Source organism: Solanum verrucosum, unplaced genomic scaffold, assembly GCF_900185275.1.
Source record: "Solanum verrucosum unplaced genomic scaffold, falcon-dt-bn FXZP01000051.1, whole genome shotgun sequence".
In the NCBI taxonomy this organism is placed as follows: Eukaryota; Viridiplantae; Streptophyta; class Magnoliopsida; order Solanales; family Solanaceae; genus Solanum; species Solanum verrucosum.
Genome location: NW_026020110.1, coordinates 1163690 through 1307868, shown reverse-complemented (window position 1 = coordinate 1307868; position 144179 = coordinate 1163690). Strand labels below are relative to the sequence as shown.

General features: G+C 36.3%; 1 protein-coding gene across 2 annotated transcripts; it reads left to right on the top strand.

The window, feature by feature from the left end:
* Positions 1 to 25460: 25460 nt before the first annotated feature.
* On the top strand, positions 25461 to 77343 carry LOC125825308 (THO complex subunit 2). Of its 2 annotated transcripts, XM_049504650.1 has the most exons (32): positions 25461 to 25722; positions 26290 to 26415; positions 30487 to 30528; positions 36894 to 36953; positions 37060 to 37122; positions 37458 to 37538; positions 42153 to 42224; positions 42299 to 42346; positions 42492 to 42560; positions 42656 to 42789; positions 43801 to 43876; positions 43991 to 44184; positions 46214 to 46294; positions 50021 to 50228; positions 50364 to 50606; positions 50686 to 50766; positions 50851 to 50970; positions 51068 to 51127; positions 51785 to 51912; positions 57994 to 58090; positions 58182 to 58310; positions 61591 to 61694; positions 62042 to 62222; positions 62892 to 63073; positions 63222 to 63828; positions 63956 to 64060; positions 64566 to 64721; positions 64811 to 64891; positions 65416 to 65802; positions 70421 to 71581; positions 76287 to 76585; positions 77191 to 77343. In XM_049504650.1, exons 1-32 carry the CDS (start codon positions 25588 to 25590, stop codon positions 77258 to 77260), a joined length of 5580 nt encoding a protein of 1859 aa, XP_049360607.1. In that variant the 5' UTR covers positions 25461 to 25587; the 3' UTR covers positions 77261 to 77343. The 2 variants fall into 2 exon arrangements, with proteins under 2 accessions (XP_049360607.1, XP_049360609.1); XM_049504652.1 differs by lacking the exons at positions 25461 to 25722; positions 26290 to 26415; positions 30487 to 30528; ... (1 more) ...; positions 37060 to 37122; positions 37458 to 37538 and adding an exon at positions 41209 to 41269.
* Positions 77344 to 144179: the final 66836 nt, after the last annotated feature.

The window sequence follows — 144179 nt, the reverse complement described above, 5'->3', positions numbered from 1 at the left end:
CCCTTCTTCCATTGGTCAAGCCAACTCCTAGCAACATTCTTTAGTTGATATTCAACTAGTTCTACTCGCTCAGCATCGGCAACGTGCATAACTTAAAATACCTTTTGCAGCTCCTCAATATAGTTCTCTAGATCCTCAGTAGTGCTTGAACTAGTGAAACTTGGAGGATTCATCCTCAAGAACTCATGAATCCTCGAAGTATCATTCCCTTCTTGTCGATTCTCTCTCTTCCCAGCTTGGTTTATCACAGCTTGACTCAACATTCTTATCGCTTCCCTGAACTCAGCATTAGTAACATCTCATTGGGGTTGCACTTCATGTGCATTGGGTACCCTTTGCTCCTCAACGCTCCTCCTAGCAGGACGACCTCAGACAGCCCTTCGTGGAGGCATGATTAACTGAAACACACGCACAAGCACGAATTAGAAAGAGGCTTTATAGAGATGAACACTATCGCACGAAATGAGTGTGAAAGAAGTAAGATAATTTCCTAAGTGTTGCAGCCTCCTAATTATAGATGTGGCACGTTTCACACCGATAACTAGGACTCTACAGATACGGCTTCATAGACTCCTAGGTTGTAACTTGATCATGAGCGAATTTGTTGATGTTGCACCCATGAAGTATGGAAAGTGCCAAACATTGGGAACTACCCGGGGAGGAGTTAGGAACAGGAACAAGGAGAAGCGAGAACCACTTAAATGGAGGAATCGATTATATTTCGTCTTTTGTTCCCCATAGCAACTGGTAGGACTCTTGAACCATTGTTGTCCCCAAGCGAACCCTTGGCCTAGCTTACTTACTCAGCAGAAGACTCTAAGCATTATTACAATGATCAAATGCACTTCTACTCAACTTGTTTAATAAAATAACTTAGAACATTTAAAGGTCAAACATTCAACTTGGCCAAAATGGCAACTCAAGTCTTAACATATAAAATAATAAATGTAAAGACAATTAAACTACTAACTGTCTATGAAGCCTCTAAAATAAGAAGGGATGTGGGGACAAGACCCCTGATCATCCTAACAACTGAAATACTTGAAAGCAAAGTAAAAGGAGTCCTCCGAAAATCAAGAAGGCTCAGCAACAGACTCTGAGTGCTCAACTGAAATCAATGGGGCCCTGGATGTTGATCCTGAGTACCTGTGTTTGCATCATAAAATGATGCACGCCAAATGGCATCAGTACATTGAATGTACGAGTACATGAGGGGAATACTAAACATAACATAAGCTTGAAAGAAATCTGAAAGAAACACTTACCTTGGATTTACTCAACTCATGAACAACTTAACTCAATATAAAACAATAATACACATGCAATATATATATATATATATGGAAAGCTTTTAAAAACACTAGAAAACAACTCAGTTTGTTAAAGAAAAGGCAATAACAACTCAGCTTACTCGTATAATAAAGTAATGTAATACTATGGGAGTTTCTCTAACCGACAACCACCACTATGAGCCTAAGTGATGATACAACGTCTTGCCCACTCTGCCAAAACTGTCCTATACTTTGCCGTCATATAGAATGCCTTAACTAAGTGGATCCACTAGTCTATGTTAAAAAGCACTGAGAAATCATCTAAAAAGTATGATCCTTTTCTACCTATAATGGCTACATGGTTTATGGAAACTTGAGTTATTATGAACTCGCATCCCCATATCGGTGCTTAATACTACTCCCAAAAATATACTTAGCTCATATGTTTTTAAAACAAAACTCTTTCTTTGGTTTAAGATAATTACTCAAAACTTAGCTTGAAAGCTCTCTTGGAAATTGGTGTTTCCTTTCTTGCTCAAATGTGAAAACATTTTAACTCTAAGGAATACTTAGTTCTCATATAATCTTTGAAGAAAAAGAACTTTACTCTTACTCTTTACTTAACTCAAAGCTTAAGTCTTAAAACAAAGTTAAAACGTTTGTAAAATACTTTTGAAAAACTCTATGAACTCATCTTGACTTGGCTCTTAACTTTCCTTGAATTGAATTTATGGATTCAAGGATTGTGATTTGTGATAGGAAAGATCTCACGATGTTTAGGAGTGTGTTTAGGTAGTTAAACATGAGAAACGATCAAGAAATAATTGTCTGGAAACAAGTCCCCTACACAGAGATGCATTTAAATATTTGATCGCGAAATTTATTTTTGAAACAGAGGAGTCTGCATCCTCTCTGCGACGCGAACTTGAGTGCCAAAACCTACTCGACTTTTTCCTTCTTCGTTTTCTCATCCCAATTCGCCTAAATTTAATTTTTTTTCTCTATCCCTCTTTAGATTCAAATACCTAGTATATATACCCAAGAATCTAACTCAAAACAACTCTTAAATCAACACGAATCCATCAAGAACTCCACAATCCCATCAAATCAAATCTCAAGAACTAAAGCAAACTTCAAGAACATAATTCAAGAACATCATACTTTCAACTTTCTAGAAACTAATTTCGTTGAAACAAACATGATTGGCGCGTGGGTAAATGGACCCAACGCTATGAAAGTCTCACATACCTCGTAGGATTAAATCGTTGGCAAAATCCACACCCAAACTCGCACAATCTTGACGAATCATGAACTTTCTTCTCTTTTCTCCAAGCCCTAGCGTATTTCTTAATTGCGTAAACTGACCAAGTTCTATTAGACCCCAACTAATTACCGAAAAACGAAATTAAATTAATAGGGTATGGAAAAGACATAAAGCCCTTCTAAAATCCGGATTAGACTTTTCTTATTTGAACAGCCCAACTTCAAATGGACATATATGACTCATATGAACTCGGAATCGTGCAAACTCGGTTGCGTTGGAAAGATAATTCCAATATATTTCCTAAGGTATGTGGAAGCACACCTAAATCATCATGATCTAGGAGTTATTGTCATTTTAAGTTGACCCAACACTCAAACTTAACCAATTTTCCAGATTTTTCATTCTTTCCAAAAATGACTCTTTCTAATTCTATCTCTTTCTAGTTCTTTCAAATAGCGAGATGTTACATATAGATAGATATATTAAAATATTGATTAACCACACAAATTGAGATGGATGGGGTAGCATATATTATATAAAAATTATGTTAACTATGAATACCATAAATCACAATAATTGACAACTTAAAATATTTTATAATATATTAAAAAATTGATTAACTTTAAAAATTTCACGCCCCGAGCCTATACCCTGGACGTGGCAGGCACTTGAGAACCATTGTTGGTCCCCACGCGAACCTTTGGCCTAGCTGACTACTTAGGAGAAGACTTACTCAAGCAAATAGGAAACTTTAAATGCATAATTAAAATCAACTAAATTAAATGTTTGGAAATACTAAATAAAGTATAAGTAATTATAGTTTTCAAGATCATAAATAAAAGGAACATATTGAGAGACTCATCAACTCTAATTATCTATGAAGCCTCAATTACTCAAGATGGATGTCGGGACAAGATCCACGATACCTCAAGACAACTTACTAAAAAATAAATGTGAAGTCCCCCAGAATGCAAGGAGGCTCACCCAAGCTATCTGAAGCGCAAAGTGATCTCAATGAAAAGCTTGTTGATGATCCTGAACACATGAACCTGCATCACAATAAGATGCAGGTTGAATGACATCAATACATTGAATGTACGAGTATGTAATATGGTTGAATAAACAAATAACTGAACTGAATGACTTAAAGCAACTCAATTGAATCAATACATGAACATGAAGTGAAAACCATTTAAGCTTTACAATAAGACATGCAATAAAAGCAATATGAAAATAATATACTTTACTTTGTAGGGAGTTTCTCTAACCGACAACCATTACTATGAGCCTAGCAATGATACAATATTTCGCCCATATTGCAAGGGCCATCCTATACTTTACCATGGTATAGGATGGTACTGTAACTGTGGATCGATCTAATAGGCAATGATGAGTCGCACGAAGATCCAGTGTTATCCTATCTTACGTTGGCTAAGCAGTTCATTGCGACTTTTGAGTTATAATAAACTCTTACCCGATTTGTTGCTTGATACTACTCCCAAACTAATCAATATCAATTATGATCAATCACCCTTTACAAAGAGAGTGACTATTACTTCACTTTACTTTTCACTTTACTCAATCACCCTTTACAAAGAAAGGGACTATTACTTTTTAGAAACATCAATCATACTCTTTCTTTTTCTCAATTGTCAAATAGTACATATGAAACCATTCGATTATTTCTTTAAAAACTCTTATCAAAGCATGCATTTAAAATGTATATGATACATTTGGGACCATTAAAGTTTCCTTAAACTCATGAAATAACCAGTATTTAGGTTCGAATCATGAAAACTATATCTGCAATCATATTATGATCTAATCATTGTTGATCGGGTAGTCATACTGCATAAACATTGATGGCATATCTAGATGTCATATTGCTTAAACACTGATGGCATACATGACTATCATACTAATCAAGAATCTTAGTTTTTTCTCAATGTGAAAATAATGTTTTTGGAACCATTTGTGTTCCTTTTAAAGTCTTTTTCAAAATAATATTTTTAAATTTTTCTCTTAAACTCACTTTAGTTTTGAATGTGCACTAAGTGAAGTGATTAGGTTATGCAGGAATTTTCAAAGGTAAATGGAGCCTATAGGAGCTAATGCAAAAAAGAAGCGTAGCCACAACTTTAAGGAACACGTCTGGAAGAAAAAAAGAAGAAATAGGACCAAGAGACCCCTGGCACTCTACTGGTGCGGGGTGCCAGGCCCCAATCTTTAGAAACAGACTTGGGTGCACTGGTGGCGCGGCGTGCCTGACCTCAAACCATTGGGGCCAAGTTTGGGCTCATTGCTGGCATGCCACCCTAGGGCCTAAATTATTGGGGGTCAGGCCTGGCGCATTACTGGTGCGGTGCCTCAGGTCCCTCCCAACATCCCCGACGAATTTTCAAGTGAAAATTAGGACCCAAATTAGTTTAGAATTGGGAAATTGTTCCTAAACTATTCTTGTTTTATAAACCAAAAACAATATATGAGAAACTTCCATACGATTCCTTTGTAAAACATAACTTTACTAATCAATAAGGTTCATGTGATTCTAAGCATGAACATCATTATAAGATTCTAAAAAGAACAAAAGAAATCAAAACTTCAATTGTTAAAGAACTGAATTCAATATCAAGAATCATGAATGGATACTTTAGATGTAAAGATTTCTAACCAAAAATGAGATACAAAGCGTGAGGATGAACTAGTCCAACACTGTGAGTCGCCTTATATACCATGAAGAACAAAGATTCTTGGCGAAATCGATGGAAACTTGAAGAACGCTTGAAACCCTAGCTTTTTGCTCTAATTCTTCTAAGTGTTAAAGAATGTGGGAAAAAAATTAACGTTGTTTAGGCCCTTAATTAGGTGGGAAAATGTGGCATAGGCTTTTAAGGGATGGGAAAAGACCAAACGGTTGAGGTACCTCACAAAAAGAGGCTTCACTAAAACGGGCATATCTTTTTACTCCAAACTCGAAATGAAGCAAACTTGGAGACGTTGGAAAGAGGACTCAAGGACCTTTAGTTTGATAGTTCATGTGCCACCTAACTCTTTATGTGTTGAGATATGTGATCGTTTGAAGTTGACCTATGTAGAATCTTAGGTCAAAACTTAATCGGTAAGGAAACTTTCAACTCAACTTTGTGCTAGGGGATTCTAGTGACTTTAATGCATATCCAAAATCATTCTCACACTAAAGAATTGACCTTGACACCTAAGAACAAATTAAGAATCACTCTGTATGATCTTATTCACAAATGAAGAATTATTCGAGTCCTAACTCAGAAATTTTCAGGGTGTTACATATTTTATGTAATATTGGTTAGGTTTATTGATTTTTTCATTTATAATATGCTAAATAAATAACCAAATCAATAATATATTTATCTATTTTTGGTTCGTAAATTTTAGTCTTTAACGATTCGGTGTCGATTTAACCAATAAGAAAATGCTTATAAAACAAATATATGACTTTTCCATAATTTGACATGACATTAAAATGATGTAACTTTATATAATGCACATAAAATAAAAATATTAATAAATAACATGAAAAAAAACTATACATGTGCAACACAAAGAAATTGAGAGAAATAGGATTCTTACTTAAGGTTTGGACGTATTGTATAATGTGAAGTTTTGTGAACTAAAAATCAATTTAAAGTCATGTGGATTGAAGACTAGGGCAAAGGCACTAACCAGTAAGGTACTAAGATTAATATTTAATATTTATATAGGGGTAAAGTAGTAAATTACTACCGTGGATATCGATCTACCCAATAACACAATATTAAAAAACCAAAACCAAATCGATAATTCGATAAATTTTTTATATAAAACCCGTTAATCTAATAATCCAATAGCAATAACCAATAGAATTTTTTTGGGTTCGATTTTGGCACACCCCTAATGTCTATAATCCAGATGTGCAAAATTATCAACAAATTTTACTAATTAATTATAAAATTTTACTTAATTTTAATGCACTATAATACAATTTGAGAAAGTTCTCTCATTTTTGTTTGCTTGAACAATAAGAGAGTACAAAAGGCAAAGAAATTCACAAGCCTTTGATATCTAATAGCATAAATGTAACAATTCATTAGGTCGTTTTGAGTACTAGAGCTTCTTATTTCACAAAAGACTCTTCCGATAGATTCTAAATGGGTATTTTAAATTATTTATTTAACTACGGTAATTTAGTTGGTGGGTATTTATTAAATAAGTAATTATAGATAATTAATTTAGTTAGTGATTGATGGGCCAAGTCCATAATTTATTACATATCCTATACAACTTGAGCCATTTATTAAAATAAGTAAAAGAAGATTATTATGGTTTTAAATATAACAAGGATGGGAGAATAGGGCGGCGATAACAATCCGAAGACGTTCAATTTTCTCTTTCTCCAGATACAACTCGCCCAGACCTATGATTTTATGAATGTAGATAGAATCATATACTATCCTATATTATTAGAATTGTGGGGAATAGAAAGAGAAAAGAATATCAAAATTTAATGATTAGAGTTGGAAATTGTTAAGGAAAGTGGTGTATTTCCACTTTGTTGGGTAGGGGGGACAAGAATACCCAATAGCCATCATTGATGTGCAAATGGTTGGCACTTGAAGAGTTAACTATTATAAATTTCATATTAAAATATACTAGTATTGCTGTGCAGGGAAGGTATGGTGTAGAATGCGATTGCGTAGATTCAATTAGTTGGCATGTAATTTTAGTATTTCTGTTAGGATTCAAGTTTTAAAATATTGAGATAGGTAATTAAATATTAAACGTATTGTATTATATGAATTTCATTAGAGTTATACTATTTGGATGATTAAAACTTAACCCTAGGCTTGAATTTAAGAAATATGGGATTTGACCTATTAATTGAGACGATAATTGAAACTTAATTATAGATTTGTGCTCTATGATTTGTGGGTAATCTTTTTAGTCTAGGCTACACATATAGTAATATGGGTGTCTATGGACTCATTGCAAATGAAAATTGTATACTTGATAGATTGGAAATATTCAGAGGCATTGAGGAAAGGAAAAGCATGGGGGATCAACTTGCTTGCCTTCGGTTCTTCGGTGGAGGTAGGTTATGGTTTATTTTATGTTATAGATAGACTCTTAATAGTGATTGATATTCATTGAGTGATATTGTGAATTTTCGATGTACTTGGTTGTTGTGATTTGGATAATTCATGTGTTGTTGTGATTGGTCAGTAATCCCAAGACCACAAAATCCATCATATTGAACTTGTTCTATTAAAGTGATGTCTTGAATAAAGAAGGCTTAATGAAATATTATTAAGGAAGTGGAAAGCGATGATAAAGAATGACAAATGAGTTAACTATATGGTTGGATCTGGTGTCACGTTCTGGCATGGTAACATTAAAAGAAAATATATTGAAATAACTTAATATACTCAATCTGAAAGAACCCATTTCCCTAATGAGCATGGTGTGGAGGCATGAATCCTCGTGTGTGTTCTTAATATTGTAACTGATTACGTAATTGTTTCAGTGTTGCTGTCACTTGTTCATATTGTTTGTTGCTTGCCACCTGCTAAGTGTTATAGTCGATTTCATACTATTGTTTTATGCATATTAGTTTCTATTTTGAGTCGGCCGATGATATCTACTCAGTGCATGTTGCCCTGTACTAATCCCTACTTGTGTTTTCCTTTGTAATTCTTTTGTGGAGAGCAACGAGTGTACTAGCGACTTCGAATCGCCCTCAGCTCTAGCTTGTCTCCAGCACATCAGGTTCTAGGGTGAACTATTTATTCGAGCTCGTGTTGGATTCTCTCGGTCATGGCATGATGTCCTTAGTGTTCGGACACAAACTACTTTATTCATTTTTTTGGTGGCTTTGATACTCTTAGACTTAGTATTTTGAGATTAAATGTCCTTGATGTGACGACTTTCAAGTTTTGGGGATAATATGCAATAGATTCTAGTGAATTTTGTTTTCACATTAATAAGTTTTGAGCTTTCGAGTTATAGTTATATTTTGTAAGTTGGAATATTAATATAAGTTAGGTTTGAATTTGTTGGTTCTCCCACCTAGGAGGTTAAGTGTGGGTGAAAATCATGACTCGTTTTGGGTCGTGACAATCTGGTATCAGAGTGTTAGGTTCGGTGATCTCATCACACAAGAACAGGTCTTGTAGAGTCTTGCGGAACAGTATGGGGACGCCTTTACTTTTCTTCGAGAGGCTATTGAACTTTAAGAAAACTTCATTCCTTCTTCTTTCGTGATATTACTTGAATTCAATTGGTATCTAAGTGATACAAATTGGTATCTGACCTCTTTCACTCTATTTTTCATAAGGTCTGTACTAGAGCAATAGAAGTGGCAACACCAATACTAGCAAGAGGGGATGCGTCCTTGAAAATAGGCATATTTTCTCGATTCACTATGGGCTTGAAATGACTAGTGACCAACATGATCTCCTTATTAAGTTCTTAAAGTTGAAACCCCGTTCTTCAAGGGTACTGAATACGAAGATACTTAAGATTTCCTTGTTGATTGTTATGAATTGCTTCATAAGATGGATATAATGGAGAGGTTTGATGTGGAGTTTATGAAATACTAGTTCCAAGAAGACACCAAAATGTGGTGGTGTTCTCATGTTGAGTGTCGATCAGCAAAGGCACCACCTATGACTTGGGCAACATTTTCTGACTTCTTCATGGAGAAGTATATCCCTTGGATTTTGAGGGATATGAGGAAACATGAGTTCCGTAATATAGAGAAATGAAAGATATTTGTTGCAACCTTTGAGGCTAAATTTCATGTTTTATGCAGATATGTGACTCAGTTTTACTTCAGTCTGGAAGAGTGGATTCACTTTTTTATAAAGGGATTAAGGTTAGATTTGCACATTCAAGCTTTATATGTGGTTGTTTTAGCAAAAACTTTTCAGTAAGTGGTTGATTTTGTGATGAAGGTAGATAAGGTAAAGCAAGATGATTTTTCCAAGGTAAAAACATTCAAGAAGTTTTGTAAGGGATGGCTAGATAATGAACACCATTACTTTGGAAAATACAGTTAATAAAGTTGTCATAACATGTATGGGTTGCTTAGCAAATGATGAAATTATGTTGCGCTAATTGAGGTCAGAACCTCTACTACAATTTCATAGATTGAGTGTATATCAAATAGGGTCATGATACGACTACTACAATAGTACCAATGCTTAATTGGTTAGAGTTATGAAGTATGTTACTTTTTTTACATGTTTGATCTAAGAATCGCTTGGGATAGATATAGAACAAATTTGATAATGTTTTGAAATTATTCAATGAGTAGAAATGTGTGGGGTATTTGGGTATGATCTTCTCGATAGGTATGATGTGTTCTAGTGATGGATCTAACAAACTTTTAGATGTGGGACTAGTTTTATGTGGAAATGAATACGTCGATTATCAAATGTGAATACTAACTACTTAAGAAGTTATCAGTTGTATGAAATGTTTAGCTAATGAGATTCAGTGTTGCATTCACATTTAAGAAACCAACTAGTATTTTATTACGAACGCTTGGGTTAAGCATTATTTTTAAGGAAGATTTTAGTGGTGGATCTTTAATACTCTATTAATGCATTTAGATTGTGAAGTGTATCTTGAGGATTCTAAATGAGGAATGGTGATTTTATCTTAAGCGCGAAAGGAATAGATTGATATCGTAATGACATACGTATGAGTAAAGAAAGTCAATGAGTATACTTGGGTGAATTCAATTGAAGTTAGTAATTAAGTGCGTATAAAATTGGGTTAGTCCTTTGGATTTGATTGGTATAACTGGGTTTGAGGTGTCATATTAATGAAAAGGTTGACTTCGTGGTGATGACAAAGTCTAACTGGGCATGATGGTAATAAGAGTTTGTGATGAATTGTGAGTGGGATGCAACTATATAATAAGGATTGTTGGTTAAACGAATTTTGTGTATAAATAACAACTTGCGAGTATCTAAGGTGGTGGTTTTCTACTATTTGGTGAGTAACGTGGTTGTTTGGAAAATTTTAGGAGATGACAGGACACCGTTCTAATAGAATTTAAATAAGCTAGAGTCATAATGAAAAAAATAGTGGGATATAGTGTAGCCTTTGAAAAGTTGTGAGAACAAGAATATTTTTTGTGATTGCAAGGGCTAAAGAGGTATCTTCAGAGGGATTGAGAATTGGGTTTAGAGACGCGTGATTTTATCTGTTTTGCGCTAGATATGGTAATAGTGTCATGTGTTCATCAGATTGCTTTAAACTAGTGGATAAGACTTGAGAAAGGAGTGTAGAGACGTTCAGCTCGAGTGTTATGATAAATTATTTTGTGGTTTTGAGTTTGGTAATGAGTATGGTTGGATTTTTAGCGAATGATATGGTAAGGTCAATGGAGAGGTGATCAATGATAAGCTAAGATACATGAATTTATAAAAATCTTCAAGGTATGAGCTAATGTTGATACATAAGGGGATTTGGTTACATAGTTGACTCACAATTCAAATTTAAGTCTACATTCGCGATGGTATGTTTTGCCAAGGTATGGATTTTTAAGGTAAGAAATGATTGATTGCATCGGTTATTGAGCATTTGGAATGACTTATACATGTGATTTGGGTCGTAAACTTTGTTAATTTTGATTGTTAAAAGACCTAAGGAAGGGTTTCACTTAAAAGTGTTGGCTTAGAGTAGGGTAAATGGTTAGAGTAGTTATGATGGTTGTTAGTATTGAGAGTGTGGGCTTCAGTGGAATGATGTGAAGAGTATGTGGAATCGGATAAATAAAGTATAGCTACGATGTAATGGGGACCAGACCAGTGGATTATGGGTAGCTAAAAATCAAAGAAATGGAGTCAACTAAATGGAAATTTTTAATATGGGCTCTTTAGAGGAAGCATTTAGTGTTACTCAAACTTGGCTCTGTACATTCTTATGTGACCGCCTAATTCGTTCTATACATGATTTGGAGTATGATTCACTAGCTATGTCCACACTTGTTTCACTTTTGTGGGTGGATCCCTAGTGGTGGATCGAATGTACCGATCTGGCGATGTCCTATTGGTTGAGTAGGATTTTTGGGCAGACTTAGTTATCTCAGATGACATATTTGGTGTTGTGTTGGAGTTGTTGAAGTATTCTAGTGGTTTTACATGTACCACATTGCTTATGAGAATATATAGGAGAGCTATCATGTTGTACGACAATCTTAATATTCATTTAGTCATCGAGGTCATGTTTCGATTGTGTGTGGTTGAATGTGGGGACAATTGGGTCTAGTTCTACCGTTCTTACAGATTATCTACAATCACAACTACTAATCTAGCATTTTGATAGTGTTGTTAGAGGTTATGTATGCTTGGGTGTATCGCTCGATAGGTGGTTACTTGATCATTTCCTTCTTTGGGTTAGATAAGGTTGTTACTCCCTTGATGGATACTTGTGAGAGATCATTTTTTTATAACTTAAGCTCGTGGAAAGTTTATTTTGTGAGAAAGAAATATAGACAAGTTCTTTGATGGTTTGTGTATTATGAGTGTGTAGTGGTTGGTTAAGGTTCACTTATGATTGAAGCCAGTATTGATTTAGGATTTTATCGTAGTTATGTGAGAAAAGATTCATCTTGGTGGTTATGTCATTGTCCTTGAGAACATGTTGCAGACATGTGTACGATTAAGTTTGTTGGTTATTGGGAATAGTTTTGTTGTTAGTTGAGTTTACATACAACAATAGTTATCATTCGAGTATTGAGCTGACACCATTTGAGGCATTGTACGGGAAAAGGTGTAGGTCTCCAATTGATTGGTTTGGTGCATTTTAATCGAGACCTTGGGTATTGATTTTTTTAGGAAATTGTTACCAAAAGGAAAAATTCATTCAGTTCAAAGCAGGCAAAAAGAGTATGCAGACCGGAAGGTCAGGGATTTTGAATTTATGGAGGGAGAGCAAGAGTTGCTAAAGGTTTCACCCATGAAGGGTGCCATAAGGTTTGGTAAGTGAGGTAAACTCAGGTCGAGGTATATTGGGCGGTTTGAAGTGCTTAAGCGTGAGGGAGAGGTGGCTTATGAATTGGCTTTACCTCCAGTTTTGTGTGTGTGTGTAGACTAGTAAAATTACCCGCACCTCGCGCGGGAATTTAATATACGAACATTAATAATGTAAAGGAAAATGAAAATTATAACATCTTATCATTTATCCTTAATAACATAAGCATAAATTGATGACTGTAAAAATACATACCAGGATCGTAACAATAGAATGAATCATAAAGAAAATAATCGAACCCACTGAATGCACAGTTTCCCTTAAAGGAAATTATTCTCCTCTAGTACCTGAAGTTTAAAAGAATAAATCCTCTCAGGATAGAACAATTTTATTCACTAGTGTATTAATACAAAAACAATGGTGTCAGTGAATCACTCAACAGGAGCAAAGTAAATGAATAGTTAATTGTGCAGAAGAAGAAGTAGTTCAGAATTTTCGTTGTTTTAAAATGAGAGGAAATCTCTCTATTTATTGACAACAAAAGTTAGTGTGAACAAATGTATATTGTGCCTTATCGGAAAGGTCACAACTATTTGGAAAAGTTGCAACCCTTAGGATAGGTCACAACCTTTTATATAAGTCACAACTTTTTATAAAAGTTGCTACTTTTCATAAAAGTCGCAACTTTTAATGAATGGGGAAGACTAGTTTTAGAAATCAATAAATTAAAAGGGAATCCTGGTTTGTGGTGGTGCCACGTAGGCGGGCCTAGAGTTCTATATATATGATTCTCCATCTTTTTGAATGTATTGTAATTCTCTGTTGACTGAGTGTTTGTTGTGGTTATATATATATATATGATTCTCTATCTTTTTGAATGTATTGTAATTCTCTGTTGACTGAGTGTTTGTTGTGGTTATATATATATATATATATATATATATATGATTCTCTATCTTTTTGAATGTATTGTAATTCTCTGTTGACTGAGTGTTTGTTGTGGTTAGTGGTGGCAAATGGGCGGGTTGGGTCAAATTTGAGCGGGTTGAAAATGGGTCAACATAAAATGGGTAATAATTCAATCCGCTCATATTTGATATGGGTAAAAATGGAATGGGTAACAAATGGGTTGGGTAAAATACTAGTTTACCCATATTTACCCATATTTTCATGAGAAAATAGTATTTTACTTAAGAATTCAACTTGAAGAAAATATTTTACTTTTTTTAGATGAAAAATGTTGAAAATGTTTCATTTAGTTTTATTGTATCATAAAAGTAAAAAAAAAATCCTATAACTTTTCAATATAAAATAAAATTAGGTAATAACAATGGGAAAATATCTTTAATTTCAAAGTAAATGAATATTTGCATTTTAGGACTAAAACATGCTTAATGCACTTAAAGCAATGTCAATACTAATACATGATTTGCTTATTTTTACACTATTATTTATTATCCAATAAAAAATTAAACAAATAAGAAAATATAATTATAATTAACAAAAGAAATGTACATTTAAAATATATACTTTTGGAGGACCAAAGACTTCATATTTTCAATTATAGTGAAAAATAATTAGTTCTATAGAAGAACATAAAAAGCAAGAGAAGTTACAATATTTTTAGTGATATCATGAATTTATAGTGAATAAAAGTTAGAAATTTAACATATTTGACTAATTCATACTTTACCCATATTTTACCCATAGTTTACCCATATTTTATCCATATTTTTATGGGTTGAATATGGGTATCAACCCAAATTTTATCCATGTAAAAAATCATTCACCCAACCCATTAAAATATGGACGGGTTGAGCGGGTTACCAAAATATGAGCTCATTTTGCCGGTACTAGTTGTGGTTATAAGTAATATTGATCAATAATGTTGGGTCTGTTTGCTTTTGGCATTTCGGGAATAACTCATTTAGTCGTTTGGATTTGGTACAAAGATATATATATGGTGATATATGTGCCTTTTTAATTAGTAATATTAAACAACTCACATTTCAAATATTGTATTGAATTTATTTAGTAACAAACAACACTTTCTAAATCATTTGTAAGCTAATTTATTTAAATAAATTTATAAGAACAAATGTAAAACAAACATCATGTGGTGATAAGTGTGCCTTTTTAATTAGTTAATATTAAACAACTCACATTTCAAATATTGTATTGAATTTATTTAGTAACAAACAACACTTTCTAAATCATTTGTAAGTTAATTTATTTAAATAAATTTATAAGAACAAATGTAAAACATAAAATTAAGAAAATAAATAAAATTATTAAAATAATTTGAGGAATATTTTTATCTTTACGTAGACTTATCCCATAATATTAAATTATATGCTCCAATAAGATCGTTAGTTGTATGTCTTTGTTGTTTTCGTCTTAGATATGCCACTTTAGTCTTGATTTAATGATATTTGGTCATTTCCATATTTAATTATTCGCTTTGCTTTGGGATTTTTTTTCTTTCCAGTTGTTGTGTGTTTCTTTTTCCAGATTCCCCCGTCTTTCGTTCTCTATATTAAGAGTCTATTTGAATTGGCTGAAAAAAGTAATTTTTAAGTCAATAAAATAAAAAAGTCAAATTTAAATGATTTTTAAGTCAAAAAATAAAAAGTAGGAGAGTCCTACTTTTAGTTTTAAACTATTTTTTAAATACATTTTAAACTTATTTTAAGTTCTTTCAACTTTGTGAAACATTCTCAAAAATTAAAAATAGCTTAAAATAGATTTGACCAGCTTTTAATCCAAATCCAAACAAGCTCTAAAGTTGTAGTTCTGATATTCGTTAATGTCCAAGTAACAAAATGTGATTTTGCTCCTTACATGAATAGTTTTAACTTAAATTACATCAACTTTCTCCTTACCATGATTTTCAACTTAATTTCTCATATCAGGTGTGAGTTATAGTGCATGATTTCTTTGATTTTACGTAAGACAATCCTAAATTGGAAACTTGATATGCTTTGGTAAAATAAGCGTTAAATAATCGATTTTTAAAATCAATTCAACTTTAAGAAAAAAATCAATTTTTAAAGGAGTCGTCCATTAATTTTTTTAAATAGAAATTAAGAAAACTTAACTTTAAAAACTTTAACAGAATTTAACCTAAAAAATTAAAGTTAAAGCAGCGGAGTTTTTATTTACATTTTAAGAAGATTTTAACATAGTTGAAATGTCTGTAAAACATGGTTATATAACGACTAGAAAGATGTTATTTGACTAACTTAGAAAAAACACTTAAAAAATAAGAAGGATAAAAAATCATTTGAAAAAGAAATTGACTTGAACATTTGAAATAATTTAAAGAGAATGGTTTTTATCTAACAAACAACCAAGTAAACAAGTAATTAAATAAAATCACTTCAAATAACATAACAAAAGATTCATCGTTAAGAGATTTAATTAAATAAAATTAAACAAACAAAGTTAGAGCTCGGATACATTAATAGTATCTCGGATACATTAATATATAGCTCGAATACATTAAAAACTAGCTCGGATACATAATGTGTAGCTCGGATACATTAAATACTGGCTCAGATACATTAATATGTAGCTCGGATACATTAAAGAAATAAGGGATTTTGGAGATTTTTAAAAGTAATATGGGATAATGGAAATAAGTGAAACAAAATGTGTGTATTTCTGTAATTTGGAACTTGGGCCCAAGTTAGGTTACTGTTCGTCTGGAATAGTACTTGGACCTTTCAATTGCTGAGTTTTGGGGCTTTGGCCCATTCATTTCAATTTTCTAGTCCTGCTGCATTTTGGGCCAATTCGCAATGTATATTCACTATATATCATAATGTACATATTATGTTCTTCCCTGTATATCAACTTCCATTTCATTTCATGCTTTTGAGACCTATGTACTAGGTTCCAACCCCTATTCATCAACTTTCTTTCGAAAGGTCTAAGGTTGACTCGATAAGAGGTTTTGAGCCTCCATGGCTCAAATTAGAAGAGCTAAAGGAGAAGAACCTTCAAGTCCAAATGAACTCCACCAGTTCACATGCATCATATAAAAAAAAAGATATGTAAGAATCCATACATTAAAAAATTACTATACTAATTTAAACAATTAAATAGAAAATTCCACCGAATTACTGCATTAAGATCTTAGGTAATAAGACCCACACATAAGAATTCTCGAATAAATATTTAAACATGAAAGTATGTACAAAGGGAAATATGAAAGCATCAACAAACAATATTTGAAGCTACAATTAAACACAAAGTCGAGGAGACAGACAAATATTTGAAGGCTAAACTAAAAGCAATGTTAAAAGAGCCAACACAAGTTAAACATCCATGAAATTAGATTGTATGACCAAGATTAGCGACATAAACAAGCTTTACTCTCTCCAGACAGATTCAAAACTAGAACGACTCAATTTTTTGTAGTTTAATAAGTAACCAAAGAAAGATACATTATGGCTTTCAGATTTACACGCATCAAAAATTGAACCAAAGGAAAGTGCCCAACATATTGCCATCAGACGGTGAATTATATGTATTGTCTAAATAAACACTTGACTCTAAACAACTAGAACTAAGCCAAGAGGAGGATAGGCAGATCAATTTATAGTCCAATAAGCGAGCTAAAATGAGAAGGAAGGACTCCATTCCGATTTATTAACCTTGAGTCCTCAACACAGAAAACAAATATTCACAAGGAGAGAATCAGCCTGGACATTAACAAAAAGTCCAAAACAAGTGATCTGAACAAATCAAATAAGACATCCAACATTAAGGACTAAATCCAACAGATATATGAAGCCATGCATTTTAGATACTTAAATATGCAATTATCTCCGGATAACTAAGAGGCTCGAGTCTGTTCCAGTGAACAGATTCGAGATGAGGAGTAATGGAAACTCGAAAATATATATACCCTGATTCATACATTTTAAGGCAAAGAATGAATGACACAACATCATTACTAATGCATATTCATAACAAATAGAAATAAATTACTAAGACGAGTGGAACAGTTACAGACTATTCATAATACAGAATTGGGCTTCTGGAATTGTTGGGAGAAAAGGGACCAAAAGTCCGGTCTTTGGAGTTGAAGATGAGGTAAGAAAGTGGTTAGATTTCAAATTAGGACATGACCACATGAGTTTCAATTATGGTCAATTGTAATTAAGAACGTAGCCCAATTGAATTAATTTAGCAAATTCGACTGGGATTTAAATAAGATTAGTTAACAAAATTTTTAATCTTAATCAAATAAAATAAATAACTTATTGATAAACTAATTAATTCGAAAATATAATCTACTAACTAACTAATAGTACTAATTTAACAAAATATTTAAGTAATTTAAACGATTTTTGAATATTCATAAAATGTACGTATTAATTATATAAAAACATAATTATTATTTAAAAATTATAAAAAGCGACAAAATTTATTTTAAAATACCTTGAAAAACATTGAATTTTACAAAATCAATTATTTCAAATCGTTTGTAATTACATAAGTTTGATAATTAACCTTTAAAATAGGGTGTCAACAAGTGTTTATCACGATTGAGCCATTTTCCAATTCCCTTGAAGAATTATTTGATGTTCATTAACAAAAGATTTGTTAGCTTTGAAGTGTTCTGACATGTTTCTTGTCTCTACTACCTTGTTTGGGATCTCGAAGATACTATCATGCATTGCTAGATATATGTTGTTTATGGGTTTCAACAATTTGCTTGAGCATCTCGTATATTTTCAGTTCTTCAATGATCTGATTGTTTTAGTGAAATCGAGAAGTTGCTTGATATATATATCAGTTAATTCTCAGTTTATTAAATCTATCCGAAATTTTTATCTGTCGAGAAATAAACTAATTGCACTCTTCTAATTTGTCTTTCGGATTGCAAATATATATGGATTATTCTTATTTTTGTCTAACTTTAAATGCTTAGATTAACTTAATCAATTTTCAAAGATAAATCATTTTTTATGTTAATTTATTTAATTTTTCTTTCACAATTTACTGACTTTTATAAATAAAGTTTGCTTACTTTCTAAATTATTTCAAATGTTTAAGTTAAGTTCTTTTTATTCTTAAAAACTCAAAAAAAATGTTCATTAATTACTTATTTTTCTCAAAAGTTAGTCAAATATTTTAAATTAAATCATCGGACAAAGTTGCAGAGGAACACCTTGTATAGTTTAGTAGAAATGTAATTGCAGTTAAAATCTTTTCATTTTCTCTCACTTTGAGTTATTATTTCTATTTAATATATAAAAAGATAATTGAACATTTCATAAATAAAATTATGGACAAAATTAATGTTAAAAAATAGGTAGGAGTTTTGTGAACCAAAAGCACACCAATATTACCAACATGAGGGACTAATATTATTCCATGTGAAAACTCAAGGATGATTTTTAAGTCATAACCCGAAGATAAGAGACTATTTTGGGCTCTCACTCTCCAAATTCAATCCAACCTACCCAATTCCTATATTAATCCATTTTTATCAATAAAACTAACAAAGTCCCCATTGTGCTTTGTGAAATAGTATTATGTATTGTTCAAGCATTTTATGTAATGGTAGAAGATATTTTAACCTCTTTGCCATGTCTTGGAAATTCTCTCGCAACTAGTAAACAAAAGAGTAATCGTATGAACCTGCTTGATATCAAAATCTTAAAGGTATATATGGCTTTCTGTTCCTATTAGTCTTATCAAATAAATGGTTCACCAGTCAGTGAGTTCAGTTCACAGAAAACTTCAGTATTGACGTTTTTGTGAAAGATTAACTGGACTGAAGTTTGTTTTTATAGAGAATTGAGGCTTTTGAGGAGTGATATAGGTTTTTTTTTGTCTTTTTCGCCACATAGGTGGCTAAAGTGTCAGAGTTATCTCTTTAAGTTCTTGACCATTCTTTCTGTTTATCCATTCACATTCTCGTTTGAGAATGTTAACATTTGTTTTGACCATGGTCCCTCCTTGAACATTGTGCACCTCAACTCAGCCTAGAAGCCTGAGTTGATGGTGGCTACTATAGAGGAAAACAAGAAAAGAAAGGGGTTTGAAAAGAGTTGTGTACTGAAAAAAGAGAAAAATAAGATGGTGTGGCAAGAAAAGAAAAAGATAAAAGGCATGAAAAGTTGAAGAAAATATTGAAACGAAAAAGAAAAGCAAGGCAAAGCCACATCTAAGATTAAATGAAAACATGAGAAGAAAAGAAAATAGAGGTGAAACAAGTATTAGTTGTAAAAGAAGGAAAGTAGTCAATGTAACGTCAAGGAGGGAAGAAAAGTCACTTTAAATCTAAATATACCACAATTGACCCTGAGCCTATGTTACAATCTAGGAAATTCCTATAGTAATTCTAATTTAACGGTTCGAGAGTCTAAGTGTTGAATATAAGGGCAAGCCTATGTATTGTACATGTACTGTATTGAATTTGATTGTGAGAGTAAGCGTATACCAAGTCCTTGTACTCAAAATATATATTGATATATGTTTGAAGAACGAAGAATTTTTTGTGGTAAGAGAACAAGTTACATTGTCGAAAAGTCGATATCTTGGTGATTGTAATATGTGTTTGTGAATGTATCCATTGGTATGTCTATGTCATGAATTGATCCAGATGTGTTATCTTATTTTGAACTTAACAATCGCATTGTGTTGAATGATGAAAATGAAGGATAGATGTTGAGAGAAGTCTATTTGATTACTTGAATTCTAAGTCTACTTTTTCTTCGTGTCGCTTTTGTGTTAGTAAGTGTCGCTTGAGGACAAGAAACAATTTTAAGTTGAGGGTGTTGATGTACCACAGATATACGATACTTGTAATGCTTTAAACTAGGAGTTTTACATGGTTGATAGGCACTTGTTAGTAGATTTGATGGTATTTTACCTTTGTTTTGTGGGAAAATAGGTTTTTAACAAGTCGGAATGAATATGTAGAGAATCAACATTTTTGGAGGTTTGATGACTTCACCTACGAGCCATATACTTTTCTACGAGCCGTAGGAATAAGTCATAAAAGACAACAATGATTTTTGGATCTAACTGTTCGGCAAAGAGATTGGACTATAAGTCGTAGGTTCGAGTCGTAGAAAAGATCAAAGATTTTGAGCTCCAGTACTTAATCTACAATTTGACAGGGAAAACCGCGCAAAGTTCTACGAGTCGTAGATCCTGTCCGTAGAAGAGTACAGAAGATCTATTGAGGAAGTTGTTTCGATGAATGGTTCCTACGAACCGTAGAAGCGATTGTCAAAATCCCATTTTTCCTATATTTTCATTTCCTAGTTTAATTAGGATTAGATGTTTATAAATAATCATTTATTTCTCATTTTTTTGACGTTAGACAGTTGATACCCTTGTTTTTCCCTTTTGAGAATTAATTTGTGAAACACTTTTCCATTCTAATTCTTGAAATCGTTGGTTTATATTGCAATCTTCTGTTCATCCATTCAAGATTTTGAAATTCATCTACTTTAATTGTAAGTTCATTATTTATTTTAACAATATTAATATGAATTATACGATCACCCAAGCATGAGTAGCTAAATTAACAACTAGGGTTGTGAGAACCATGATGAATTAACTAAGTAAACCTAATAAACCTAGTAATTCTTGAATAGTGTTTATGCGTGTATTGTTGATCTATTTGCTTTAATTGCTTTTTAATGAGGGTCCGCATTAGAAATTGCCTTATTCCTACTTGTTTGACTAAAGAGGGTGACGAATGGGAAAAGAGATTAGACAACACAGATTTGATGACTACAAACTTCATCTAATAGCTTGAACAGACCAGTGAGAGCCTAATATGGGGTCAAGGGTAAGGGTTAGTAAAGCAGACACATGTAGACTGACCAAAGTTGCTTGGTGAAATTCCCTATTTGGGCGACCAGCCACTTAATTAGGAGATTCATAACTTACCGATCTTGCATACTAGACACTAGACACTAGACAAGCTTACTACTATTAGGTTTGTTGCGTTAAGGACTTGTGGGAAAAACATATACCCTAGTTTCATCTTCTATTGATTTTACAAAACATTCAATTCTAGTTACTTAGTTATTTGTTACTGAAATCAATCAATAAAGCTTTTTTTTACAACTCTCCTTTTTTACGAAAATAATTAAGACTGGGCTCGTTTGGTGTGAAGGATTAAAAATAATAGTGATGGGATAAAAAAAATTTATGTTGTTTGGTTGTCATGTTTGGGATAACTTATCCCACAATTTATATTATAGTGATGGGATAAGTTATCCCATATACATAGTGGGATAAGTTATCCTAGGATAGCTAAGCCCAGGATAACTTATCCGGAGATAACTTGTTTCCAACCAAACGACCCCTTAACAATATGATTAACAATCAATTATGCTAAGTCTAGACCTCATTCTTTGTGGGATCGACTCTAATATAATCTCTGTTAGGTTCTTTATTTGAACAACGATCACTTATACTTCTTTAGGGAGGTATAATTTGGGCGTATCAGTTTTTCTGCAGATTTTAGATTTACAAAATCAAAAAGGACACATGCAGCAATACAGGGAGGAGTATATAGTAATGCAGCGCTAACAGAGGAGAACAATCATGTAGACAATTGATCAAGCGCACAACATTTCTCACAAGAACAGTTCAACCAACTTATTCATTTCCTACTTTCTCCAATTCTGTCATAGCTAAGAATGATGTCACTCTATGGTACAAGAGATTGGGCATTTGCCTCATTCATCAATGAAGAAAATTTAGTTCAACTGCTACTTATGATGGATTTAGGTTTTTTTTTTAACCATTGGAGATGATTTTAGCACAGGTTCTTAGACCTATTTGTTATCTACCAAAATAATGCTTTTCAATTCTAAAATCATTTTTTTAATGGTAGAGAGACAATTTAATACCAAATTCAAAGTCATTAAATCTAATTAGGGGTGAAGAAGCCAAATCGTAAAGTCAAATCGGACCGATGAATCAAATCAGACTGAAAAAAATGATTTGTGGTTTGGTTTGGTTGGTTTGGCGTTGAAAAAAAAAACCGACCACTCTTGATTTGGTTTGGTATTAAAAAAAAAGTCAAACTGAACCCAAACCAAACCAACATAATATATATATATATATATATATATATATGTTTTATTAGGAAAATATATTTTAGACTGGTTTAAAGTCGTCACTTAATTTTAAAGCAAAATTAAGAAAATTGTTGTTTTCAAAAGACTAAAATAGAAATCTAGTGAAAACTTTAAAAAGGGTTTGAGGTTCTTATTAACATTCTAGGAAGGTTTTAAAAGCACCTAGAACGTCCACTAATGTGGTTATCCGACAATTAATTATTTGGCTAAAATAATTTTAACTTAACTCGACTTGCAAAATTGAACTATTTTATAGTTGAAACTATTTTAAAGGGGAATATTTAAACATTATCTAAGTGAGCTATCTTGCAAAATTTATTTCTTTAAGTCTTGTTAAGAGTTGACTGGTTTAGTTAATTTCTTAAAGCGAAATGGACGTCTTTCGGGGATTTGAATTGTTGGTCTTAAGATTAACGACAAGTATTAATCAAGGAAATAGACATAATAAAACAAAGAAGGAAAGAGATTTGGGCCCAAATCTGGTTTCTGTCCGCCTGGACCAGTACTTGTCCTTCGGCCCATTTGAACCGTTTGTACCTGCCCTAGGCTAATTAAGGAAAAAAATATATAATAATAAAGTTTTCTTTGGGCCTTAGGCCCAATCTTCCACCTATCCTAAACTAGCAAGACAACATATAGTTGGGCTTAGGCCCAAAATAACAAAATACAATTTGCAATATATATAGGTATGTATTTGTATTTAAATTAATTTATTATATATGTCACTAATGTATTATCAAGTTAACAAGATCTTTTAACTTCAAAATACATTATTTTAAATTGTTTCGAGTTCTTTTTTAAAAAAAAAACTCACAACAAATGTGAAAATATGTGAATATATATGAATCATTTAAAAATTATCATTTACAAAATAAATTTTATTTTCAATAATATGGAATAAACATTTTCATTTTGTCCCTACACTAAATTAAAATCTAATAACTATATAAAAATATAGCAACATTAATTAAAAGTCCTATTTATATATGTTAGTATAAAATTTATTAGAAATACAACTATTGCACATTAATTCTTTAGTTATAACATTATAAATTCTCTTAGTTATTACTAATTATTGCAAATGTTATTCACACTCTTTAACATTCTTTAGTTATAAGATTATGAGTTCTCATAGTTATTACATTAATTGTTTATATATTTCATCTTCTCTTAACTTTTGACCAATAATTTTTCATATTATTATACCGACCCATATATGTGATAACACAATGTTGTTATTTTTTCTTAAACGAATCATGCTGTATTGAATAAATTGAAAATTGCTTACAAGTATATGAACTACATCTTTGTTCGGTGTAAGATAAACAAATGATTATATATATGATTTCACAGATAAAATATATTCTTTAATTTCAGCTTTTAGTTTTTTTCGATAAAAAAAAACATTTCTCAGTTAACTATGGACAGTCAGATAACTAGGTTTGATTTATTTACACAGTCAATTGAGAAGTCAATATGAGAGCCAACAACGAGAATGCCATTTATTATGTTATAACCTATAAAATAAAAATTAATATACAAAAATTAGTTCTAAAAAATAAAATATAGTTATTCTCTTCACATGTTCATAGGACATCTAAATAGTTACTGAAATACACGTGCAAACACATCTGGTTAGATGACTAGAAGAATACACAACAAATATCGTCTATAAGGTAGTACTATTGAGATACGACCAATTACATGATTGAACCTCAGCAAATTGAAATAAATATATGCATTTAACTAATAAAAAATTTCATTGATCATCTTCATAGGTTCGCGCGAATAAGAGATATATATGATGATCCACATTGAACATTCATAAAAAAATCTGCACTATTATTGTGTGCAAAGCTTATTATTCAAATCTTCGCTTATATAAGCAATAATATTTACTATAACATGTTTTTTCTGAATTGGTAATCACGTGCAACGCACGTGTCCAAAAACTAGTATATATATATATATATTAAAAAATATGCAATACATACTATTTTTAATACACCAAACCGAATAATACATACACAATATTTCTGCATAATTAGTGCAAGCATAACTAATACAAAAGTTACAAAAGTTTTATTATTAATTATAATTGGATAAGTACAATTAGTCTATTTTTGTGCAAACTTTTCGTGAGTCACGCTCTCAAAAGAAAAAAATATTTTACGATGAAACAAGAATCATGTTGAAAAAATGTTGAACGTGAATTCAAAATTTTGCAATTATGTAAGATTTTTAATAGTATTTCATCAGTAATTTCACTTTTATTTGTATTATCAATTATTATGTATAATATTTGCTAGCAATTTATATTATATAAAAATTACACATAAGATAATTATATATTAAATAACTATATAAAATATGAATTATATAGGTAAATATATGAAAATAGAAGAATAATATGTTTTATGAAATAAGAAAATAATATATAATTTTAAAGAAAGAAGAATATATATACAATATTTCTTTTTAACGTAAAATTTTGTACATAGGATTGAAGTTAATTCACACATAAATTTGTGCTGACACTATTTTAATATAAACTTTGATATTATAAATTAAAATACTTTAATAATTTGACATTATTTTTACACACAGTACAAATATCAAACCGTCTTTTATCTTAAATAAAATAAAAGAAAATAAAATAATAATAATAAAAAAATAAATCCTATATTTTGTTACACCCCATGGATGTAAGTTGTAACTATATATTTATAGAAAAAAAAAAACAGAAAAAAGAAGGATCAGAAATTTGTCGCAGAGAGGCATTTATTTTCCTTGAAGTTTCGAAACCCTAAAAAAAAGCTGATATCGCCATGGAAAATCTTCGAAATTAGGATTTGGTGTTTCTCTATCTTAATTCTCAAGAAGCAAGTGCCAAAACCCTAGGTCGTAGGGTTTGTCATCTTCGACAACAAACATGTCTCTTTCACCTTTGGAGTATTTGTACTTTACAGAGGACTCCATCAAAGAGTTGAAAAATGGAAACACTAGCTTCAAATTCGCTCAACCACTTCCCACTCTTCGCTTTCTTTATGAGCTCTGCTGGGTTATGGTATTCATTTTATTTATTTATTTATTCAATTTTAATTATTTGTGTTTCGTTTTAGATACTTAGGATTATTTGGAACTTCCATTATTATATAATTGAGTTAAATTCATTCATGTTGTTGAAACATTAGTTTGTTATTTGCGAAGATAGTGATCTTTTTAAAGAAGTCCGATTATGTAGAAAACCGATTAATAGATAATTCACTACTAATTTAATCAATTTGTTGAACTAATAGTTCGTTTATCTGCAAAAAAAAGTGATTTTTGACAAGTTTGATAATTTAAAAAATCCATTATTACATAATTGATTGAAATACTTGGTTAGTTGTTGAAAAGGTGATCGATAAATTATGGATCCTTTTGGGTGAGATTAGTTGGTTATTTGCTGCAAAACACTTGTTTCTGTTTGTAAATTTATTGAATTTAAAGCAACATACTGATTAGATCATGTAAAAAGAATTCAAAAAACAAAACAGGCCCTGAAAGGATATTTTTGTTAGCATTGCTTTTCATTGGTTTGTTGCTTTGAGGTCTGTGAATTGATTGTTTTGGGTTGTTTTGGGTGTTCAAGGTTCGAGGTGAGTTGCCTTTTCAGAAATGTAAAATGGCATTAGAGTGTGTGGAGTTTGTGGATTATGCATCCCAAGAGGAGCTAGGATCGAGTTTGGCTGATATTGTTACCCAACTGGCTCAGGATGTGAGTTTTCCTATTCCCTTTTCTTCTTATTGCCAACTATTAATCCTGAAATTATTGTCCATATTTGTTTACTTTTTGTCTCTTAATATGTGAAAATAGACTTAAATGAGGGGTACAAGGGTATCTTTGTACGCCACATTCACTTGCTGCTCTGGGCATCAAACAAACACCACTTGATTTTGGCTTATAAACCTCCAACCTGAAACATCAATTTCTTTGTTGGAGTTCTATGAATTCTATTTCTTAATATTAGCTTAGTTTGATGAATTGATGAGTATATTTAGTCAAATATCGACTTGTAAAAAGCTCATTTCAGTAGGTCAAACTTGACTATATGTTGTTATGACTAGCATTAGTGGCACTAGGTACAGGTGGATAATAGGAGTAGTTTCTCAGGTATTCTGTGGTCATTATCAGGCCATATGTGTGAGTTACAATAGGATGCAGGTGAGTGTAATTGTAATTGCAACAGTCAAGTAGCTAGATAAGCTCTCTAGGGACATATAGGAGCACTAAGTTTTCCTTTGGGACCATAGGCTTAATAGAAGCCGGTGTATAGGACATTAGAAACAACCAATCTGCTGCGAAGTCCAGAGCAATCAGACTCGTAAGATCTGAATTTCGCTGGTTTGAGTTAGTTCCAAATTATTGAATTTAGATTGCTTTTGTGCATGTTTGATTTTGTAGATCTTTTTGGATTTGATAACTCAGCTGGCAGGTCAAATGCCGTTGCATATATTTCCTTTCCTTTTGGTGTTAATTTGAGCTTGTAAATCATTATAGGCTCCCTGAATAGTTAACCAGGCATGCATTTTCGATTTTGCTTTTTGATGTAAATACACAACACCATCTTAGAGATGAATTATTAATATATTTATGTAGTTTTTTTTTGAAATGACTTCCTCATCACACCTATATTGTGTGTATCACATCCCTCTTATTTATGCCGATATGGATATAAAATGTTAAAACTAACAGTTTTGAGTACAACTTTTGATAAGATAAATGATTTTATTAATGGTGGAGAAATCTCTCATAGGTGTATACTAAAAAGTAGAGAATCTACTACATAGTATGAATCTCTACGAATGACACCCAATATGCTATAACTATACCATGAGGTCACTATCACTCCAAAAGAAACTAGAACTGAGGCTATTCCTCCAATGTAAATAGTTGTTCTCTGTACCTTCGAAGGCTATTCTATTTTTCTCCTTCCAAAAGATCCACATGGGTTTCAGCGGGGCTACATGTGATGCTATGTCTAACTAATAAGTTCCTCCATTGTTTCATGACCATTGTACTCGGAATCATCTCATCCCGTCACAAGTGAGTTGCTAGTTGTAGAGATGTGGTCCATATCTTCACCTCAACATTTGCACATAAAACACTCGGGGGTCGTTTGGTGTGATGGATAAGAGGGGTTAATCCCAGGATAATTTTTGAGTACCCTTTAATCCACCGTTTGGTTGCAAAGGCTGGGATAGCTTATCCCAATTCCCAGGATTAACAATTAGTACTGGGATAAGTTATCTCTCCAGGGAGGTGGAATAGTAATCCCATGATAACTTAAAAATAACAAAAATACCCTTCTTAAACTCTCATTTATACACCCCTTTTACATTCATGTATATTAACATAATTTTTAACAACATTTATAATAACATTCACAACCTTAATTATTTGTTGTTTTTATAATAATATATTTTTTTATTAAAAAATTACATTTTATAAATATAGTTTTAATTTATGAATACATTATAAGTTGGATTTATTTGCCTAATTCTTATGTTTATTTATACTTTGATTTCTCTTAAAATGTTCACTCCAATATTAAATTACATATTTTCAAATTAAATAGTTTATTACTCACTTAAAAATTATATTTTATATATCAATTAAAATGTAGATAATTTTAATGATAAAATTTCTTTTACTTTAATAAACTTAAAATGAAAGTTTTATTTTAAGCTAAATAAGATGGAAGTTAAGATGACCCTTCGGGGTGGCCCAGTGGTTTGGGCTTGAGACTTCCATGTTGGAGGTCTCAAGTTCGAAACGCCTTGCCAACGAAAGCAAGGGGTTTGCCTTCTGGGTCGAGCTCGTCGCATCGGGCTTGCCTAGTGCGGGTTACCTCTCCTATGTGGTTTGCGAGCTATTGCATAGGAGCGGGGGTTACCCTGTGCGCACCCAAAGGGTAGTAGCTGCGGGTTTCCCTTGTCATAAAAAAAAAAGAAAAGATGGAAGTTAAGATGAAAATTTTATTTTTAAGCTAAAGAAGATGGAAATTTCATTTTTAAGCTAAATAAGATGGAAGTTTTATTTTAAGTTAAATAAGATGAAAGTTTAATTTTAAAAACACACAACACAATCATGGAAATGCATACACAAAAATATTTAAGCTAAACAAGATGAAAAATTTATTTGTAAGAATAAATAACTATAGCTTGCAAATAAAATGTACAAAAAAAACTAAATAAGGTGGAGGGTATTTTTGTAAACAAACGACTTATACTTGAAATAATGCAATGAATATAAGTTTGAATACAACAAACCAAACAAGCAATAAAAACTACTCCCAGCATACTAATCCCAACATAACTTATCCTAACATAAATAATCCCATCATAACTTGTATTCAAATCAAACGACCCCCCCTTACACATATGTAATTTTTTTTCATTTCTCAAATTCTTAGTTGTTAGAATCACCCTCTCGCTGCACAAGTAAAACACCACATATTTCTTTGTGCTAGGGATTGAAACAGATAAGTACGGAAAAATTGATTCCCCGCTTCCAAGCGCCTATGATTATGACTTTTTTGAAAAATGATCGGTCTCCTTGCACCCCAACCTTCATGAATCTTGAATACTACACTATACTTTAAAAACACCTCAACGGCTCAACCAGGCCTTGTAATTCATCTTCTTGAACCCCCCCCCCCCCCCCCACACACACACAAACACACACACACACAAAAAATCTCTAGATCTCTTGTACTGTCATTGCATTGGATATATTCAGGAATGTGATGCCTATTTTCTTTGAGTAAGGTGGTGGTCGGGTTAGCTTATGGGCACCTCAACTAATTTCACAGTGTACTTGCTACTTCCTATTGAAAAGTACCGATGGCTTTGTCTACCAATGCTTGGATAGGTGGGGAAGAAATCTTAGTGTTTTGCTTGTGTTGAGAATTTGAACCTGAAACCTCATTGTTCTCAAGCCACTTTGAGCCTATTTGGGTATGATTTATTTCAAGTGCTTTTAAGCACTTTTGTAGTGTTTGAGTAAAACAAAAAAAATGTTAACAGAGTAGTGAAACTTTTCAGCTTTTTGTTTTTTCCTGTCTCTTTCTCTAAAACCTTGCAAATGCTAACAGAGTACTGGAACTTCGCTCAAGGTAAAAGTATGAAGGAGGCGTGCTTTGTTGTAATCATGTGACAGTTCTCTTTGGAATATTCTTTTGCAAATATGACTTTCTTTCTGATAGAGATGACCTCTATCCATTTAATTATTAAAAGAATCTTAGGGGCCATTTGGTTCAGAAATCAAACAAGATAGTTTCTGAATACAATTCAGTGTGGTTTGTCAACAAAATATGGTTGTGAAATCAAGTCGCAATCTGTCCAAAAGACCAAAACTGAAGGAGTCCATTACCAAAGTAGGCCCCTTATCAGTTGCAATGCTACTATTCTTTTTGACAATTACAATACTGCCCGGATTTTTCTTATCTAAAACCAATTATTCCAAAATTATTTGCTAACACTTGTGTTATTTCCCAAGGGAACCAGTTATTCCAAAATCATTCCAGATTCCAGAGCAAAATGCAACCTTAGACTTCTTTGATATGGATTATAACTCCTTTGGTTTCACATATTAAATAAGAGAAAAAATTAATGGATATTCTTTTCTAAATAAAGAGAAGATTCAGTTCATAGTTTTTAGCAAAAAATAGCAAGAGGCTAACTCTTATTCCTCGCGAATGAACTTACTAATTTATGCAATGTCATTATGAAAATTCTTTTAGGACATTCATCATACTGATACATAGGAAATATTTTTGCTTTGCAGCTGTCATTGCCGGGAGAAAATCGTCAACGTGTTAACAAGCTGGTTAGCCTGATCTCCTTTATTCTTTTGTGTGCCTTACTCGTCTCTTTGTTTTTTGTTTGTTTGGGTAGTCTAGCATTTGAGGCTATTATTTCGAACACTTCTATTGATTTTTTTTTCTAAGCTATTGAAGAGTCTTAGGATGGAGAAAATAAAGAGAAGTACAACACTTTTTGTGTGCTACCTTACTATGGACCCATTCTTTAATTCTGGAAAAAAAAAGAAGAGAAGTACATCAGTTTTTGTGTGCTACTTTGCTGTGGATCTATTCTTGAATTTTTAAAAAGTTGAGTTTTGCACTTGCTGGCTTGGGAGAAGCATGGTGCTAGCGGTGGATGGAGAAAATAAAGAGAAGTACTCTCCAAGCTATCAAAGTGGGTCAAGTTTTAAGATGTGAAAAATAAAGAGAAGCACATTAATTTTCGTGTGCTGCCCGGCTAAGGACCCATTCTTTAATTTTGGAGTAGTTGTGTTTTGCACTTGTTGGTTTGGGAGAAACATGTTTAACGGTGGATGTGATTGTTTATCTTTTATGATTCAATGACCACTATGTTGCAACTGTTACTCTTAGTTAGCGTTTTACCATAGATTTTCAAATATTTTTGGCAAATATTATTTGGGTGAAAATTTGGATGAAATTTCACCATGTGGTTGATCATAGTATTTTGGAAACATATTTCCTTTTTTTAAGAAATATGAATTATACCCATGAGTTTTAAAATCTATCATTACTTCCACAACAAATCTATTGGATCTTCGTTGCAGGAAATAACAAGTAGTGTCCATGACACTAGAGCAATGTGGTAGTTCAGAATGAGTGCAACAAACATCATTCCATATATCGTGGAGTAGACGAAGCACATGACTTTGTTATCCTGAATTGATTGTTCACCATTTTCATCAATAACCATATCATCACTTTCATATTCACCGAATATTTCATAATTGCTTTGGTGTTCACATAAAAAATTATGTAATACAACGCAAACAACTACTAGAAGATGTTTTTGTAAAAGATAAAAGTTTGGTGTAGAATTTGAATTTTTAAAAGCTCCAAATAATGAGATTTGACCCAAATACTAGTGTTTTCTAGTATTTTAGAATTTAGGTTATTTGCCAAATTTTATGGACAAACACTATTTGCCAAATTTCCCCCCAAATTTTACTTGAAAAATCTATGGCCAAACGGGTCCTTAGTTACTTAATTGATGACATGATTAACATTTGTCATTTCTTGATTCCAATCCTTTAGTGCTTTGCAACGATCAGATGTTCCTTTGTTGCTTTAATCTACAATAATAAGGTAACAAGGCTACTATAAACTACTATTCAACGTATACGAGACATATCGACAAACATAAGGTGCGTGTCAAGCTCGCGAGACTTTCAAATCATCGATGTCCTTCATACTCAATCTTTCATATTACTAATCATCAATATATTTGCCTTCTACAAGGCCAACTGTTGCGCCCAAATCGCACACGCAAGTGTACGTGGTCGTTCAAGTATTAAAGTGGCTCTTATAAAGAGCCGGGTATCGTACCCACAGGGACTTACGATTAGAAAACTCGATTGTTCCAATAGTTTCAGCTAAGCACAAGTGTTATCAAGATTTCAAGAGTGATTTATTTTATAATCTAAAAGTTAAACATAATTAAACAAACGCGATTCAATGTCACATTGGAAACTAGACTCAATGATATTTAATTTATGAGAGGTTTGTGTCATTGGAAACTAGACTCAATGATATTAATTTGATAGGTAAATTCTTATACTAACGCTCCCAAAGTCCTTAAACCTTGACTAAATTTTATTGTATGCTTGTAATAAATATTGACCCCAAGGAGGTCTTGGCATTAAGAACCTTGCAGTCCACAACAAAAGTATGATGATGAAGTGGCTTTGGAGATACAACTTGGAAGACGCAGGGCTTTGGAAAGAGGTCATCATAGCTAAGCATGGAAGGCTGAATCAATGGTGCACAAATATTACTACACTTCCTTACGGAGTGGGACTATGCAAGAGTATTAGGATGTGTGGGACACATTTGATCAGAATGCTTACTTTGAATTGGGGAATGGTTTACTCCTAAAATTTTGGATAGACAAATGGCTTGGAAATAACACTCTTCATGAGGACTTCCCAGATCTGTTTACAATTGCTCAAGATGCCAATTCTGTTATTGCTGCTAATAGAGAAGGGATCAATTGGGATATGAGATTTAGAAGGAATATGCACGATTGGGAAGTGAATGATCTGGTAGACCTTTTTGCTAGACTACAACACTGTCACATTAATGTCACATTAATCTCCAGGCAGCTGATAAGCTCAAGTGGCGACACCAGAAATGAGTTTATACAGTCAAGGAAGGGTATCAACAATTGTGCTCTAGAAACCTTGTGATATATAACTGCCCCCTGGGAACTCATTTGGAGGACCAAGCTACCACCTAAGGTAGTTTTTTCACCTGGACAACTCTATATGAGGCATGTCTCAACCAAGACAACATAAAGAAAAGAAAAATCCAGTTCCCAAACAGATGCTATATGTGCAAAAAAGAGGCTGAAACCCCAGACACCTTCTTCTTTCTGAGGTGGCCTCAGAATTATGGAGCATGTTTTTTTTGTCTCTCTGGCATCAATTGGACCACACCCCTCACAATTAAGGATGCATATGAGAGTTGGAGTCTATGGAAAGTTGACAAAGCCATCAAGAAGATTTGGATTATGATACCTGCTTGTATTTTTTGGTGTATTTGGTTAGAGAGGAACAAGAGATGTTTTGATGGAGAGTCAATTGCTTTAGGCATTTTGAAGAGTAGGTGCATTGTAAATTTGTTTAGTTGGTCCAACTTGTATCCTGCTGTTAATGCAGAACAACTTCAAGATTTTACTAACTCATTAGTTCTGGCTTAGATAGTTTGTATAGTTAGCCAGAGATTTTTTTTGTAAGCTCAAATGCCATATCTTGTAAATCTTGCATCTTCTTGATGCTGTTATTAATACCACTTATCTTATCAAAAAAATAAATATTGACCCCAAGGCTCATACACAACTTTGTCCTCCCCTATTCAGTCAAAGTTTACGTCTACATGATTGTATGCTAACTCAAGGGTGTTTGGCATTACATTATTACTAACACTTTCCTGTTGCTCTAGAACTATTATTTGTACCCGAATACTACCCGAATCCTCTATCTCGGATCCCATGTTGAGTGGTTCAGGCTTTGAATATGAAAGATTGGGGTATTACAATTTCAGAGGCCATAAATCAAATTTGACTCTAGCTACTTCACAGAGGACATAATCTATGTCCTTGGAACTCTGACTTTGCTTGCGTGTAATAGCAAATTTTGTTAAGGGACTTCGATTGCATTTGTTGGCTTGGGAGAAGCATGGTGCTAAATAGGATTTAGATCTTAATGGTTAATGGAGAAAATAAAGAGAAGTACATCTTCAGGCTATCGAAGTGGGTCAAGTCTTAGGATGGAGAAAATAAAGAGAAGTACATTAGTTTTTGTCTGCTACCCCGCTATGGACACTCTTTAATCTTGGAGAAGTTGAGTTTTGCACTTGTTGGCGGGGGAGAAACTTGTGCTAGATAGGGTTTGGATCTTAATGGTGGATGAGGTTGTTTATCTTCTATGTTTCAACAACTCTGTTTCTGTTGCTACTCCTAGTTAGCGCTTGGTTAGTGATATGATTAACACCTATTGTTTTGAAGGCTTTTAATCAAATTTGACTCTAGCTACTTCACAGAGGACATACTCTATGTCCTTGAAACTTATTTTGCTGGTGTGCAATAGCTCATTTTGTCGAGGGACTTCAATTTATTTTCTGATTTAATATGAAAAACCTTATTTTATGTTTTAGTCCATTGATTTTTGTTAATTTGACCAAAATCAATGGAAAAATTTGGGATAGATACTATGATTTTTGTAATCAAAACAAAAGCTAAGGTGATTTTGAAGAAAATGGAATACCTTGCATATGAAAATTTGTGTCAGTCGTTTTATCTCCTTTAGGATTCTCCTCAGCATACTTGTAAGTTTTTTTCATAAATTAGACATATAACTCTAATTTTAGATATTTAAATTATTTTTAGCTGAATCGCTGGGCCTTTATCTGTCCTTTGAATTTAAAAATTTAGTTCAGGAAGGATCCAACCTCTAGATTTGCACCTGTATAGGACACCCTCACCTAGTCCGAGCAACTTAGACCATCACCTTCTTCATTGTTCACTTGCAACCTATTTGACTTTCATTTAAAACCAAAGTGCTCAGTACCCACTACAACCATTCAAAAGGAAGAAGAGATCAATAATGCAGATTTTGTTCAAGTAGATCGTGTGAATATTTTGAACTTCAACAACACTTGCTTTTGCATTTATCTGCATGTTGATAAACAAAGAAAGTTAGCATAGTAACCCTTCTGGGTGGCTTAGATGGTTTGGCTTGGAACTTCTATAATGGAGGTCTCAAGTTCAAAACCCCTTGCTTGCGGCAACAGGGGTTGACCTTCTGGGTCGAGCTCTTCTCACGGGGCTTGTCTAGTGCGATTTACCTCTTCTATGTGGTTTGCAAGCTATTGCATAGGAGGGGGTTTACCCTGTACATACCCAAAGCATACCGGCTATGGGTTTCATTTTCGTAAAAGAAAGAAAGTTTACATAGTATGCAAGGAGGAGAACAATGAAATAGATCAGGAATATATATATTAACACCGGATATCTTAAAGGTCCCACTTTAAAAGTTGGATATACTAACTTCATCTCAAACATTCCATTGGTTTTCTACACTTGTTTAGTTCAGTAGTGTGGGTCAAGTTCTGGAGGTGTGGGTACTTTATATCTGTAAGAGGCCGTGCAGTGGGAAGGGGGAAGTTGTTGTCTTGGAGCATGGTGGAAGATGGGTTTACCGGAAGAGGTTTTAGCCTTGTAGGTCAAGAACAAATGTTTCTCCATTTGTCTCGAAGGGAAAATTGGTCAGAACATAATTTTTTATGTATGCTATTTGCTGATGATATTGTATGAATTAACGAAGTGTCAACCAAAAGCTTAACGATGGAGAAGCACCATAGAGAGTAGTGATTTTAGGATAAGTAGAAGGAAGACTGAACACATGCATTGTAGGTTTAATCAAACATGAGTTTAGATGGGGTTGCAGTGCCAAAATGCAAAAAATTAGATATCTAGGCTCATTGCTTGAAGAGAATGGAATAATAAATGAAATGGAGATGTCATGTTACTCATATGATTAAAACCGGATTGTTGAAATGGAGAATTGCTACCGGGTGTTAAGTGATATAAGATGCCCACCAAAGTGGAAGGTAAATACAATAAAACAACAACAAGACCGACAATGTTGTATGGATAAATTACTTGCTTTGGTGTAAACATTGGGTGTGGCAAGTACTTTCCGAAGATCAATTTTCCATAGAGCTTGTTAAGAACGTAGGACATCTACACCTTTTGGCTTCTCAGCTGAAGAACCACCTACAAATTCATATCTCTGTTATTTATACCCCTCTTAAAAGCATTGGCCGAGTTTCCTAATTTGACTTCCCAAAATTCATTTTTAAACACAATGTGCGATCACGTTATAGGTTTTGACAATCACGAGTTGGTAACTGTAGCTGATTGTCTTGGTCAATCTTCAGACAGGTGATAGAATGTCTCTCTGGCAATCTCAAATTTCAGCTCACAGTTTTGCCATACTTCAGATGCGCGATCACATATGTCTACCCAAGGTTGCAAACTTCAGAAATGGAGCTTACTGTTTCCAACTATTAGCCTTGCGGCGATCGTGCGGAAAGAAAGAAAGAGAGAGAGAGAGAGAGAGAGAGAGAGAGAGAGAGAGAGGGAGAGAGGGGGAGAGAGAGAGAGAGAGAGAGGGAGAGAGGGGGAGAGAGAGAGAGAGAGAGAGAGAGAGAGAGAGAGAGAGAGAGAGAGAGAAAGAGATCTGGTCTCAGCTTGTTTTGACTTTAATCAACCCTTTTAACAAATAGTTACTACAAATACCTGGATTAAAACTTTAGTCATCTATTTTACTTCATAACTTTGCTCTTAACAGTAAAACTCATGGATTTAGGCATTGATAAGTTTACACAAAATCATTGTTACCTTTCTTAAAAAAGATCAGTTGATCTGAAATATATTATATACTTATCAAGGCGTAGTAGTAGTTGCTATTTCTGTATCTTTCTTTCTGTTTTCCTTTTCTTCTGTCAATTCTCTGCCTGTCAACACCTTAACAATCAAAGCAAGAAAAAAAATCTCAGCTTGTTCCGCAGAAATTAATTCAGAGTAGAAAGCCTTTTTGAAGTATAATGTATTTTGTCTTTACATAGTTTTGGTTTGTCTTCTTTATAGGCAAAATGGCTTGTGGAATCTGCTTTGGTTCCTTTGAGATTTTTTCAGGAGCGATGTGAGGTACCTTTTTACTTGTTTCTAACTTAATATATGTTTCTACCATTTTGCTCTTGTTAAATACTAGCTTGAAAAATGAAAGCTTATGAATGCCTTTTCATGTGAAAAGGAAGAGTTTTTGTGGGAGTCTGAGATGATCAAGATAAAGGCTGCAGATTTGAAGTCGAAAGAGGTATAGTTTTTTCTCCCCCAAAGTAAGGAAAGAGGTGCTGCTTAAAATATATTTTAGGGTTATTGTTCTTGCTCGGTGTCATCCCTGCCGGCTAAATTGTAGTACATCTTGTACTGAGTGTGCTTTCAGTTGGTGATTATTGTTTGCTTAAAAATGACTCGGAAGGTTGGCGATATTTCCCTGGCTAATATGAATTAATATGTTAATGGATCCATCTGTCCTTTTCTTCATTGCTTTTGTTGGTTTTTATTCAATAGACTCCCAACATATTGCTTGCAAATTGTGTATGAAGATAGTTCCCTTTAAGTGTGATATCCTTCTGTAATGGATTTCAGGTCAGGGTAAACACTCGTCTTCTTTATCAGCAAACAAAGTTTAACCTTCTTCGCGAAGAAAGTGAAGGTTATGCAAAGCTGGTAACTGTTTCCTCTTTGTCTTTCTCTCTCTCTCTCTCTGTCCGACTTTCTTTCTAGTCTCTGTGCATCTCCTCTGTTTGCTAGTAACTGCTCTGGATGCTCTTTCTCTATTTCTTTGGGTGATTTTATAGCAATCAAATCTAATTTTGCATATGAAGGAGGCAATAAGGAAAAAAGAGCTTAGGTTCTCACTTTGTGCTGGTAACAGTAGCTTAAACAATACCAACTGCTAGTTCATAACTTCCATACCCCTTTGGGAGGTAAGCAAGAGCTAGTTTATTTCTGAGCATGGATAAATGACCATTCCAGGCTGCCGTATGCTTAAGATGAAGCTCTCCTGTGGACTATCTCTTTTGACTTTGTTGCTTAGGAGATATTGATGAATTGTTCTTTTATACACCCATGTGCAGTTTTGAGTTTTTTACTCCGAAAAATGTTGTAATGAACTTGTTTTTTGACTTACTATTTTGATTTTTGATATATCTCAAGAAGTTTTGATCTTGGACTTCCAATCCTGATTCACATTATATTGTTCAGTGTGTTCTGCCCTAATGGAAGTGCACCAATGTTAGGACCATATTTGTTTGTTACAGTTACTGAAGAATGACCAATTGTTATGGTCCAGGTTAATATTTCCCTAAAAGTTATATGGTTGAGCAGGTTGTTCGTCTTGGGGGGCTGGTGTGAGGGTGTGTGTGGGTGGAAGATACTATGCTTTAAGGCCTCGTTTGTTTTCATTTGAATATTAAGATGTTTGAATCTGAATGCACATTTGAATATTAAGATGCCGTGTCTAGATCTGAACACAAAATAATTAAGACGATTTTTGTTTTTAAATATGTGAATGAGTATATTTACATGAAATGATATTAGACAATCCATATAAAATAAAAATAAAAATAAATATTAGAGAAAATTTTAATCTAAACAAAATCATAAAATTATTATTCGATAAAAAAATGTAAATGTGCTAATATTTTGTATTATCTAGACTACAATTAAAATTTATATCAATAATAACACATAATGTAGTCATAAATTTTTTAAGCTCAACATGATTTAGTCTTTAAAAGAAAGTTATCCAACCAAATAATAAATTTGAAGGTCAGTTTTAGAGACCACCCCTCAGGTCTTGCTTCATAACACTAACCTCCCTTGTGGTTTACAATATTACCATTACCTCCCTTATCTTGATTTCTCTGTAACATTCTATATTCTATTAACTTATTTACTATTGAGAAAATTGATTTTTGACTAATTTACCCTTAACAATATTCTCTGTTCTTTAATTAGTTTTAAACATCTCTTTTGAATAAATATCATTTTATTTTGTGTTCTCTTATTTGTTTTATACATTGAATGATTAAAACTACAAAAAGGTCGTTGAACCGTCACAGGTCAACCTTGTTGTCCATTTGGTGAAGAAGAGTCTATTATTATTATTGGCCCATCACAAACAAATACAAGTTCATGTATTCTTTATATCTTATATTTGAGGGAATCATCTCATTCTAGTAATAGGATGTTCTTTCTCAAAAAGTAATAGGATGTTGGAAGAAAGCAAATGGGTTTATGCTGAATGCTCAATTGAATTACAATCTTGAACAGTACTCCCCCGTTCATGTTTACTTGTCCATGTTTGACATAATGCATCCCTTAAGAAGCAATAAATAAAATGGTAATTTTACTATATCACTCTTAATTACTGTAAGTCATCTACATGTTGGGAAATGAAATGATCAGTACTTAATGATAGAGGTAAAATAGGTATAAAATGATAAATCATCTCTTGGAATTCCAAATTGGACAAGTAAAAGTTAAAATCTTTTTCTAGTATAGTAAACGAGAAAAAGTGAACGGAGGCAGTATGTGAAAATCCAAAATAAATTATCTATGAAAAAAAGAGAAAAAATGGATGTTGGCTATTTAACTGGAGTTCTTACTTTTGTCTTTCAATTTTAAGGAGAGAGCCTTTGTAAGTGAGGAAGGTAGGGAACATGCACTTGGTTAATTGGGAATCTCTCATTACCAGCAAAAAAGAAGGGCCATGGACCGTAGGAACTTAGAAGCACATAATCAAAGCTTACTCATAAAGTGGTTGTGGAGGTACAATTCTGAACTTGATGCCTTGTGGAGTTAAGTCATTGGTGAAAAATAGAACCAGACAGATCAGTAGAGTACGAGTCCAATCAACACCCCTCATGGACAGGGGTCTGGAAAGCTATCAGGCAACTATGCAATTCTTTTCAGATGAATACTAGTACAAGGGTGGGTAATGGGAGAAGGACTTCATTTTGGCATGATAAATGGGTAGGTCATGGGCCACTAAAAGATATGTTTCCTGAGTTCTTTTCTATTGCACCACTTCCTGACATCTAACTGAACAGTGCTTGGGGATTGAATGGATGGAATATCATCTTCAGGAGAGGGTTAAATGATTGGGAGCTGGGGAGAATCACTGATTTTTTATTTAGTTTAGAAGCTTTCAAAGGTCTCAAGGAGGAAGAAGACTCTTTATTGGAACAAAAACAAGAATGGGATTTATACTGTTAGATCAGATATCTTAACCTTTCACAGACAGGCCAATCCATTGTGAATTGGCCCTGGAAGTGCATTTGGAAGGCTAAAGTTCCTACTATGGCTGTATGATTTTCATGGTGGTTGCTATGGAAGCTTGCCTAACTCAAGAAAACTCAAGAACAAAGGGCTGTCAATTGTGTTCAAGGTGGGTTTTATGTGGGAAAGCTTTAGAATCCAATGGCCATCTGTTTATATTGTCCTTTCACTATGCCATTGTGGCTTATGTTCCTAAACTTGGCGGGGCGTAGATGGACTATATCTGTTAATTCTGCTGATCTGCTAGAACCTGGAACAACAAGGGGAACATAGTGAGACAGAAACAGAACTATGGTTGTATGATTTTCATGGTGGTTGCTATAGAAGCTTGCCTAACTCAAGAAAACTCAAGAACAAAGGGCTGTCAATTGTGTTCAAGGTGTGTTTTATGTGGGAAAGCTTTAGAATCCAATGGCCATCTGTTTATACTGTCCTTTCACTATGCAGTTGTGGCTTATGTTCCTAAACTTGGTGGGGGCGTAAATGGACTATATCTGTTAATTCTGCTGATCTGCTAGAACCTGGAATAACAAGGGGAACATAGTGAGACAGAAACAGTTGTGGAGTGGTCCCTGCTTGCATATGGTGGTCAATATGGACAGAGAGGAACTCAAAAGAATTTTTTAAGACATGCAATTGACTGTAAGAAGTTAAGACGAATTGTATCCTTTTGTTTTATGTTGATGTAAATTAAGCCATGTAGAGAGTATAAATTCTCTGGTAGATATGTTAACTAGTCTGTAGACAGATCACTTTTGATCTATTCTGTTGCTGTAAATATGGTATAACACTTCCTTTTGAGTGTTCTTAAATATACGGTTACCATTCTTGAAAACAGAAAAGGCGTGAAATTTTCTGTCGAAGAGAAAAAAAGAGAAGTGTGAACTTTTCGGGAAATAAAAGTAGCGTTTCTAAATAAGTTTGAATTGTGATTTATTTAGGTCCATTCAGACCCACTAAACAACAACAACATACCTAGTGTAATCCCACAAGTGGTGTCTGAGGAGGGTGGTGTGTAGGCAACCTTACCCCTACCTTTTGAAGCTAGAGAGGTTTCCGATGGATCCTCGGCTCAAGTAAAGCATATGGCTTTATATAAAAGTCAGTATGAAAAGGTAATACAATAGTAATTAGTAAAACAGTGAGATAAAAAATAATGGAGAAAAGAACAATAGCAACAACATATAGTATGATAACCGAAGCAAAGCAAACAACATGTAATAATAAAATCGAAGAACAAGATAGGAGCATGATTTTAATAATAGTGACGAGGGAATCTAGACAATGATCAACTACCTACTAACCTTCTAACCTTCTACTGTAATCCTCGACCTCCATATCCTCCTATCTAGGGTCATGTTCTCTGTAAGCTGCAGATGCGCCATGTCCTGTATACTCACCTTTGTCCGATACTTCTTCAGCATACCTCTACTTCTCCTCAAACCCGTCATAGACAACCTCCCACACCTCCTCTATGCGGCATCTGTGCATCTCCTCCTAGTCATTTCAGTCTCGCCTCCCTCATTTAGAGACTTTAAAATGCAAAAAACAAATGCACTGAATGGGCCGAGATCTGAAGCAATTTGATTCAGACCCCATTAAGTGCAAATAAATGACATGTAGTGTGGGAGGTGACTGGAGGACTTTTGCCTGTCCATTGAAAATTGGTTGCCCTTAAACACTGATTGTTACAGATACAAGGGAGTGTCTGGTGCAAACTTTCATCCTTTCCCTTTCGTTAGTCAATGGATTTAAGTAAGGGAAGAAAGACCAAACCCACACTTCTCCTTCCAAGCAAAGGGATTATCCCATTCCTTTCTTGCTTTGTACAAAACAAAGTTCTGTGCGTGTGTTCTCTAAAACAAGGCAATTTTTAGTAGTTCATGCTTGCTTTTGGTGATGTTTTCTTTTGGTGATGTTTTCCTCTTGTCCTCCATTTCTTTGTAGCTCACTTTTGTTTTCTCTTTTATTTTGACCCTCCATTGACTGTAATTGTAGGTCACTCTCCTTTGTCAAATTCCAGAGGGTTCTAGCCAAAATTCTTCAGCTGCTACAGTTGGCATAATCAAGGTTTTATTTCAACTAAGCACTCTGGTAGCTGAAATCTTATTTTTATGTGTTTCTAATTCTTGGACCATATGCAGTCGTTGATTGGGCATTTTGATCTGGATCCAAACCGAGTCTTTGATATTGTACGTTTTTTATCCATAGAGATATCGTGCATTATCCATAGCGATATCGTGCATTTCCACTCCGCTTTATGCATTTTTTTGATTTCCATTCCTTTTAAACTTTTGAAAGTTCAGTGTTCACTTGTCTTTGGCTGTGATTTTACAGGTTTTGGAATGTTTTGAACGTCAGCCTAGTAATAGTATATTTTTGGACTTGATTCCCATATTTCCCAAGGTATAATTGTGGTTGTCTTGTTGTTTTCTCGTTTTGTGGAGCTCTCCCAGTCTTGAAAGTGCATTTGTTTTTCATTTTCTCTCCATTATTTTCAGTCCCATGCCTCCCAGATTCTGGGGTTTAAGTTTCAATACTACCAACGCCTGGAAGTTAATGATCCTGTTCCAAGTGAACTTTATCAGCTGACGGCCTTGCTGGTGAAAAGAGACTTCATTGATGTTGACAGCATGTGAGTATATCTGTATACTTGGTTACCTCATCCCACCTTTTCCTCCTCCCCTTGACAATTTCTTTAAAGTATTTGAGTGCCAAAAAGGATACTTAACTTTTGTAGTGAACATTAGGCTTTAAATAAGCTCTGAGTAGCTGTTGTGCATGAAAGAGTGCATGAACATCCACCTTTCTTGCTAGCAAGTATTATGTCTTTCTTCGTGCTTGAGTGGTTTTTTTTCTCTTTATTTTGCTCTTGCAAAAATGGATTTTGTTATTTATTATCTATTTCACAAACCATAGATGGTAATTAAACTGTGTTTCATCAGACACCTTCTTTATGTATAAATATAATTTGGATGACATGCACATATTGAGAAATTTACCTCGTCAAAAGAATGTAGAAAAAGTTGTGTATCTTATCAAAAACTAAGAGTTTGACTCGGTGATTTTGGTTATTATCTCATGCACATTGACATTACTAAGAGTATAGGATACAGATGCCTTTTGATGCTGGCGACTAATGTGAATTATGATAGGGGAACAAAAGGGATAATCAAAGGCACTGTTATTTGTTGGACCAATTAAAAGTATTTTAAGGAGTTATGAGCATCTCCTGTGGTTTTTTCGTGGCTTCTTTTGTGTACAACATACTGCCTGTAAAAGGATGATATGAATGTCATCATCTAAAAGGTCGTTTGATAATACTGATAAAAATGATGTTTCCCTGAGATTGGTGTCAAAGGGCACTAGGTAGGCAACCGAAGGCAGAGAATTGTAAGCTTGATAAAATGAATACAGGGAAAAAATATGCTACTTATGTGTCTTCTCTTTTTGAGATAATAAGTAGGATCTTTACATCCTCTTGTTATAGATATAAGAAGTTGCTTATTCTAAGCCAAAGCATCTACTGATTAATTTGAGTTGCAAAAGGCCCAAAGCATAATTGGGCTTTCTAGTTTCCTTTTGGTAGGTAACCTGGGCTATTTAATTCAACTTATTGCTACTGACGACCTGGTTTTTGTTTCAGTTATGCACATTTACTTCCCAAGGAGGAGGATGCTTTTGACCATTACAATGCATTTTCAGCTAAGAGACTTGATGAGGTTCCAACATTTTCTAGTGTGAATACTTCTGTTCAATGCGGGTATTTTAGCTTGAAATTCTGCGTGCTTGTTTGGTTAGGGGGTTATTTTAGCTTTCCTCTTGTATTCATGTAGGCCAACAAAATAGGGAGAATAAATCTTGCTGCTACTGGGAAGGATCTCATGGATGAAGAGAAACAAGGAGATGTGACAGTGGATCTGTATGCTGCATTGGACATGGAAACAGAGGCAGTTGCTGAGCGTTCCTCGGAGCTAGAAAATAGTCAACCCCTGGGCTTGCTTATGGGATTTCTTGAAGTGGATGACTGGTAAGTTTGATTTCGAAGTTCCATGATTATGAGCTAACCTTTGCATTTGCCAGTGTGCGTGTTCTGGTCATCTGTTCACCTTTACTTTGCTCCGATTGATTTTATGTATGTAATAGTTGACTATCTTTTCTCTGGGTTTTGTATTTTGACTATAGCTTTTGGGTCTCTCTTTTTCTTCTAGAAATTAAATATCAGTTCTTTTGTCTAGTGAGATAGCAGCTTACTTTTGTCTTTGTGCCAGACATTAGGCATATAATATCCATTCTTTTCCTTCTCAAAAAAAAAATATCCATTCTTTTATCTGCCTGTCCCGAGGATCTATTGGAAACAACCTCTCTACCCCACTAAGTTAGGGGTAAGGTTTTGCGTACATCCTACCATCCTCAAACCCCACTAGTGGGTTTAGACTGGGTATGTTTTTGTTTTTATCTGCATGTTAATCCTTATTCCTTGTTGGTAGATATTGATCCTCTGATGGGACATATGCTAATGTTTTCTTGGTTTATAGCCCGTGTTATCAAAGGCGTGCTTAAGCCCTGAAGCGAGGCTCAAAATGTGTTGAGCACTTTGCCTCGCTTTATGTGCACTTCAGTGTCGTCATCAAGGTTCTAAGGCAAACGTTTCCTTGCCAATGGGCCTCTTATGAAGAAGTGAAACTAAATAATTGATATTTCACTTGATCATATTCTTTTTTCAATTTCTTTTGTCATATATTTGTCATTCATGTTTATAATTATTAGTCTTGGACTAAACATATATATTTGTTTTCTTTTCTCCCTTTGCGCCTTTTTTCATTAAAGCCCACACTTTTTTGCGCTTAAAGCCCCCACAGACCTTAGAGCTTTTTTGCGCTTTTCGCCTTTGATAACACTGTTTATACCTCATACTTCTGTGTTTATTTAATTTCAATCCTTTCAAATGTAATTGTATTTTCAATGTGCCTTTTTTTTTTTTTAAAGAATGTAGTCAGTGTGCCTTTGTTCTATATGTGTGAATAGAACTTACCTTCGGTCTTTGTTTCTTCACCATCTTTTTATCTGGTGAGAGCCTCGAGACTTCTTTCAATGAACACGAGGACACACTTTTTGTTATTAATTTATTTCCAGGAGCAGAGTAGATAGGATGGTGCATTTCACTGGCTTGTGACAGTTTATGGACGAATGGTTTGTTACATGTGTATATGCTTTGTGCTTAGACTGCAGAGATATCTTTTCATTCTATCTCTTGCTATTGTTTTTTAATTTAATTTTGGTAATCACAAATGTCTATATCTCAAATGTCAAGAATACTCATTTGCTAGATTTTTATTAGTGAATTTGTTTTATAAGATGCTAATCAGAATGACTAATCAACTAATGATGGCCAACTTCATCTTTTTTTGTTTTGAAACTGGTAAGGTTAAATGGCCAACTTCATCTTACTTATAAGAACTCGTAGAATATGTATTTTACTTTTTGTCTGAGAGTGCTGTTTTAATGACCGACATGTATGCTAGCTAAATAAGTTTTATTGGCCTCTTATCCCATTCTTTGGAGGTACTGTACATTGTTTCAACGTTTTACTTTATCTCAGTTCTAATTTAGTGGATTATTTGCAGTGCGGTCTAGCTAGCAGCCTAAAACTCTGAAGTGTTTTTCACATACTTGTTAGGCCTTAATCAGTGTTTTCCTAATTTATCTTTGTATAATTGCAAAGTATTTTTACTCGTGATTTGTTTCATAAACTCACTTTGTTTTTGCTTTCAACAAGTGGAATACATTCTTTGGAGTATTCTCTGTTGGAAGAATCCATTTTAAAGTAGGGTTATATACTTTGATTTTTGTCAGTGTTGTCTTTCTCTATGCTGTTTCCCTAGATATCCCTTTTTTCTTGTTCAGCAGGTAAAAAATTTCTGTCATCCTATGTAGGTAGAGTCATTTGAGTTCCATGTTTGTTGACTCGTTTGTGGTATTTTGATCTTTCGCTCTTTTGTCTTCTTTTATAATTTAAACATATGGATACCTTTACATATAACATTTATAACTTCCAGGTATCATGCTCATGTGTTGTTTGGCCGTCTCTCACATCTCAATCCAGCAGAGCATGTACAAATATGTGATGGATTATTCAGGTAAATCAAAATCTATCATAATAATTAGACTGTTGTAATTTTGTGTGCAAAGGTGGACGTGTAATTGATACTGTCATTTCTCTTTGTTAGGACTTCGGAGTATAGTAAATTATAGTGTGTATCAATTATGATCAGTCAGATTTAGCTAAGATTGATTCTTTCCAATAATTATGTTCTTATCTATGATTTTCTTTCCCATTTTAGACTTTGTCACAATGAGATTATCCTTCGCAAAAATGTCAAATATGGGATTATGTGTTTTTGTTTCTTCTTCAAATGCTATATGAAAAATGAGATTACTGTTGCAACATTGGATATTATTCGAACTCCAATATTTAAAACCCAATAGCTTGAGGGAATAATCAAAGTTGAGTGTTCTCCTCCTCGTTTCATTTTTACTTGGTATAATTGCCCTTTTGTTAAAATTCATACCATGCAATCCCTAGCAATGTGAAGGAGGAAGAGAGATAGTCAACATGCATTTTTCATTGACCAAAGTTGCTGGCCGAGTCACCTTTAGTGTCTACTTACACAAGGCGCGCAACCTTCTTCGGAAGAAAACCCAGCTAGACTTATTGACAAAAGACATGCACATGTGGGGATCGTGATACATTCCTTTGACATTCTCTTAAGTGATTCTTCTCCCAGTGCTGTTCATCTTTTCCATCCAACTAGATCGCCACCATTGTATTTCGGTCACCAGAACCCTAGTTTGAGAGGGTTAATCTATTTCCCAGCGAGATTTTAAGTTTTCTTGGTATTCTCACTTTATTTTCGAGCACCTGGGATCAATATAGATCTCGTGTCTTCCACGTTAGAAAACTGGATGATGTCATTTATACAAACACGTAACAAAATTCCAACACAAGCTTCAACAACCCTTGGAGGCCAGAAGTTACAAACCTTGGTAATTATCATGGAGGCCGTTGCCAATATATCATGACTTTGTCTTCCTTGCTTTTGTGTAGTATTTGCTGAAATTGTTACAGATGCATCTTCCTTCCTTGGCTTAGCTTGTTTTTCTCTCTTTTTCCATGTATTCATCTTCACGCAAAGATTATTAGAGAAGTGTGAGAATAGGATATTATTTTTCATGTTTGTGTTTTAAAATATATTTTATATGTTGAAATTACATGAATACTTTATGTCCATCAAAGCTTTGGCTAGATTTGGTAATTCCAGTGAACTCCAAATTAAAGAAGGCATGGTTGGTAGGGGTCAAAATTCCCTGTTGAGGTATGAGAGCTTGAATAAAGCTTTAGGTCCACAGTTTATGGTAAATACATGCAGTAAGGAGGTGACAGGGGGAGGTGGGTAACTCTCAGCTACAGTTGCCATTGTTTCGAGGAATGTTCAATTCTGTCTGTGAACATTGGAGAAAATTTAGGGTGATTGAGGGAAGAGGAAGATATCCCTGAACCTTTAGTGACCATTGTAGGGGAAAGTTGTCTCAATGACCAGGGAGAAAATTCCTTAATTTTCATAAGTTCTTGGGAGTTCCATGAGATGGGAAAGATGGTATCATTATTTCTTTTGTTAGACATTGAACAAGAGACTAGTAGAACTGACAGGGAAGGTAGTGGTGTTATGTCAGGGTGGGGAGGGAGAATGGATGAGGCACAAAGAGATCTGTTATTATCATCCAATAAAGAGATCTTTTATTATCATCCAATGTCAGTTCGCTGACGAAAAGAAAGAATTGTACTAGGAAGCATAATGAATATGGGAGGAATATGAGCATTATAGCCTTAAATGCTGGGGGAAGATCTTTTATTATCATCCAGAACCAGTCTTGAATGCTTGATGGAACGATGTAGCATTTAATCCCAAAATACCGGTAACAGTTACTCTACCAAGATTTACAGACTCCAACTATCCTCACTCAAAGGCTGTGAGAGATGGCAAATGGCTTTTAAAAAGCAATAGAGAAACAAAGGTGTCAAGCACATTAGACAAGCAGAACCAAGAAGATGGATTGTTGAGTAGGTGTCTTGTAGGATATCTGGAAGAGGCCAAGAAAGGGAAACCTTCCTTGTATGAAATCAGAAGATGGTCGTCATCTGAATGGAAGAATGTTTTAGGAGTCAATATTTATGTGTTATACCGCAACACGTTCTTCTTTGAATTCCCAAACAGATTCATAGCTGAACAAATACTTTAAGGCCAGTGGAAATGGAAAAACCTAGGTCTCAGCCTAGAATGGTGGTGCCCGATTCTAGGTTGTGTACCAACCTCCATGGAAGTCAAAGAAACTTGGATCAAAGTTATAGGAGTTCCCCTACATGTTTGGTCGTATCAAGTTTTGGCACAAATTGGGTGTCTTTGTGGTGGATTCATGTTTTTGCAGAAATTGGGGAACTCTATGGTGGTTGACTGACTACTGAAGAGGAGACAGAGTTGAAGAACCATATGAAGTGGGCAAGGATCTTGATTGCAAACGATGGAAGAAACATGCCGAAAGAGGTGTCAATCTCGTGAGACGGAGTCAGGAACCACTTTTGGATATGGGTGAAAACAATGTGAGATACGATCTCTCGCTTGAAAAAGATTCGAGTTTCGTCGAAGAAGAGAAGTGCTAGGTCAATTCAGGTTGTGGTCTTGTATATCAGAGGGTAATACAAAGTAACCTCTGTGGTACAATACAAAAATTCCTTAATACTAGGGATCCTTGTACACAAACCCATTTGGGGAGAGAGTAGATGACAGTTTTGGTTGTGCCCACGTGACCTCTTTAATGAAGGACTCGGTATTGGGTCTAAGTAAAAGGCTAGAAAATATGAATGAAGAGCTAAGTGGGCCAGTGGACTACTCGTTAGCTGGACACACTCATTTAAATGATCTTGGGCCAAAGTGTTTTATGCCCAAAGCAGCAGCCTTTAAAACGGCTCCTTTAGTTGATGAGCCTTTCACAGAAAGAGTTAATTTAACTGTTGGAAATGTCACGAAGGAGAGTTTTTTCTCAAGTTTCAGTTATGGTGATGAAACAAGAGAGCTTATCATCAAAGGAAGCTCTGCAATACACATGCAGAAGGGGGAGGCGAACGTTATGGTGGGGGCGACCATAACGTTAGAGATTTCGAGCTCGGAGTTCGACATGGCTGACACAGGTGGAAACAAGGAGAACACAGTGGACCCCTCCCAAAGCCAATTAATTCCTTTGGAGGAACCAACACCAATTCAATATGATTCCAGTGAGTGTATCAAGGAAGTGGAGGCTGGTGCTACCTGGGCACAAGATAACATCATCAAATTGAGCAAGCAATTCGGGACTCTGTTTGATGGTTTGGAGAAGGATGCAGAAGTACTATTCCAGAAGCTTGATCAAAGGAGGGGAATACCAATGGTTTGCAACAACGACACTCAACTAGTCCCAAAGGAGTTACAAATTTTATATTTGATGTAAGGTATAAGGAAGGGGAACCAAGAGGTGAATTGAGGAAGGAGAGATGGCCACCAATTGGTGATCAATGAGAACCAAAATCTTTTCTTGGAATATTAGGGGATTAAATGAGGGTGATAAGAGGAAGTTGGTGAAGCAGTTAGTGCACCAATGGAGATAAAATATTATGTCCTAATCGATACCAAATTAGAAGGAGATGTTAAACGTCTATTAAGGGAGTTATGGGCTTCTCATTAAACATCAAAACAAATTGTCTTTTAGCTTTGCCATTTGTCCTTCCTATTAATCTTGCTTGCTGATACTTCTATTTTCATTCATGTGATCAGGCTCATTGAAAAATCGATATCAGGACCAAATGACCTTGTTTGCAAGATGCAACTTTTGGGTTCACTTTCTGGAGTTGTCACTGACAACTCTATGGAAGTGGCAAATTCATCAAGCAGTAGATCTTATATCAATCTTCGGAAAGAGTTTTTTGAGATGCTTTCTTCTGTGGGACCTCATCTTTATCGAGATATGTTATTGCTACAGAAGGTTTGGTTCCCCTGATTTGGTGATATTATGACTTCTTGTTTATGCTGGGACTTAATTTTGCTTATTTCCCAGGACTCTAATGTAAGTATTTCAAATATTTCCTAAGATTGGTATTTCTGATTCTGGGATAATCAGGTATGCAGAGTATTGAGGGGTTACTACATTTGTGCACATGAGCTTGTCACTAGTGGAGAGACATGCTTTATCTCCCAAACTGTTACCATTGGAGATCGAACTCCTCAAATGCACCTGAAGGATGCTACGTCAAGAATCGTAGAAGCATTAGGAGGATGTCTGCTTCCTTCCTTACAATTAATACCAGCAAATCCTGCAGTTGGACTAGAGATCTGGGAACTAATGAGTCTCCTTCCATATGAGGTTGGTTTAAGGTTTTAACCTTCATGTTACAGCCTTTGCTGCTATTTGGTGTAATCTGATCAGAAGTTAGTTGCTTTAGCTGCGTTATCGTTTGTACGGTGAATGGGAGAAGGATGATGAGCAATTTCCAATGCTTTTGGCTGCAAGGCAAACAGCAAAGGTGTTATTCTGCTGTCTAGAAATAGTGCATTTTATTTTTGTTGTCATGTCTCTTTGTTAAATGCTATGTTACTTTGTGTGACAGTTGGACACGAGGAGGATCCTGAAGCGCCTTGCAAAAGAAAATCTAAAGCAGCTTGGTCGAATGGTTGCCAAACTTGCTCATGCCAATCCAATGACAGTATTGCGAACAATTGTTCACCAGGTATCATTTAATTGGTGCCTATAGGCCTATGTTTTTCAAGTCCTGCAAGATTTAGGGTTGTGACTTTAGGGATTTAACATACAGTTCATCTGTGCAGATTGAGGCTTACAGGGATATGATTACACCTGTTGTAGACGCTTTTAAGTATCTGACTCAGGTCTAGTCATTGTTTCTTTTCCCATTTCTGCTCCTACTTTTCTCTTTATGTATCTCTTTCTCATGCATGCTTGGTCATTGCATGTTCCGAGGGTCTATCTGAAACAACCTCTCTACCTTCACAAGGTTGGGCAAGGCTGTGTACATACCACCCTTCCCAAACCCCACTTGTGGGATTACACTGGGTATATTGTTGTTGTTGCTGCTTGGTTATTGCATGTCTTCTGTCTGTTAAAAGATCTCAATTGTGGAAATATATCTTCTGATTCATCTAGCCAACTTTCAATCAAGAACCTTATCTGTTTTAAAATTTTCCTCCCTGAAGGGCACTAAGGTTGGTTTCATCTCAGGGATTCAGATTCCTTACAAACGTCCCCATATTGCTGCTGATTGTGCAGAAGTTACAGAATTTGTATACCATGGTCATGCATCTTGCCTTGCTAGCAGTTTGCTGAGGAACCATGTGCCAGTGTCTTACACTCCTATTATGGCTTGTCATAAGCTTCTCTGTATTCTTTTTTTAAATAACTAACATGACTTGTACACGAAAGATATACAGTAGTTTGTCGGATCGCATTTTGAGTTTATTTTATTTAAAATTGGATAATATTATGATTTATTTGTACTTTTATCTTATTGATTTTATTTTTTGAAGCAGCTGGAGTATGATATTTTGGAATATGTTGTTATTGAACGGTTGGCACAAAGTGGGAGAGAGAAGCTGAAAGATGACGGCCTTAATTTGTCTGATTGGCTTCAGTCTTTGGCATCATTTTGGGGTCACTTGTATGTGTTGTTTCTTCTTGCTATTCATTTTGGAGTCTTTTTTCAATGTTTAAAATATGTGAATTGTTCAAAGTTGAAGAGAGTTGTTGGAAATTTCTTCTAGTTTTGCCCCTCATTTACATTTTCTAGGTGATAATTTCAAGAGAGTTGATTACTCATATTTATGGTTTTACTTTGAATTATTTATATTCTAAATAAAATAGTTTGAGAATAACTAAAAGGGCAAAAGTGGAAAGTAGTGATCAATTTATGTCCTAAACTTTTTTTCTTAATGGGTGTGCATTGCCGCACAAATCCACTTAATATGGAATAGAGGGAGTGTCTCCCTAGTTTGAACATATTCTGTTGCATATGATAATACTGTTTTGTGTTGTACTTCTTCCTTAAGGAACGAGTATGTGACTTGGGATTTTTAGCTACTGCATACACTTGTGTCATTTATGTAGTTGAGGTCAGTGTTTCAAAAGGTAGGGGCATGAGGTGAGGCGTATGCCCCATGGAATCTTTAAAATTTTAATTTATAATGTAGTAAAATTGTATAATAACAGGAAAGATTATTATAAATACATTAATAGTTCAATTATTTTTAAAACATGATTAAAGAAACACATAAGAAACAAAACTTCTAAATTCTAATATGATTTTTCAAGTATAAATATTGCAATGATATAAAGGGTATTATGAGATGCAAATAAACTCTAACATGTTAACTTTTATATAATAAAAGAATTACAATTTTTAAAAATATGTTACAATCATACTATGCAATCTACCTCACTAAAAGAAAATAATCAATAAGCTTAATCAGTATTATATATAAAACATCACTTCTTCATGAATAAAAATAAAATTACAAGGTGAATTAACCGAGGAGTCTACAAGAATAGAAAGTGCCATTATCGACTTCTACCAAAAGGTGTATTCAGAGACCACTCATCAGAGACCTACCAACATGCTCAATAATTGTCCAACTCTTTTAGTGGAAGACAAGGTGAGATTGCAGGAAAACTTCACTGAGGAGGAAGACTTAAGGTGTCTGAAATTGTGTGCGGGAGATAAAGCTCCTGGTCCAGATGGTTTCTCCATGGGTTTCTTCATCAAGTGTTGGGAGATTGTGAAACAGGACATTGTGAATGCCGTTCATAACTTCCTTGAACAGGAAGTTTTTGAAAGAAGCTTCAATGCAACAGTCATTACTCTTATTCCTAGAAGAAAGGTGCTAAGGATTTAAGAGATTATATCCTGAGTATTCCTGTGTTTATAATACAAGTTACCATTTCTCAAAAAAAGAAGAAGAGATTATAGGCCTATTAGCTTGATAGGAAACATCTACAAATTATTCTCCAAAGTGTTGACAGAGAGGCTGAAAGGAGTGATCTCCAATCTGGTGGATGTTCAACAAATGACTTTCATCAAAGGAAGACAAATGATGGATGCAGTTTTAGTGGCAAATGAAGCAATAGACTCAACAGTGCAACAAAAGAAGCCTGGTATCCTATGCAAACTAGATATAGAAAAAGTATATGATCATGTAAACTTGGAGTACTTGCTATGTATGCTGAAGAAGTTGCGCTTTGGGCAAAAATGGATTTTGTATATCCACTGTTAGTTATTCTGTGTTGATTAATGGATCACCTGCATGCTTTTTCAAGGCTCAGAGGGGTCTTAGGCAAGGGATCCTCTTTCTCCTTTTTTGTTTATCATTGCCATGGAAGGACTGAACACTATGTTCAAAACAACTTTGTATGGATGGATAAAGGGTTTTGAGGTAGCTAGGGCAGGGAGTGATAGCCTAGAGGTGACTCATTTGCAATATGCTGATGACACCCACATATTTTTTTTTTTTTTTGAAAATGGTAATGGTGTATTCTTCAGCATTAAGGAGATGCTGGTGACCTACAAACATAGGGAACAAAAGAAGAGAAAAAAAAAAAAGAAAAAAAAAGAGAAAAAAAATAAAAATACTTACAAGGGTCCTAATAATCCTACAATCTGTTCTGTATCCTCTAAACCTTTCTCTTTACACCAAAAATAAAAGGATGCAATACAATCCCATCTAACCTTCTGAATGGAATTGGACCTATCTTCAAAATTTCTACTATTTCTTTCTTTCCATACTGTCCACCAAATGCAATGTGGAATTATCCTCCAGCATGCCTTTTGACTCTTGCTCCCCCCTCTTCTTATCCAACAACTCAACAAATCTGCAGTATGCTCGGGCATGGTCCAGTTTGTTTTTGTGATACTAAGCAAGATGGCCCAAATTTGTGTTGTAAAGTTGCAATGCAAGAATAGATGCTGGTTGGTCTCTGCTGCGTTCCCGCATAATGAACACCAAGATAGTATAATCTTTCCTTTTCTCCTCAGCACTTCATGTGTCAGGCAAGCCCTTCTAGCAACCAACCATGTAAACCATTTTATCTTAGTTGGTGCTAAGGTTCTCCATACCTTTTGCGTTAGTGTGGACCTTCCATTTTGTATGCTCTGCTAACCGTGAAAGCCCCATCTTTACTATGTTTCCATCTCAAAGAATCAGGAGCATTGGTGATGCCAGGGAATTTTTCTAACAGCTCTAGCAATTTGGCCACTCTCTCCACTTCCCAGTCATTCAAAAACCTTTTGAAGATTAGATCCCACCCTTGTGCTGTCCAACATTCATTGATATTTGCATCAGGATTACTACATAGTAAGAACAGATCTGGAAAGGATTCTTTTAGAGGAATCTGTTTGTTCCACGCATCTGTCCAAAGCTTAGTTCTCCTGCCATCTCCCACTTCAATGTACGTATTAGCTTCAAGTTTTTGCCGTAAGTTTCTGATCGTATTCCAGACCCCCACCCCATAGGCATCAACACTAACATTACTGCACCAAGGATTGTATTCACCATACTTGGATCTGATGATGTCCTTCCATAAAGCTTGCCCCTCTTCATTATACCTCCATAACCACTTCATCAAAAGACTATTGTTTTGTTTCCTTAGATCTCTAATACCCATACCTCCTTTGTCTTTGCTTATTAAGGTTATCTCCCATTTGACTAGGTTATAACCTTTAATTTCTTTGCATCCATGCCAAAGGATGTCCCTCCTTAATTTGTCCAGCTTCTTCAGAACTTTGGGGGGTAATGGAAATAGTGACATGACATAAGTAGGAAGGGAGTCTAGCACTGAATTGATGAGACTGTGTTTGCCTCCCATAGACAAATATTGAGCCTTCCATCTTGCTAATCTCCTTTCTGTTTTCTCCACAATGCCATCCCAAATTTGTATGCTCTTGTGTTCATTTCCCAAAGGCATACCTAAGTAAACTGTTGGCATATTCTCCACTTTGCACCCCAAAATATCTGCCAGATTCAAAATGTTTGTCACCTCCTTGATTGGAAATAAATTGCTTTTCCCCCAATTCACTTTCAAACCCAAGGAAACTTCAAAAAACAGTAAGATTGTTTTTATGAATCTTATTTGGTCCTCCCAAGGTTCATAAAAAATGATAGCGTCATCTGCATATAGCAAATGACGAATTTCTTTAACTTGTCCACTGCTACCCTGTATCTGAAAACCTTTGATCCATCTGTTTTGTATTGCTATTCTCATCAAGCTATCAAAACCTTCCATTGCCAAGATAAATAGAAAGGGGGATAAGGGGTCACCTTGTCTAAGTCCCCTTTCTGAAGGGAAGAAGCCCACTGGTTCACCATTCACCAGAACAGAAAAATGGACAGTGCTGATGCAAAAATGAATCCAACCCAACCACTTTTCTCCAAAGCCCATTTGTCTGAGGGTGTTCAGCAAGAACTTCCAATTTACATGATCATATGCCTTTTCAATGTCCAATTTGCACATTACACCAGGCTCAACACCTTTCAATCTCTTGAATCCACACATTACTAGCTATAAGTGCAGCATCCATTATCGGTCTCCCTTTAATGAAGGCCATCTGATGCTTGTTGACCAACTTATCCACCACCTTTTTCAGTCTCTCAGCTAGTATCTTTGCTAACACTTTGTATATGCCTGAGATTAGACTTATAGGTCTGAAGTCCTTCAATTCAGAAGCACCTACTTTCTTGGGGATGAGAGACACAAAAGTTGCATTGAAACTTCTCTCAGTCCTCTGATTATTATAGAACTCGTGTTTCATACCTTTGATGTCTTCTTTCATTACCTCCCAGAATATAAGATAGAAGGACATAGGAAAACCATTGGGCCCAGGAGCTTTCTCCATCACACAAAGTTTAATGCATTCTAGAATCTTCTCCTCAATTTGTTTATGTAACTTTTCCTTTTCATCCTCATTAATACAAGTAATCCCCTGCAATTGTAATTCTGGCCTCCAAACTTCTGTCTCCTTGTACAAATTTTCGTAGTAACTCTTGATGGCCTCCTTGATATCAGTAGGATCAGTGACATTGCTTCCCTCCACCTTTAAAGATTCTATGGTGTTGTATCTTTTGCGAGATTTAGCTATTCTATGAAAAAACTGTGTTCTTATCCCCCTGCTTCAACCATTGTATTCTAGATCTTTGTCTCCACCTTATCTCTTCATTTTTGGCAACTTCTTCAAAAGACATTGCCAAATTTGTTTTTTGCGTTAATTCATCATCTGTAAGTGGTCTTTGCTCCTGAAGGATCTCCCATTTGGTCAAGGATTTCTTCCTTTTGTTGTTTCCAGTTGCTCCTATTATTCTTGCTCCATTCCTTCAATTTCCTTTTTAGGAGTTTCAGCTTTTCAGCTAAGACAAAACCTGCTGTACCAGTAACTACAAATGATGACCACCAGAAACTCACTTTCTCCTTGAAGCCTTCATCCCCCATCCACCAGTTTTCAAATTTGAAGTATGACTTCTTGAAGTTCATATCTCCACAAGTCAGTAGAACTGGGTTATGATCAGATACCAACTTTGGAAGAGTTGATTGTCTAATGAGGGTGAAGAGTTCCTCCCATTGAGCAGAATACATTATTCTGTCAATCCTTGATGCAGTTGTATGGTTCTCTCCTCTTCTCCAAGTGAAAGACCCTCCAAATAAAAGGAGGGTCTATAAGCTCCACCTCCTCAATACAATCAGAGAATTCTGACATAGACCCATTGATAGATGAACAGTTTGTTCTTTCTGATGGATATCTGATGACATTAAAATCACCACACACTACCCACGGCCCTCACAAAGATTTCTCATGGCTCCCAATTCACACCAGAGATCCATTCTTTCCATTCTTTTGCACTTCGCATAGACAGCCGTCAGGTACCATGTTAAATTCTGGTTCTGACCTGTTAATTTGCAAGAAATGCATTGCTCACCACTCTCTACTAACTCCCCTTCCCAGACCCTTTTGTCCCATAGTATTAGTATCCCTCCACTGCTTCCAAATGCAACTCCCCCACCCATCTATTGTTCCAAATAGTATGCAACAGATTACTTACGTTACCCGTCAGTTTAACTAGATTTCTAACTAATCCCCTTTTATTTTCGTCATTTAGACCCCTTACATTCCATGAAACTAATTTCACCCTCATTGTTCCACAATAGTTAGGCTTCTCCCTCTGATTCTTGGCTCACCATCCTTGAAATTCATTGAAAATTAAATTCCTTAATTCCTTTGGGACACTGTTGTTGTTACTGCTTGATGAGCTATCCTTTGATTTCTGATTCTCCCTTGGCTTGTTTTGCTCTAATTTCATGATTAAGGAATAAAATTCTTTTTCATACCCTTTGGTAGAGACTCCAAAAAAACGACTAAGTTTGAGTAGATTGAGTTGAAACCTTAGCGTTGCTTGTGATTCAATACAGTCCTTTACGATGCTGTCAACCATTGCTAATGGTTTAGAATCGTGCCTTAAATTGTGCTATAATATTTCTTGATGATTCTTTTGTAATTGCTATATTTAGAAATACTATATTCATAGCAATTTATAGTTCAGCAATACAGATTTTTCATTTGACTTATTTAACAGTAATGTATTAAATCACCCTGTTGATTGAGAAGAAGTTGTTTTCAACAAGAGTTAATGATGTCAACCTAATGCCACGTTACGTTCTTGCGTAGCTTGAGTCTTAGTATAATCATTGGTAAATTCTCCAGGTGTAAAAAATATCCGTCAATGGAATTGAGGGGCCTTTTTCAGTATCTTGTCAATCAGTTGAAGAAAGGAAATGGTATTGAGCTTGTTTTCATGCAGGTATGGATTTTATTATTATCATTTGTGACATGCGATTTGTTTTTTCAGACTGAAAACTCGCCTCTTTTGGAATTTTGTTGATAATGTGCAGGAGCTCATTCAGCAAATGGCTAATGTACAGTATACAGAGAATATGACAGAGGAACAATTGGATGCCATGGCTGGAAGTGACACTCTACGCTACCAGGCTACCTCATTTGGTATAACACGGAACAATAAGGTGCATTAGAAACTCATTTTAGTTGCAGAAGTTTTCAGATATTTTTTATCCTGGTGTTGGAGCATGATATTTTCAAATAAATGTCTTCAAAAGAAGTGGGTTAGAAGAGTTTTCATTACCATTTTATTTCGATTTTGCATATGCAAGTGCTAGTAGCTTTGAAATCTTTCTACATTGGAGTGAACATATGATGATCTTATTGATTTTGATCATTCATTGTGCAATTTAAATATTTTGAAACGTGAAAGCTCCATCTTCCGATTTGTTCCCCACCTTTTGTTTGCGATGCAAGATAAGAAGGGAGAAATGAGAGAAAATAGGGAGGTATTGGAGAATTCAAGAGAAGATAGATAAATAAAAGAGAGAAAGAGGAATAGCAACATATCAAGAGGGAATCCCACATGTGGAGTCTGGGGAGAGTGGCGTGTAACCTTACTCTTGCCTTAGGAGGTAGATAGGTTGTTTCCGATAGACCCTCGTCTCAAGGAAAATCACATCAGAAAAGAAATAGCAGGAGTGAAAAAATCATGGTAAAATACGATAGAATGCATCTCAAAACATTATGAAAAAAGGAACATTAACTACAACAAAATAGTATGATAATCAAAGTGCAAGAGATAACAGATAGTAGCAGAAATCAAAGGACAAGAAACTACAAGGAAAATACTACGACTACCAGCATGTAAGAATAAGCAAGATTACTCTCCACTAGCTATTAACCTTTTACCTTAATATGTGGCCTCCACAACCTCCTATTTAATATCATGTCCTTGGTATGCTGCAAGTGCATCATGTCCTGTTTAATCACCTCTCCTCAATACTTCTTCTACCTACCTCTACATCTCTTGAAATCATCCATAAATGACCTTTCACACTTCGCATCGGGGCATTTGTGCATTTTAGTATTAAACATCAAATCAACTTATATCAGTCAACATCATCTGCGCATCGTAATATTAAATGTTAAATCAATTTATATCACTCAGAAGAAAAAGGGGTGTCAATATCAAATTAATTTCATATTATCTAAGGGTGTGTTTGGTATGGAGGAAAATGTTTTTCAACTCTCCCATGTTGGGTTGGCCAAAATATTTTCAAAAATATTTTCCCTAGGACAAGTTTCTTTAAAATGAGGAAAATGACTTCCTTAAAGTAGGTGAGGAAAACTAGTTCCATAAGTGACATTTCAAGTTCATTGTGTCCTCTTCACCATCCAACACTCCCAACCCCCACTTCTTGACAATCCCACCCCCCGTCACCCTCGAACCCCCACTCCCCACCTCATCCCACCTCCATAGTGTTTTGTTAGATTACATGTAAATGCTCTTGAGATAATATTATATTTTTTTGGTTTACTTACTAAACACTAAAAAATAAGTAAGAAACCCACATATTTTTCAAGAGAACATTTTCCTTCACACCAAACCACACCCTAAGAGCTTTTTTGGATTGACTTTTGGCTTTTGACTTACAAGCAAGTTAGGATCTAACTTATGGCTTTAGACTTATTTTTCTCATTTTCGCTTAAAACCAAATGCTTATAAGCACTTCTTTAATTTGCCCACACTCCAAAAGTGCTTAAAAGCTATTTTGGCTTAAAAACACTTAATATAAGCCTATCCAAACAGGCTCTAAGAGGGTGTTTGAATTGACTGCACAAATTTTGGATTTTATAGGCACTTTGTAATCTATTGGCCTGTTTTGTTTTTTCTCTTGTTGGAAACCAATTTTTGGAGGTCTCCAGCATATCCTTAATGCTAATGAATACAACATTACCTTTATCAAAAAAAAAAAGTAGTTTTTGTCTTTTAAGCTTTTTTTGGTGAGTGTTTGAGAAAGACAAAAAGTACTTTTATGCACCTGCAGTTGGGTCAAAAACGTACAAAAATAAGCTAAAAGCCAAAATTTGGATATGATCAACTTATGACTTAGCTTATAAACTACTTAAAAAAAGTCAATCCAAACACCCCCAAGTATGATCCAAAATATTGTAGTGTCTTTTTTTTTTATAAAGGACTAGCTTCTTTGCAATTTGAACTCCTGAAACAAACTATATGCGTAACTAGAATGTACATACTGCCTCAATTCTTATCTCTACTTAAGGAAAAGCTAGATAAATTTTGCGTCTAATACCCTCTGTCATGTTTTGTTCGACACACTTTCCCTTTTAGTCTAACTCTATCCAATAAAAATCACACCTTCCTCTATTTAAAACTTAGTTGAAGTTCGCCTCCCAATTTTACCATTAGGAGTCTTTTGGTACCAACAAGTTATATCCGAATTATAATATGAGGTTTAAAAAATGATGTGATTATTTAATAGATATAGTTTTATTGGTAGATGCTTGGTTGATGGACTAAAAATGGAATATACAGGGTATAGTACAAAACATGTGTCTGGCTTTACACAACATAAATTAGGAGAAACTTTTATCGTTAATTTTTACCTTGACTTTTTAATGGACTATGGGGGGAGAAGAGAATGGCATTTTTGTCATTATGATGTTCTATCTAGGGATTAGTTATCTTTGGATTGTTATTTCACAACAGTTATGGAATAAATAATCTTGGGATTGCTTATCCTAGATTAAAAGCTCAACCATACGTTGGATGAACTGATCCTGTATTTTATCTCGAGGTTGTTATACAAGTTCCACAAACCAACAACTCCTTAATGACATGACTTGGTTGAAATTGTTTACTTTAAATGCTCATTTGTTACAGGGGAGGGAAAATGAAAAGGCATCTGGAACTCTTACCACCACTTATTTAGTAATGGTAGTAAGGGCAATGTTGGTACTTTGCATATATTTATCTTATCTTCAAAAATTCTTCTTTTATTTCATAAACTTGTTTCCAGTTAAATACATTTACGTAAAGTGGGATTTGTTATAGATAAACATAAATAATGTACCAATCAAATGAAAAAGATAAATATAAATAATGTATCTACACTAATTTGTTGGGTTATTCAAACATTTATGAATAGCTACAACATCATTAAAAAGCCTTGGGTACATACAAATCTATCAACCCCCCTCCCTCTCCCGCTCCAGCCAAAAACAAATAATCGTATTTTGGCTTGAGGTGTCTTTCTGACGTTGTAGTTTGTCTATGTTGTTTTCACTAGTAAACTCAGTTTTGCACAAATCTTAAATATATGGTATTGCAATTCATTTGGGATTCCTCTTGCACCTGGATGTGTGCCTGCTGTAGATCTCTAATTTGACATTTAGCATCCTGATTTGACGGAGTGTCCTAAAATATGGCTCTTCTTACAGGCATTGATTAAATCAACTAACAGGCTGAGAGATGCTTTGCTCCCAAAAGATGAACCAAAGCTGGCAATTCCACTTTTGCTACTCATTGCTCAACATCGTTCCCTGTAAGCATATACAATACTGGATGTGTCCTAGAAAAAATTCATAACCGAAATACAAATCATGTAGTTATGAAGAGTAAACATTTTTCCTGTGAAAATCAAGTCCAACTTCTTTCCCTGACTCCTATTTGAAAGATGCTGAATTTACTATATCTGGAAGGATTGTGTTGCTTCCTTCACATCAGTTTATACATTTTTTTGGGCTCATCCAATGTGATTTCAATATTATATCGATCGAGATCCAATCAAGAGCCTGGAGCTACTTCTCGTGCTTGAACACAGATTCCTTTATTACATGTTTCAACAACTGTATTAATTGATTTCTTTTAATCTTGCATTTTACTCTGCAGGGTAGTTATAAATGCGGAAGTTCCATATATTAAAATGGTCAGTGAACAGTTTGATAGGTGTCATGGAGCCCTTCTTCAGTATGTGGAATTTTTGTCTAGTGCAGTGACTCCAACAGCTGCCTATGCTGTTCTTATTCCAGCTCTGGAAGAGCTTGTACATTTGTATCATCTTGATCCTGAGGTTATCCCGATTTCTATTGGTGTCTTCTAACTATTCTTATGTTTCATGTGATTCTTCTTTTAATAAATCTGTTGAAGTCTTGGGTCCATGTGACTGAGAGGGCATCTCAGATTTATTTATGTTAAAAGGACATAATTGTCATTTTAAAAGACAAAATAAGAGCCTCCTTAACCTTTGTTCCGTGATAAGAGCACGACGCATGGCATGTCGGTTAAGCACGTTATGAGTTCGCTCTTCTGGGACTAATGCCGGGTATATTAAGTAGAGAGAAGGGTTGGGGGGGTGAGTCCATTATCTCCCAATTTTCGAACTATGTGCTCGCTAGCTCTCTGGATTTCTTGGTTATAAAAAAAAATCCAAAATAAGATTTGAAATGAATTGTTATGGAGTTTATATTACAATTCAAGAACTGTTTTGATGTATATCCAAAAAGGTGCAAAGAGGTTGGTGACCTCCATTGCACTTCAAGAGGCCCCTGCCCAAGTGGCATAGTCTGCATTATAATTTGTGGCAGCGAGGATCCTTAAAAAATAATGGCAGCAAAACTTTCCATCCAAATGTTCTCCTCTTAGGTTTTTTCTAGGTCTTCTCTGTTCTAGCGTTTTCACAGCATTGTAAGTAATATGCTTCAGTATTTCCTATAACACATGCGATTTCTTACCTCCTCAGGTAGCATTTTTGATTTATCGGCCTGTTATGAGGCTCTTCAGGTGTCAGAGAAATTCAGATGTCTTTTGGCCTTCAGATAGTGATGAAGCAGTGAATGCAGCCAATGCTGAAAAGGAGTCTGAAAGATCAGACTCATCTGCTTACTTACTCCTTGATCTTGGTTCATCTCGGAAACCTATCTCGTAATACTTTCTGACCTCCAGGCTCGAGTAGTTAGATAGTGTTATTATATAAATGTTTTGCATGTACTTGTGTTTGTTGCACATAATCTATTTTCCTGCTTGTATGGTCAATTTAAGTATTATTCAGCCTTTCTTATCTTATGTGTAGATGGACAGATCTTCTTGATACCATCAAAACAATGTTGCCTTCAAAAGCCTGGAATAGCTTGTCCCCAGACTTGTATGCCACCTTTTGGGGTCTTACACTATATGATCTTCATGTTCCTCGATCCCGTTATGAGTCTGAAATTGGTAAGCAGCATGCTGCTCTAAAAGCTCTGGAAGAACTTTCTGATAATTCAAGTTCTGCAATCACAAAAAGGAAAAAAGATAAAGAAAGAATTCAAGAGTCTCTAGATCGATTGACGACGGAGCTTCAGAGGCATGAAGAGCATGTAACATCTGTTCGAAGACGCCTGACTCGTGAAAAGGATACATGGCTGAGTTCCTGTCCTGATACTTTAAAGATCAACATGGAATTCCTTCAGCGGTGTATATTTCCACGCTGTACATTCAGTATGCCGGACGCTGTGTATTGTGCCGTGTTTGTTAATACTCTTCATTCCCTTGGAACACCTTTCTTTAACACTGTGAACCACATAGACGTTTTGATATGTAAGACACTACAACCCATGATCTGTTGTTGCACCGAATATGAAGTAGGTCGACTAGGAAGATTTTTGTATGAGACATTGAAGACGGCTTATTATTGGAAGGTATACTTCAATACATCTCTGTTGCACAATACCTTCAATGGACTGAAGTAGTAGTTTGACTGGCAGTTTCTAATAATGTGCAGCTATACTATCTACCTCTTCTAACTTTTTAAATTTTAAATTGAAGGGTGATGAATCAATTTATGAACGTGAGTGTGGAAATATGCCTGGATTTGCCGTCTATTACAGATATCCAAACAGTCAGCGTGTTACGTATGGGCAGTTTATTAAGGTTAGTCTGTGACATTTCATATGTATGGGAAAACATGAGTGCAGTTCAAATTTGTGGGGAATAAACTGAGCTCAGTTCCTTACTTGCCCCTATTGTGATAATTTGGCCAATCACTTCACTTCCAAAGATTTTCTCCTTAGGAGCATTTCTCAGCAGCTGAAAATGAGCGGTCTACAAACAATATGGATTATCATCCTAACACGTAAATTTGTGATTGAATTTTACTTCACAACACTAATTTTCTTCAAAAAGTGTATATAAGGTGTCCTCTTTTTCATGAGGTGGTCCTCCTTTACTCTCTCTTTCCTCTACTTCTCTTTTTCTTAAGAATTTTTTGTTGTCCTTATTTGATATATTAGATATTCTTTGTGACTTCCACCTTTATCTCCCATTGTGTGATACAAAAAAGTTATGATGCTTTATTTCTTTTATTCTACCTGTCTTCTTGGTTCCTTATTGTTAAATACTCTTACCTTATTACTTAATAGTTGCAATTCTGCTCAAGGTACACTGGAAGTGGAGTCAAAGAATCACGAGGTTGCTCATACAGTGTCTGGAATCAACTGAGTACATGGAAATCAGAAATGCTCTTATTTTATTGACAAAGATCTCCAGTGTCTTTCCAGTTACTCGGAAGAGTGGAATAAACCTTGAGAAGAGGGTAAACCTGATTGCAAATACAGAATTGTATCTTCAGAACTCTAAAACATCAAGCTCATAGGTTTTTGCTTTTATTCTTTGGTCTTCTAGGTTGCCAAAATTAAATCTGATGAAAGAGAGGATCTCAAAGTATTGGCTACAGGGGTTGCTGCAGCTTTGGCATCTAGAAAGGTAAATCTTGGATTAAAGCTTAATCATAGTTTTTAACTGATTCTGGAGCAATACCTTGCCTGACTACAACTGTCAAAAACCATATTATATGGTTTCTTAAGAGTTTCTACTTCTGTCAACTTGAGTTTTCTTCTTGTTACCATTTTTCCTTTTTCCTGTGGAGGGCAGGGTGGCATTGGCTGGCGAAAGCCTGAGATGAAATATTACGTATTTCCTTCCAATTTGTCCCAAAAAAATTAGCACTTCTCATCTTTGGACACGTCCCATGTTTACGCTTTTTTGCTTTTAGTGACGTGCTATTATTTGTTAGGACCTGATGTGACTTCATGGAGATAAAGGGTATGTCTGGCAGTATTTCTTTCTTATATTCCATTCAATTCCATGTTCAGTAAAACATTAAAAGAAAAATATTGGGGCAGTAACATTATTTCTGTTTGAGGTTATAATTACCTTGTGTTTATATATGCTGATTCAGGGACTTAATTAATTGATATTTGCAATTCGCTTGCCTTCTTTTTCCCCAGCCATCATGGGTGACAGATGAAGAGTTTGGAATGGGTTACCTAGAACTAAAACTTGCAGCAGCACCTGCTTCTAAGTCTTTGGCTGGTAATTCAGTGGCCATACCAAATGGGAGTGGGGCTAGTGTTTCTCAAGGTGAGCCTTCTAGTGGAAGAACCGTGGTGGCAGGAAGAGTAGTTGATGGCAAGTTGGATAGGCCGGACAGTTCTATGCCAAAACCTGATTTAGGTCAGGCAAAACAGAAGGGAAGTCAATCAATTAATGGACTAGATGTGCAATCTATGCCATCTGCTACCCTGCAGTCTGATACTCCAAGTCAAAACTCTACGTGTAGACCATTGGAAGAGAGTACCATAAAAGCTGCTTCTAAGATGTCTGGCGAGCAGGAGGTATGTTTCCTACAGTATTGACCTTCCTAATACAACCTAATAGATGTTAATTTAGCAAACATCTTTGTGGATTTCTTGTGGCTATGCCTTTTGAATTAAGTGTGTGATTGTTGCAAATTATGTTTACATCGATCGTCGTACTTGATACTTGTAAGAGCCTAGAGTAGTTTATGTCTAAATGTAGTTGTATTGAGCTTCACTTTTTTTATTTTATCATAGTATCTTAAATAGCCACCTCTATTGATTAACTACCAACTATGATATTGAGACGGTCTTGTAAACCATTCCTAGCTTAGTTAGTAACATAAACTTTGGTCCTTTATGGAAGTCCTTTGTTGAGTAACTTGTATTCTGATGGAGCATGTATGTTTCATTCATGATGGATGTGTTCTTTCACATCTTCACTAATTTAGCATCTCTTAGCTCGACAATTATTCCTACACAAATTATCAATCTTAACTAAATTTTTGATGTGCTGTTTTTTCATAACTACTTAATAGTTTTTTGTCTTGTAGACTTGTAGTTGACTCTCTTGATAGCACTAATTTTATTCAATAACTTTTTGACCTCGTGGAACAAAATTTTTGTGGCTCTAGTTCCATCGTGAAATGTCACACCCCAATTTTTAGGCTTACCTGACTGGCACCCGACACTCTACTAGCATCGAGAGAACTAATCCTATTTTACCATTTTGACACTCATATCCATAATAAGCAATAAGAAACAACAATAATAAAAGAATGATCAAAGTCTGGGTCTTTCAACCCAATTATGAAAAAAAATGAAACTAAGACGCCTCCACTGGATCTATAGCGGGGATTCACCAAAGTATATTGGATGGAGGTGATGCCTAACTTGTGACACCGTCACCCAAAACACTTTTCTCTTTTAGGAAGGAAATAGAAAAAGGTCTCGTTAATCTCCCTTCAAAAGGTGGGATGAGATTTGTAACATGCATAATTATACCACAATTTACATAACAGTGTCCCGTCCCAAATTATCCCCTAGATGTGACTGTCTTTCGCTAACACCACCTATCAAGCGAACCAGTTCTCCATTCACTTAACCACTTATGTAAGTAATGAGAGGTAATGAGTGCAATTCCAAACACATTAATGGTCATTAGATACAAAATAATTGTCTAACCAAATTTATATCAACTATGAAGTCCAGCTAGCCTAGATTGCACACTAAGACTATGGAGCATCTAATGGAATAGCATGAGTTCTAATTGTCGGGCATGCAAACCTCTATAAAAGAAAATAAATGATATAAAATAGATAGAGTTGAAACGACACCCTCCATGAACGATGCAACGTCTCACCTTAACAACTGATACGTTGAGGGTCCTCGCAATAGGCTTGTAACGTGAGCTCACTGCGTGGCTTTAGTTGTTCCTGGACTTGCCTTCCTTGTGGCACGAGACCATCACAAGGCTGGGTGGTCAGCTGAAGAATCCCTCTCGTGATGTGTTTGTGGCATGAGCCCTTATACTAGTGCCTAGGAATGAGTATCTAGTGAGCTTGTGTTGGGGGCTAACGTTACTGTTGCTTCCAATTGCACGTGCAAGTGTACGTGGTCGCGCAAGTAATACAGTGGCTCTAAAAGAGCTGGATTATCGAACCCAAAGGACTTCACTATTTTACTAAATTATACTAGTCTAATTATTTATTCAAGCGTGACAAACAAGTTAAATTTATATTTGAATACTAAGAATGTAAGAATAAAATAATAAAATTACTTACAATAAGTGGCGCAATTCTAGGGCTGCAGCTTACTAAGAATTCATGTATCACATCTCTTGCAGAGATGTATTAACTACGGTTATCAAATTACTGATTTACAGGGTTGATTTTATGATCATGTTCTCTCAACCTCTAATTGCTTACTCCAATTGCTTACTCCAATTGACTGTCTAACTATATTTTGTTTCGTAACCAAGCTCGGTGTTCGTCCGGGTGTCAATCTTGAACATGAATTTGAACAAGTGATTTGTTAGAGAGATCGAGCTCTTTGTATTCTTTGGTCTATCTACCTCTCTGTCTCTCGAGTTCAAGAATAGACAATATATTTATCTCTATGGTGATCAAGCATGAAATGCTAAAACAAGAATACAAAAGTCATTTAAGCGATAATCAACATTAATTCAAAACAGTCGATGTTCAACAATTACTCGTAGCTACAACCCCAAAACAAGGGTCTTTAGCTACTAATGTCTAACAAAAGAAGAAAAAGAATCCTAAAAAGTATGACGACTTCGTATTTGATTGATGCCCGTTCAAGAATTATTCCAATGGACTATTTATAGATGTAGAAAATTCTAAATAAAATAATTGAGTCCAAAATAAATTATGAATCCAAAACGAAAAGGAATCGGGTCTTCCGCGTGAAGTTGTGTCGGTTTCAAATTTTGTGAGTGTCTTCTGATTTTGACACGTGGGTAGCTGTTTTCAATTTCAATTCTACCATTCACAATTCACACTTGATATATTATACATTATTATTGAATTTAATCCATTAAGCTGCTTGCTTGATTTCCTTTTATAATCTGCCATCTTTAATTCATTTTAGCTCCAAATTTCATCTTTACACCAATTTACTCCTACAAATAAAATATACTATTAAACACAGTTCATAAAATTAATGCTAAAAAAGGACAAATAAAAATACTAAGTGTGAGGCAAATAATGATTAAAAATATATATTTTTGGCTTCACATCACTTACTGCTCTTGCCAGGCACTCTCCCTCAAAAACTTTAAGTTCTTCACATTAGGCATGCGATATGATGCCATGACACTGCATTGGACTTGATTCCATCATTCCATTTTGATACTTTTAGCCACTTAACACTTCAATATAGTTTCCATCTTGCACCATGCACCATGCACATATGTTAACATGTCCCAATGGTCCCACCCACCACGCGTGGGTCCAAACATACATTGGGGTTATTTTAATCAGGTTATTCGGTTCATAATTAACCCGAATCAACCTTCATCAAGGATTTACATATAAGTTGTTTTCAATATCATGTCAAGATTTTGGCCAACTTGATATTTTAAATGGGTAAAATGTGGGTTTCAACCTATATTTTAGCCCGTAATTGTATGGATCAAAATGGGCTTGCCATGTATGGGTTTAATTCGCAAGTTGTAGACACGGTATATGTATTCCATACAACCAATTTCAGTTATCCCTCAACTTGCTGCTACTTCAACACTTCTAAATCGTCATTGAAGATGCTTCAACAGTTCAACCCATTTGTTCCTCTCAATCTCATCATAGTGATTCTCTGCATCTAGTGGGACCAATTTTTTTTGGGAGGAAATAAAAATATTGAAACCAATGTATAACTTATATCAGTGTTATCAAAAAGCGAAACGTGCAAAAAAGCTCTTAGATCCTTTGGGGATTTAAGTGCAAATTAATTGTGGGCTTAATTGAAAAAAACGCAAATTGAGGAAAACTACAACTATGTATGTGTAGTCCAATATTAAAAATCGAAAGCATGAATAATAAATATAAGGACAAAGAAATTTAAAAAACATTACAATGTGAAATATCAGTTGTTTAGTGTCACATCTTTAGGATTGCACTCATTAGCAAGGAAAATTATGCCTCAGAGCTTTGATGACGCTGAAGTGCTCATAAAGCGTGACAAAGCGCTCAACATGTTCTGCGCTTGTAGCTTAAGCGCGCCTTTGACAACACTGACATATACATAATGTGTAGTAGTCTAGTAGATGGCTTAGTAAAGTCATTGAATAAGAAGCACTTGTTCTACTTGTGAGGAGAGAATGATGGCTCAATTATACCTAAATTATCTAGTAAATTTTTTTACTATGCTCCATTATTTTATTAATATTGTTTATGCTTGATTTTTTTTTTTTAAATTACTTTTTTACTTTATAAATAAGATATATTATCCTATAGATTAGACCACAACAACAACAACAACAACATACCAAGTATAATCCACAAGTGGGCTATGAGGAGGGTAGAGTGCACATAGACCTTACCCCTACCTTGGGAGGTAGATAGGCTGTTTCCGATAGACCCTCGGCATAGATAAGTCCATAATATAAATTAGAAACAGAAAGTATCATAATATTTAAAAAGTACAAAAAAGAGCATAGATTGATAATTCAGATAGTTAAATTGGTATTTGGACAGTGGAAAGTCTAAAATATCTGGTTGAGTGTGCTATAAGCATAGTTACTTTTGAGTTTTGAGTAATAGACTCATTAGTTAATCCATATTTTCTTAGTTTTGTTAGCAGTAACGTACTATATATATATATTAAGTAGATTCATTGAAGAACCAAAGAAGCTAGCAATTCAATTCTACAATTTTAAGCAGAACATGAATTTTAATGATGTTTGAGATTTAAAAAAAATGAAGATACAGAAGAAATGGGTTAGACTCATTTTTTACCTAACCCAACCCGCCTATTTGCCACCCCTAATTGTTAGTGTGTGATATGTATTATGAAGCAACCGCTTTGCTTTCCTTTTCAATGAATCTTTCTGCATATGGATGGATCCTTCATTATTCAGTTGAGTAGTTCTCTTTTGTTAACTTGTTTGAACTTAAAAAATATTCACCCTTTTCTGTAGGGAAGAGCCACAGGCAAGCGAGCTACTCCGGCTGGATCTCTCTCAAAGCAACAAAAGCATGATATTGCAAAAGATGACAAGTCTGGGAAAGCTGTTGGAAGAGCATCTGGAGCTGTTTCTGGTGATGTTAGTTATCCTTCTGAGAGCAGAGCAAGTGGGAGTGTTAATGTTTCTACTACAGTTTCAGGGAATGGTAGCATGTTTTCTGCTGCACCTAAAGGTGCAGCTTCATTGACGAGATTGTTAGATCCTTCAAATGAATCTAATGCTGAACTTACAACTACTAAATCTGCTGATCTGAGGGTTTCTGCTGGAAAAGATGATGTCAGTGAAAGTTCTGATGTGCATAAGGAGTCCACATTGCGTCTGGTTCATTCGCCTCGACAGGATGCTTCTAAAGCTAATGAAAAAGTACAGAAGAGATCTATTCCCGCAGAAGAGCTTGATAGACTGAACAAACGCCGGAAAGGTGAAATTGACGGTAGAGATATTGAATGTGGTGATGCTCGTTCATCGGAGAAAGAACGGTTAATAGATGCACGAGCTGCAGATAAACTTCATCCAGCAGATTATGATAGACATGGATCTGATGATCAAATATTGAACCGAGCCTCTGAAAAGCCTCTTGATAGATCAAAAGATAAGGGTGGTGAAAGACTTGAGAGAGACCCCAGAGAGCGAGGGGACCGTCCTGATAGGTCTCGCGGTGATGATGCATTTGAAAAATCAAGAGATAGGTCAACGGAGCGGCATGGAAGAGAACGTTCCATTGAGAGAGCACATGAGAGAGTTGCTGATAGGAACTTTGATAGGTTGAGTAAGGATGAAAGGATCAAAGATGACAGGAGCAAGCTGCGACATAGTGAAGCGTCTGTAGAGAAATCTCTTACAGATGATCGGTTGTATAATCAAAATTTGCCTCCACCTCCACCACTGCCTCCTCACCTGGTCCCGCAATCCATTAATGCAGGCAGGAGAGATGACGATTCTGATAGACGTTTTGGAACTGCCAGGCATAGTCAAAGACTTTCTCCAAGGCATGATGAGAGAGAGAGACGGCGGTCAGAAGAGAATAACACATTGTTGCAGGATGATTTGAAGAGAAGGAGAGAAGATGATTTTCGAGATAGAAAGCGGGAAGAGAGAGAACTTTCAATTAAGGTAAGCCTGATTCAAATTTCATGCATAATTGTTCAAGATACAGTGGACAGTTTAATTGTTGATGTTATTACGTTATGCCCACAATTATTATTGAACTTTAGGCAGGTCACTGGAACTGAATATATACTATTATGATAGTTTAGAATTCCATTATCCCTGAGACTGACAGGTATACACATTTTCTGTCTGTATAAAAAATAGATATTCTACTTGCTCGTTGCATGCTATTCTGAATTCTGACATTCTAAATTTGGTAATTCCATTTGAAGTTATTCCTATTTGCTCATATTTTTTTTAAAATCTTTGATCGTAATTCAAAGTTAGTTTTGGCTATATATCTGTAGATCTAAGTTTAATGTTTCTAAGCAAGCATCGAAATGGAAGTGAAGCCTCGTGAAAGAAACAACATGTTGTATTGTCAGTCTATCTCCTTTCTAGAGGCCATTTCCTTTTTTTAATCTTGCCCTCTATATTTGACCTTTGTTCTTAAATTGAAGAAGCTTTCCGTTTCAAGAGCGCACTTCATTTCAAGAGATGGTATCAACACATGAAGATTGTTGAAGAATACATTTCTAACATATACTCTTTAGCGTTATCACTCCTTAGAATATGCACTGAAGCATTGAATTGAGTTTTGGCTTCAGCACATTCGACACATAAGTTGGCACACTACAGAGTGACTTTGCATAAAATAAATGGAAAAGGATTAAAAATGCCCTTAAATTATGGATATTGAACAAAATGGCCCTCAGTTAATAGTTTAGTCCAAAAATGCCCTTGCCATCAATAGATTGGTCAAGAAATTCCCCTACTACTAATAGTTTGGTCCAGAATTGCCCCTATTTTTAACTAATGGCTCAAAAATTCCTTTTTCCTGGTAAATTTATTAGTATCTTTTTTCTTATTAAATCCTTTCTATTCCTGATAAAAATATTACTTTCAAAAGAATCCTATTCTTGTTTCTTTTCTTTCATAATCACTTTAACTAATAAATAAGTAGAAATTTTGCCTTCTTTCTTAATCTCATTTTAACAATTAAAATATAGTAACTCCTTGTACCTCTTTAACTGAATATATAAGTCATATATGTAAAGATCATATTTAACCCCAACATTGATTTTCATTTACACAACTATAAAAGAAATTCTAATAAAATAAAAAATATTTTTATTTCTTCATGTGGTACCTTGAGATTCCTACATTTGTAGAAGAAAGAGAATGGTCTTCTGAATGAGCATTTTTTCTATTCCAACACTAGTGAGGACTTCTTTATACAAGTCCTTTATGAATGTTTAACATGGATTCCTTTCTTCTCCAACGCCTACCAAAGAACCTTGCTAGGCACTCTAATCATATGCTTTCTTTGGATCAACGGATTCCGTGTGTGGATCTTTCTTTCTCGCCATAAATTTTCATCCATCTTCTCAACAAGAATATAACTTCCATTGTAGGTCCATTGGGAAACAATAACATACCTGGTGTAGTCCCATAAACTAAGTCTAGGGAGGGTAGAGAGTACATAGACCATACCGCTGCTGCAAAGATAGAAAGATTATTTTCGATGGACCCTTGCCTCAAAGAAAAACAGCCTCAAGTAGACCAAAAAAACAACAAAAGTGAAAGCATAACAAAACATACGGCAACTTCCAACAAAATAATACAATGATCAAAGTAGAAGAAACAACAAATAGTAATAGAAACTAAAGGAGAAGAAACTATAGGAGCAACACTTCGACTACTAGTATGGACGGATAGCAAGACAACACACTACTACCTAGTAACCTCCTACTCTAATCTGTATCCTCGACAACCTCCTATCTACAGGCATGTCCTCGGTAAGCTGATATTGCCTTATGTCTTGTCTAAGCACCTTTCCCCATTACTTCTTCGGCCTACCTTTACCTCTCCTTAATCCCGCCATAGCTAACCCCTCATAGCTCCACACCTGAGCATTTGTACATCCCCTTTTCACCTGTTCGAACCATATCAACCTCGTTCCGCATCTTTTCCTCCATCGAAGCCCACCCATCTTTTTCCCGATATCCTCATTTCTAATCCTATCTCTCCTAGTGTGCCCACACATTCACCACAACATTCTCATTTTTGCAACTTTCATCTTTTGAACATTAGAGTTCTTAACAGGCCAACACTTTGCCTCATACAATATAGTTGGTTTAACCACCACTTTGTAGAACTCACCTTTAAGATTTGGTGGCACCTTCTTATCACACAAGTCTCCAGATACCAGCCTTCATTTCATCCACTTGCACTAATATAATGAATGACATTCTCATTTCCCCATTTTCTTGGATAACATACCCAAGATACTTAAAATTTCCTCTCGTTTGAATAGCTTGTGTATGCATTACTTCCATGCCAGCCTCATGTGTTACATCACTGAACGTGCACTCCAAGTATTGTGTCTTGGTCATGATCTTGCTCAACCTGAACCCTTTAGACTCTAGGATGTCTTGTAATCGCTACCTTAGAGTTAACCTCATAACTACGTCATCCGCAAACAAACATAAACCTAAATTGGTTCTCAGTACCTCTTGTAGTGTCCCTAGTGTTTTGGATGATGAAAGACAGTCTGCCTCGCCTTTTTGAATGAGGCACCAATTAATACTAGAAACTTAAAATATTTAATTGCATAGATAGATAACCAAAATCTAAATAGCAATAACCTATTAACAAATATTTCAATTGAAAAACTAAAAGTAAATAGTAGATACTAAAAGTCAGAACTTGAATGACTCAATAATTCATATGGCAAGCAATACTAAAACAGAGGAATGAGAAAGAGGAAATTGGGCAGATTGCAGTTTGAGGAAGAACAAAACAACTGCCTTACTTCTTAATGAGAAAGAAGGAAGACACGCCCGCAAGTCGAAAAAGAGAAGAAAGAAGAAGAAATGAGAAGAGTTGACTTTGACGTTTGAGGTGCGTAAGTCACCTAATTTTACGTTTTAAAGTTTTAAATTGCCGAGTCAAGTTTTTTTTTTTTTTTCACAAAAGGCGATGCCTATGTCTCATCGCCTCTCGCCTTTGAGACCTTGCCTCGCCAGTAATAGGGCCCTACTTCGCCTCGCCTCTCGCCAAAGGCACGCTCCTTTCACGACACTGAGTGTCCCCAAGTCTACGCTTTATCAATCTATATAATTCATAAGCTTAATGCCACGATATTTCTGACAACTTCAAATATCTTCTTTATTCTTATAAATTAGAATCAAGATCCTGCTGCTTGCATCAGGCATTCTACCATTTCTTAGTGTTGTATTGAATAGGTTGGTATGTCATCCTACTCCAACCTCTTCATACCTCTATGGCGATTCCATCTGTACTCATATTTTCTGTTGCATCCTATACCTCTTCCGATCTCATTCTACAACTTTAGCTTGAGTTTTAATTGTGTAAGAATGTATGTAGATCCCAATTATTGTTCCTGTGGTTCGAGTTGGACAATTGCTCAGTTTTTTTACCTCAGTTGCAAGTTAACTAATATTTTTCTCTAGGTTTTTTAATTTCTAATGTGATAATATGCCCAGAGTTCATATTTTGACCAGTAACATGAAACTAGATTCTTTAAAGTATGGAGGGAGTAGTTTCCCTGTTTTGGGTTATATTTGGCCCCTGAGGTCTGAGAAACAACAAACTAGGCTCCAATTACCCTATTCAAGAGGAGGAAGCATCACAACTACTAAAAAGTTTGTACTAGGAGGCAAATCAAGGAGATTCATTTATTTCTTAAGCAGCTGGAGGAACTTCAAGTGGTATTGGGTAGGCTTCCCAAAGAGTATAATGTGCTCATGATGATGATTAAAAGTGAAGACTGGGAGGGTTTGGCCAAGGTTGACCATTGACTAAGGCCCGAGTGAACTAAAGTTAGAAGTAGCAGGGTCACTTACTTTGAGGCCCATGACAATGTAATGGTTATTTGGCTATATATCCATCTTTAACTTTTTTTAATCATTTGGACTCTCTTGATAAATTTTGGGTTGTGCTTAATGAGCTTGCCTCAATATTTAGTACTAGTGGAAATAGTTTTAGGTTAAGAGTCTCTAACATTGGAAGACATTGAACACTTATGAGGACTAGGTTTGCCGTTTGTTTGCTTGTCTAAATTTTATGCATCAGTTTGCTTCCATATCTTGTCGTCATGACTATCCATCTCTTTCTTTTTAATCATTTGACCTGCAACACTTCTGAGTTCTTGTCTTCTTATACTTCTGTATCCACTGACATGTTACCTTATTGAGATGTAGCAGCTGGGATATTCTTTCCTTACACCTTTTGCATCCTCTTTCCAATTGGGGTGATAAGGATGGTAGAAACTAATTTCTTAGTTGGTTTTCTGTGTTGGCTTAACAATAATACTCAAATATTTTCTAATGCTTCCTTGCTTAAAATAACTTCCTGTCTTCATATTGGTCAGAGGCATGTATTTTCTTGGATTTTTTTTAATCAATTTTTACTTTAATTACATATTAAATTTATTTTCTTTTGTGTAATATTTGCTACGAGTTTGGAGTGACAGTGTAAGTGTGGATTCATTTAGTTGACCCTAACTTGTTTAGGATTGGTTTAACTATGTTTTGTAGTTTACCTACTTGTTTCAAAGGTCAGATTCTTTCTAGTAAAACCCTTGAGATCTCTTGCTGCCTTGTTGCATGTTAGTGGTTACTTACATTTCATTTGTGTGTTGTAGGTAGAGGAGAGGGAAAGAGAGAGGGAGAAAGCTATCCTCGTGAAAGAGGATATGGATCCAAATGCCTCAAAGAGGCGTAAACTTAAGAGAGAGCATATGGCTTCAGAACCTGGAGAGTATTCAACCGCTGCTCATCCTCCTCCACTTTCTATTAATATGACGCAGCCCAGTGATGGAAGAGATAGGGGAGAGCGGAAGGGTGTTATTGTTCAGCAGCGTCCAGGTTACTTGGACGAGCCAGGTCTTAGGATTCATGGAAAAGAAAGTGCCAGCAAAGCACCCCGTCGTGATGCGGACTCGTATCCTTATTGATAAATGTGCATACAATTCCTTAAGAGTTTTCTTTTGACCATCTGCTGCATAAACCAACATATGCAACTGTTTTGTTTGAATGGAAGATTTTGTTTTTTTTATCAGCAATGCCTTGGCATCCAAAATACAAGTCTGGCTAGAATTGTACAATGCTACCAATCTAATGGCCTTTTTAGTGGTTGTCATCTGATAGGCATGGTTTTTCTATCGGTGGTTATCGAAATCCTCTACTATTGCATACTGTACTACTATTGAAAAAAATACAATTATAATTAGATAAATTTTGGTGCATTTGTACTATTTCATATAATGTACCCAAAATTTGTTGCCCATATTTCACTTTCAGGGGTTTGTGAGTTTTTTTTAAAGTCAATTTGGTATCAATGTTCAAATGTCATTTATGATTCCATAAATTGATATACTACATGAAAGGTACAATGATTTTGATGTAAATAATCTTTTTTAGACTGCATATCTTATCAACTGAAATTTATCTTTTGAGAACTCAACTTGGGAAGTGTTGTTACAAAGGCAGAGTCATGACTTGCCATTGAAGTGTGCTTATATTTGATGCCTTAACTATGCACCACAGTATGTATGACAGAGAGTGGGATGACGACAAGAGGCAAAGAGCTGAGCCCAAGAGGCGGCATCGGAAGTAATTGCTGAACCACTAGACAACTGAGGTTCTGCCGAAGTAAAATTTACTTTGTTCTTTTTGGGCTTGTGTCATATATGTTCCCAGACCAATTTTGTTTAGTCAATTGTTTATTAGGCCCTTGAAGAGGCTTGAATTACTACCTGCATGTAGGTAGGCAAGAAGGATGTGTTTCTTTGTGGCAAATTGTTTCGGAACTCTCCATTTACATTATATTACATGTCATATGTGTATACTGCTTACAATTTTGGAAAAGAGAAATATTAGGTGGCATGGCTATTTTGGACTGTTTATTTAGCCGTTGTTTGAAATGTAAAAAATAAATGGCCACTTTTGACACTAGTATTTCTACCAAATCGCCCCCCCCCCTCCCCCCCCCCCCCCCCCCCCCCCCCCGATTAGATTATGGTCTAGCACTAGAAGTTTAAGTTCAAACTTCATAACTTGTTGCACTAGTTTGATGTGTCCATGCAGGTAATTCAAACAAATCATGTAGTCTAAATTCAACAATCCAGTTTGTATGGTGTTCTAAGTTTGAATCCAAGAAGATTATTTACATACAGCTATAATTTTATTGGGTAATGTCATGAGCTTAATGCTGGATATGTCGGAGCATATGGTATTGTGGATTTAGTTTTTTCTTAATGCTATTGCTGGTGCTTAATCTGAAAGTTCTTTTGATATACAATGTCTATTGATGATTGGAAACATCATACACTTGGGTTTTAGTCGACAAACAAAGCATCAACCTGCATTGAATACGACACCTTTGCTTGTTATAAGACGAACATCTCGTGGATAAACTAAATTAGATGCTTCTATTTCTTATTCTTTTCAATTTCCTCATATGAAACAACAAAAATTCTATCCAATTTTTTGTAATAGACTAGTAAACATTTTATGAACTACAATCTTGCTATTATGGTAATGGTGGTCGGTAGTGGAAACTATCGATTGTGGTGATTGATGATTATTAAAAAATGTGGATCGTGATAATTAATGATCATGGCAGGTGATGATATCGGTAGCTGAAAATAGTAGGTGATGGATGACATGTAGCAGTGAGAGTAAAATGTAGTAATGAATTGTACGCCCCAAAACTAAATGAGGTGTGATTGGCACTTGGTATCTCATTTGAACGAGTTAGCCACTGAAATATACTAGTTGACTAAATTGTGGATCGAGAAGGTCAAGCAACACAACATAATACTAAGCCTAGATCATTAAAATCATGACCGGAATAGCAAGAAGTCACACAAACAAAGGTAGACAAGCCAAAATAATGAAATACTAGCTCATACTTGAACTTCAAATCCTAGTATAGGAGTCGAAAGAGTCCCTACCTGGATCTACTTGCACAAAACAAAAAATATAGCTTCTTCAAGCAACAGGACGTCAAATCACAATGTACTGATAAGTAATGTGGAAAATAGAATCATAAATAGTTGTTGTAAAAAGGGTAATAGATATACCAACTCTGATTAGCATTCATGGATGGCGCTTGACCTCATAATAATCAAATGTGCACAATATATATATATATATATCCAACCAAATGCTAGCATTGTGGTCTCTTTCAGTAGCTAATTGACATCATATTTGCCAACTTGTGGCCATCTGTAATATAAACATAAACGTGTTGGCAAATAGGCCCCCTTCCCTTCGATTATAGCTTGGAGTTTAATGCATATACCATGTGATATAAACTCTGAATGCATATAGTGTCGTAATAAGAACTTAGTCAGTTTTGGCTCTTTGGTACTCTTATTCTCACAATCTTGCACCGTAGAACCTCATATGCTTTCCGAATAAACTTAAACACTTTACTTGAATTTATAAAGTTAACTTAAACCTGAGAATGCTCATAAAGATCTTAAAGTGCTTCAATTAGTTTCTATACATGTTTCTTTAATAGTTTGTAGAAGGAAGTATTTCAAAAAATAAAACATATCCTTTAGTAGTTTAAACATACAAATTGTATTTGCGAGTTTTAAAAATCGACATATTAGTTTAAAGTTTTTCAGCATACACTTTAACAAGGAAGGAGAGATGGTTGCAAATTCTTAGTGTCCCTTCATAATTTTTTTTAAGTCGCAACAGTCAGATAAGAATATGAATTCATATATATGGACATATAGTAAAAAAAGTCGACAAAATGACCAATAGATGTCAAAGACGCTATATAACCAATCGAGAGGAATACCAACATAATAGATTTATGAACATACTTCAGTTGCGATCCCAATGCCTTTCAAATAAGGTTTTTCTAGCAATAGAATAGTAAAATATCGCATTTGATGTTTTAAGAATTTCCTAAATTTGTGTTCAAAGGAAGGACATAGCTTAGCCTTAACATACCTTTCGAATGAACGTTTGAATGTCCATAGTTTCTTTACGGAAGTTATTACTTACATCCTACGATTCACAAACACTATATATACACACACTTAAACACACTTATAAATAGTTTTTAACTGACAAATTTTCTATAAGATCATAACTTGATGAAATGTTTGTAGAACTTCGTAAAAACTATCATAAAAGAGTCCCGAGATGGTTAACATAGAAAATCAAATGTAAAGTTTGAAAACTAAAACTATCAGGTTCTATCTTCAAAAACGTTTTCCAAACACAGCTAATCGAAGGAAAAATGATTGTCACACATAAAGATCATGTTTCTAGGTACGGGGTAAACTTTAATGATGAAACTGCTAAAAATGAATCTTGATCACTCAAGAACTGTCTTAGAACCCATTTTCTCTATGTTAGGAACTATAATGAAATGTTTTAATGGCTTACAACGACAATAAGCTGCCTTATATTAACTTTTAATCGGACCCGGTATGTGACCCAATTTCAGCCTAGATACTTCGGTGAGGGTTTGATGTGTGTTGAAAACTAGATTCACGGACCTTTGTTTTTTAAGGTCTGGTACCCTTTGAAATATTTATTTATTGACAAAAAATCTGAGACATTTGATTTCAATTTTAGAAAATTTATACAAGAAACTTACGATAACTTTTGCTGACTTTTATTTCGCAACTTGCTTGACTTCAAAAATCTAACATAAGACTATTGTGCTATTATAATACCTCCCAACACATTATTTTTAGCATATTAAACTCTCTTAGTTTTATCCCAAAGGTACAAGTTCCCTTAAGTTTTTTGAACGGGTGGGATGCTACATGAGCCATTTTCAAATCCACCTTTTGTTTAAGGGATTCCTTTATGCTAAAACATTAGTTTAGTTCCTTGATATTACCATTCATTTGAATCTTATTTTTCCGATGTGCTATACTAATTCATATACACCTCATATATCCATACAAAGCTACATATATTATGAAAAAAAACACAGTCTCACATTCTCCTCCATTTAAGAACATTCGTCCGCGAATGGATCAATAAAATTCCTTGGTTGCATTTCTTTGCTGCTAATATCTTATTTGCAAGTCTGTATTTGTTAAGTTCACAATCCTTAAATCTATTTCTGAATATTTCAACTACAAGGCTTCATATAACTATCTTGCGACGAAACATATAAATTGATCTTTTAAGTCATTTAAAATCCAATTAAGTTGTTGTGTGAAGATGCGACTCACCTTAAGTCATAAATAGCTGGGGGCATTTCTTCCCTATTTCCTTCTCGTCTTCCCAGGTCATTTCACCAACGTAATTATTTCACCATAACACTTTCACATAAGCCAATTCTTTAGTGCAAAACTTTCTTACATGACGTTATAAAATAGTCACTAGTACATTAGCGTAAGATAAGTCTTCAGAGATGCAAATATACTCAACGGGCATAGTACACAAAGGATCTCCTGTGCACTTCCACAACATATATACATCACATAGAGGATTGGACACTTCCAATTTTGAAGGCAAATCAATCTCGTACACCACCCTACCGATCCTCCGAATAATTTCATAAGACCCAACATACCTGGGACTGATCTTTTTGATAACGCTCAACTACACTTCATCCGATTCTAAGTGTAGGCGGTCACTAACAAGTATAAACCCAACAGAATTGGGGTAGATCCCACTGAGAGTGATACAATAAGAATTTGATTAAGAAGTAAAATGGTGGTCTAATCGTTTATAGTTGTATACATTTTCAAAACAATAAAATAAATGACAGGGGGTTGACAATCAATGTCAAGTTGGGGGATTAGAATGAACAATTAACAACTATGAACAACCGGGAGTAGACAAGTAGAGAGGATTTCTTGAGAGTGTGATCAATTGAATGCCAATTTTGCAAAATGGGTGATTATTATTTACTAGAAGTCATCGAATCTTAGCGGGTAGGTTAGAATTTAGATGCAATAGTCATTTCTCAATCAACTATCACGAATCAAGCGAGTTCTTTCGAACCTCGACAAGCATAACACTTATGAACAACCCAATACCTCAATCAATCTATTTTTTCAAGCTAGATTGGTAGGATTGAATTTAGATCCACTTTCTCAAGCTAAGTCTGTAGTAAACCAATCACTACAATCATCAACTAATAGTTTTAACTCTAATACTTCTTTCTCAAGCAAACTTAGAATGCTAAACTAGAATTGCATTTGCAACTACAATTCATCAATTTAAAACTCAACTATTAATTGAATGCGCTTCAAAATGAGGGTTTTAGCCAAACATCATAAACAGTAATAAATCGTTACCAACCATATGTTCCATCAGATTAGACAACAATCTACGAGTCTTCAAATGCTCTAATTAAAGCTCAAAATCAAAACCAACCCTAAATCTCTACTCAATAAGTGTAAGAACAGTGTTTAGAATGTTGAGGATTAAAAACCCAGAACTGGACAATGCGGGAACTCTCCAAAACTCCTTTTAAAACTGTATTTATATGTTCCCAGAATTTTAACTTCGGAGTCACTCGGTGAAATAAGTCGGGCTTCGCCGACCTAGTCGGTGATGCACTGAGTGCTCCTTTCTATCGCCTTCTTGGCTTGGCTCTTCACCTCTTTGCTTCTGTAACTTTAGGCGCAAAGTCGACATTGCCGATCCACTCGACGCATCGCCGAACCATCAGTTTTCTCACCGAGTTGGTCTTGTCCATGGGCTAGCATGCTGGAACTTTTGGCGAGGTGAAGGTCCACTCGGCGACTTGCCGAGTAGCTTTGGCGAGTACCAGGCTTGCTTTTCCTCAACTTTTTTAGTTTTTTTGCTCCTTTTTGCCCGTAATGCCCTTGCCTTGCTCTTTTGCCTTCATTCCTACAAATTAGCATTTTAACATCAGTTTAGAGAATAAAATAGGCATTGAGGACACTAAAACATTGGATATTAAGCCCTAAATGAGTCGAAATCCCCGACTCATCAACACCCCCAACTTAAACTTTTGCTTGTCTTCAAGTAAAAAATAAGATCAATCAGTTCAACAGAGATATCTACAAAAAGTGCTACTAGAGACTCAACATGAATCCACATGCTACCCATGCAATGTTCAAATGTGCACTATAAGTTTCAAATTGTGACTAGTCATCATCAAATAGAAACCAAGCTCACAATGCGTGCTTCAAATGTAAATTCAAGCTCAACAAAAGTATTCGAATGCTCTCACATCAAAAATGTCATACCCACGAAAAGGACTCTACTTAGTGTGACTTTTCAGACATCCTAGGACTCTTTAACCTAGTGCTCTAATACCAAGTTTGTCACTTCTCGAGGCTACCCCTGGATGTAAACACGGGACCTAGGATCACGAGTGACCCAAAGCTAACCCTGAGCTGGCATATCATAAGGAAACTGAACATATCTATGTAAAAATGAACTAATGCGAAAGCTAAAATATGAGATAACTAATAGTGGGGAATACCCATAACTTGTCTGAATATATATAATATACTAAGAGTTTAGTGACACTGAACAATCACTCAAAAACTAAAGTTGAATCTAAACTATGTTTGAAAAAGCCTCTACTAACTAGAGTTGGTGAGACATGTTCCCAGCTAACCCTAGCAAAACTGAAACTGAAATAAAAGACTAAATTTGAAAACATGTCTATTGTCCTCGAAGTATGAGGACTCACCACTAAAGCTGCTGAATATGGATCGGGAATCGATCGACGTATGATCTGAATGCTGAGGACCTGAACCTACATCATGAAAAGATGTAGCGCAAAGTATGTGTCACTACTTGGAAGGTAATGAGCAAGATAAGATAAAAGCTGAACAAACATATAAGTTGAACAAAGCATAACTGAGCAATGACATAATCTGAACATAACTGAAATATTGATAAATACTGTATAGAATTGAACTGAATGCAATGACCAAGTACATAACATGCTGAGATTGAATACTGAAGTATAACTGAAAAACTGGTCGAATGCACTAGATTCTGATTGTGGGAGCTACTATTAACCGACATAAAAACACGTGAACTAAATGTGGAGTTCGATGTATACGCCCCATCGAGAGGACCCAATATACCTTGCCAATGGTATAAAGGCATGACTGGGGTGATCACTAAATCTGATGAAAACAAAGGGGACTTATAAACCTATGGGGGCACGTAGTTCTAGGACTATGAGGGTACGTTGAACCCTAGTCCAACTCGGTGCTAAGTCTACTCCCAACTGGAATGTATATGACACAACTTAACTAAAATACTGGATTAGCTCAATATTCTGACATGCTAACTAAGAATGCAACATTTAAGTATTGATAATGAAATATTCAAAATCTGAGGCATGTATATCTGTTTATCTGACCTAGCTAGTGTAATTCATGAACTAAACAAATCTACACAACTAGAGTTCTGAGTTTCATGCAAGGAACTAAGCAATAATTTCACAAAAATATGATAATCTGATTAAGAATACTATAACAGCTAAATCACATCCAATATCTAGGATTTTAGAAACCCTAGGTCTAAGCAAGATATAGCGAATCAAGAATCTGACTGAATTCTAGGGACCTAGTGGATGAAAGGAATCCATCACTGAAATCCCACATACCCGGTGAAGAATCACAGAGAAATCTTTTGATTTTGGGACTAGAACTGAAGAAAACTTGCTGCGTTCTTGGAAGGGTTTTGAGTCACCTCTTTCTCCTCTTTTGTTCTAAGCTTGGTGAATTCTGGAGAATAATGGTTTAGGGCAAAATATGACTAGAATAATCTAAAAATGTCCAAAACGAAGTAGTTTATGGATAAAATAATAAGGAAAAAACCCTATTATCTCTAAACTAAAAGTCGACTGGCCCATCGATCGAGCTTACTGACGGGCCGTAAGTCGACTGACGGTTCATCCTGTCAGTCGTCGTTTGGCTGTCAGAGGGCTGAAATCTGGGGTCTGAAACTAAAAGTCGACTGGCCCATCGATGGAGCTGACTGATGGGCTGTAAGTCGATTGACGGTCCGTCCTGTCAGTCGTCGTTTGGCTATCAGAGGGCTGAAATCTGGGGTTTGAAACTAAAAGTCGACTGGCCCATCAACGGAGCTGACTAACGGGCCTTAAGTCGACTGACGGTCTGTCAGTGCTCTCCATCGGTGGCACATGTCTGAAATTTTTCCTTTTTCAAATCTGGGGTGTTACAATATCTATCCCTTGGGAACATTCGTCCTTGAATAAAGACTAAACTAGCTGGGTATGGAGGGAAGGAGTTGCAATCCCTACCACTAAGTACTAGAAATTGATAACTGACTGAACTGAGTTCCAAGAACATGCACATATGCTAAAATGCAAGAACAACTAAAGGAACAAGATACTAAGGTTGAATTTACATACGAGTAAACTGAGAGACCGAAGAGGAACTATTATCTCACACTGAAATGGAATCGAAAGGAAAGAGATGAGGATACTTGGCAGTCATGGCTGCTTCTTCTCCCCAAGTAGCTCCCTATACGGACTGACTGCTTCGAGTTTATCAAATCTCATCACCCCTTTCATAGGTAGTACTTTCAGGAAAAAAAACCCAATTATCTATCTCAAACTCTACGTCCCTTCTCCTTACATCTGCATAGGACTTCTATCTTAAGTCTATTTCAGATGAGCTAAACTTTTCCCATAGCATCATGTACCGAATCTGGCCCAATCAAGGTTGCTTCACCTACTCATCCACCTTAGGAACACATAAGCGACTATTTTCCCCTTGGGAGAAAACCTCTACTTTCTGCTGATGAACTTCACCTTTTCAACTGAAGCAGTATAAGATCACTATCTTGTTTTTCCTTAACCTCCGCTACTAATGAAGATTCCGATCTAGTCTGGACTATTGTATCACCATCTGATGTGTCCATAAGACTAACTCCTAAGCGAGCAAGCCGATGAACATCTTTTGCTAATACCTTCTCCTTTTTCCTCAATATGTGCCACACTACCTTTTAAAGATCATCTTTCTGGCCTTAAGGTAAGAGATAATTCGACCTATAGGCACTGAGCTACTATCCTTCCATTCTAAGACTGGCTCGTTTGGAAACTGAAATCGAATGATCCTAGTTCTACAATCGACTAAGGCATAACATGAATGTAACCAATCCATGCCTAGAATGATATCAAAATCTACCATTTCTAACTCTACAAGATCTGCTGAGTTGATTTTCTAAGAGATTGTGACAGTGCAATTTCTATATACCCGTCTAGCTATAACTGGGTCACCAACTGGAGTAGAGATTGAGAAGGGTTCTGAAAGAGTTTCTGGACTGACATCGAAGTTTACTGCTACATAGGGAGTTTCAAAAGTCAAAGTAGACCCTGTTGTCTTTCCACTGAGTGAACCATATGTGAGCTACATCCTTAAGCTAGTAGGATGCCAACTCCACCCTATCACTACTAGTCACTTGCATCATTTCAAAGATTTTCTTAACATCATCAATGAAGTTCCGTGGGTGCTCACCAACTTGCGACCCTAAAAACTCAGGCGGATTCATCTTAACAAAATCTTGAACCCTAGCTGCGACTGATCCACCATTACTATTAGTAGGAACTGGACCTGCTGATTGTTCTGGTTAGTTGTACTCTGAGCCAAAAGCTGAATCGCATTTCGAAACTCTTCATTAAAAACCTCATAGTCTGGGACTGGAGGAACTGCATTAGCATTGCATGCATTAGTATTCCTTGGGTAAGCTCTACGATGAGGCATGATCTGAAACGCGTAACATTTAATTAGAAATGAGAAGTTGGATCATACCTTATGCACGATAAGAGTAGCAAAGAAAGTGAAGTTTTCCTAAAACACTTTGCAGCCTCCTTCTTATTAGATGTGGTGCACTTCATAACCACGAAAAGGACTCTACTTAGTGCGACTTTTCAGACATCCTAGGACTCTTTAACCTAGTGCTCTGATACCAAGTTTGTCACTCCTCGAGGCTACCCCTGGATGTAAACACGGGACCTAGGATCACGAGTGACCCAAAGCTAACCCTAAGCTAGCATATCATAAGCAAACTGAACATATCTATGAAAAGATGAACTAATGCAGAAGCTAAAATATGAGATAACTAATAGTGGGGAATACCCATAACTGATCTGAATATATATAATATACTAAGAGTTTTGTGACACTTAAAATTCACTCAAAAACTAAAGCTAAATCTAAACTATGTCTGAAAAGCCTCTATTGACTATAGTTACTGAGACATGTCCCCAGCTAACCCTAGTAAAACTGAAACCGAAATGAAAGACTAAATCTGAAAACATGTATATTTTCCTCGAAGTATGAGGACTCACCACTGAAGCTGTTGAATATGGATCGAGAATCGATTTATGCGTGATCTAAATGCTAAGGACCTAAAGATACATCATGAAAAGATGTAGCGCAGAGTATGCGTCAATACTTAGAAGGTACTGAGCATGCATGATAGGATAAAAGCTCAACAAACATATAATGTTAACAAAGCAAAACTGAGCAATGACATAATCTGAACATAATGGAAATACTAATATATACTGTATAAAACTGAACTGAATGCAATGACCAAGTACATAACATGCTGAGACTGTATACTGAAGTGTAACTGAAAACCTGGTCGAATGCAGTAGAGTCTTACTTTGGGAGCTACTATTAATTGACATAAAACAACTTAAGCTAAACGTGGAGTTCAATTTATACGCTCCATCGAGAGGACCCAATATACCTTACCAGGGGTATAAAGGCATGACTGTCGTGATCACTAAATCTGATACCCACAGAGGGGACTGATAAACCTACGGGGGCACGTAGTTCTGGGATTATGAGGGTATGCTGAACCCTAGTCCAACTCGGTGCTAAGCCTACTCCCAACTGAAATGTGTATGGCACAACTTAACAGAAATATTGGATTAGCTCAATATTTTGACATGCTAACTGAGAATGCAACATTTAAGTACTGATAATGAAACATTAGAAATCTGAGGCATGTATATCTGTTTATCTGACCTAGCTAGTGTAATTAATGAACTAAATAAATCTACACAACTAGGGTTTTGAGTTTCATGCAAGGAACTAGGCAATGATTTCACGAAAGCATGATAATCTGATTAAGAATACTATAACAACTAAATCACATCCAATATCTAAGGTTTTAGAAACCCTAGGTCTAAGCAAAATATAGCGGATCAAGAATATGACTGAATCTAAGGACCTAGTGGGTGAAAGGAATCCACCAGTGAAATCCCACATACCTGGTGATGAATTTCACAGAGAAATCTTTTGATTTCTGGGCAGGAACTGAAGAAAACTTACTGCATTCTTGGAAGGGTTTTGAGTCGCCTCTTTCTCCTCTTTTGTTCTAAGCTTGGTGAATTCTAGAGAATAATAGGTTAGGGTAAAATCCAACTAGAATAATAGGCAAAAACTGACCAAAACGAAGTAGTTTAGGGATAAAATAATAAGGAAAAGACCCTATTACCCCTAAACTAAAAGTCGACTATCCCATCGACGGAGGTGACTGATGGGCCATAAGTCGACTGATGGTCTGTACTTTCAGTCGTCATTTGGTGTAAGAGGGCTGAAATCTGGGGTCTTAAACTGAAAGTTGACTGGCCCATCGACGGAGCTGACTGACGGGCCGTAAGTCGCTTGACGGTCCATCCTGTCAGTCATCGTTTGGCTGTCAGAGGGCTGAAATCTGGGGTCTGAAACTAAAAGCTGACTGTCCCATCGACAGAGTTGACTGACTGGCCATAAGTCAAATAGTGGTCCGTAGGTGGCCTTCGTCGATGGCACCTGAAGCATGGCTTGTAACGGGGCTGAGGGAAATGTATGATCATTTTGGCTTAGGGACTTCTACCTTCATGAAGCATGGCTTGCAATTCATTTCTTCCCCTTTTCTTTCACTTTTGGCCTAAGTTGACTATTCAAAACAAACCAATACTTCATGAAGATTTTAGGTGTGGAGGAAAGGGGTCAAATGTGCTCAAGTTTCATCCAAAGAAAAGGATAGTCTCAAATGGTGTCAATCTAGGTTCACACTCTCACAAGGTGGTCACAAAGAGGTATAATAACAATTCGGTTCACTCTCCAAAATTTGTGCCTAAGATCATTTCTTTCAATCGCCTACATCAGTTAGTTGGACCAACGGGGCAAGTTCTAAGTATCACAAAGCACATATTTTAAGAAAATCTCACCACACAAGACATTCAATACAATCATCGATCATGACTCTACAACTTGATTTCGCATGTAATGATTATCACAAGACTCATTTCAACAATTGACTAGTCACAATGAGATGCTAAGAGTTCACACATGACTTACACAACTCAAATTTGCCTCATTGGACTTGCACAAACATATTGTTTAATGAAGAGCACTATTTAAATCATCGGTATTGATCACAACCGGTTCTTAAATATGCGAGAGAACAACCACGTTCACAACCACAAAAATCAAGAGGTCAATTTTAATTCAGACATAAAAAAAACAATCACATTAAAAAACAACAACTAATAGTCACGAAATCATCCAAAACAAGCTAAATGCAACCTAAAAGGAGCAGGTATGAAGATACCTTACCCCGCCAAACAAAACCTAACATTCTTCTCAATGCAAAATAAAATAACTTTCTCAAAAGCAAAACTAAAAGAGAGTCAGGATCCCCCTCTTAGGCTAAGCCTGAGGTGAGCTCTGCACATCTGGAGTGCTCTCAATCTGGGCATCAATGCCCTGCTCATCTCCATCATTTTCTCCACTGGAGCCAATCATCGAAGTATCTCTAATATAAGTCTTCATGGCCGTCTGTACCATCGCTCCCTCTAGATCCTCCAGATCATCATACACAATTGTATCATGGGCCCCAAGCTCCCCCTTATCAATCTCGGGAGCATCTGACTCAACATCATCATCAGCTATAACAGCATCTCCGGTCATTGTAACCGGAGAGATCTCAGAAATATGTGTCATCTCTGTACTCGAAACCTCGGGAAGGTCCACAGTGCAAAAAAACATAGACAGATCCATGGATTTGAGCTCATCAACACCATGTCTCAAACTAGCAATATCGGCTCTGAAGGCCGTGAAATAAGCTGACTAGCGTCTACTCTGCTCACATGCCTCCACTCGCACCATGAGTGTGTCTAAGGCTAGGCCATGTACGACAATCAAATCCTGGTGCTACCGCAATTCAGCTCGGATAGGAGCTAGGGCAGTAGCAATAGCCCTCTCAATCAATCCGAGAACAACTGCCTCGACCTGGGAAGCACGTACATCAGCAGATTGTGCTAGATGTCCCATCTTGTAGAGAATCGCTTGTGTCAATGGGGGCGGGAAGCAACAACAGTAGTGGTAGAAGCAGACGAAGAAGAAGAGGTATAAGTGGTGCTAGGAGTACCTGAAGGCTTACCGGCCTGAGTGGGAGGGCTGTATCTATCTCTAGCATCTCTACATCTACAACCGAGGAAGTGTCCACGACGCTGCTCTCCTTCTATCATCCTCGTCTCTAGTGTACTCGACCTCAATCCTCCAGATGTCAGTGGAGGAAGTGGGAGTCACTTCCACATCTATCTTCGCCATACAGGGAACTCGAGCATGCCGACACAACTCCGTGATCAACATCGGGAAAAGAAGTAACGTCTGGCTCTGCTTGGTCCTCATGGACATCTCTTTCTCAATAATTAACCCGAGATTCAGTCTATCCTGATCAATGATGGATCCTAATAAAGCCGCTTCGGATGCCGGAGTATTGACTCATTCTGGGAAGGCATCAATGTGTTGCTAATGAATTTGAGCCAATACCGTGCAGCTACATTCATGTCCTTCTTCTCAATCTGGACCCTTGGCTCGATCCATCATAATTTAATAATAGATATCAATGGGACCAGCCACCCCTTTAGATCATCTAGGGTCTTCTTCTGGATCCGATCCGACAAGAAGTGGATCACATTCATCATACACCCCAACACTTCATTAATATTTGTGCTGCTGCATTTGACCTTTTTACCTCGCACCACCACATGATCAACTGATGCGAATGAGTTGACCTTCTTCCCCTTCGGAACCAGCCTCCCGTACTCTATAAAACTCCCAGACCCATGAAAGTATATATGAGCGTCGGGGCTGTGTGAATCTTTCAAACTTGTGGAGCCTGATGATGTTCCACACCTCTGGATACCTGTCTACCACTCTATCCATAGACAACCCCTTTTCTTCTAAAATCCCTATGGGAAAGTTCTCCAAAGAGACCCTTCATTTGTAGCAGCTACAACATAGTGCTGGTCACATGAAAGACCACATTGCCCACAGTTGAAGACAATCAAATATCACCCGCAATTCCCAACTGATAAACTACATTAACATCATGCAAATTACCGATGTCACCATTGTGCCAAAGTTGGCTAGCATTTCTACCGTTAACACTCATCTCTTCACTTGTTTAAGAGCAACTAACAACGAACAAAAATAAGTTGATTTAACTACAACAAGATTAGTTCATGGCTAAACTTCACTAAAAGAATTCTAAACACCTCTCGCCGGTAGCGACACCATTTTTGATAATGCCTAACTACACTTCATCCGATTCTAAGTGTAGGCGGTTGCTAACAATTATAAACCCAACTAAGAGTTGGGGTCGATCCCATAGGGAGTGATACGGTAAAGAATTCGACTAAGAAGTAAAATGGTGGTCTAATCATTTTTAGTTGTAAAATTTTTCAAAACAATAAAATAAATGACAAGGGGTTGGCAATCAATGTCAAATGGGGGGATTAGAGTGAATAGTTAACAATTACGAACAACCGGGAGTAAACAAGTAGAGGGGATTTCTTGGGAGTGTGATCAATTGAATGCTAATTTTGCAAAATGAGTGATTATTATTTACTAGAAGTCGTTGAATATTAATGGGTAGGCTAGGCTTTAGATACAATAGCCATTTCTCAATCAACTATCACGAATCAAGCTAGTTATTTCGAACCTCTACAAGCATTACACTTATGAACAACCCAATACCTCAATCAATCAACTTTTTCAAGCTAGATTGGTAGGATTGAATTTAGACCCACTTTCTCAAGCTAAGTCTGTAATAACTTATAGTTTTAACTCTAATACTTCTTTCTCAAGCAAGCTTAAAATGCTAAACTAGAATTGCATTTGCAACTACAATTCATCAATTTAAAACTCAACTACTAATTGAACCCACTTCAAATCAACAATAAAATCAGTAAATACTAACAACCATAGGCTAATTGAAACATTCAATTACATAATCACACCCCCAAGAATGCGAGTTTTAGCCAAACATAATAAGGAGTAATAAATCATTACCAACTATGTTTTTCATCAGATTAGGTAACAATCTACGAGTCTTCAAATGCTCTAATTAAATCTCAAAATCAAAACCAACCCTAAATCTCTACTCAAAAGTGTAAGAACAATGTTTAGACTGTTGAGGGTAAAAAACCCAGAACTGGACAATGTGGAAACTTTTCAAAACTCCTTTTAAAACTGCATTTATACGTTCCCAGAATTTCAGCTTCAGAGTCACTCGGTGAAATAAGTCAGGCTTCGTTGACATGGTCGGTGATGCGCCGAGTGCTCCTTTCTATCGCCTTATTGGCTTGGCTCTTCACCATTTCGCTTCTGTAAGTTTAGGCAATCAAAGTTGACATCGCCGATCCATTCGATGCATCGCCAAACCATCACTTTTCTCGCCGAGTTGGTCTTCTCCATTGGCTAGCATGTTGGAAGTTTTGGCGAGCTAAAGGTCCACTCGGCGACTCGCCGAGTAGCTTTAGCGAGTACCAGACTTGATTTTCTTCAACTTTTTCAGCTTTTTCGCTCCTTTTTGCCTGGTAATGCTTTTGCCTTTCTTTTTGCCTTCATTGCTGTAAATTAACATTTTAACATCAATTTAGAGCATAAATAGACATTGAGGACACTAAAACATTGGATATTAAGGCCTAAATGAGTCAAAATCCCTGACTCATCACTTTTCTTTCTTGAAAATTTTCATGAAACCCTTATTAGGCTCTACTTTCAGGAAACCACGATCTTCTACATCATAATGTTAGTCTCATTGTCGAATATCTAATAAGAGTTCTGCCAACTTTGTGCTAAATGTAGTCAACCTTTAATAAGCTTTGTTGGTCTAGATTGAGACCTAGAAACTCTACTTACCCGACCTCAAAACAATTGATTGAGGACCTACAGATTAGACCGTATAGTGCTTCATAAGGAGCTATCTGAATATTAGCTTGGATGATGTTATTATAAGATAACTCAATAAAGGGTAGATGATCATCCCATCTTTTTTTAAAATCCATCACATATATGTAAAATATCCTCGATGGTCTAAATAGTATGCTCGACATGTCTAATTAGTTTGTAGATGATAAATGATGCTAATATTTTATTGAGTTCCTAGACCCTTCAGAAAAGATCTTCAAAAATGTGATGTAAATTGAACTACTCAATCAGAGACTATAGATAATGGAACTTCGTGAAGGTGTACAATCTCTCTATTGTAAAGCCTGACATAATCCTCGATCTAATATGTTGTCCCCACTGGTTGGAAATGAGAAGATTTCATTAGCCTATAAAACATTACCCAAATAGAATCATACCTCCATGGTGTGCGAGGAAAATTGGTGGTGAAGTATCATGTCCCATTTCCATAACGAATTCACGATATACTATGTTAGGCCTCTAGAACTCTAATGTTCTGCTTTAATTTGCTAATAGTTAGGACATTGGGCTACTATCTTGTCGATATGTCTTTTCATGTCCACCAATAGACCTATCGAAGGTTTGAATAGATCTTTATTTCTCAACAGTGAGCTGCATATCTTGAATATTGGGCCTTTGAATGATTCTTCACACAGATCTCTCCTGTTATCGACATACATAAGAGTCCCTAGTATCTAAGGACTCCATCTCTAGTTAGCTCAAATAAAGGTTGATACTGCTATGAATTCTTGTGTTGTCGCACTTTCACTTCAGTAATAAAGGAAGATCCTATAATATTGAAAATGACAACACCTCCATCCTCTGTGTCTAACAATTGCACTTGTAAACTAGCTAGTTGGCATAGATCTTTGATCATTCTGACGTTATCAACTTCAATACCTATGGACATTCGACTAAGTGCATAAATAAAAACATTAAATTTTCTAGGATGATATGAAATGTCAACGTCATAGTCCTTTAGTAATTCTATCCATCTATTTTTTTGTAGCTCCAACTCCCCCACTTTAAAAAATTGGAAGGATCTTGTGGTCTATCAGAGCAACAATATGAATCCCATATATATAATACCACCAAATCTTTATGAAAAAGACAATTACATCCAACTCAAGATCGTGAGTACGATATTTCTGTTCATATTTCCGCAGCTATCTAGAGACATACGTGATATCCTTATCATGCTGCATAAGATCACAAACTAAGACAATTCTCGAGGCATCACAAACCTATGGTAATACCTTGGTAAGCCTCAAAAGCTATGAACTTCTATTGTATTCAAGGGACTCAGCCAATTCATTTCTTCTTCAATCATTTATCCATCAACCCTGATATTGTCTCTGGTGATAACCTGATCAAGAGAAACTATAGAAGTTAGCCAAAATTTGCATTTAGAGAATTTAGCATATAACTTGTAGTCTGGGAGAGTCTAAAATATAGCTCGCAAGTGGTTCGCATGCTTGGATTCCGACTGTGAATATATCGTGAAGTCATCAATAAACACAATCATAAGTATGTCCAAGAATGGTTAGAAGACCCAATTAGTAAGAACCATTAAGGCTGATGGGGAATTTGTAAGTCCAATAGCTATGAAAAGGAATTCAAAATTGTCATACCTCATTCAAAAAGATACTTTTAGGATATCAATATCCCTAACTCGCAAATTATGGTAATCAGATCACAACTTGATCTTTGAAAAACATTTGACACCCTGTAATTGGTTGAACTAGTCATAAATCCATGGAAGAGGATATTTGTTCTTGATAGTGTCTTTATTTGGCTGGTTGTAGTCGATACACACTCTAAGGAGCCATCGTTCTATTGAACAAACAACACTGGATCATCCTATGGGGATGTACTTGGCCTAATAAAGTCTTTGTCGAGAAAGTTAGTCAGTTGTTCCTTCAATTCCCTTAGATCTATGTGAACCATTCTATAGGGTGGAATGGATATATATATATATATATATATATATTTATATATTACATATTAGGAAGCAAGTCTAGCAAAATCAATTCCTATTTCTAGGGGAAATCCTTGAAGCGCATTTGGGAATACCATCGAAAATTCATTCACAAGAGGAACCAACTGAAGAGTTGTAGGCTCCTTATTCAAATCTATGACATGAACTGAATAGTAAATACAACCTTTAGCAATTAACTTATGAGCCCTAAGGTATGCAATAAACTTACTCTTGGGTCTGGGTGCATTACCTTTTCATTCAGGACTGGATCACCTAGAAAATACAATCTTACTAAGCTTTGAACAATAATCAATATTATCATAATAAGATGGAAACCAATATATACCATAATTACATAAAAATCTAGCATAGTCAATTCAACTAAATCAGCGGAGGTAGGACAATCATTAATTAACATCGTACAACCTCAATAGACATTTCTAACTATAATATAGTCGCCAACCGGTGTAGAAACCTTAAATAACTAAAATCTCATGTCAAATCTTACCAATAATAAATGGAGTAATATGTGAAAAATGTAGAGACTTGATTTATCAATGCATAAAAAGTTTGAGAAAGCATTATCAGTATATTTGTGACAACATCTAGGGACGTCTCTGAATATTTTTAACGACCCTCTAGGTTATTTTCCATGTATTGTATTATTTTCAGCATTATGAGATTTTATATAGTAGCCCCAAGTCACTTATAACTTGCTAAGACTGACAGTTCGGTCAATTGGTCGTTCGTTTGGATAATTTTATGCGAGTTTGCGTGTTTTGAAGCTTTTGAAACTTGAATGATTGCCTTCTTCCAAACCTTCACGAATATAGTCTCAAAATGCATTTATGATGGTTTTGTTAGCTTCAAAACATCATTTTTTTTAACACCCTGTAGTCTAGTAGGCCAACTAGGGCTAAGTATGAGTACAACAAGTCAAGGCTAGAGGGCAAGAGCCAAGGCAAAGGGGCAAGGGCCAAGGCAAGGACCAAGGCTTCCCTAATCTTGCCATGCACTGCCTCATCTTCACGACCACCACCACGGCCAGTGGTGATGACCACGGCCCGTGGAGCTTGGGTAATAGCTCCTTAAGGGCTGCCTAAAGTTGACTCATTACCACGAGCCACTTCACGGTCAGTGGTGAAGACCACGACCCGTGGGAAGGCTCGTGGTCATGCCTTGAGATTTTAGAGGCCAAGCTAAGTGGCCTAGCTACTGGTCCAAGGACCACGAGCAGGACCACGACTCGTGGAGCCTACCGTGGTGCCTGACACAAGGCTACCTAATAAGGGTTATTTTGGGAAATTTCTCTTGAAGTGGGTATTAGGTGAGGTCATTTTGTATAGTCTTAGTACACCTATAAAAGATATTTTAACCCTTTAAACTCCCCAATTAAGTCATTTTTTCCAAAACTCCTAAAAGAATCCCAAAGTTCATCCTCTCAAATATTCTCTCTAGAAAGTGAACAAGAAGAAGAGGGTTAAGCTAGGTCAAGTCAAGTTTCCATTGTTTCAAGCTTGGTAGGCTTTGTAATCAAGGTATGATGGCTTATTCATTCATTGATTTCTTTTATTCATGAATCCCCCATGTTTTCCCCAATTTAGAAATTAAATTCCCCAAGTCAAACTAGGGTTTCCTCTAATGTTATGAGTTATGATCCAAGGATGAGTCCGATATTTGGACTCATTTAGGGCTTTGTTTATATAGATTTAGTGTCCTCAAATGCGTAATTTGTGCCAATAACTGATGTAAAACCCTTGATTTTTAGGTATATGGATTGAGGAACGAAGCAAGGACACTAACAAGCAAAAAGAAACATAACAGGTTGAAGAAATAAAGATGTGCGAGCCTGAGGATCGCCAAGAGCACTCGGCGTGTCCCCGAATGGCTTATATGACCACCTAAAGTTCCAATACGCCAAGCGTTGAGGGAAGAAACCAAGTCGAGAGAAAAGAGCAATTGGCGGATCGCCGAGTAGTTCTGCGATGCAATGCTAGATCGCCCAAAGTTACAAACCTTGAGGATGCTGAATGCCAAGGTATAAGGGCGATGAAAGTGACCAAAGGACGGCTCACCGAGTGGGTCGGAGAGCCTGAGTTACTTCGCCAAATGACTCTTCGCAGCATATTTTTGGCGACTATAAATACATTTTTGAACATTTAGTTTAGTATGAAATAATCTTTTGGATATTTTAATCTTTGGAATCTATTATTTTAGTTTGGAGCATTGAGAGACAATTTTCTGTAGTTTTCGTTATCTTTTAGGCATTGAAGAAATTCACTTTTGAAAAAGTGGAAGTGGGTCTTTGAAGTTCATCTAATTGGAGCATTGTAAGGACGAAATCAATCTTACCAGTTGATGGATAATCAATTTGGTAACGACTTTTATCTTTTTATGATGTCTAGCTAAAACCCCAATTCTTGGGGTGTGATTATGGACTGATTTAGCTTATGGGTATTGCGAATTGTTAGTTTAAATGCTATTTAAAAGTGAGTTTAATCATTAATTGTGGTTTAATTTAAGAATTGTAGTTGCAAATGCAGTTCTATGTTTGTGTTCTTGGCTTACTCGAGAGAGAGGTTTTAGAACTAAAATTATTGATTAATGGTTTGTGGTATTGGTTTGACCTGGGTTCAGCTCGAGAGAGTGAACCCTAAACCCAATCCCACACATTCAGCTCGAGAGAGTGAATGTATTAAGGTGTGGGCTGCTCTTATTTTGCATGCTTGTTGATGTTCTAGAGAAATCACTTGATTCGGGGTATATTGTTCGAGAGAAAATTTACCTCCACTATAGCCTAGCCTACTCACTAATATCTAGCTATTTTCTAATAGTTTCAATTACCCATATGTCTATAATAGTCTATAATCAATCACATACCAAGAACTCGTCTCATTATTGTTAATTCTTATTGTTTGTGACTGTTGTTTGTAGTTGATAATCAAAACCAAAATCCCCATTTGACATTCGTGTCACTCCTTAGTTTGAATAATGTATTTATTCGATAATTCCTATTCCTATGACTGATTTGAACACGTTCATACTTCCCAATTGAATTTGAAACATGTACCGCTCCCTGTGGGATTCGACCCCAACTCATTTAGTTGGGTTTTATACTGATTTAACGACCGTTGACGCTTAGAATTGGATGAAGTTTCTTTGAAGCATTATTAATCATCTAATAGAGTGGATTATGATTGTGTATGATCGTTTATGATTGTTTATGATGGAATTACATGATTTTAGTATGATTATAAATGTATTCTTGATTAACCTAAGATTCTAGGGTAAAATTTATATAGTTTGGTTTTATGCCATGAAAGGGGAAATTGAGGGCTTAGATGTGACCTTCTAAGATTGATGAATTACTTTATGAATTTCTTGAGATTAGAGCACCTAGATATGAAATGCTTCAAAGTAAAGCTTGTAGACATGAATTGATTAGATAAGGGCTTATATGATGAATCATGATTAGTAGTGTTGAGTTTGAGTCTATATGAAAATATATGATTAAAATTGATTAAGGATGAAACATGTGGGTAGAATACCTTGAGACTTAAGTCTTTGAGATGTTTATGAGAAATATTGCTTAAGAGTAAAACTTGTAGTCATAGATGATGAATTCTAGGGCTTTGAGAGTAAGGCTAATATGTTAAATTATGAATGTTAAGGATTTGAGAGTGAAGCTTATATGATAATGGTAGACTATTAGATAGAATTGTTGTGGAAGGACCTTACCCACGTCATCTACCTCATGAATGTTTGAATGCATGAAGTGAAAGAATCACATGAGTTAGGATGATATCCATGTCTGGTGCTTGAATCCTAGGTGTGCTGATTGAAAGTAAGTTTTGAACCTCAAGGAGGTGAAGTATGAGATTATGCATGTTTTTATAAAGTTTATGTATATGCTTTAAGAACACTTTGAGAGTGAAGTGTTTATGATTATGATGTAGTTGTTGTGTTGTTGAAAGGTTATTCCCATATACACACTTATGCATAAATATGCTATGATGTGAAAGGTTTTCTCACAATATGATGATTCTAAGGTTGAAAGGCTTTCTCACCTAATTGAATCTAATACTTACATGTGGATGTGATGTGAAAGGTTTTCTTACCCATGATCCAAGAGCTATCCTAATGAATTAAGTTTGGATTGAGTGTCAAGACATTCTTCCATAAATATGAACTAAGTCAAGACTTATTATGTACTCCGTGGGAATTAATGCCTAGCACCAAGTGAATGTTGTATATAAGATGGAACTTTTACGCCAGTTGAGTCTGACTTCCAAATGGAAGCTTTTACACTAGTTGAGTCCGACTTCCAAATAGGATCCTTTTACGCTAGTTGAGCCCGGGTACCCAAGTATGTATCTCATGAGATGGAGACCTTCTACCTTAGTTGAGTCCGGGTTTCTAGTAACAATCTCCTTATTCCATAAACTATGTGCCCCCGTAGGTTACTTAGCTAATGGATCCACCTAAGCTAAGAGCATGGTTCTACCTTAGACAAGTAGGACAATCCTTTTCGGTGTAGGTAACACTGGGGATCTTGTTATAGCTCACATGGTCTCTATGTCGGTTAAGGTTTATTCTTACAACAAGAATATGAACATGAATAATGAACTAAGGTTATTTCAAAGAAGTATTGTAAGTATGTCTTGATATGAGAACTACTTGTATGATGTATGCTTAGTTTGGTTGTTGTTATAGCTGCTTTCCTTGATATGTTTGACTAAAAGGGGAATGTTCCCTTGTCTATGAGAAATAAGCTAAGGATGAGATCAAAAGATGATGAATATGAATGAGGGCCTAAATTGATTTGCTTAGTGTGGGTGAGATTTATGGGATCTTATTCATGCATTGCACAAGCATGCTTTGAGGTCACTTGTGAGGTGTTTCTCTTATATTATGTTGATCTATATGCATTGATTATTCCCATGACTATATTGTTATCTTTTATGCTTATAGCCTATGTCTTATAATGATGTCTCTTATACGTATGACTTATGTTATTGTATCTTATGATTATGGTATATGTCTTATGTTGACTAATGCTTACATTATGCTTATGTTGACGATTTATGCTAGCCATCATATTTAGTACATTATTGTACTAACGAATACTCTTGCCTACATTCTAATCAAATGTAGGGTCCGATGATATTGACCTCCATTCTCGTGGCTAGGATCATAGTAGAAGCAAGCAAGTTAAGACTTGGTGAGTCCTCATAGCATTCCAGGGCTTGACCACCATGTCCTTATGTCTTTCATTTTATGTTTAGAACTATTGTATGGGCTGCGTCCCAAAGATAGTCATGGTTTAGATGGTTTGAGACGAGTGTAATAGACTTCCGCTTTGTTTTATGAAATTTTGATGTTATGAAAAATGTTTTAAATTTCTTCTCATTTCTATTATCTTATGTTGTGATATGCTAAGGGATTTGTATGAGGCCTCTCGGGGTCTTGTACACCTTGTTACATCTAGGGGGTACTCCTGGGTCGTGACAAACTTGGTAATTAGAGCACAAGGTTTAGAATGATTCTAGGATGTCTCAAAACCACACCAAGTAGAGTCTTGTTCATAAGTGTGAAGCGCGCCACATTTACGAATGAGAGGCTACTAGATGCTTAGGAAACTTCACTTCTTCATAACTCCAAGTCATGCCATAGAATTTGACTCTATTAGGTCTTTCTCCTAATCCGTGCCCGATGGTTCTGAGGATATGACCACTACAAGGGCTAACGTTAGAAGGACTGGGAAAGACAAGGTGGATTAAGAAGTTCCTCCTCAAGCTCCTCTGCAAGCTCTAATTGACCCTTTGGCTGTGAATGTGACTAATGAGAAGTTTTAGGTTTAGTTTTCAACTGTTGACTCACGCCGGTATAGAAACTCCTGAATTTTATGGGTCAAAGATGGAGGAAGATCCTCAAGAGTTTATAGATAAGGTCTCTAAGGTGTTGGGCTTTGTGGGAGTGACTTCGTTAGAGAAGGCAGAGTTGGTTTCTTACCAACTTAAAGGGGTTGCTCAGGTTTGGTTTAATCAATGGAAAGAGGCTAGACCGGTAGGAATGGGTCTCATAGAGTAGCAAAGGTTCAAGAGTGATTTTCTAGATAGGTTCTTCCCTTTAGAGATGAGAGAAGCTCTAGTGCTTGAGGTCATTAACCTTAGGCAAGGTAATATGAGTGTTAAGGAATATGCATTGAGGTTCACCCAATTGTCTAAGTATGCTCCATCTTTGGTGGCCGACTCTAAGTCGAGAATGAGTAAGTTTGTGTCGGGAGTGTCCAATTTAGTGGTGAAAGAATGTCGTACCGCTATGCTCATGAGTGGCATGGATGTTGCTCGTCTTATGACCTATGCTCAACAAATTGAGAAGGAGAAACTAGAAAGGAAAGCTAGGGAGAAAAAGATGTCTAGAAATGATGATGGTGATTCCTCTCATGTGGGGTCCGATGGACATGGTCATCCTAGGTGTCAACAGAGGTCTTCCAGACGATATTACTTCAATGCTCCTAATTATAGAGAAGATAGGGTGTCTAACCCTAAGCCACAAGGGATTAGTAGTGAGTCCCTATGGCCTACTTGTGCTAGGAGACATGTGGGTAAATGCCTAGCAGGTTCCAATGTTTGCTTTAGTTGTGGTGAAAGTATCACGAAGATTCAAGCTCGTAACCTACAAAAATGTAGAAGCAATGGGTGGGTACCAAGCCATACGGTATTCAGCAAGTAAACTTCTAAACACAAACTATGGGAATAGAATACAGGTAATCCTTACACCCCAACCGAACCTCCATAACTACAACCTGCATAAAAACCAGTCCAACCTAGTAGTTCACAATTTACATAGCACACATCTCAAAACAAACACTCTAACAATTACATATCCTCAATAACAAACTCAATATTCATCAATCACAAGTTCCACAGAAAGGCACTCACAATGTCAGCAACACACAAAATCAAGTTCACCAATGATAAAAATGTGCAATGCAATGAAATGCAATGTCAAGTATAGTGATACATGTCTGAACAAACGATACACACCCGTTGTATCTCAGTCCGAGACCCATGGAGGACATATCTGTACATGCATCTGTCGCGGCGACACGACCTTCAATAATAAAATCCATCGTGGCATGTGACACATCCCTCGAAATATAGTATTTAGCGCGGCGCGCGACACGTTTCTCAAAATGGTACATCCTCTTGAATTTCTTATTCTCCCTCAATTCACATAACACTTATCATAACCATGTCTCAAAACTAATGCAAATGACGTGTTCAGACAAATAATGATGAGATGACCATTTTCATAACAGTGCATAATTCACAACAACACAATCGTGATACAACATCAACAATTAATAAATAAGCCTTTCAAATCATTCTCAACACATCAGATGCCAATAATTAATCACATTGCCTTTTATTACTCTTTTTTCATCATTAGACTTATTCAATATGGACAAGTCAACCCATCACCAAGTCCTATTACTCCCCAACACATACCACAAGGAAATACACAATTCTATACACTTAACAAGGATTGAGAAATCCAATTTCCTCAAATAGTCGAACAATCACTCTAGGACTTGAGCTTTCCCCTTTCATTGGACTTCCAAATCAATGTAACATATTCAAATAAATAACCACAATAAGATTTCAGACTAACAATGCCCATATTCTAGCCTAGACCCAAAAACTTGCTCAAATCTATAATCAAGTTCCTAATCTTAGTGTCAATTAACATGTCAACTCCCATATTTTCCAAATTTCAAGCCTAAGATTAAGTCTTAATTCTTTCAATATCATAACTTAATAAGAAAATCCAAAATTGAAACGGTATACTCCATCTGCAACTCTAACTACAAAGGGAACAATGGAGCCCACAATGCATTGATCAACCCTTTTTAATCATGGAAATCATTATACAGTACTTATAATATAAAAATTTGTTTTCAACCCTTTATCATATATTACATCCAGTAACCCCCTGAAGGACAATTGCTTTAAAGTCATATAGATAATCACCTTAGGATGCCTACTGATCAATATTATATAATTAGTTGCTTAGGAGTTTAGGAGTGGCGAATCATTTTCCGAAGTGCGAAGCCTTTCTCAACCTATCGTTCCAGAGGTAACTTTCTGCCTCCTTTTTCTTTTCTTAAATAGTTTAGAATAAAAGTGACAAGTTCTAGTAACTTATTTTATATATATATGGGCTAAGTGGTATAGGGTATTAAATAAATTATGGACTTGGCTCATTAACCACAAACTAAATAAATTAATTATTTAATAATTATCCATTAATTAAATAACCGTAGTTATCGAATAGTTTAAAATTTTCAAACCAACTTCACCGACTGATCAAACATGACTCGAGGAAACTATCATGAGGGATAAAATGATAATTTTATAAGTCTCAAAAAATGATCTTGCGGATCATTACAAAGTGTTTGTACCTTGGCAAATTATAGAGCACCCTCCCAACTTAGGTACAAGTTGGACTTCGTCTAGTTCAGATAGAATATGTCAGTTATTAGTATCTCCCTCAATTTAGACTCTGATATTGTATGATATTTTATTCAGTTTTTAGTATAGTATTGATTAGTTGCATATTTATTTCTTGGTCATTGCATCAATTTATATGTATCAATTCCATAACTAGTTTAGCATCTCAGGTTCATCATGTTCAGCTTTATAGTTAGTTTTGCATATTTCACATACTCAGTACATTCAAAGTACTGAGTGTATACCTTCTTTTGAGCTATATTGTTCATAATATAGGTTTAGACGCTCAACATCCAACTTGTGGTTAGTACGGTTTCATATAATCTTAGAAATAGAGTTTGGTGAGTACTTATCCTTTGAGGATAAAACCTACTTTTATTTTTCTCTATTCCATACATTCATTTGTCATAGATTTAGTTGGGGGCCTGTCTCAGCAACTTATCTTAGTAGAGGCTTCCAAACAGTCAAACATTTGTTCAGATAATTTCTATTTGACTATAAAGTTTGTTTTGGACTTATAATATTCAGTTTTTAGTTTCTACTGAGAGATTTTTAAATTTGTTTCATGAACTTTTTATACCTATTTCACAAACTATGTTTTAAAGAAAGTCCAGCCACTTGAAATATTTATTATAAGTTAAAAAAATTTCATTATATATAGATATTATTTGCAAAGAAAATTTTCTTTTATCATAAAAACTCATAACATTAGTATATTTTAGATTCTTGTGAGTATAGATTCACCAACATTACATATAAATTTGAGCGAAAAATCTTAGTATGATTTCAGTTACACTTTTAATGTAATGTTATGTGAATATAGACTATTTTGAGAGGATTATTTAGCATAGTGAGGACGTCGGATTATTACATCCAAGTTCCATACTACGTGCCTCTATAGGATCTGAGTATACTACTAGGCGGTCAGTTTTTTTTAGTCCAAGAGTCTCAATAGTGGATCCACATTAGATAGATACGTTCTACACCCAATCAAGGTATAAAAAAACCTCCTAATTGGGTTAGGTCTCGGACATCATGAGCTCATTTAGATGTATGTCGATTGTAAGAAACTTCCCACTTAAGGATATAGAATTTGAGCTAATATTATTACTTATTTTTTCATAGATATGATGATTTCTCAGATTTACAGTGCTCAAGTCATAGAAATAAATTTTATATCATCAGATGATGAAAGTACTTAGTAACAACTTGCATACTATTTTAGGTTTTCTCGTTTAAATCAATGATAATCAGATATCATGTTTTAGTTATTCAGTTTAGAACATGTCCCAAGTTTTCAATTGAAACCCCTATTTTCTTTAATTATTTGACTTGATTTCAATCTTACTCCGTAATTATTCATTCAGCTTAGTATGTTCAGTTTTAGCTAGTTATTTCATTCAAACATTTTACATACCTTACATTCCATGTATAGATGTTGTTCAACACAATATCTTTTAATGATGTGGATACAAGTATTCATGGTCGACAACAAACACATCATTATGATCACTTTCATCCAACTTTGGTGAGATCTTTCATTCTTTCAAAGGGCTTTATTTTATCTTGAGTATTAGTAGTTAGTACATGATGTTAGTAGAGTATTAGGTAGCCTGAGTTTTGTCCCAATAACCCATCTTCAGTATGTTAGGGGCTTCATAGACAAGTCAATTGAGTTATAATTTTCTCCTTTGTTTCACAAACATATGCATATTATACATACTTCATTTTTTAAAGAAAGTTGTTAAGTTTGTTTTAGATATATTGCATGTTCATCTTTTTACAAGTTTTCACATAATTATAGCCTTCAGTGTAGTAGTAAGGCAGACCAAGGGTTCGTGTTAAACCAACAACGATTTTGAGTATCGGTCATCTCCCAAGGAGTAGGTTCTGGGTGTGATAATTATAATCAAAATATTTGAGTAGGAACTCAAAATAAGTCTTAGAGAGAAGCCTTAGGGTGTCTTATCTCCAAAACGTCAGTTAAAAACATATGGAACATCATTTTTGAGCTAGAAAAGTATTTATGGAGTCTAGACCAAGTTTCATTTGGATGGAGAACCTTGCCAGGTAAAGCCTAGAGGGAGAGGGATGAGCTCGTAGAGCAAGGTCTAGGGTGAGGACTTGCCTCGCTCTCAGCCTTGTTGAGTGAGGTCATTCAGACTCTGACACTTAATTAATTTTTAATTTTTGCATGGTAATTTGGTAAAATACCTATAATTTTTCATAAGGAACTTCAATTGATGAATGGTTCAGTGCATTGGAACAAAAACTTGATTTCCCATTATTAATATCTTGTCTCACATATGAGATAAACCATACTTTAGATTAAATCACACACATGTATCTAGTTCAACATAATCCAAACTTACTATGTGCTACAACGATCCAAAATATACACAAAATGTATCAGACAAAAAACATGACGGGTGATTCCATAGGTTATCCTTAGAGTTCACATATTTCAGTTGATTGTACTTGATATTTATATTATTTGAATCTCATTGTATATCTTATTTTATTCAGTTTACCTTACATATGATTACAATTTCATATGTATGCATGCCCTTTTTATTATATCGGGCATTATACTCACATTGTAGGTGCATACATATGTAGTGGTAGATCATCTCGTTAGACACTTGCTCTACACATCAATTATTAATTGATGAGCTCTATTCCTACATAAGAGTTGGGTTGAGTTTAGTTATTCTTTTATTGTATATATAAATACTTTGGGTAAGTCAAGGTCATATCCCCCACAGTGTCACAGTTGTATAGTTGTTAAATCTCGTAGAGACTTTATAGACTTGTTATATATCGTTAGATGTGTATAGATGTTAAGTTAGTTTTACTTTTTATTCATTATGTTTTGGGTCAATAGCCCCTTCCATACATATGTATTATTATTTTTGTCGAAGACGTGTCAGTATGTTATGTTATTTTACATGTCAAGAATGTCAATCGTATATGATTTAGTATACTTAGATTAGGGTCATGTTCTGACATAGGGTTGTCTGCCTCACCAAAGGTTGGGATGTGACATAGGTCTTGATATTAGATTTACACTATTTTGTACTCAATAATAAATTAGCAGAAAAATTAATGAATATCATTTTCACTTACATAGTAGCTACACAAACAATTTTCTACTGTTGGCATGATATTAGGACAACACAAACTAATTTTTCTTTTTTTCAATAGAAATTCAAAATGTGCTAAATATGTTTGATTTCAATAGTTGCATCCAAGAGAACAATTAGCCTAACAATGGAATAATTGGAGATACTCAAACTTATTGGGTAGCAACACTTTAAAAGTTCTAGTATATTTCAAAGATTGAATAAATTGGAGCGAAGTAATAAAAAATTTCAAAATGTATATCAACTAGATGACAAAAATATTAGATACATCATGACAAGTGATTACACATCCAAATCAAACACACGAAAGCAGAGCAAGAAACTTATATTAACATGGAAGAACTTACACAAATGGCGAAGCACCTTTGAATGCACTTATTCTTTGTTACTTTTAATTTAATTATTGTCAATTTTTTCAAGTTTCAAAATAATAAAACTTGTAAATTATATCAAAAAGCTTCATGTTCAAAACATTTATTTTATGAACCCTAAGTCTATAAAACATTTCAAGTTTTTTTTTCTTCAAATGTTTGTCTTTATTTTTCACTCAGTTACTTTGTAGTTTACTTCATTTTCTAAAGTATATTATATTATTTATTTATTTTAAGTTACAAGTTTAATAAACATCTAATAAATATTACATTGTTCTATTTTTATACAGTTTACAAAAAGGATTAAACTAATTCGGCTAGAACCAATTTAATAAAGAGCGACCTAATATAAGTTAATTGTGGTCCCACCCCCACCCTCATAATTTAACCTCTTGCAAGTCGACTTTCGAAGCTCGTGACTGGAATGATATCATGATTAACTTGTCTAATTTTTTTTTCTAATTAGGACTAGCTTCACCTGGCATGTTGACACCTATAATCTTCATAGAAAATATGCTTTAATATAATTTGGCACTTGAAAGCACTTCTTGACAAAATTGGATAAAAGATCATCTGCTTGTCAAATAATAATAATAACAATACTTTTCAAGCAGATTAACCAAGTAAAAATTACTCTTTTTCGTAAATACTTGTCTAGAAAGCTATTCTATTGGACAACCTAGCCAAATCGATTTTTGTTATATATAAAGTAAGGGAAAAGGTAAAAATACTTTAAACTATGCAAAATTGAACACAAATGTCTTTCTGTAATGACTCACTAGGAAATTTTCCTCTATATCTGTGCATTTTTATCATTTAGAGATTTCCAATTGCCATCCCAAGTCATTTATGACTTGTTGAGGCTGACAGTTCGGTCACCTGGTCATTCATTTGGTTTTTATGCAAGTTTCTGTATTTTGGAGCTTTTAAAGTTTGAATGGTTGACTTTGGCCAAAAATTCAAGTAAACGACCTCAAAATGTTTTTAATGGTTCTGTTAGCTCCAAAACATCAAGTTTGTTTTAGAGAGACCTTTAGTTTGGGTCTTGAGACTTCTGGACTCGTTCCGAGCAACCTTGCATTTTTTGGATAAAATAGAGCTTTGGGTATAGGACCCACCTTTTGTCGAGATGATCTCCAATTGAACTTTTGACATCTCTATTGAGTTTGGAATGTCAAATTTTGGTGGGATAGTATAGTTCATTTGTGAGTGCGAGATTCTGAATGAATACCGAGCCCCTGTTAGTGCATATTTCTAACTTTAAATTTGTGCAGGTGCACCCACTGTGTTCTTCGTGTCCGCAAGCTTTGAGCGCATTCACGAAGACCAATGATGCGAAGACCATTTATCTTGGTCTTCATAGTTATGGGTGTTGACCTACATGATTGCGATTAAGAACCTATGGACCCAGTCTCAGCTAACCATCGTGATTGTGACCACTAGGTCTCGGATCACAATAAGTAGTGTGACTCACAGTATATTAGTTCAGTCCCATTTTTAGTAGCTCATTTCTTAATATTTACCTACCAAAGAGCATCCTTGAGAACCCGATTTGGAGTGTGAATTGCTGCAAATTGTTAAGACTGGCATTGGAATGTTGTTAGGCTCATTATTGGTGCATTTAACTCGTAAGTTTCCTTTGGGTTTTTTTTAAACTCTTTCATTATAATTTGCAGTTTTGGTGCATGATTTGTCATGGATTTGTGCCTGTTTTCGGGGCACACACTCCTTGAGTTGAATGAGACCTATTGACAAACTCAATTTTGGGACTCCTTGTGTGGGTTCCATATGCCATTTTGACCCATTTTTAGCCATATTTTCAATTGTTATGAATTGAGTGTAAAAACGATTGTATTGATGCCACGATCATTATCTTGATAGTGTGGCAGCGATCAAAGGAAGTTTGAAAGGGTAAAGACATTTCACGCCCCGAGCCTACATCCTGGACGTGGCCGGCACTCGAGAATCATTTCTGATCCCCAAGCGAATCCTTGGCTTGGTTGACTACTTAGTGGAAGACTCACTCAAGCAATAATAGGCTTAAAACATAATTTTTGAAAATTTAAACTCAAAGTAAATACACTCAAATTTTCTGTAAAATGCTCAATAACATAAGTATAATAGTTTGCAAAAACATCTCAAGGAAAAGTAAATACTGTAAGACTCCTCAACTCTATCTATCTATGAAGCCTCTATTACTCAATATAGATGTCGGGACAAGACCCACAACATCTCAAGACAACTGACTAGAAAATAAATATGAAGTCCCCCAGAATGCAATGAGGCTTACCCAAGCTATCTGAAGTGCAAAGTGATCTGAACGAAGCGCCTGTTGATGATCCTAATCACATGTATCTGCATAATAAAAAGATGGAGGTCGAATGACGCCAGTATAATGAATGTACGAGTATGTAATATAGCCGAAGTGAAATGACTGAATGAAAGGACTATAATAGATAATATATACTCAATTGAATGTAAAGAAATAAAGGAGTTAAATCATTTAAAGCTTTGCAAAATACTTACTCATCTCTGAACTCAACATAATAAGTGATATATTAAAATACACTTTAACTCTATTTGAGATATTATCTGACCGACAACCATTACTATGAGTTATGTGATAATACAACGTCTCACCCATGCTAGTAGAACTGTCCTATAGCTTGTCGGGATATAGGACACCTCAACTAAGTGGATCCACTAAGCAATAAGAATTCATCTAAAAAGTATGACTCTTTACCCATGTTGGCATACATGGTTTATGATGATTTTGAGTTTTCTGAACTCATCCCCATATCGGCGCTCAATACTACTCCCAATAATATATACTCATGCTAAAATGTATAAAACATACTATTTCTCTAGTTTGAGATAATTGCTCAAACTATTAGCTTAAAAGAGGTAAATGTTCTAAATATCTCTGAACTCATAAACTCGTTTAGAAATCAAAGTTTCTTTTTTCTCAAAATAATACTCTCTTTCTTCATGTAAAAATGAAACATTTAGGAAATACTTAGTTCCCTTATACTCTTTCTCAAACTCCTCTTTATGTCCTTAAAAACTCAGTTTAAAACACAAATGTTAGATTTAAAAGATTCTCAAAATTTATAACTCAAAATAGGATTCATGTTGAAATATAGACATGAATGAATCAACTCAAGGATCTCAATAACAATATAGAAAACTCAATCAGAACTCAACGATACTGCTCATCTCAAAAATACTGAATTCATAGGGTTCATGCTGAAATATAGGCATGAATGAGCCAACTCAAGAATCTAAATGCATAACATATAGCAATTAAATAGTTAGGAATATAATTTCAAAAAGGATCAAAAACTCAAGAACTCAAAATCAACTTATCTCAATAATACTCAAATCTAAGGATAGAACCCTAGATTACTCTTTTACTGATTTAAAAGTAGATGTAGGGCATGAGGACGAACTAGTTCAACACTATGATAGCCTTACATACTTGGAAGTACGAAGTTCTTGGTGAAATCGACAAAATTCGAAGAACACTTGAAACCCTAGATTTGCTCCTCTTGGAACCTTTCTCTAATGACTTGAAGTGTCAATGAATATAGAAGAACTGATTAACACTTTCTAAGCCCTTAATTAGGTGTAAAACACCGTGGTTTAGGCTTAAAATAAAGGTTAAAATGACGTAGTTTAAGTACCAAACACATATGAGAAAGACCAAAACAACCCCAACTTAAAAGACTGACGAGGTCCCTTAAAAGGGAGGTTTCATGGATTGTTTTAGGTTCCACAGTCCGTGAAAATCTTCATTGGCCGTATAGCCAGCCGTGAAACTTTGACCGTGTGTCAGGGCTTCACTAAAACGGGGATACCTTTTTACTTTGAACTCGAAATGAGGCCAACTTGGCGGCGTTGGAAAGAGGACTCAAAGACCTTTAATGTGATAGATTATGGGCCACCTATTTCATTATGTTCTGAGAGATATAGTCGTTTTAAGTTGACCCAAGTAAAATCTCATATTGAAACTCAATCAGTAGGAAAGCTTTCAACTCAATTTTGTGCTAGGGGATTCTAGTGACCTTAATTCATATCCAAAATCATTCCTACACTAAAGAATTGACCTTAACACCTAAGAAAAATTAAGAATCACTCGGTATGATCCTATTCACAAATGAAGAATGGTTCGAGTCTTAACTATGAAATTTTCGAAGTGTTATAAGATTCGATTCGGTAGACTTTGGAGCACGCGTGACTGACGTCAAAATAGGTTACAACTATCCAATCTTAGACTTCACTTGTGATGGTATTTATGTGATGTTTATCTATTTTTGGATGTGGTTTAACATCATTCTCGTTTAAATGATAACATTCTTGTCGTAGCCTATTTTGGGGTATTTTCATGAAAATGAGTATGTTTTACCTTGCGTGCAATGCCTATCTTATTATGTTGAATTATATACCCGTTGTACTGTTGATTACAAATTTTTCTTGACCTTAGCCCTAGGCTTAGACTGGTGATTGTGTTAAAATTTCTAATTGGAGCGGTTTTGCGTTGATAATCCTCCAATGTTGCCTCAGACAGTCTTAGCTCAACATAGACTATTGTAGCAGACTTGGGTCTAATAGTATGAAGCATTAGATCGATAACAACTCTGCTCTTGTTAGATTTTCATCCACAATCTCCCTATGCTTGTCTCCGATGTGATTCGATTGTGAATTTGAGTTGTATTAGACTATTGGAGATTGGACTTGGGTTCAAGATAAGAGTGAGACTTTTTGTGACTCCAGGGTTGGGTTTTGATCAACAAAATTTCCTTGTGATGGAAATCAACTAGATATGGAATTTTACAAAGTGGCGTAGTTGGGTTCAAGTCTTAACCATTCTTTTAGCCATGGTTCAATCCCTGACATGTTGTGTCACGCCCCAAGGCTATCCCCTGAATGCGGACACGGGACCTAGGATCACGAGTGAACCTAAGCTAACCCTGCTGGCATATCATAAGCATACTAACTAAAACTGAATCAATAAATACTACGCGGAAGCTAAATCATATAAATAATCTGAAATGATAGGGAATACCCATATACTAAGTCTGAATATATGAAAACTGAGAGTTTGAATACAATGAAAAGTCAAACTCTAAGACTAAAGTTGAAACTAACTATGTCTGAAATAAAGCCTCTACTGACTAAAAATGCTTGGACATGCCCCAGCTAGATCTAGCAAAACTAAAACTAAAAGCAAGAAATATAATCATGTCACTAGTCCTCGAATAATGATGACTCACCACTGGTGTTGCTGAACTGAAGATCGGGAACCGATCTATGTGTGATCTGACTACTGAGGACCTAAACCTATATCACGAGAAGATGTAGCGCAGAGTATGCGTTAGTACTTGAAAGGTACTGAGCATGCAAGATAGAGTAAAGTTGAATAATAACATAACTAAACAAGCAAATAAGCAATAATATAATCTGCACATGATAAGGCTACTGGAAATACTGAACAAGGCTAAACTGAATGCAATGACCTAGTTTATGACATGCTGAGACTGAATATACTGATAACATGGTCAATGCAATAGAATCTGATTGTTGTATACGCCCCAACGAGAGGACCGAATATACCCTGCTAGAGGTATAGAGGCATGCTGGCGTGATCACTAAAATATAATGCCTAATATAGGGGACTTATCCTACGAGGCACATAGTTCTGGGACTTGAGGGTGACTGATCCTAGTCCACTCGGTATTAAGCTTCTCCCAATTGATTAAGTAGTTAACACTGTATGACTGAAATGATGTAATACTGAATAGCTCAAAATACTGACATGCAAACTCTGAGAATACAACAATTATATCTAATTATGTGACATTCGTAAACTGAAGCATGTATAACTGAAATAACTGACCTAGCATATGTAATTCATGAACTAAAAAGAACTACATAGCTAGGGTTCTGAATTTATGAAAGAATCTACACCAAAAGATACTGAATTCATGATATTCTGACTTGAACCATTCTAACAGCTACAACCCAACAATTTCTAACATTCAAGAAATCCTATGTCTAGATAATCTGATGGGAATCAAGATTCTGACTGAAATCTAGGGGCCTAATGGGTGAAAGGAACCCACTAGTGAAATCCCACATACCTAGTAACGAATTCCACAGAGAAATATTTTGATTATAGGGCTGGAACTAATGGCATCTTGCTGCGTTCTTGAACTAGGGTTCTTGACCTCTTTCTCCTCTTACATTCTTATATTTCTATGTTTTGATGAATGATCTGACTTAGGTAAGTTCTAGTTATGTTTCTAGGGTAAAACTGACCAAACCTACATAGTTTAGGGTTTAAACGACGTAATTTAAGGGTCCAATGCATAAGGAAAAGACCAAAAGACCCTTGACTTAACTGTTGTCGGGGTTACCGACGAACCGTCGATCGACTCACGATCTGTGTTGGTCAACCGTCAATCGTGACTGGAGGCTGAGTTTTGGGGATCTAATCCACGAACGCGGACTACATCCCATGGTCTGACCTACGGTCTGTGGGTCCGGCCGTGGGTCAACCCTTAGAATAAATTTGGGGATGAGTCTAGGGAAGGGTTGCAGTTGCAAACCATGGACCACCAGCACGTCCGTGGGTCACCCTACGGTTTGTGGGTGGCAACCATGGGTTGCACTTGTAACTTCTGGAAATTTGCATCGAGGTCTGTTTTCAGATATGGGGTTTTACATTATCTCCCCCTTGTGAACATTCATCCTCGAATGAAAACTAAACTAGCTGAAATTGAGGGACTGAACTAAGTTCCAAGAACATGCAAATAAGCTGAAAATTCAAGTACAACCCGAAGGAACGTGATGCTAAGACTGAAACTGTTCATGAATGACTGAAAAATTGAAGAGGAACTATTACCTCAAGTCGAAATGGAATCGGAAGGAAAGAGGTGAGGATATTTGGCCTTCATGGCTGCTTCTGCTTCCCAAGTAGCTCCCTTTACGGACTGACTTCTCCACAAAACCTTGACTGAAGCGACTTCTTTGTTTCTTAACCTTCGGATCTGACGATCAAGGATTTCAACTGATACCTCTTCGTAAGTGAGACTATCCTTCATAACCACACTTTTTAAAGGTACTATAGATGCTGGATCACCCACACACTTCTTCAACTGCGAAATGTGAAAATCTAGATGCACTACTGCTAGTTCTGTTGGCAACTCTAACTCATAAGCTACTTTACCAACCCTTTTCAAGATCTTGTAAGGGCCTATATATCTAGGACTGAGCTTCCCTTTCTTGCCAAATCTCATCACCCCTTTCATAGGTGACACTTTCAAGAAAACACAATCATCAACTTGGAACTCTAATTCCCTTCTCCTTACATCTGCATAGGACTTCTGGCGACTCTAGGCTGTCTTAAGTCTATCTCTAATGAGTTGCACTTTCTCCATAGCATCATGAACTGAATCCGGCCCTATCAAGGCTGCTTCACCTACTTCAAACCAACTAACTGGAGATCCACATCTACGCCCATACAATGCCTCATAAGAGGCCATCTGAATGCTGGAATGGTAACATTATTGTAGGTGAACTCTATAAAAGGAAGGCGATCATTCCAACTACCCTTGAAATCGATCACGTAAGCTCTCAACATGTCCTTCAAGGTCTGAATGGTACGTTCTGCCTTACCATCCGTCTACGGATGAAATGTTGTGCTAAGATTAACCTGAGTACCAAGACCCTTCTGAAATGACTTCCAGAAATAAGAGGTAAACTGAGGACCTCTATCTAAGATGATAGACAAAGGAACCCCATGCAACCTGACTATCTCATTAAAGTATAGCTTGTCATAGTCCTCCACTAAATCTGTAGTCTTGACCACCAAAAAACGTGCAGACTTAGTAACTCTATCAACTATTACACAAATGGAGTCATGTTGTGTGCGAGTACGAGGTAATCCTGTAATGAAGTCCATGTTGATCACTTCCCACTTCCAAGTAGGAATGTCGATCTCTTGCGTCATACCTCCTGGTTTCTGATGTTCTACCTTGACTTGCTGGCGATTGGGGCACTTAGCCACAAAATCCGCTATATCCCTTCTCATACCATTCCACCAATAGACTTCCCGTAGATCACGGTACATCTTAGTGGCGCCTGGATGAATAGAATATCTGGAGTTATGGGCTCTGCAAGAATCTTCTGTCTCAACTCACCCACCTTAGGAACACATAATCGACCCTGATAGCAAAGTACACCATCTCCCCCTTGGGAGAAAACCTCAACCCTCTGTTGATGGATTGCACCCTTTAGTTGAAGCAATATCGGATCACTGTCTTGTTTTTCCTTAACCTCCACTACTAAAAAAGATTTTGACCCATTCTAAACTGTTACACCACCATCTGATATACTCATAAGACGAACTCCTAAGCTCGCAAGTCTGTGAACATCCTTTGCTAGCTCCTTTCTTTCATCCTCTACATGTGCCACACTACCTATTGATAGTCTGCTAAGAGCATCTGCTACTACACTGGCCTTACCAGGATGGTAATGCACACTCATATCATAGTCCTTGAGGAACTCAAGCCATCTTCTCTGGCGAAGTTTCAACTATTTCTAGGTGAACACATATTGAAGGCTCTTATAGTCTGTGAACACATCTACGTGAACACCATACAAGTAATGTCTTCAAATCTTAAGTGCAAACACCATTGTTGCAAGCTCAAGGTCATGAGTTTGATAGTTTTTCTCATGCACTTTAAGTTGTCTAGAAGCATAAGTTATAACATTACCTCGCTGCATCAACACACAACCTAGGCCGACTATGGACGCATCACAATAAATCACATAACCGTTTGAACCCTCTGGTAGAGTCAAAACAGGAGCTGTAGTCAACCTAGTTTTCAATTATGCGAATCTCTTCTCACAATCATCTGACCACTGAAACTTAACCTTTTTTTGAGTCAACTTAGTCAACAGAGAGGCTATGGATGAAAATCCTTCCACGAACCTTCTTTAATAACCCGCTAGACCCAAGAAACTTCTTATATCTATAGGAGAGGTAGGTCTGGGCCATTGTTTCACTACTTCTATTTTCTAAAAATCCACTCGGATCCCTTCGCTAGACACTATATGCCTAAGGAAAGCAACTGACTGCAACCAAAACTCACATTTGCTAAACTTAGAGAGTAATTGGCGATCTTTGAGAGTTTGCAGAACAACCCTCAAATGATTCGCATGTTCTTCCTCATTCCTAGAGTAAATGAGGATATCATCAATAAAGATGATAATGAATAAGTCCAAATGCTGCTTGAATACTCTATAGTCCATGAAAGCTGCATGAGCATTGGTTAGTCCAAATAACATAACTACAAATTCATAATGACCATACCGAGTTATGAAGGCTATCTTCGTAATGTCACTATCACTAACTTTGAACTGATGATAACCCGATCTGAGGTCTATCTTTGAGAAATGACTAGCTCCCTGAAGTTGGTCAAACAAGTCATCAATCCTAGAGATGGGATACTTATTCTTGATTGTGACTTTGTTCAACTGCCGATAGTCAATCCATCTTTATTTTTCATGAACAACATTAGCGCACCCCATGGAGAAATACTAGGTCAGATGAAGCCCTTATCTAGAAGTTCTTTCAACTGCTCTTTCAGTTCCTTAAGCTCAGCTGAAGCCATTTTGTACGGAGGAATAGAGATAGGCTGGGTATCTAGAATAAGATCAATTCCAAAGTCGATTTCCCTTTCATGAGGAACTCCGGGAAGATCTTCTGGAAACACGTCTGGGAACTCATTAACTACATGAACTGACTCAAGAGTTGGGTCTTCGGAGCTTGAATCATTAACCTGAACTAGATGATAGAGATACCCCTTACAAATCATCTTTCTGGCCTTAAGGTAAGAAATGAATTGACCCATAGGCACTAAGCTACTAACCTTCCATTCTAAGATTGGTTCGTCTGGAAACTGAAAACGAACAATCCTAGTTCTACAATCAACTGAGGCATAACATGAATGTAACCAATCCATGCCTAGAATGACATCGAAGTCTACCATTTCTAAGTCTACAAGATCTACTGAGGTGACTTTCTGGGAGAGTGTGACAGGCCAGTTTATGTATACCCATCTAGCTATAACTGGGTCACCGACTGGAGTAGAGGCTGAGAAGGGTTCTAAAAGAGTTTCTGGACTAACAATGAATATGACTGCTATGGAGAGAGTTACAAAAAACAAAGTAGCCCCTGCTGTCTTTCCACTGAGTGTACCATATGTGAGCCACATCCTTAAGCTGGTAGCATGCCAACTCAACCCTACCATTACTAGTCATTTGCATCACTCAAAAGATTTTCTTAACCTTATCAATGAAGTTTCGTGGGTCCTCACCAACTTGTGACCTTGAAAACTCAAGCGAATTCATCCTAACAAAATCTCAAACCCTAACTGCCACTGATCCACCATTTCTATTAGTAGGAATTGGAACCTGCTGATTATTCTGGTTTGTCATACTCTGAGTCAACAATTGGATAGCGTTCCAAAATTCAGCATTCAAAACTTCCTGATCTGGGACTAAAAGAGCTGCATTAGCATTGCGTGCATTCGCACCCCATCCATAAGCTCTATGGGGAGGCATGATCTGAAACGCAAAATGATGAGTTGGAACAAGGAATTAAATCATACCTTACGCACGATAAGAGTAACAAAGAGAGTGAAGTTCTTCTTAAAACACTTTGTAGCCTCCCTCTCATTAGATGTGGTGCACTTTACACCCATGAAAAAGACTTTACTTAGTGCGGCTTTTTAGACATCCTAGGACACACCAACCTAGTGCTCTGATACCAAGTTTGTCAGGCCCCGAGGCTACACCCTGGACGTGGACACGGAACCTAGGATCAGGAGTGACCCTAAGCTAACCCTGCTGGCATATCATAAGCATACTAAAGCAAACTAAATCAATAAATACTATGCGGAAGTTAAATCATATAAATAATCTGAAATGATGGGGAATACCCATATACTAAGTCTGAATATATGAAAATTGAAAGTTTGAATACAATGAAAAGTCAAACTCTAAGACTAAAGTTGAAATTAACTATGTCTGAAATAAAGCCTCTACTGACTAGAAATGTTGGGACATACCCCAGCAAGATCTAGAAAAACTGAAACTAAAACTAAAAGCAGGAAATATAATCATGTCACTAGTCCTCGGAGAATGAGAACCCACCACTGATGTTGCTGAACTAAAGATCGGGAACTGATTTATGCGTGATCTAACTGCTGAGGACCTAAACCTACATCACGAGAAGATGTAGTACAGAGTATGCGCCAATACTTGAAAGGTACTGAGCATGCATGATAGATTAAAGCTGAATAATAACATAACTGAATAAGCAAATAAGCAATAATATAGTCTGAACATGATAAGAATCTTGGAAATACTGAACAAGGCTAAACTGAATGCAATGACCAAGTTTATAACATCCTGAGACTGAATACTGAACTATACTGATAACATGGTCAATGTAATAGAATATGACTGAATTGTGAGGGAGCTACTAATAATCAACATAAAACCACATGAGTTAAATGTGGAGTCTGATGTATACGCCCCATCGAGAGGACCCAATATACCTGCCAGAGGTATAGAGGCAAGCTGGCGTGATCACTAAAATGTAATGCCCAACAGAGGGGACTTATCTTACGAGTTCACTCAGTATTAAGCTTCTCCTAATTGATTAAGTAGTTAACACTTTATGACTGAAATGATGTAATACTGGATAGCTCAAAAACTGACATGCAAACTCTGAGAATGCAACAATTATATTTGATAATGTGACATTTGGAAACTGAAGCATGTATAGCTGAAATAACTGACCTAGCATGTGTAATTCATGAACTAAAAGAACTACATAGCTAGGGTTCTGAATTGATGAAAGAATCTACACCAAATGATGTTGAATTCATGATAATCTGACTTGGATCATTCTAACAGCTACAACCAAACAATTTCTAGCATTCAAGAAACCGTAGATCTAGATAATCTGAAGGCAATCAAGATTCTAACTGAAATCTAGGGACCTAATGGGTGAAAGGAATCCACTAGTAAAATCCCACATACCTAGTGACGAATTCCACAGAGAGATCTTTCGATTTTAGGGCTTGAACTGATGGAACCTTGTTGTGTTCTTGAACTAGGGTTCTTGACCTCTTTCTCCTCTTATGCTCTAATTTTTCTAAGTTTTGATGAATGATCTGAATTAGGTAAGTTCTAGTTATGTTTCTAGGCTAAAACTGACAAAAACTACATAGTTTAGGGTTTAAACGACGTAGTTTAGGGGTCCAGCACATAAGGAAAAGACCAAAAGACCCCTGAATTAACTGTTGTTGGGGTCATCAATAGACCGTCGATCGACTGATGGTCCGTGCTGGTCAACCATTGATGAGTCCACAACTTGGACTCATGTAGGGCTATATTTTGATAGAATTAGTATCCCCAAATGCATAATTTGTCTCAATAACCGATGAACAACCATGAGTTTCAGGTATTTAAATTAGAGGCAAAACATGGACATGATCGAGCCAACAAGGAACTAGTAGCTGAAAGAACGAGGAAAAGATAACCTGATACTCGCCTAATCTGTTTGGCGATACGCCAATGTGACCATCGGCTCACCTAGATGTTCCAAAAGTGCCAATTCAAAAGAGTAAGGAGAATGAAAACTTGGAGATCGCTGAAATCATTCGGCGACACGCTGAATAGGCTACCAAATCGCCTAAAGTTACAGAAAGCTGGAGCGAAAAATGAGAAAAATGACAGCAAGTAGTAATCTCATTCGGTGTGTCGCCGATCTAGTCAGCGTCATATGACCTACTGGTCGAAGATGCTGATAAAGGTCGTAAGCAAGTGTTGATGGGAGAAACAACAAGGAAGATGGTGATTCGCGAAATCAATCGGCGACCCCTGATCAAGCTCACCGTAAGTTACAGTGATTTAGAACAAGAACTGATGATGAATTTAAGGCGAGATGAAAAAACATCGGCGGATCGCCGAGTTAATCAACGATCTCGACTAGCGACACCAAATGATCCGCTGCAACACAGATTTTTGAAAACTATAAATACTTGTTGAGAGTTGTAGCTTAATATCATATTTTTAATATATAATTTTTAAGATATAATTTTGAGTTCTAAGTTTAGAGAGGCTTTTGAAGAACTTGAAGATTCGAAGGGTTTCAATTCCAAGAATTTGGACTTGGGTCGTGTGGATTCTTCACTCTTTGCTTGTTTTGAGACTTAAATCTTCATACCCATTTGAATGCAAACTCATATTGGTATAAATTTCTATCTCTTTTACATGTGTAGCTACAGCCCCAATTCATGGGGTGTGATTTTGTGAATATGGGTTAGATGGGTCTTGCTTGTTGATGGTTTATTTGTTGTGTAAATGTTATTTCGTTTAGTAGTTGTGGTGGAACTTAATGAAATTGTAGTTGCAAATACGATTTCACCTTTGGTGTTTTTGCCTTGCTCGAGAAAGAGGTCGTAAAACTAAGACTACTAAATTGATGGCTGGTGGGAGTGGGTCGACATGAGGTTCAACTCGAGAGAGTGAACCCTAGTCCTTCTCCCACACACTCAGCTCGAGAGAGTGAGTGGGCTAAGGTGGAGGTTGGTCTTCAAGTGGCAAGTGGGTGTCCGATAGGAACCCATTTGATTCGGGGTAAGTTGCTCGAGAGAGAATTTACCCCCACTATAGTCTAGCCTAGTCACAAATACTCAACGGATTTACTATCAAAAGCATGTACCCAATAGTCTAGTCTAACCCGTATTCTTATCACATACCAAGAATCCCGTCTCCTTGATTAGTACTCTTTGCATTTTGCTATTTTTGCTTACTTGTGAAAAACCCCTATTGATAATTGATGGTTGCGTCACCCCTTAGATTTAGCAAGTTTATATTCGATAATGTTTTTAGCTATGACTAACTAGAGCTTAATTTTATTTTTCTATTAATTCTCAAGCTCACTCCATTTGGACTCGATCCCAACCCTTGGTTGGGTTACTTTACTATTGTACGATCGTAGACACTTGCATCGGAAGTTGTGTCTTGATTACGCAAATATCAAAATGGCGCCGCTGTTGGGGAGTGGTGTTATTTGAGAATTCTTAGTTTAGTAAAAACTTTGTTCTTCTTAATCATAGTTTACTCACTTAATTTTCAGTTTTGTTTTAAGTATTTGTGTGTCACAACAGGACATATTAGTGAAATCAGGGAGAATAACTGCCAAGAGGGTCATCCTGCGGGTGGTGGTCTTCATCGAGACGACATCAATGATGTTAATAATGCTTATAACCCTGCCCATGTGGGTGAGATGGGTGCAATTTGCATGCCACAATCCGACGGAAATGCAATGTTCGAAGTTACTAGCACGACACTCCAACTCATACATTCAAGAGGTTTATTTGGAGGGTTAGAGCATGAAGATTCGCACGAATATATACGAAGCTTTGTGGAATTGTTCACTGTTCCAGCCAAATCGCACACACAAGTGCACGTGGTCGTTCAAGTATTAAAGTAGCTCTTTTTAAGAGCCGAGTATCGTACCCACAAGGACTTAAGCTTAGAATTACTTAACTTCTCTAACTTTCAGTTAAACACAGGTGTATTCAAGATTTCAAAAGTGATTTAGTTTCTACTACTAAGATTATAACCAAATGTAACAAAAGCGATTCAATTTCATGGGTCTAAAAATAGTGATTGGGTAAAGTCCAGGGCTGCAGCTTTCAATCAGGAATCATGCAATCAATATCATTTATATAGGTAATTATGAATTATCCAATCAATGAATCACAGGGTTAAATGTATGATCATGGCCTCTCGACCTCTAATCGCCTACGATAAATAACACCCTAGTTACATCGTTGAGCGGGGATAAGATGGATTAAGTACCGAGCATTACGATTTCTTCATGTATAGTGACCCAAGCATGGTTTCTAGGGATATCCCTATTCTAGATACAAATTAACCCTAGTTATTTAGAATTAATCATGATCCTTATGCCTCACGTTGAATCCTTTTATTCCTCTCCCGAGTTCAATTTGGACAATAATTTTATTTCAATGGTGATCAGTCACGAAATACGGAAAGCAAGAACATACAAAAGATTCATATGATAATTGACATTAACACAATAACAAAATCAATAAATTACAATCATCCTGTAGCCACAACCCTAGAACTAGGGTATTTAGCTACACATAATCCAATAATCGACCAAACAATGTTTTATAATCATAAATAGATTGAAAGGAAAAGAGTTTGAGAAATAACCCTAACACGGGAGAAAACGTTCTTCCAAATCGTCGTTCTTCAAAACCCAGAAAAAAAAAGAATTAATAAAATAAAATAATAACCTATTTTTACTAAAAGTCAAAACGGCCAAAATTGGGCACAAGGGATGCGACGCGGAGGCAATCTCTAATTTTGTTCTGAGATAATTTTCTCTTCTCTGCGACGCGGGAGTTACACGGACCATTCTGCCTAATTCTTGATTTCGCGAATTAATTCATGACACTCTCTCTGCGACGCGGAGAGGGCATGGAGCACTCTGCCTCAATCTTGGATTCGCAAATTAAATTATCATTCCTCTCCGCGTCGCGGAGAGGATACGGATATGCCTTAAGTGACATTCCTCCAGCTTTTTCCTTGCCCTCTTTTGCCTCGGATCTTTTGTGTTCCTCCATTGTCCATTTACGAGCTCGTTTCTCCAATTATGCTTTACATACACAACTAAACATGTTGGTTAGCTCATAGACAACCAAACCACTTAATAAAACTATAAACGAATACATATTGAATTCAAACTAAGCTTAAATGCGGGCGTAATTAGCTTTGTAGGCATATAAATATGCCTAGGATCATCCACCCTTTTATCGTTCAAGTATCTATCTCAAGAATCCATACGGCTTCCCTTATTTCCATTATCATTGACCGGGGGAGCTTCTAAATGGTTGGTCGAGCTTCCAAACAACTCCATCAAATCATGGGAGGAGCTGGTTATGGCCTTTCACAAAAGATTCTTTTCTCCATCAAGAATGATGAAACTAAGGGACGACATTCAAATATTTAAGCAAAAAGAGGGTGAACCAATTCACGAATCATGGACAAGGTTCAAGAGATTTTTGCGTAAGTGCCCAACGCATGGATTGCCAGGTGAATTGTTGCTCCAATACTTTTACCGTAGTCTGGACTCAGATAATAAATTGGTGCAAGGAGAAATAATGTTACAATCATCTGAAGTAGCATCATTTCTCCGTATGACTAAAGTAAACCAGGCATGGTACACCAAAGATGATTAAGTTTCCTCACTGTGCTTAAGATTAACACAAGAACAACTCGATAAAGAAAAGGAGAGGGACGAAAACATCATAAAGATGTTGTCTCAAATGAAAATTCTACAAGAACACATGAAGGGGACATATGGATTATTTCGAGTTGAGGAGGGTTCTTCTTCCGGTTACTCAAGACCGGGGGAGAATCAAGGTTGGAACTCCAGAAGATACGAGGAGGGTTTCCACCCACGCTATCAACAGCGGGGCGGAAATCAAGGTTGGAACTATTATAGGGGTGAAGAACCAAGGAGATATTGGCAAGATTGGGCTGAGCAGGATGATCATGAGGAGGACCATACTGACTTGAGTGAAAACTCGAAATCTAAAGGGAGTGCAAGTAGTCCTCGGGTAAATGATTTATTGTCACACATACTCGATAAAGTTGAGGGCTATGATGATTTGCTAAAAGGGATGAAAGATGACTTTTCATCTTTGAACAGTAAGGTGAATTCTCATGTTGATGCCATCAAAATGCTGGAAGGCCAATTGAGTCTATTATTAGCTCAATTAACGTCCAAAACACCGGTGGAAGATATTGAAAGAGATCTGGTTGTAGTTATTGTTGCTTCCGTTTGCACACGCAAGTGTACGTGATCGCGCAAGTAATATAGATTCTTTAAGAAATGAGTTATCGTTCCCAAGGGACTTGTCAATTAACTATTTACTAAATTATACTAGTCTAATTATTTATTCAAGAGAGCCAAAAAAGAAGAATGCAAGAAAAAATAATAAAATTACTTACAATAGTTGGAAAATCCCAGGGCTGCAGCATGTATTGAATCTCATGTATCATATTATAGGCTTATACCTAATTTTAGTTATCAAGTTACTGGTTTATAGGGTTAATTGTATGAGTCGGGCTACACACCTCTAGTCGCCTACTCCAGTTAGCTATCTAACTACATCGTTGAGCGGGGATAAATAGACTAACTGGCGAGCATTTATATTTCATCCTATTTCGTAACCAAGCAAGTTGTTCGTCCGGGCGTCACTCCTAAACACAAATCACCTCAATCTAATGGGTCGATCGAGCTCTCTATATTCTTTGGTCTATCTAATCTCTCCTCTCTCGATTTTAAGATTAGACAATAAATTTATCTTATGGTGCGCAAGCATAAAATACTAAAACAAGAATATAGAAGTAATTTATAATGACAAGCAAGAATTAATTCAAAAACCTTAAATAATCAACATTGAATCCATAGCTACAGCCCAAGAACAAGGGTGTTTAGCCACTAATGTCTAAGAAAAGAAAGAAGAAGAAATAAACCTAAAAAATATTGACCACTTTTTCTTCAAAAGTGCCTCATCCTTCCTCTATATTTGTCTTGATGGATACCCAATAATTATTTCTATGGACTATTTATAGATGCAGAAAATCCTAATTAAAATAATTGAATCCAAGACAAATTAGGAAATCAAAACCCAAACGGAATTGAATTCCTATTTCACGCTGAACCACCTCAACAATTTGCGGGGCTTCCTTGGCTGCCACGTGGCAGCAGTAATATTCTCCATTCAAGTTTCCGATTGAATGTGCACTTTGCAGCATATAATTTTATATATTATTATATTCAATTTAATCCATTAAGTTGTCTGCTTGATTTTCTTCTATAATCTTTCATCTTTAATTCGTTTTAGCTCCAAACTTCTTCAACTTTACGCCAATTTACTCCTACAAATAAAATACATTATTTAGCACAATTCATAAAATTAATGCTAAAAAAGCACATAAATAAATAATAAATGTGAAGCAAATAATGATTAAAAATATGTATTTTTGGCCTCACATCAGTTACCCATAGCAAAAAGGTAGCAATAGGGAATGTGATGGAAGATGAGGATCCTCCAAAGCATGAAGAGAGTCAAGGTATGGAGGACCAAGAATTACCTATTCGACAAAACCTTGCCAAAGAACCACAGGAGGACGCAGATCAACAGGTTCAAGTTCCAAAAGTCATGTACCCTTTACCCAAGATACCTCCACCATTTCCCTAACACTTGAAAAAGAAGAATGAAGATGAGAAGTTCAAAAAGTTTTTTGTCAGTGTTCAAGAAATTATCCATTAACCTCCCTCTGGTGGAAGCATTGTTGGAAATGTCGGGATACGCCAAATTCATGAAAGAGCTAGTTACAAAGAAAAGGAGCTTGGACTATGAAACTATTGAAATACCTCATAGTTGTAGCGCAATTATGACAAAAGAGCTAATCACTAAAAGAGAAGATCCTGGGGCATTCACCATCATGTGCACCATTGGTATGCTCCAATTCGCTAAAGCTTTGTGTGATTTAGGAGCAAGCATCAACTTAATGCCATATGAAATATACAAGCAGCTTGGTTTGGGTGAACCAAAGGCAACCACAATGAGACTCCTTATGGCGGATTGATCAATCAAGCATCCAATGGAGATACTCTATGAAATCTTGGTAAAAGTAGATCGGTTCATCTTTTCGGCTGATTTTGTGATTTTAGATTGTGAGATCGATGTTGAAATCCCCATTATTTTGGGAAGATCATTCTTAGCAACTGGGAGGGCATTGGTTGATGTCGAAAGCAGGAAATTGAAGTTCCGAGTGAACAATGATGAGGTAACCTTCAATATTTGCAAATCCATGAAACAACCAAGCGATATCCATGTGGTGTCAACTGAGGATGTTATAGATGAAGCGGTGGAAAATGTGAGTCATTTGATGCGAAAGAATGAACCCCTTGAATATATGCTTGCTAAATATGATGAATCTAAAGTTTAAAGCTATGATGAAGTGGTAGATGCCTTATCGGGATTAAAAGTATATTCAAGGAATCCAATCAAGTTGGATATCGAACTGAAAAACGGAGAAATTCCTCCTGCAAAGCCATCAACTGAGGAACCACCAAATCTAGAGTTAAAAGCACTACCCTCTCATCTCAAATATGTTTTCTCGGGAGCTAATAATACTTTACCCGTGATTATCACAGCTGACTTGCTTGAAAGGCAGGTGAACTTGCTCATTGAAGTACTGCAAAAACACATAAGAGCTATAGGATGATGGTGGACATTCCTCCTAGTATTTGTACACACAAGATTCGGCTTGATAATGAATGTAAACCTAGTGTGGAACATCAACGGAGATTGAACCCATCAATGCAAGAGGTAGTGAAAAAAGAGATTAGCAAGTGGTTAGACGCGGGAGTAATCTACCCGACTGCAGATAGTAAATGGGTAACCCTGGTACAATGTGTACCAAAAAGGGGAGGTATCACTGTAGTCCCAAATGCAAAAAGGGAACTCGTGCCGACTAGACCAGTGACTAGGTGGAAAGTATGTATGGATTATCGAAAGCTTAACTCATGGACCGAAAAGAACCACTTCCTAATGCCTTTCATGGACCAGATGATTGACCGGTTATCCAAAAGGGGGTGGTATTGTTGTTTAGACGGGTACTCTGGCTATAATCAAATCTCTATTGCACCTGAAGACCAAGAGAAAACCACTTTTACTTGCCCTTATGGAATTTTCATTCAAAAGGATGCCATTCGGGTTATGTAATGCCCCAGCGACATTTCAGCGTTGCATGTTATCTATTTTTGCGGATATGGTCGAAGACTCTATGGAGGTATTCATGGATGACTTCTCAGTCATAGGGTCGTAGGGGATACTTTTGAAGAATTCTTGACACACTTAGGGCAAGTGCTCCAAAGATGCATGGAAACGAATCTGGTTTTGAATAGGGAGAAATGCCACTTTATGGTGAAAGAAGGGATTGTTCTCGGGGACAGGGTACCGCAAAAGGGGCTGGAAGTTGACAAGGCAAAAATCGAGGTTATTGAGAAACTACCCCGGCCGATTTCAGTAAAGGGTGTTCGCAGTTTCTTGGGGCATGCAGGGTTCTACCGAAGGTTCATTAAAGACTTCTCAAAGATTGCACACGCACTATGAAAACTCTTGGAGAAGGAAGCGAAGTTCGATTTTGATGACGCCTGTAGGGCTGCATTTCAGTGTCTGAAAGAGAAACTAGTATCCACCCCGACTATCATCATCCCTAATTGGTCCAAATCTTTTGAAGTAATGTGTGATGCTAGTGGTATAGCATTGGGGTAGTGTTGGGATAAAAGTGCAACAAACTATTTCACCCAATTTATTACACAAGCAAGACTCTAAATAGTGCCCAGCGAAATTATACGGTCACTAAACAAGAGTTGTTTGTGGTAGTCTACGCATTTGAAAAGTTCTGGGCATGCTTGCTAGGAACCAAAGTAATCGTACATATTGATCATGCTGCACTCCGTTACTTGATGGCAAAGAAAGATGCAAAACCAAGATTGATAAGGTGGGTGCTACCATTACAAGAATTTGATTTTGAGGTAAAAGATCGAAAAGGCTGCGAAAATCAAGTGGTTGATCATTTATCAAGGTTGGAAGGAAGGGAAGATGTTGAGCATGAGGTCGACATAAATGACTCATTCCCCGATGAACAGGTGTTTGCAATATCTCTCAAACATACACCATGGTATGTAGATTTTGCAAATTGCATTATGAGTGGACTGATGCCGGATGAGTTGACCTCTGCCAACAAAAAAGGTTCATGTTTAATGTTAAAAATTACTTTTGGGATGAACCATACTTGTTTCGAAAGTGTGCTGACTATGTTATTAGAAAGTGTGTTCCTGAAGAAGAAGCGATAGAAATTCGCCATGCTTGTCATGCATCTCCAGTGGGAGGTCACCATAGTGGTATTCGCACCGCCGCTAAAGTTCTCCAAAGTGGATATTACTGGACGTCCCTCTACAAGGATGCACATGAATTTGCGAAGAAATGCTCTCAATGTCAACAACAAGACGGAGTGTCTAGAAGACACGAACTACCTCTCACTCCTATTTTATAGGTTGAGCTATTTGATGTATGGGAATCGATTTCATGGACCCATTTGTGAGCTCATTTGGAAATAAATATATCTTGGTGGCTGTAGATTATGTTTCCAAATGGGTGTAAGCCATTGCACTTCCAAACAATGAAGGAAGAAGTGTTGTCCAATTCTTGAAATGTTACATCTTTGCAAAATTTAGCACTCCTAGGGCAATTATTAGTGATGGGGGATCTCACATTTGCAATAAGTGGTTTTCAATGGCACTGAGCAAATATAGGGTGAAACACAAGGTAGCAACCCCATATCATCCCCAAACAAGTGTCCAGGTTGAGGTATCAAATCAGGAGATCAAAAGCATCTTGGCAAAGACAGTGAATGCCAATAGAGCTGACTGGTCTAAGAAGCTCGATGATGCACTATGGGCATATCAGACCGCTTACAAAACACCTATTGGTATGTCCCCATATCAATTGGATTTTGGTAAGGCTTGTCATTTGCCCGTCGAGTTGGAACACAAAGCATTATGGGCATTGAAAGCTTTAATTTGGATTGGTCAAAAACATCAAGAGGAAGGGTAGAGCAGTTGAACGAACTGGATGAATTTAGACTCAGATCTTATGAAAGTTTAGCCATTTACAAAGAGAAGATGAAGAAATGGCATGATGCTTGAATACTCAAGTGGGATTTCAAGGTGGGAGATTGGGTGTTGCTATATAACTCTCGACTTAGACTTTTTCCCAAAAAACTCAAATCCAAATGGTCTGGACCTTTTAGAGTAACGCGAGTGTTCACCAATGGTGCCATAGAAGTTGAAGATCAAGAAGGACCCCCATTTAAAGTGAACGGCCAACGTTTGAAATTATATTTTGGGGAATGTCAAGAGATTTATTTGGTTGAAGTGGTGTATCTAAAGAAATCTTGAAGGCACTTCCATGTCGTGACACGACGTTAAATAAGGTACTTCTTGGGAGGCAACCCAAGTACTAAAAATTTTAAATAATTTGTGATTTTTGTAGGAAGAAGAACTCTCGGTGAATCACTGAACCTGCTTGGCGTGTTTGATGTGATTTGTCTATCGTGGGGAAATTAAAACTGGAGATGAGGCTCTGTAACATTCAGCGAAATGCCTGTGTTAGTCGACAGATTGCTAATACAATTCGGCGACCCGACCTACCTCGCCCTTTAGTGAAGATTCCTCATCACCTTCCTCTACCTGTTCACACTTTACATATTTTTCTTGACTAATTTTATGTTTTATTTATTTATTTATGTCAATGTCTTTTTGCGGTTTTGCTGGCTCATTGAGGGCAATGTCGAGTCTTTTTGGTGGGGAGTGGAAATTGGGTAGCACTTCCCCCTCTTCTTACCATTCCCCTTTGTATGCTAAATATGATTGCCTTCTTGTAAATTCAAGTTTCGATTAAATCAATATCAATAACTTGAATAGTGCTCATGATTGAACGAACATGAATGTACGGCTACGATGAGGCCAAATGAAGTTGCATAGACAATATGTGAACTCTTTGCATCTCGTTGTGATTAGCCATGTATCAAATTGATTCTCATGCGATGAACGTTGCACCTATGGAGTCTTGTTTGACTTTAGTTTCAATGCCTTGTGTGATTAGCTTACTGTGAACCATGCATGAATACACCTAGAATTTGCCTCTTTAGTCCGGTCAACTAAGTAAGGCTATCTCTTGATATGATCTTAGGCAACTTCGAAGAGTGTGAGCCAATTTGACATATACCTCTTTGGTGACCTACCTTGTGAGTGTGTGAACCTCTCTTGAACACCCTTTGAGCCTTACCTTTCTTTGGGAGAACCTTGATGAAAACTAGACCTCTCTTAATCCATCACCCAAAATCCTCATGAAGTTGTGGTTAGTTGAATAGCCAACTTAGGCCAAAAGCCTAAGTTGGGGGTGTGGTGAAAAGATAAGGGCAAGTCAAGAAGTGCAAGGAAAGTATCCTCTTACCCATGGTTTTGAGAAAAATGGAACCCCTCCATATAAAAAAAAGAGAAAGAAAAAGAAAAAGAATGAAAAAGAAAGTTGTGGAATAAAGTACAAAAGAAATGGGGTATCCAAACAATTCATGGAAAGTGAATAATAGGATGACTTATGAGCACTAGCAAAAATGATAAAGGAAGAGAAAAAAAAGTGTTGAAAATACCACATCTCATGAGGATAAAAGTCACTAAGTCTAAATGACCATACCCTTGCACTCTGCCCCACTACAAGCCTTGAAAAGACCTTTGTGATCTTGAGTAAGCTGAAACAATTGTTGATTGGAAAATACGGGCAAACCTATGGGTGAAAGCATACATTGTATTCTTCTTTGTGTGAGTGAGTGTTGTATTTGATTCTGGAACTTTAAATGATTAAATCATTCTGTGTGAATATGGAATCATCATTTGTGTGAGGGCATTCAAATACTTTTGTTGAGCTTGAACTTGCATTTGAAGCAAGTATTGCAAGCTTGAGAATCTTTGGGTACACATTTGATCCTTGCATGAGTAAATTGAGTCTTGTTGTGAACATTCATGATCGAGTCTTATGTAGCACTGTTTGAGACATCCTTGTTTAAACGGCTGAACCTGAGTTTTACTTGAGGACAAGCAAAACTTTAAGCTGGGGGAGTTGATGAGTCCTCAACTTGGACTCATTCAGGGATATATTTTGATAGAATTAGTGTCCCCAAATGCATAATTTTTCTCAATAACTGATGAACAACCTTGAGTTTCAGGTATTTAAAGTTAGAGGCAAAACATGGACACTATCGAGCCAACAAGGAACTAGCAGCTGAAGGAGCGAGGAAAAGATAACCTGATACTCTCCTAAACTATTTGGCGATACGCCAATGTAACCACAAGCTCACCTAGATGTTCCAAAAGTGCCAATACAAAAGAGTAAGGAGAATGAAAACCTAAAGATCGTTGAAATCATTCGGCGACACGCTGAATAGGCTACCAAACCACCTAAAGTCACAGAAAGCTGGAGCAAAAAATGAGAAAAATGACAGCAAGTAGGAATCTCGTTCGGCGTGTCACCGATCCAGTCGGTGTCAGATGACCTAGTCGGCGAAGGTGCTGATGAAGGTTGTAAGCAAGTGCTAATGGGCAAAGCAGCAAGGAAGATGGCGATTCCCGGAATCAATCGGCGACCCCCGATCAAGCTCACCATAAGTTATAGTGATTTAGATCAAGAACTGATGACGAATTGAAGGCGAGACGAAGAAACATCAGCGGATCACCGAGTTAATCAGCGATCTCGACTAACGACGCTGAATGATCCGCTGCAGCACAGATTTTTAAAAACTATAAATACTCATTGAGAGTTGTAGCTTAATATCAGATTTTTAATATATACTTTTTAATATAGAATTTTGAGTTCTAAGTTCGGAGAGGGTTTTTGAAGAACTTGAAGATTCAAAGGGTTTCAATTCCATGAATTTGGACTTAGGTCTTGTGGATTCTTCACTCTTTGCTTGTTTTGAGACTTAAATCTTCATACCCATTTGAATACAAACTCATAGTGGTATAAATTTCTATCTCTTTTATATGTGTAGCTAAAACCCCAATTCTTGGGGTGTGATTTTGTGAATATGGGTTAGATTATCTGTTGGGTCTTGCTTGTTGATGGTTTATTTGTTGTGTAAATGTGATTTCGTTTAGTAGTTGTGGTGGAACTTAATGAAATTGTGGTTGCAAATACGATTTTCACCTTTGTGTTTTTGCCTTGCTCGAGAGAGAGGTCGTAAAACTAAGACTACTAAATTGATGGCCGGTGGGAGTAGGTCGACGTGAGGTTCATGTAACGACCCGGGAGCACCCCCAAGTCGTAACAAAGCGTATTCGACCCCGAAGGGGTCTTATACAAGCCACATAGTCATTCATTGCATTCAATAATGATAATAGTGCGGAATTAAAAAATTATTTACATCCAAACATTCAAGCTTCATTAAAACAACTTTTAAAACACACAGCGGAAGTCTAAGTCTCACATGGCCATCTTAGACACAATCACAAAACATAAGTAGGGACACGGCCCTTTACAATCAAAAGAAGTCTATTATGTCTATTACAAGAACCTTATCATAAAATTAGAATAGAAAAGTCTTGCCCTCGACATATGAGGACATACCACAAGATCTTGGAAGAACTTCAAGTTCCAAGCTTACTATAGAACCCATTCACTTTCCGGAACCTACACTAGTAGAAAATAGAGAAATATGGAATTAGCACAATTAAGTACTAAGTATGATGACCATGCAAAACATGCTTTAAAAGGGACATTTTGGCTAGAAACCATGCATTATGCCACTTTTTGAAGTATCATGAACAGTTGCATAAAAGACATACAAGACAATCATAAACATCAAGTAAGTCATAATATCACCTTTAAACAATATCAACATGAAAACCTTTACCTTGGACCTTCACCTCAAGCAACCCTTATGTTATACCTCGTGCAATGTATGGATGGCGTCCCATACCACCATCCATACTAAGGCACCACATTTAGGTCACTTAAAGTAACTTATCATTCCTTTCTTTCACCTTTGCACAATATTCATACATAAGAGATATATCATTAATTAAGACATGACAAGGGAAAATAACTCATAATATAACCCAAGTATAGCATGCTTCTCATATTAAGCATTTGAGAGCCAACATTCTTTAATAACCTTATTTAGGCCACAATTGTGTCACATACATTAGGATTTAGAGAAGCTCACTATGACCCTCTCCAAGCCTACTCGTGCAATGTATAGGTAGCATCCCATACTACTACCTACACTTTGTAGAGCCTATCAAGAAACCATAATGAAATCTCACATGATGGGAAGTAAGCATTTAACCGACATAGACCATAAGAGCTTGTCATGGAATCCGGTGTCATAAGTCCCCACACCGTAAAGAGGTGGTTTACTTGCCTAAGGAAGACCGGTATATATAGCTTAATGGATCCACTAGCTACCTATGTGGGCACATAGTTTATGGGATAAGGTAGACGATCATTGAAACTCATGCCTAACCATTGGGGGAGTTTCCATCTAACCAAATTCACTCGGTGCTTAGCCTACATTCCCATAGAATAGTTTGTTACCTTGACATTATCACATATGAGAGGTGCCATTGGCCTACCAACTCCAAATTACATTCATTAACACGTGAAAGGGTGCTTTAAGCCTACCGTTTCAAGGTTCATTTAGGAAAGCTCATTAACTCCTCTTAAAAGGGTGTCATGGGCCTACCGGTTCAAGTCTCATCATTAACCTTCATGGAAAGGTGCCATAGGCCTACCGACTCCAAGGTTCATTACTATCATTAATGGAAGGGTGCGATAAGCCTACCGATTCCAAGGTTCATTATTATCATGAGTGGAAGGGTGCTACTAGCCTACCGATCCGAGGATTCAACAACCAATAATATAATCATTTAAACAAGAAAATGATGCACAAGCTCTACCAATTCGAGCTATGCAATAAATTGGAGAATCCTTCATATTCTATCATCAACATTCATGAGGGTCAAATTGAGAAAAATCCTTTCAATAATAACACATTTACGTTCATAACATGATCACATTAGCTCCATTAAATGTCCATTCATAAAAATGTCATGTAACACTTATATTTCTCATACTATGCCTTCAAGGCCATGGTCACAATACATTCCATAATTAAACACCTCCACCATAAGTGGATCAAACCAAGCAAGAACAATTTTTGTATCCATAATATGAGATTAAGCCAACTTACCATCCTCCAAAGCCATAATCAACAACACTCAAGTCCCAACCATTTTTCTTACCACAAGAGAATTCATCCATAACTTGCCCATAAGGCCACAATCCTCAATTCATCCATATACCAACAATTCATCATAAATAGGTATAGAAAACCATATAAATCAACAATACAATCCAATCTAAACACAATTTCATCAACATTAAATCATAGACATTAAACCCACTTCATTAGCAAATTCTAGGCTTTTAATGAAAACATGGGTTCTTGAAGAAGTTTCATATAAAAATCATCTTAAAATCATAAATAGAACTTCAATTCACCAAAATAATGACTTTGAAAACATTTTACCCATGTACCCATACCTAGAATAGAAAATAGAAGTTTTGTTCTTTGAAGACTTTTGAAACCCTTTTGAATGGACTCCTTGAAGGAAAGATAATCAAGGATCAAGGGTCACCATACCTTTGTTAAGATTCCCCAAGAAAATTGATGAAGAAACCACCTTCAATCCAAGCCCTAGCTCCAAGTTCTTGACCTTCTTAAAATAGAGGATTGTAGAGAGAAAAGTATTTGAGAGGAGGTGAGTTCTTTTTAATTCTAATTGGAGTGACTTAAAATGGAAGAATTTGGTCTAGAAGGGTTTTATAATTGCTAGGAAAGGCATATAATAAAAGGGGCTCAACTTAGGAAAAGAAATAAGGACCCACTTAAAAGTTTCCACTAAACCCGTCTAAGCTCGTCCTTGCTGACAGTGCTTCACTATTTTGGGCATAACTTTTTACTCCGAGATCGGAAAAGGGCAAACTCGGTGGCGTTGGAAAGAGGACTCAGATACCTTTAATTGGATAGGTAATGGTCCACTAATTCATTTTGAGCTAAAAGATATGACCATTTAAAGTTGACCCTCACTCCTAACTTAAAACTAAAAACTGTTTTTAGGGGACTGTTTTGAGGGTCTCGGTTCTAAATGATTTCATGACCTAGCTTAAGGTCTTGCTAGCTTAAAAAGGTGATTAATCAACTAGCTAATCAACCCCTTAAGCCCTTAAACAACACTCCAAACTTCAACGACAAGACCCTTACAACTTACTAGTTCAAACGACTAGTTTCCGGACATCACTGTCATTTCTCATCATTTCATCAAGTTCTCAACTCCAAACTCACATGTGAGCTCTAGTTTCACTAGTTCTTTTTTTTGGGTCTTTACAGTTCAGCTCGAGAGAGTGAACCCTAGTCCTTCTCCCACATACTCAGCTCTCTTGAGAGAGAGCGGTCTAAGGCGTAGGCTATTTTTCTTGCGGCAAGTGGGTGTCCGAGAGGAACCCATTTGATTCGGGGTAAGTTGCTCGAGAGATAAATTACCCTTACTATAGTCTAGCCTAGTCACAAATACTCAACGGATTTACTATCAAAAACATGTACCCAATAGTCTAGTCTAACCCGTATTCCTATAACATCCCAAGAATCCCGTCTCCTTGATTAGTACTCTTTGCATTTTTGCTGTTTTTGCTTAGTTGTCACAAACCCCCATTGATAATTGACGCATGTGTCACCCCTTAGATTTATCATGTTTATATTTGATAATGTTTTTAGCTATGACTAACTAGAGCTTAATTTTATGTTTCTATTAATTCTCAAGCCCACTTCCTTGGGACTCGACCCCAACCCTTGGTTGGTTTACTTTACTATTGTACGATCGTAGACACTTGCATCGGAAGTTGTGTCTTGATTACACAAACATCAACCGTCAATCGTGAATAGAGGCTGAGTTTTGGGGGTCTGATCCACGAACGCGGACCACGGCCTGTGATCTGACCTACGGTCCATGGGTCCGGTTGTGAGTCGACCCTTAGAATAAATTTGGGGTTGAGTCTGGGTGAGGGATACAGTTGTGAACCACAGACCACCAGCACGGGTCGTGGGTTACCCTACGGTCTATGGGTTGCACCTGTAAATTCTGGAAATCTGCATCGAGGTCTGTTTTCGAAAAAGGGGTGTTACATGTTGCTTAGTCTAGTTCAATTGCTGACCATTCTATATGTAACACTTTGGAACCTAGTAGGTTTAACTAGAGCTTGACATTAGGGTTTAGAGTCGTAGTTGTACCTCCCCGTACCTTAAAATTCATGTTTTTGTGTTAGAGCATCAATGATTAAACCCCAAGGACCAACCATGGGTCCTTAAGAAAGAGCATCTAAAGAGCTGCATTGACCTATGGAGGGCATCCACACCTCGTGGGTCAACCCACACCCCGTGGGAAGGCAACCGTAGGTCAAGCCCAAAGAAACAAGCCCCAGAACCTCGACACATGCTTCACCAGCACGGGCCGTTGGTCCAACCACGGTTCGTAAGTGAGAGGGTCGTAGGTCATGCCTGAAACCAGTTTTAGGAGTTTCACTTAGGGGTATTTTAGGGTTTTTCTTTTTCAGTTAATGTTAAGTGTCATCGTTTTAGACTTAATTGAACTAACTATATAAGGTTTTTAAGTCCCTACACTAAGTCTTCTAAATTACAACTACCAACTCCCCAAATTAAAACCAATTTTCCCCAAAATCTTCTCTCTAGAACTCCAAGGAAGAAGAAGAAGAAAATCAAGCGACGGTTTGAAGAAGGAGGCTTTCTCACACGAATTTTTTCGATTTCTTCACCTAAGGTATGGTAGTTCTTCATCCATGGAGCCCATCAAACTCTTGATTTCAAAGTTAGAAATTCCCTAAAAGCTAGGGTTTTGACTCCAAGTCGTGGATTCTTCTCAACAACGATTTTAATGATTTAATTACTTTAAATTATGATTGAATTGTTGATTATTGTAGTTTTTCTGATGAAATATCCCATGAATCCATGATAATCCCCCATATGCCCAATTTATGACTTTGTGATGTGGGTGAATTGTAGTGAGATGAATATTATGAGATTATGTTGTAATTCTTGAGTTATTTGAATTATGTTACTATCCATATCTAATGTAGTAATTCTACATGTGAATGATTGAATGTGGTCCTTGATACTTAAGGGTAAAACATTAGGGTTATGTATGATTATGAGTATGATTTATTTGTTATGTTATTGAAAGAATTACCTTCATATACACATATATGTATGAATATGATGATTCTAAGAATGAAAGGCTATTCTCACCTAATTAATCTAAGAGCTATAGTATGAATTATGTTGGATTGAGTGTTAAGACATGCTTCCATGAATATGAATCTAAGTTAAGACTTAATATGAAATCAATGGGAATTAATGCTTAGCACCGAGTGGATATGAATATGAGATGAACCTTTACACTAGTTGAGTCCGGCTTTCCAAATGGGTTCCTTCTACCAAGTTGAGTCTGGGTTCCCAAAGTATGTATCTCACGACATGGAAACCTTCTACCTTAGTTGAGTCCGGGTTTCTAGTAGCAATCTCCTTATCCCAGAACGATGTGCCCACATAGGTCTTTAGTTAGTGGATCCACCTAGGATAAGAGTATGGTTCTTCTTTAGGAAAGTAGGACAAGCCTTTTCGGTGTGGGTAACACCGGATTCCATGGTAAGCTCACATGATCTATATCGGTTAAGGCTATTTCCCATTATGAACAAGAATATGAATTATGAACTATGGTTACTCAAGAAGCTTTACTTAGGCATGGGTAGGATTATGTGATCTTATTCATGCATTGCACAAGTAGGCTTATGCTTAGGGTATGTTTCTCTTATACTATGATGACTTATGTAATGAATATGCTTATAACTTATGCTTTTCCATTATCTTCAAATTGATGCTTTAAACTAGCAAATGGCATGCATTCAATTAAAATGTCCCTTTTTGCATGTTTTGAAGAATTTTATGCATGGCTACCATACTTAGTGCATTTTTGTACTAACCCATATTTCTTCTACATTTTCCACAAAGTGTAGGGTTCGATTCTTAAGTCGGTGATCATTTGGTTCGAGCTTGGATTCAATTATTCTCCTTGATTGTGGTGAGTCCTCATGATTTGAGGATAGGAGATTCACTTAGAGTTTCATTCTTGTATTTTCACTTTCAAATTATGTTGTTTTGGGTTGTGACCCTATTTTGACTTAAGTATTGTAATAGATGGCTAAATGAGGCAAGTCTAGACTTCTGCTTTGCTTATATGAAACTCTTGGACTTAAATGCATTTTTAGTCTTGTTGTTCTAATACTTTATGTTATACTATGCTAAGTGGCTTACAAGGTGCCTCTAGGGGTATTATGTGCCTTGTTACGTGTAGGGGTAACCTTGGGTCGTGTCAAACTTGGTAAACAGAGCACAAGGTTTAGAATGATTCCAGGATTATGTCTCATGAGCCATGTCTTGTAGAGTCCTCATCATGAGTGTGAAGCGCGCCACATTTATGAGTGAGAAGCAATAAGATGTTTAGTAAATCTCACTTCTTTCATTACTCTTAAGTTATGCCATGTAGTCTAGCTCTATAAAGTCCATCTTCTGACCCTTCTCTTGTGTCTTCAAGATATGAATACACGAAGGGCTAACGCAGGAAGAATGGAGGATGACAATGTGAATGAAAAAGCTCCTCCTCAACCTAATCAAGCTAACCATGCTTCATTTGACCCCGTTGTTGAGAATGTGACCCATGCGAAGTTTAGGTCTACTATCCAAATGTTGGCTCAAGTCGTGATGGCTCAAGCCAATATTGAAGTTGTCGCTCCGGTCAATCCTAATATGAATGCCACGGCTTCTAGATTGATGGATTTTGCAAGAATAAATCCTCCTGTGTTTCTTGGTTCCAAAGTGGGAGAGGATCCTCAAGAGTTTTGGAAGAAGTGTATAAAATAATTGATGCCATGGGGGTGACTTCGGTAGAGAAAGCGGAGCAAGACACTTACCAATTGAAGAGTGTAGCACAAGTATGGTATACTCAATAGAAGAGGAATAGGCCGGTAAAAGCGGGTCCTATAGATTGAGAGGTGTTTAAGAAGGCATTTCTTGATAGGTTCTTTCCCCTAGAGTTGAGGGAAGCTAAGGTGGAAGAATTCATTAACCTCCATCAAAGAGGTATGAGCGTTCAAGAGTATTCTCTAAAGTTTACCCAATTGTCCAAGTATGATCCGGCTATAGTTGCGAATTCAGGGGATGAGATGAGTAGGTATTTCACGGGTATGTCTAGATTAGTGAGAAAAGAATGTTGTTCGGCAATGCTTTATGATAACATGGATATCTGATACGCTCAAATTACACCTCCTTACAGAAGCATAAGCGATCGTTATCAAGTAAAGAACCCAACTTGTAGGTTGGGATCGATCCCACGAGGAAAATGGTTTAGACTTTACTTTAACTAACAATTATATTCAATTAGTCAAATTATTTCCAGAAACAGGTAATAAAAGAGGGGTTGTGCTTATATGAAACAAATAATAAGAACTTAATAAGTAATCAATAATCAAACGCAACTTTGGTTGTTATCAAGATAAGAGAAATAACTAGGGTATACGTGTTCCCCACAATCTCATAACGCAGTAATCCTAGTAATAGCAATCCTTTTCTAGTGTATTACATGCAAAGTGATAAGTTAGGTATCTCTAAATTCTTGGTCTGGCATCTAGAGAATTTCACCCCGCACCTTGGTCCGGTTACGTGTGTATAATTTACTAACCCTTATATTTACCTCATATTAGACATCATAATCGATGTTTGGCTTAGTTATTACTTCGCACCAATCGACACTAGCCTATTAGATAGTATCACACTAAATCTATGTTGATAATTCTTTTCTTGTTAATTACCTCCTTGGTCCGGCAAGTAGTAACAAGGTGAGTTCTAACGTTGGCCACCGTTAAAAAGACTTCTAAACGAAAGAATTATCAATGCATGCAAAATACTAGTCAAGAATTGCTTATTTACTATTCATACTTTGTTAATCAATCATGGTTCCCACAACCCTAGTTGTGGATTTAGTTACTCATATTGGCAAGAACACAATTCATAATGGTAGATGAAGAAATCATGAACTTACGTAGAGAGAATAATAAACCTAGAAATTTTACTTGAATTGCAAAGCCAAAATCTTCAAAACGAACTTGGGAAATCAATAATTGCTAGAGTTGCAAATTAATCTCCAAAGTTACAAAGCAAAAATAGAATAATAATGTCTAACCCCCAAAAATGAGGTTTACATGTCCTATTTATAGAAAACAAATCCTAAATAAAAAAGGAAACAAATTAAGGAAAGTTTTGTTCAGGTACGCGTCTTCGATCCACGAGACTGACTTACGGACCGTCGATGGATCTACGGTCCGTAAGTCCCTTACGTCGCTCGGGACTTAGAAAATATTTCAGCTTCCAAAACTCAGCTTCTCTGAAGCAAACGACGAACTAGCAGTACGGACCGTAGATCGACCTACGGTCCGTCAATCCCCTCCGTAGCTCCGTACTTAGAATCTTCAAAAATTAGGTACTGGAACCCTCGCAGTCTCACTCTACGGATCAACAGTACGGTCCGTATATCAATCTACGGACCGTCAATGGGCACCGTGGTTCCACACTTGGTCAGATTTCCCTGATTTGTCCTCAACACCATGCCTGCTGATCTACGGTCATAACCTACAGACCGTGAATGGACCTACGGTCCGTAGATCACCTCCGTGAATGCCTTTTTCTGCATTTCTTTCAGCTGTTTCTAAACTTCCGCGCCTGAACACCTTTCCTGCAAAACATGATAAAAACACATAAAAACCAATATAAAAAGGCCCTAAACACACACAACTTGTAAGTGAAATGTATTAGAAATACCGTAAACTCACGGTATATCAATATCTCCCATCTTTTGGTGTATTCCCAACAAATAGATGATGAGAAACTCCAAGATAAGAATAGGGAGATGACAAGAGCTAGAACCGATGATGGGAGTTTCTCAAATGCTAAGTTTGAGGGATAAGGTCGACAAAGGTTCAAACAAAGGATTTCCAACCAAGGCTCCTCTAGTTCCCCAAGGGTCAATAAGGATAGGGTTTCCAACCCTAAACCTCAAGTAGGTAATGGTGGTGATTCTTATGTTTCTAGGCCTAATTGTAAAAAATGTGGTAAAAAACATGATGGCAAGTGTCTTGTTTGCACCGATGGGTGTTTTAGTTGTAGGAAGGTTGGCCACAAGATCAGAGGTTGTCCAATGCTCAAGGTTAAGGGAAGGGAAGATAAACAAGCTCCTTCAAGCGGTTCCAACTCCAATGCCCAAAAGCAAAACAACTTTTATACTCTTCAATCCCGAGGTGACCAAGAGAGCTCCCCAGATGTTGTGACCGGTATGTTAAAAGTCTTTTCTATTGATGTATATGCCTTGTTAGATCCCGATGCCACTTTGTCCTTTGTAACATCTTTTGTGGCTATGAAGTTTGAAATACTCCCCGAAGTGTTAGTAGAACCTTTCTTTGTTTCTACCCCGATTGATGACTCGGTAGTGAAAAAAAGAGTCTATTGAAGTTTTCCCATTTCCTTGTCCCATAAGGTTACTTTAATGGATTTGGTAGAGTTAGACATGTTAGATTTTGATGTGATTTTGGGTATGGATTGGTTGCATGCATGTTATGCCTCTATCGATTGTAGGACTCAGGTGGTTAAGTTCCAATTTCCAAATGAGCCTATTTTAGAGTGGAAAGGGGGAAATTCTATACCTAGATGTCAATTTGTCTCTTGCCTTAAAGCTAGGAAGATGAACTCCAAGGGGTGTGTATATAATATTGTTAGGGTAAGGGATATTGAATCCGAAACCCTTCTTTAGAGTCTGTTCCGGTGGTGAATGAGTTCTCGGAAGTTTTTCACGATGATTTGCATGGTATTCTTCTCGAGCGGGAAATAGATTTTGGTATTGACCTTTTATCGGATACGCAACCTATCTACATTCCTCCTTATAGAATGGATCCGGCCGAGTTGAAAGAGCAATTGAAGAATTTGCTAGATAAGGGTTTTATTCGACCGAGTATCTCTCTGTGGGGTGCTCTGGTGTTGTTTGTTAGAAAGAAGGACGGGTCTCTTAGAATGTACATCAACTATCGCCAATTGAACAAAGTAACCATTAAGAATAAATATCCCTTTCCAATGATCGATGACTTATTTGATCAACTCCAAGGGGCTAGTTACTTCTAAAAAATTGACCTTCGTTCGGGGTATCACCAACTAAGGGTGAGAGGGGATGATATACCCAAGACGGCTTTCCGAACTAGGTATGGGCACTATGAATTCCTTGTGATGTCACTTGGCTTAACTAACTTCCTGGCAGCATTTATGGACCTAATGAATAGGGTGTTTAGACAATACCTTGATATGTTTGTAACCGTGTTTATCGATGATATTTTGATCTATTTAAGGAGTGAGAATGAACATATGGACCATTTGAGGATTGTATTGCAAATCCTTAAAGACCACCAACTATTTACGAAGTTTAGTAAGTGCGAGTTTTGGTTAAGGTTCGTAGCCTTCCATGGTCTTATTGTGTCGAGCAAGGGTATTGAGGTAGATCCTAAGAAGACGGATGCGGTCAAGAGTTGGCCTAGACCTCTAACTCCTTCTAATATTAGAAGTTTTTTGGGTTTGGCCGGTTACTATAGGAGGTTTGTTGAGGGGTTTTCCTCTATTGCTTCTCCATTGACGGCTTTGACTCAAAAGAAAGCTAAGTTTCAGTGGTCGTAGGATTGTGAGAAAAGCTTCCAAGAGTTGAAGGATAGACTTACATCCACTCCGGTGTTGACCTTACCGGAGGGTACGGATGGTTTTGTTGTTTATTGTGACGCCTCTAGAGTATGGTTGGGATGTGTCCTCATGCAACACGGTAAAGTGATTGCCTATGCTTCAAGGCAACTTAAAGTGAATGAGAATAATTATCCTACCCATGATCTTGAATTAGTGGTGGTTGTGTTTGCTTTGAAAATATGGAGACATTACTTGTATAGGGTCCATATGGATGTTTTCACCGATTACACGAGTCTTCAATATGTTTTTAGTCAAAAGGACTTGAATCTTCGTCAACGAAGGTGGTTAGAACTTTTGAAGGATTATGACATGAGTGTCCTTTATCACCCCGGCAAAGCTACTGTGGTAGCGGATGCTCTTAGTAGATTGCCTATGGGTAGTATGGCTCATGTAGAGGATGAAAAGAAATAGTTGGTCCGTGATGTGCATAGGTTGGCTCGGCTGGGTGTTCAACTAGTGGATTCCGCCAAAGGTGTGGTGTCATGGTTCATAATGGTTCTGAATCATCCTTTGTGATGGATGTGAAGTCTAAGCAAGGCCTTTATCATTTATTAGTTGAGTTGAAAGAGTCGGTACTCAAAAAGTCTATAGAGGCTTTCTCTCAAAGGGGAGATGGGGTGCTAAGGTACCAAGGTCGATTATGTGTTCCAAATGTTGATGGGTTGAGGGAGTAAATTTTAGAGGAGGCTCATAGTTCTCGGTATTCTATTCATTCGGGAGCCACCAAGATGTACCGTGATCTACGGGTAGTCTATTGGTGGAACGGTATGAAGAAAGATATTGCGGGATTTGTAGCCAAATGTCCTAATTGTCAACAAGTTAAGGTTGAGCACCAAAGGCCGGGAGGCTTGTCACAAAATATTCCTATCCCTACTTGGAAGTGGGAGGAGATGAATATGGATTTTATTATGGGTTTGCCTCGCATCCGAAGGCTACATGATTCTATTTGAGTCATAATTGATAGGATGACAAAATCAGCCCACTTTATTCCCGTTAAGGTTTCTCACTCGACAGAAGACTATGACAAGTTGTATATAAGATAGATGGTGAAGTTGAATGGAGTTCCTCTATCTATCATTTCGGATCGGGGTACTCAATTTACATCTCACTTTTTGAAGTCCTTCCAAAAAAGGCTTGGCACTAAGGTGAAGCTTAGTATCGCTTTCCACCCTCAAACGGATGGTCAAGCGGAACGCACCATTCAGACCTTAGAGGACATGTTAAGGACATGTGTTATAGGTTTTAAAGGTAATTGGGATGACCACTTGCCATTAATAGAGTTTGCCTACAATAATAGTTACCACTCAAGTATTTGTATGGCTCCTTTTAAAGCCTTGTATGGTAGGAGATGTAGGTCTCCGGTTGATTGGTTTGAGGTAGGTGAAATTGCTCTTATTGGTCCCGAAACGGTTTATGAAGCTATAGAGAAAGTTTGGCTCATTAGAGAGAGGTTGAGAACGGCTAAAAGTAGACAAAAGTTGTATGCCGATGTGAGAAGAAGGGATTTAGAATTTGAAGTTAATGATTGGTTCTATTTGAAAATCTCATTCATGAAGGGTGTGATGAGTTTTGGTAAGAAAGGTAAACTTAGTCCCCGGTATATG

Bases quoted from the DNA above. Each gene is read 5' to 3' on its own strand.
- LOC125825308 (XM_049504650.1), top strand. From the start codon at position 25,588: ATGTCTCTTTCACCTTTGGAGTATTTGTACTTTACAGAGGACTCCATC. The intron at 36,954-37,059 runs GTACCTTTTTAC...TCATGTGAAAAG, and splicing joins TTTTTCAGGAGCGATGTGAG to GAAGAGTTTTTGTGGGAGTC. The intron at 62,223-62,891 runs GTTATCCCGATT...TTACCTCCTCAG, and splicing joins TGTATCATCTTGATCCTGAG to GTAGCATTTTTGATTTATCG.